The 126,493-nt window shown below is 39.0% G+C and overlaps 2 protein-coding genes and 1 pseudogene across 2 annotated transcripts; 2 read left to right on the forward strand and 1 right to left on the reverse strand.

Moving 5' to 3' along the window:
* Positions 1-16,346: 16,346 nt before the first annotated feature.
* On the reverse strand, positions 16,347-77,396 carry LOC140237402 (protein disulfide-isomerase A5-like). Its single transcript, XM_072317322.1, has 24 exons — positions 77,305-77,396; positions 75,991-76,120; positions 74,866-74,953; positions 63,033-63,098; positions 62,577-62,622; positions 49,596-49,688; positions 48,845-48,905; positions 47,783-47,850; positions 46,721-46,812; positions 46,035-46,103; positions 45,206-45,342; positions 43,407-43,474; positions 40,801-40,895; positions 39,079-39,144; positions 36,982-37,121; positions 36,323-36,393; positions 32,159-32,287; positions 31,229-31,421; positions 30,276-30,343; positions 29,248-29,329; positions 24,351-24,363; positions 22,487-22,555; positions 21,195-21,442; positions 16,347-19,742 (listed from the first exon to the last, which is right to left on the reverse strand). The coding sequence occupies exons 1-24, from the start codon at positions 77,365-77,367 to the stop codon at positions 19,504-19,506; spliced, it is 2,394 nt and encodes a 797-aa protein (XP_072173423.1). The 5' UTR covers positions 77,368-77,396; the 3' UTR covers positions 16,347-19,503.
* Positions 25,782-27,130, forward strand: LOC140237785 (uncharacterized; annotated as a pseudogene).
* Positions 77,397-92,261: 14,865 nt separating the features above from the next.
* LOC140237430 (condensin-2 complex subunit G2-like) lies at positions 92,262-119,603 on the forward strand. The gene is made up of 25 exons (XM_072317352.1): positions 92,262-92,356; positions 92,825-92,968; positions 94,126-94,246; positions 95,003-95,072; positions 95,771-95,858; positions 97,708-97,842; positions 98,416-98,510; positions 99,068-99,230; positions 100,078-100,170; positions 101,810-101,935; positions 102,451-102,630; positions 103,205-103,357; positions 104,622-104,844; positions 105,603-105,877; positions 106,553-106,630; positions 107,932-108,002; positions 108,653-108,863; positions 109,657-109,830; positions 110,276-110,395; positions 111,214-111,399; positions 112,841-112,940; positions 115,118-115,293; positions 115,898-116,130; positions 117,109-117,345; positions 118,474-119,603. The coding sequence occupies exons 1-25, from the start codon at positions 92,267-92,269 to the stop codon at positions 118,538-118,540; spliced, it is 3,609 nt and encodes a 1,202-aa protein (XP_072173453.1). The 5' UTR covers positions 92,262-92,266; the 3' UTR covers positions 118,541-119,603.
* Positions 119,604-126,493: the final 6,890 nt, after the last annotated feature.

The raw sequence follows: 126,493 nt of genomic DNA on the forward strand, positions 1-126,493 counted from the left end.
TGGTCGTGGATTCTTCACATAAACAAGCTCAGACTTATGAGCCTTATTAAAACCTTTCTTGAGCGTAGGCTAACTGTCTAAATATAGACCCACTACCTGCTCGGAACAAGCATGTGCGTATACGCGCAAAACTTTACAACCACAACATTCCTTCTTTTCTTTTCTTTTTTTTTTTTCCTCTGCTTGGTCATAAATCATGAAGCATGTATTTTCTTTAGCTTTCCTGAAATGCTTATGAGTATTAAATGGCCAAACATTTCAACACCTAGTCGAAGTCTAGAAATGCTGCTGGTTCAAAACAGAATACACTGTACTTGTATCATGAAACAATATACCATAAGTATGGACAGATCAAACTTCTATCTTAGCTTGATGTGCATATGCTTGAGAAAAAACCGCTACACATACCACTGAATAACCTGCATACACTGATAATCATGCAGTTTGCATAATGAACTTCACACATTTTTGTTGTGATTATATGTCACCAATAATAGAAGTAATCTTCCATTCACTATACTTAGTAACCATTTTTATATGGTGAGCTTGTAGCAATCTGACCTTTGATGAAAACTGACATAACAATGCGTTCAGCTCAACTGTTTGGTCTGACAAACATCTCTACATTTCTGATTTCTTGACACTTCTGTTCAAGTACTGTAAAGCCTTGTTCATCAAGACAAATGTACAATAAGTACACTAGAGTACAGCAAAACAATGCAATTGTGAACACCTGCTATACTCCCTGTTTCTGAAAAAAAGATATCACATGAATATAACCTGGTTATGACTGTATACCAGTATGGTCTCATGAACCTTACACATTCACAATATCATGAATATCATAATGTCATAATTTCACTCAATCGATATCTATGCTATGGAAAATGTGTATAGTTGGTAAATTCTGTGATGCCACAAATTTTTCAACTCTTACAAATTAAGCATTTAAAGAGAAGCAACAACAGCTTTTGTGTGTTTGTGTGTGCTTTCTACAAACAGCAATGCAACTTAATTTGCAATTCCAATTAATACAATGTCTACATTATACACTGTATCAAAATATGCTATATAACTGAAAACCCCTTTTTTTCAGCACATAAAGCATAAAACATAGCAAAACTCATGCTATATCACTGGAAATGATTTTGCCCTGTTTTGGTGCAAAAATCACGACAATTTGGAAAACATGCTGTCTTTTTCCCTGCAGACAAGAACAAAACGAATAAATTAAAGTAGTGTACACAATGTTTGTGTCATCATTTCAAAGCAATCAATAACACTCTTTTTTTTCAACATGAGAAATATAATTTTCTTACAAATGCATGGAAACACATTTCTTTTGTCTCGTATTGTTCATGTTTCCAAGTCATTACCAGTCTTATTATCTATGGATAATAAGCACATCTGTGTCCTTTTGTCCTATCCGTGGAAATATGCGTACTTCTATCTTATCCACGGGACAAAGCGTCTGCAATGACATTGTCTTTTCCACGTACGTGCTGTATCACGAGGTTGTACTCCTGTAGCACTAGCGCCCATCTGGTTAGGCGTCCATTTTTGTTCCTCATTCGCGACAGGAACACAAGCGGATTGTGGTCTGTGTACACCAGCACTGGATACTTTGTAGTGTTCAGATACACGTCAAAATGACGAAGAGCCATGACGAGCGCTAACGTCTCCTTCTCGACAGTGGAGTACCGTCGCTGATGTTTGTTGAATTTTCTGGACATGTACGCGACGGGATGGTCAACTCCGTTGTCGTCCTTCTGCATCAGGGCTCCTCCTCCTCCTGTGTCACTCGCGTCCACCATAAGAATGAACTGCTTGTCGAAGTTCGGCGCTGCAAGAACCGGAGAACTCGCTAGCATTGCCTTCAGCCGGTTGAAAGCAACTTGACAGTCATCTGACCAGTCGAACTGCGAGTCTTTCCGCAACATGTTGGTGAGCGGTGTTGCAGCATCAGCGAAATTATGGCAGAACTTCACAAGAGCTTTACAGACATTCTTGGCAGTAATTGTCCGTAATGGAATTGCCTCGGGGAAGCGGGTAGATGCACACATCATCGTCAGCAAATACTGATTACCCGACTTTGTCCTTGGAAGAGGACCGACACAATCCACAATGACCCGACTAAACGGTTCTTCGAAGGCCGGAATTGGCCTTAAAGGGGCAGGGGGAATCTTCTGGTTTGGCTTGCCAACTACCTGACACACATGGCAAGACCGACAAAACTCTGCGACGTCATGTCGCAAACCTGGCCAGAAGAAATATCGAAGCACCTTCTCTTGGGTTTTGTTGATCCCCAAATGACCTGCCAATGGTGCTTCATGGGCAAGAGATATGATCTCCTTCCGGTACATCTTTGGTACCACTACTTGATGAATATCTCGAAAATCCTCATCACTTGTGGCATCAGGAGGGCGCCACCTCCTCATCAAGATACCATCCCTCTTGTAAAACTTCACAGTTTCATTCACTTCCTCATCCTCAGGTACAAGTGACTGTGCAAGACGCACTATTTCAGGGTCTTTGCCCTGCAATTCAACCAGACTCTGACGAGAAATCTCTGACATTTGACCATGGTCCATATGTGCATCATCACTGCTGTTAGACTCTTCAAGTCTAGAGAAGAAAGTATCAGCCAAGATATCCTCTTGCTCCTCTTTCTCCAGTTCACGAGCCATTGACCTGGTAACAGCACATGAGGGAAACACATCAGGCATATCCTGAACCAATTTCTCTGTGGCTTCGTCAACCACGGGTGTCTTACTTAGGAGAAAGTGAGGCAAAACCTTCTCTCCAGCGATATCATTGCCGAGCAATAAGGTGACACCTTCGACTGGCAATGTAGGCAAAATACCTACTACAACTGAGCCACTGACAAGATCGCTCTTCAATTCGATATTATGAAGAGGCACTCGGACACTCCCACCTTCAACTCCCCTCACAAACACTTCTGAATCCACAGAAGATTCAACCGAAAATGGCAATGTATTTGCACACAGGAGACTCTGTGATGCTCCTGTATCCCTCAAAATGTGAACCTGAACCTGCTCACTATCAGGCGTCAAACTAACATACCCTGAAGATATGAAAGGTTTGTAATTCTCTGCCACCCGTTCAAACGATGGCAGATGCTCTGTGCGAGTGATAGCAAAAGCATCTGGCAATGCTTTGGGGTTGCTAATCCCCTCTTTTTCTCGCTTCTTCTTCAACTTCCAGCAAGCTGACATCACATGTCCATCCTTCTTGCAATAGAAGCAAGCCTTGTTCGGCTTTTGATCAAGATCGGGCTTGGGAATGCTCGGAGCAACAGCTCCTTTTCTTGGCACACCCTGGCCTCCTTTCTTGCTTGAAGAAAGTTTGAAAGTACCCTTGTGGGTAAGCACATACTCATCAAGGAGGACAGCAGCTCTCCTGGCACCATTCACTTCCCTTTCCTCCAGGTACTGCCGCTGATCTGGGTGAACACACCTCTTCACCTCCTCTAACAATACCAACTCTTTCAGTTTGTGGAAATCATCAACACCAGACGACCTTAACCAGTGTTCAAAATGGGTCTGCTTGTGTTGCACAAAATCAACGAATGTCTGATCATCCCTTCTCCTATAATTCCGAAACAGTTGCCTGTGGGCTTCCGGCACCAACTCGTACGCCCTTAACACGGAACTCTTCAAATTCTCATAGTCAGAACACTCTTGGATAGTGAGAGACGCATAGACCTCTTGGGCCTTCCCTACCAGCGAGCTCTGTATCAATGTCGGCCACACTTCCTTGGGCCATTCCAAACTCACAGCCACTTTTTCAAAGTGCTGGAAAAACTCTTCTACCCGGTCTTCACGAAATTTCGGCACCAATTGAGATTGCCTTAATGCATCAAATTTTGATGACTTTGCTGAACTGCCGGAAGAAGGTTCATTCGATTTTGCATCGATTGACTTGATTTCGAGTTCTATTTTCTTTGCCTCGACTTCCAGCTGCTTCATCCGAAGCTGGATCTCAATTTTCTTCAATTCACTTTCTGCAGGGGTTACCAAAGGTGTAATAATTTCACCATCATCTGTCCCTGCTTCATCCTCTGACAAAGAGGCAGGCCAGATACCAGTATTGGTAAAAAACTCCGAAATTGTGTCCTTGATCTCTGCTTTTCGATCCGATGTTTTGATCGGGATTTCTAAAATTTGAGCAACTTCCACCAGTTCTGCCTTCCTCAGGTTATTAAAACCTTCCTGAGTGGGTTCATCAACAAAGCTCTGCACGACATCAGCCATTGTGGGAATATCAAAATCAAAACTTGCAAGAAGTCACAAATCCTCACAAAACTACAAAGCCTTAACAAAAGAAATGCACTGCATATGAGTACACATGTACGCATGAACCCAGTCACACGCGCAGAACAGGCAAAAATTTTCTACGATAAGCAGAAAACATCAAAATCCCTAAGCCTTCGAATCAGGCATACAATCAGAACACCACGGCATCACATTAGCATGTGATCTAAGGACATAGAATGAGTATACACACTCACTACAAACGACCACATAGCACGATTGTGCAAACTAAAGAAAATATATCAAAGCCTTTAACCGAGGCTAATCTTCCAGAAAATTCGGCGTGACCCGTAGCCAATGTGTACGCAAGCCCCCACACATACACATCCAGCATACGCACACTCACAAACTGCACTAGCCCTACACACGACGCGCTAGACCGACCGTCTGCGACTACAAAACACGTGCGAGCCCAATGCGCAATACCCACGCTATGCACTATATACGCACACAACTGAACGTGAGAATCCTCACCCAAATCGGTCTACAAAAGACCTTCATGCAAAAACGACAAACGTCCAAAACGTGAGAATCCTCACCAAAATCTGCACTAGGCCTTCACACAAAATGTAGTCTGAAAACTACAAACACAGTCAATGACTGCCAAAGCCTACGCAGCATAAATGTTAAACACAACGTGCACAACCAAACGTGAGAGTCTTCACCAAAACGCATGTGGCCTGTCAAAACCAACATGCAAACAATGCAGGCCCAATACATAAGCCTGTCATCGACGCTATACACTTGTCTACATACTAAAAACAAACGTGTACAGCCAAACGTGAGAGTCCTCACCAAAACGCATGAGGCCTAACAGAACCTACATGCAAGCAGGTACATAGGCCCGATACGACATGAGCCTATACACCATCGACGCTATACACTACGTACTTACAGCACACGTGTACAACCAGACGTGAGAGTCCTCACCACAATCCGCATGGAACATGCGAAAGAAAACGGCTTGTCTGTTCATTTTCCCGGACAAGGTCCCAATTTGTCACGACTCAACCCAATCACCACATCATGACAATCAAATGTTCCGCTCCATTCCTGGCAGATCGCACCCAAACCATCACAACAACGTTGCAAAAAGACCACGATTGGGAAGCCATGTCTTGATCTGAGAGCGATAACTTGCTGCGGACCTCTTTATTGGTATTAGCCTTGTTCAAGGCGCATCACAATTTCCCTATATACTTCATAAAGTGTCATTCCTTTCAATTGTAAATTTCAAATAAGAATTCATTTCATAATATCAGCATTTGGGAATCTACACCCTACAAGCAATGCTTCTACGTGGATTCCTCATATTTCATATGTTCAGTTGCCTTGATTGCTGTATTCGACAATTCACCCATTTTTTTATGTTTATGGTTCATTTGTTGAAACATGGAATATGGAACAAGAAAAACAAACAAGCAAACAAACTTCCGGAAGAATAGATTATTACCTTATATGGAGACGTCTCTCGGAAGTCACGGTGGAGTCGCCTTCTTGGTGAAAGCGGAAGCCATTTTTTTTTTTTTTTTTTTTTTGTCTGTCGAGTCGCACGGGCGAGTCGCAGTGAAGGCTCCTCCAGCGAGATACGCCCTTACTGTGCAATGTCATATCGATATTCTAAATGATTGTATTATCAGCACGCGTCATCAATTTATTTCATCTCATTTTATTTCATTTCTGACGAAAGCATACAATATGACATTTGCATATACTAAATTCAAATGAGGTTTAAATGCACGTAGTTTTTTTTTTCTTCACAATGAAACAAAACATACTATTGGATAAAGAAATGCATGGGCAAACTGTAACTGAATCGTAACAAAGAAAAAAAGTCGGAAATGGAGGGGACTGCTAAAAGCCTAGCTTGTAGAATGCAGTCTCCTCGTGATTTTAGTAATAATCATACGAAACGATAAGACATTTCTCGGTTAAGATTTCTGTTTAAGATCCCGATTTTGTCAGATTTCCCGTTCATGAAAGCAAGATATTATTATTCAGAGGGGTGAAGGTTAAGGTATGAGTTTCTTCAGTTTGTCTCCCTCTACAAATGAACTTTGTTGAGATTGCAACTGCTGATCTGTAAATTAAGCAGCAGTTGCGAGCTTAAAAAATTTCATTTGTAGAGGGAGACAAATTGAAGAAACTCATACCTGATTTCCCGTTCATATTGATAACTGCATGACAATCGTTCTTCAATTCCATGCACTTTGATAAAGAAACATTTGGAACTAACATCCCTCAAAGACGAGTCAAAAAATGAGAAACATTTTGTTTTCTTTGTCTTAAAAAAAACAGTGAATCACGCAAGGTGTGATCTGCCCACGGTGTGAAAACTTGGGAGCTTTCATTTCATCAGCGGAAGTGCGAGAGCGAACTTTTCCGCTTTAATTACATCCATTAGAGCTAACATCGTCATATCACTTCTGGCTGATTAAAAACAAGGAGAAAAGCCAAACAAAAATTACACTGCACTTTTGCTGACTCCAAGTAGAACCTGCAGAAATAGATTATTTACGCAATTTGCACGTCGGTGCAATTACCGATGTCAAAATAATCTCCGATGACAAAACACATCGATCTGCTTTAGAGAGCACATTAGGAGGTTGCCCCAACAGCGTACACAGCCGAACCCATCTATCACGCGTAATGGGGAGTGATGTGGGTTCACATAATAGAAAGGGGGAAAGAATGCCACATGTCTATTTCCATCTGGATGAACCTGAAAAAAAAAAAGTTATGAAAACCCCTCTTTATTCGATTAAAGATAAGATAAAAACAAAAGAACCCGCCTCTTCCGCCCTGGCTCAATGCCTCACATTAACTCAATTATCATTTTAATAACTTCAAGAGTTTACAAATGGCAAAACTTTGATTCTCCGCTGATCTCCTCTAGAATTCCGCATAGCGTGACAGTGTTCATTGCTAATCGCATCAGTGCGCTCTTCTATCGCTCTCTCTCTCGCTCCCTCTCTCTGTGACTTTGTTAACTCCATTTATTTATTTTTTTAGATTCATGCATTTCACAGCAGACGAAAAATGCGTTAAATTTTCTATGAGCGGGCTATTAAACTGCCATCGGAATGACGTATGGGTCGTGCAAAGGCGCGCGGATCGGCGTTGGAGTGTGACAGAGAAATAACAACCGAATCCAAAATCTGAGTTGCGCCCCGCGCGCTGGCGGGGCTGATGGGCCGCACCATGCATTATGCAGCTCCTGAATGGTGTTTAAGTGAGAGGCTAATATGCCCGCGACGCGCCAGAATCGACTGGTGGCCACATACACAGAATTGATCAGCCAATTATAAGAGGCGTGCAATAATTTGTTTCCTCTTTTCTCTATCTCACTCTCTCTCTTTCATGCGGCAACAGAGATTAGAGAGAAAAAAAGGGTGTGGCATAAAAAATAACAAAAACTAAAAACAAAAACAAAACAAAACTGAAATGAGAAAAATCATACACGCTTCGTTCGGCTCAGTGGCGGGAAAATTTTTAATTCTCAGTTTGGGCATCTGGTGAATTTCTTCCATCACCTCTTTACATCATTTTTCTGTTTTTGTTTTTTTCTTCTCACTCATGCGCTCGTATTTCGATTTTTTGTTAGTGTTAATGCTTTGCTGATATACGGGTATGCCTGTAACCTTGAATCTCCTTGCTATAAGTAATTGATATTCTATTCCTGATGCAATTGAAACATAATCGCTATGTTAGACGAGGCTGAGAAAAAGTTTCTTCATGAGATCTTTGATTTCATGAGGATTAGAGAAGTGCTCAGCTCAGAAGAGACGATTCATGATGAAACCAATCAAATCGCTTTCTTCAGACAATCGTTGTAATTGTTCAAATCGATTTATAATTATCAAGAAGAGCATGAAGAGAGGGGGGAGAAGGGAGAGAGAGAAAAAAGAGAGATTTGTTATGCTTTTCAGAGTACGCGTGGAATTATCCTTTTTAACTGGAGGTAATAATCAATGTTCGAAGTAGAATATGGGATCATAATCGTCATATTCAAATCTAAATATTTTGTACATTGAGAAACATATGGTTGAACGAATATGTTCTGCTTATACATTGTCTTTAATTTCTTTGTTTATTTGATGGAAATGAAAATAAATCTGAATCTTGAATCTTGAATCTTGTTGAGGGACAATCTTCAATTTAAGTGAAGATTGATATGAAGTGTGTATACTGAGTATTTGGTCTATTGTGTATTTTCATGTCTGTCTGTCTGTCTGTCTGTCTGTCTCTCTCTCTCTCTCTCTCTCTGTATACTACACACAATGATTAAACATACATAACACATATGCACATAATGTATATATATATATATATATATATATATATATATATATATATATATATATATATATATTATATATGGGGAGAGAGTGTGTGTGTCTGTGTGTGTTGCGTGTGTATCAGTTCTTTCCTACATATTATTTCTTTGCTGTACAGCTATATTGTCTATGTTATATCACAAGTTTACACATGTATTGAAAGAGAAGACGGGAAAGAGGGGATGAGATTGAATAATAATATTAAATAGAGTTAAATATTTGAAACAAATTGATCATACTTCTGGCCATATTTCAAAGGTTTCCCCATCCTGCAAGCCATGATCAGTCACCAGGCTGAAGGTTACCATTTTCTGGGAGTCGTGAAGCGACTGACAGCGCGTGCCTCTACTGTCCTGATCGGACGTCAGCTCTCTGTATAGTCTGTGCCCGAGCGAAGACCGGGACCAGGGGTTTATGAACATTACTACTGAGCTATAGGGTACCAAAGTGTGATGTCAAAGCCATGCTTACCCTAAACAGCCTCACCTGGTCTGTGAACATTAATTTTTCTAACCATGCTCCCACCAGGTTCCAAACCAAGCTATAACAAATTTGTGACAACATCACTTCGGTACTCCATAGAAACCGCATGAATGTGTTTAGTAGGTGTTCGTGCAGCAAGATGTGCAAAATGTAGGATTCGTCATTACGTTTTAGTCATGTGAAATGTAGAGTACAAAAATTCTAGCACGACAGATTAATGCGTATTATTTTCCTTTATCGTCATTCATTACGTTTTACATCAGACCATCTATAAAAACGTCAGTACAGTTACATGCGAAAATAATTACAAACAAATAAAATTAACCACACACACAGGGACCAATTTAACGCGATATCCTTGTAATTTACCGGATGATTTTCATTTTTCATTTGACTGTGTCTGTATTTTTTTCCAGTTTCTCTTCCTTGTGTCATATATGCATAAAAACAGACCATTTTCATTGGCCGAAACACACACACGCACACACACACGCACACACACACTGTTTCCCTCTTGGTCTCCACACGGGCTATGAATTAGTCACATTACACTCTACTTTCGGAGGGACCTCTGATTTTCTTATCGTTTGGGGCGCGCTGCAGCGACGATTCGCTTATAATTCCGATGGGCATTTGGTCCCGCGTCGACCGGAGCGCAGAAGGGGTTCGTGCACTTTCGGCGCCACGGAAAGGGACCACTTTGCGACGCACGCGCAGATGTGGAAGCGCGCATCGACGGTTAATTGCTTCCGACAACATCTTCGTGCTCTAGATAGCGAACGGTGAAAAGGTGGTCACGTAGTCTCATCCAGTTCGTCGCAATTTACATTACTGGTGGAATGCCGCTTTTTACAGCAGTAAACAACCGAAGCGGAAGAAATTTGGGAAAGATGAGGTATGTCAAAGTACTCCGAGTGTTGTCCAAAAGGGCAGCAAGTATCCGACCCATCTCACTACTTTTGCTTTGACCCTTTATCTTTGACTTTACTAGACATTTTTAAAGGTATGCTTTTCTGCTTTTATCATTGTCGCTATTGACATTTCTATTTCAATCGTCGTGTTTCTTCCTCTAGCTTCCTCCTCCTCGTCCCACGCCATTTCATCCATCACGTTCTTCATCTTCTTCCTCGTCTTCTTCTTCCATTTGCCAAATATCCTTATTTTCTTCTTTTTATCATCATCACCATCTCTTCTTCTTCTTTTTTTTTCTTATACCTTCGCATCTTTACTTGTACACTACTACACATGTTCACGTCTCAAATCCAGTGCTAACTAACGCAAGAATGATCTAAAACTTTCAAGAAATGTTGCATTAACAAAAACACTACGAAACCATCCCCTCCCCACCCCCACCCCAAAAAAGGAGGAGGAGAAGAAGAAGAAGAAAAAGAAGAAGAAGAAACCCCGCAATGTCTGTGAAGTCACCGCTCCTGAAACAAGACTATCATCATCCCATGGAGAGACTGCGACAAATCTCTCTCGCGTCGTCAAGGGGTCATGACATGTAGAGCAATGTAGCTTGAATATGGAAACTGTGTCCGGCACCCACTCTCTCCCAAGGGTCAGTGACATCTCCACTCACACTCGCCTACCAGACTATCCATGAAACGATCGGACGTCTCAGCACGGATTAAGAATGAACCTTTTCTCTCGCTCGTCGGCCATAATTGCTCAAAATTCCGGCGTTGAGTCCATAATCACTCAAAAATTTATATGACTCTGGAGAATTGTTTTCTGGTCATCGAGTTCATCAGCTCTGATTCGACATGATGTCTTATCCAGGTATTATCGCCTTTAGTGATCAAAATAGCACAATACTGAGGTTTAGAGAGAGAAATGGGTTACAACAAAAGAGCCATGGGATAAAAGTATTCGACAGAGGGAAATCGGTAAAAAGCTGAGTCTTTAAGTTCGTTGCCCTCTTAGGCTGACATCGTAACATTGTATCTAATGAAAACGATATGATCGAGCATGTGCTGAGTATTGCCGAATCTGCACCGAGTCTGTGCCGAAAATGTGCCGAAAATGTGCCGAACGTATGCTAAGCCTTTCAGCAGCATTTCATCCGTCTATTCCACGTCTATAAACATGTGAGCTCATAACATTCATCACACAAGAACTTTATTTTGTTGGGTTGGTAGTTTTTTTGTTTGTTTGTTTGTTTTTTTTTTTGTTTTTTTTTTTTAATGCTACATGATCATCCATGAATGTGACCCGGCAGTTGCGTGCCAACATGCTCCGGTCAGGTTCCAATCGCGTAATGCTTGCTGTTTGATGTAAAGGATGATTTTGTCCAGCCAGGCATCCATAGGAGTACGCGTTACCTGGTCCCCGTTTCATAAAGTTAGAGCGACAAGCGTCGAGTCCCCTATTCAGCGTCAACTTCCACCCTGCAGCGTCAAATTGTAAACTTGACGCTGCAGTGCATTTCATATAAAGTTGACGCTGCATGACTGACGTCAAAATATCGCCGGAGCAATAGAAATTTTGACGCCGGTCAGTATGAGCGCCAAAATTTGTCACAGGACATACTTCGACGACAACTTGTCATTTCTATGCTATGACATCACAACCATGATATCTGTAATCGACAGGCCTAATGAAGATTCTCACGTCGATTGAAAATAGCCTTAAGGTTTAAAGTAGCTCTACATGAATCATAATTAGATGACAAAACTATATTTCTTGCACTGTGTATTGCCCTCTGCGTTGTTGAATGTCTCCCGGCGCCATAAGAGGAAAGCAATCAATTTAATTCAAGTTAATTCAATATTCATACCTTAACCCTCCGTGTGCCACATTGTCCAAAGATATATGTGTGTGAAATTTGCGCATATTTGACTCAGGCATAGAAGGGGTGAAGAGACGTGCAGAGTGCGTACCTAATACCTGTACTCTTGCATGGTACACAGATGCAACGAAACTGGTCCATTAAACTGAATGTTACCAACAAAATGATGTCAACCATTTCCTTCACACAACGGCAGTCTCTGTTGAGCGATTTGCAGAAGCACGGTTCTGTTAATTGACTATCGCACGGGCGTGTGGTGACGTATTGTACCCCGGAGTCGGTTGTCATTCAGACCTACAAGAAATCCCATATCGTCGTGAAAAAGGTGTCGCGAATTCGTCATCGTGGAGGCATGATCGTGAAGTGTTCACCCATGGCTGAACTCGACTACCAGTACGCCTGAGCGGACCCGTCACGTCGCCGCAAGACCAGTCCTCCTCATCTTTCATGATGACGCAAAAACATTAAATAAAAAGTGGCTTCAACCATCCTCTTTTTTTTTTTATTTGTACCTACATGTATTAAATCCATTAATTCATCACTGGGCATATCGATTTACCTATCCATTCATCAAATACAACCTGTATAATTATATATCTTTGTGCATTAATTTCCTCATTTCTCTACATTATATGTCCCATCTGACAGCCGCATCTTACAATGTCTTATCTTCCTACACCTGTCTTATCTTTCTACCATCTACGTGCATCTGTTTGTCTCTGCATTTTCAAACTATCTGCGTATAATTTACCAAGTAAAATCTATGCTTCATTTATCAATTAATCAATTAATAAATATATCTATCCATCACACGTATCTCTTCACACATGCATCGATGGACTTATTGTCTATCTCTGTGTATCTTTCATATTCTTGGGCTTTTACAGAAGATGTGGAGATAAAACACATAGATAGATAGATAGATACATACATACATACATAGATAAATAGATAGATAGATAGATAGATAGATACATACATACATACATACATACATACATACATACATACATACGTACGTACATACATAAATACATACATACATACATACATACATACATACACACATAGACAGATAGATAGATAGATAGATAGATAGATAGATAGATAGATAGATAGATAGATAGACAGACAGATAGATAGATAGAAACTGTAGTTGGATATTAGATAGGCAGATAGACAAAAAAAAAAAAAAACTCTTATGAAAGTAAACAGTAATAATCGGCAGTTAAATTCTATCCAATGTACATGTCTATTCAATAAGTCGTATTTCTCTTCTTAGTTATTTTATTCTCTCTCCTCCTTCCCCTTCTCCCACTTTCTTTTTTTCTTTCGGTCCCTCCCCCTCTCTCTTTCAATATTCATTTCTATCTATCTATCTACCGTATCTACCTCGGACTGTGGTGCGAATCTCTCATCTGCTTCTAACTCTTTCCTCGTCCGACGCTGTAACACTGTCTGTCTCCCTAATACCATAAAGATAGTAATATAATTGTTTTCAAATATCTTTTCGGTAATCATGACCACATCGGGTACGTCGGTCACCACGTGTAAGTCATTGTATCTCCGGCTGTCGTAATATCGCCGAGCAGACATCATTTTTCTGACGCGTGTGGCGCGATTTCGTTAAGCCTCCTTTTAACAAGAACAAGGAAAACGGGATCGCGACCATTGTACGAATGAATGCAGGGCTATAATATATGAAATGCGCACGACGCGCATGTGACGTTTAGACAAAGCTGGAAAAAAAAAAGGGGGGGCGTTCCATAAGCTGGCGCTTTTAGCGCGTAACCGAGTCGTTTGTTGGATGGGCCCTTAATTATCATTAAATGGAATGAACGCGTGTCATGGGCCACTCCATTCCTCCTCTATCTTCCCTATCTCCCTCAATTTCTCTCTCTCTCCTTTCTCCATCCCCCTCTCTATCTGCATGTCTGTCTGTCTGTCTGTCTCATTTCTATAAAGTGAGTAAGCATAGTAAATGAGTATAGGATCATAAATTGTTACTGTCCTAGGAAGCCTCTAAGAAGTCTTCTTCTCTTATGGGCATAAAAAAGTCAGGTCCGCCCATCCACCGCCTCCCCCTCCCCCCGCAAAGAAAGCCCATTCTATTTACAAAAATTAATGTATACTCCACCATTCACAATAGCGTACTCCATTCTACTCAGCCCCCCCCCCCCCCACAATGTGTTTATTTTTTACCATTGAATGGTAGAAAAGAATAATCTTCCGATGTGCACGAAAATGACAGTCACTCTGCATTCGGCATAATTATACAGGTGCCGTGGATTCCCAATGAATTTGAATTAATGATCAAACATTCAAGTGGATGAAACCGCGACAGATTACGCGCAGGAATACAAGCCGCATTCACGCGTGCAAAATAGCGGAACAACGATCGCGATCCATACCACGAGATGTGTATCCCGCTAATTCGCCTACGTGTGAATCCCACTTTCCCTAATCTGCGGAGTCCTTTGACTTGACATAACAGTATAATTATGATAGAGAGCACAACAAACAATCCACGCACCTACAAATTGGTATTGTGGTGGCTGTGTCTCTACCTTGTGAGCTGTGTGTGTTAAATAAAGTGCAGTGCAAACTTGGCATGATGAAAAGAAGAAATGAACAAATTATCCTTTAAGACTAACTCTTTTCTGTGGTATAAATATAACCAATTCCTTCATCTCTTTTGCTTTGATGTTATTTTTGGATTTGTAGCTTTTCGTTGTTATTTTGTTGATGGCACTGCATTTGGCTATTCATATAACAAAATAGGCCTACATCTTATACATAATTCTAAAATTCATGGTTCAGAAGACCGCTTTGTACCGAGTTTCCTTCTCGGCACACTGATATACACTGTACTGTGACTGCACACTTTCATGCCATGCCATTTCAGGCAAACATACGATTATACATGGGCTACAGGGAATCTACTCTGGTCTACACAAGAAGAAGTTAACACTGTAAGAACACACACACACACACTCATCAACGACGCGTACGTCCATGCACAAACTCGGGTTTCTAGCGGGCAATGTACGTACACGTATCAAAGCCTGAAGCCAGTTTGAAGTTACATGTACGTCCTGCGCATGAGCAGACTAATTTCATATGGGAAAACAGTATAATGAGATGTAGAGTTGTACAATGTCACGGATAGCACATGAACATCTTCATTGCATTGCAGTGAAAAAAAAAAAGTGTGTTAAACATGCATGGGAGTTTGTTAACGCTATTCTGACTTGGGGGGGGGGGGTCAAACCCCCCCCCCCCACCATCGACATTTCGCGCTACGATTCCGCAACGCGCAAAGATTTTGCCGCATCGTTTCATGACTTTTTTCATTGAAGTCTCCCGCATATTTTGAGACCAAATTTGCGACGTCCGGGTACACCGTTCTGAAGTTACGTAATGTTTTGTTTATGAATGTCAACCTGAAAACAGCTCAAATTCATGATATCGTGTGCAAATCTAATGCAAATTGTGGGTTTTTTTTTTTTTTTTTGTTAAATTGATATAAATGAGATTACTTCAACTTTTAAGCATTAAAATTAATCATTTCTCATGTAGATAAGCTTGAAAAAGTGCCTGCAACAAATTTTGGCAAAAAACAAACAAACAATAGAAAACAAAAGGTCGAAAAAACAATAAAATACATAAGAAATTAACAAAACAATAAAAAACAAGAAACTAATTTTGATTGTGCTATTTTTTTACAAGAAAATTGTCGGATGTGTCTTGAGGAACTCTGACACAAAAATTTAGTAATCCTTCAGTCTTTTTAATGGAGTTATAGGTGAAAATATGATTTCATGCATAAATTTGCATAATTAATTTACTAAAAATAGAAAGCCAATATTTTTCTATTGTATGACCGTGTAATCTTATAGTTGACATCCAGCTCTATCTTCAGGCAAAATTTTGCGGCCATCGCGCGATCGACGGCCGAGATCTAAAGGGGGGGGGGTCAAATTGACCCCCCCCCCCCCTGTAAAAACTTGTTCTCAAATAGCCCAGTTAAAATAGGGTTAACATAAACACAAAGTTGATTTACGTATGTGGGTGACATATTTAGCTTTAAACTGCTTTGTTCTGATGGTTTGAAATTTTTTTTTAACTATGTTAACTGTGAACTGGTGATTAGATAGGTAGGAACTCGGAGCCATAACTGCTATTCAAAATGTACTAAAACTGCTTTAACACTTCTCCTCATTTTTCTTTGCCTCCTTAAATTTCTTGCATACATAAGCAATCAACTCGCAATCAATTTTAGATATGCAACCCCAAGATCATTCTTCATCACAGCACACATAGAAATGCCACATTCAACAACCACCAGTGTGACTGCACAAAATCAAGGAGCGAGACACCCTATGCTTCGTTGTTAAAGTCGGTAGTTTATTGCCACCATGTAAAAGTTTCTCCTTTTTGTCACGTTTTCGATTCTTCTGTAAACTTTTGAAAGAACAAAGAAAACATGAATGATATTCAGACCATAATGGCCTACTATTATTTTCTTTTTCATTATTTTGTTTGAACAAGGCACATGAGTTCAATTCTAAAAAATGGAAGAGGTTCAAATGACATTTGAGAGAGAAAAGAAAAATGCTCTGGAACATACTGATACAACTGGTATTCTGGTAATCACCTTTACCATGATAATGATAATAATAAAATACTAATAAATGGACAGAAATGAACAAGAAACTAAAATAGAATTTCTCTCAAAGTGTAAAATACAGACATGAAAGATAAACGTCCAGAAAAGTGCATTTCAAGAAATGTCAAAGATATTCAATGCAGAAAAAAAAAAAGAAACAGTGAAAATAACGAAACAAGTCTCAAATAATGAAAACCATTACCATCACCATTTTTAATGCAATGCCATCCCACTTCATTGATGCCACGTCATGTTTACAGTAAAGTTTATCATGAATTCTGCACGGCAGCTTTTGGTAACAAGGACCATCGTGCATCCCGGTCTCTGTTTTACGGCTAGATATAGATAAATTCACTATACATGACATCTTAGCTTTGTAATTTTTCTTCACGCTTTCACTTTGAAAATGTGATGATCTACACACAGCCATTATCCACATATTAAATGGTGCACAAAGAAGTTATCCATATCAACTATGGAGTTAATGAGAGTGAATATATTCAGCCATATTTTGCAAAGAAAAAAAAACATTTTGTGTAAACCCAGGGAATATTTGCATCAGCTGACACCTAACACAAGGGGTAAAAAAAAAACACAAGTTGTTTTGAACACAAAAGATGTTTGCTTGCAGTTTTGTCTTTCTGAATTGCTGGAAAGGATATGGCAAATGTTACATTCAATGGAGAGAAGATAAAGAAAATGATTCCATCGATCCTCCCCCATAGTCTGAACAGCCCCATAATCTTTCCCAATCATACCTTAAGCCCATTCATGACCACAACCCCAACAGACCATTACTAATGTATACAATCAGGTCGCTGAAGGTCGTACAAGGGTAAGAGATTTACTGTGATTAACACTCGCCTATAGATGACAGTGGAGAACAGACATATTTATTCTGAAACCTGAAATTTTCCTTGGAGGACGGACAACCACATGTCATCAACCAGTTCTCCTGCAATAATCCAAAAATGAGTTATCAAAATTCAGGTGAACATCCCAAAACGTGGAAGACTCGACAATAAATTATGCTCTTCTGACACAACTTTTCACACACAAGTCTCACATAACACAGAGCAAAAATTGCCCAAATCCAGCCCCATCTTACCACACGGGCTTGACAAATCACTCAATTCACACACCAGACACGTCCGCACCTTTGCCGGTCCACTAGGATTCTGACAGAACGATCAATTTGTTTTCGTTCTCGTTTTTCTGTGGAGTGCCAGTTCACTGATCATTAATAACCCCCACAGTTTTTCATTTCCCTGCATCAATGTGAACAGTGGTTGGAACTGAACATCAATACTGGTACCCACACTGGGGGTATTATCATAATACAACAAATATGCAAACTCTCAACTCTGCCAGGAAAAAATACTGATATATCAAACTCTCACTACAACGAAGTAATTTTTCCCCAAAAAGTTCAGTTTCTTTGTAGACATACACCTGTAGTAAATTGACGTCACTGGCCCTGATGAAGTCCTAGTAATGACAGTCCACTGTATTCTTTATCAATAATTATTGATAACGTAGAATATCTAGCATTGTATTTTCTGAAATATGACAGCATAGAAATGAAAGACTTATCAGCTGTTGCAAGAATAGTAACAGACAGAATGGCTCACAGGTACACGCTGTCAACTCTACCTCAAAGGCTTTGTAAAAGAGACAAGAAAATACCCTCATAGAGCATAATTCAGAACCAAGTACATGGAGAAAGAATATCAAACTTGAGTTTAATGCCTTCAAGATTTGTTTTTCCCTTCATCAACCTTCTTAAAGATCAGAATCTTCAAAATCCTACTTCAGGGTCTAATTAAATGTTACTAATTTAAAAAAAAAAAAATTATATCAAACAACATCACAAATCAAAACTGACGTCACTATAGTACAATCACATGAATGCACATGTGCCTATTGTTAATGTGCAAATAATCTACATCTAATTGGATTCAAGTAAACGTCATTTAAGCCATTGCTTCTGAGATTACTCGAATTCCCAACGCTTCAAAACAGGGGGCACCCGGTTCCCGTAGACATTGGGTTAAAAAAGCTGAAACTTGACAAGTTAAAGAGAAAGAAAAAAATTAAAAACTTACAAGTGGCAACAGAGGGATCTCGTGTTTGCATTCTTGTGCTAATGAAAGTGAAAGCAAAGAGACAGCACTACCGAATTACAGAAACACACACTGCTTGCCATCACATCATTGGTCGATTTTTGTGGTGTTACTGGATTGTCCACATGACAAATTCACACAAAGATAATGACACTTATTCAAATTCATGAAATTCTTCTGTCAAGATGATTTTCATTGCAACTGATCGACAAATTGCCCTACATTGACGTTTAATAAGCACTGAATTGATCAGTGTTTTAGTAGTAACCATGATGAAAGAAATCATGGGCGTATGTACTCGATTACGGGAAATTTGTCTATCAGTTGCAATGATACTGACACTGTCAATGGTTAGCATGTATGCACGTACAGAGTCTTGCACCACATTACATGACAATCTTTAAACGTCACGTCAACAGAACTTTAGCGCAGCCGACAGCTGCAGGGAAGACGATATTTGCGCAGGTCAAAGGTCAGGGGAGTAAACGCCACGGCACGATCCCTCCACAAAACCTGAGTGGCATTTATGGAAATTTTGGGAATAGAGGGGCAGTTATCATTTCCAGCAGTGACAGGGATGCTGGCTACTGGCTCACACAACTTTACAACATGATCGAAACACAAAAGCCCTATGAGAGCATACAAGAACAAAACTCAACCTCACTTTGAAGTCCTTCCACATAGAGACTGCTTTCAGTTTTGAAGGACATACCTACTGTGTCTGTGCAATTAAAAATTTTATTCCTATTTTTCCCCTCGCATGTCATCAAAGCTCTTCTCTCTGCTCCGTCGATGCTAATTTTTCTGCGGCTAATTTTTCAGCCGCTTCGGAATCATAATCGGTTTCGGCGGCATCCTCCTGAGCGATCAGCTCATCCAGAAGATTTATCATGTACAGCTCGAAGTCCTTGGCCATTCTCCCTCCGTTGTATCGCTCCACGAACCGACCGCTGCTGAAGAAGTTGAAGGTCGGGAAGCCCGTCACGTCATAGTCACTGCACAGTGCTGGTGAATAAAAGACAGGGAAGGGGGAGATAAAAGAAAAAAATAAGAACATTATATAGTCCACTCTGCAGGTAGAAGCCTCTCAAAGGTATATACAGTCAAACCTGCCTTAGCGGCTACCTGTCTAAAGCGGCCACCTCTCTGAGAAATCCCCCCGCGAGAAAGTTTATAGTCTATAGTGGCCACGGACCCACATGGAGCCGTAGCCGAGCCGATAATTCAGCGTGTTTTTCTGCTTTGTAGCCGTGCCAGTCATTCATGGGCAACATTCAGTGATCGCCACCGCTGCATTCTTCACTCATTTAGTCATAATAATGCACTAGTGTAAAGCTTTCTTCAGGACTATACACATGCTACAGACTGTGCACCAACTCGATAAACACCGGCATTGTTCAATGCATGCAACACACCTGCGCACAAGTATACATATACATGTACATGTATGTACTTACAGAATATGTATACAATGATGACACATGTACATGTAGGCAGTGCACACAAAAGTCGGATAACCTGTCTATAGTGGCCACCTATCTATAACGGCCCCCTTTTCCGTCTCCTTGGGTGGCCGCTATAGACAGGTTTGACTGTATTAAGAGGTGACTTTTGTAAACAGGTGGCCGCTATACACAGAAGGATGGCCATTTCTTTTTATTTTAATACATATCTGCCATACAGGGCCACATGCATGTCTTCTCTACAAGGCATTACTAATTGTCAGAAATCTCAGAAATATATGAGAAAGCAGAACACAAGTGGACTGTTCTAAGCGCTTTTTTTTTTTACTGTCAATTTACAAATGCACTGTCCACAAAATCAATTATGGATGGAAGGAAAGATGGAAGGATGGACAGACAGAGAGATGGACGGACAACCCCAAAACACAATGCCTCTCGCAATACTTCATGGCAGAGGTATAATGGTCCTCATATAATATCCAAGGTTCAATCTGAATTAATTTGCAAACGAATTAAAGGTGAGTGCCATAAAGAATGTCAAGCTGTCATGCACGAATACCTAAGTGTCTGGTGTTCCTGCATTCATTTCATTCACATATCTAATGAAAGCCCTATTCAAATCTTTGCATTTGAAGTTTAATACTCCAATCCATTCCTCCATCTACCTAAAAAAAAAATTCTTGTATCAAAAAGAAAGCAATAATAGCCAAAAATGTGGTTCAGTCAATAAAAAATCAAATCTTCCTCTGAACAGCTGGATCTTTCCGTTGTTCATCTACACACTGTAAGACCAATAAATTTTTACATGCATGATACAAATTTTGCGAGGAGCCAAGATTCTTAAATGTGCAATGCCCATGAAAGTGTTTGTCTACAAAATGTATAGAACGCCAATGGAAATTCTAGAAAGTTTCATGTCGTGAAGAAAAAACCATCGGCTCCAATTTGCGAAAGTTTCATGCCATGCATATTTCTGGTTTTACAGTAAACTCACTCTTTTCCACAGTGCAGTCAACAGCGGCGAGCGCCCTGTCCGGCATTTCTTTTATCTTCTCTGCCGCCTCCATGTAGGCTGGCTTGGCGGCCTTGCAGTGACCGCACCAGGGGGCGTAGAACATGACCAGCACGTGGGTGCGTTCCTGCAGGAAGTCCCCAAACGTCTGAGTGGTCAGGTGGTGGACGTCGCTGGGGACGTCGCTCCAGGCCGGTTCCGCTGAGGGCGGGGGAGGCATGTTGGAGGGACTGGAGGATGAGGGATAAGAATTGTCATCAAGGGGATGACATCAAGTTATTAGTCAACCATGCATAGCTCTGAGGGTACCAACAAACACAAACTGAGTCAATGTTATGCGATATCCTTATCTGGTCTCTCTGGTATCATATTATCCTTTTAATTAACATGTGATTCTCTTAGTATTATCAAACTCATTTTCATCATCATTATTATCACCATTGCCATCATTATCAGCAATGTCACCATCATCATCACCTCCACCACCATCACCATCATCATCACCATCATTATAATCCTTACCATCATCATCACCATCATTATTAACATAACCATCATCATCTTCCTCATCATCATCAAGTTTGTATGTCATAACTAGCCATGAGACATCACAGCCCATTAGAGGACAAGCAAGACCCCATCCTCAAACACTGTGAGAGTATGTCAATGACCACCAAGTCATAAACAGTGTCTAATAGACTCATGCCCAATCAAGGAAAGATATGATATACAATCGTAATTGATTTTGCCCTGCATACATGTATGCCAGGTCACACAAGGGACCTTGGGTACTATATGCCACAACTGCACCACAACACCACAGCCCACGCACTATATACAATTTCTCACGATTACCTTGGTGACCATAAATGTGACAGGCACCAAGGTTAGAAAGTGGTGGATGCGAGGTTTTGCAGCATATCAGTCGGTGAGGGAGGGTCCCTTAGACAGTGGAGGAGCTTTAGCATTTTTAAGCAGTAGATGTGTGATCTGGTGCATACTAGATAATATATATATATATATTTTTTTTTTTTTTGATAAAAAAGATGCCTCATAATGTGAATTTCTGGTGGTTGGAAATCCATGCTCTTTTTTTGTGCATTTTTTATTTGACTGTTTCTTTGTGAGGTGAGGTGAGGAATAAAAGTTTGTCAGGCATGTCAGCATTAGATATACGCCTTCGGTGCAAGTCTCATGATTAATGCGTGAGATTTGGTAGGTGTAATTACTGTTCCATGACATTTCAGGCAGTGAGCCATAAGGCCCCAACTCACTCTCTCATGAACTCCAGAAGGGCATCTGTGGTTCTGCCTCCAGAATACTGGATGTCCTCCACTCCATTTCTGCAAAGGGTGGAAAAGAGATGGGGAAAACCATACTACAAATTAGCAAACTTGAAATCACAATTCCACACATAGAGAGCAATGACATGATACTTATAGATACCTGTGATTATTTTACATGCTATATGTTTTGCTTAGTGAGGCAGGCCTTGGATGTTGGGTACCAATTCTTCTTCTTCTTCTTCGTGTGTACTGTCCAACACCCCTTAGTAGGGGCCAACCGGACATGGGGTGCGCTGGTGTTGAAGTTGCGCAGAGAGAGAAGTGTGGGGTTTAGTTGCTTTGCTCCTGGATGTATTGTAGGGTTGCTGTTTTAAAAGAGTCCTTGCTGGCGATGTTGAAAACTTCATAATAATAATCTGGGAAATTGTTGAACATGTAAAACCAAGCTTTTGGTTTCTGTCATAGTTACATGCTTATGTCTTGCTCATATTTCACTGACTAAAATAAAGAACAAGCCTTAGTTTTAGCGTGAACCTTGCCCCACACAAATTTTTGTCCTACCCACATATATGAATCACTTGTAGCAATGACAAAACATCTCTGAAATAGGGTATGGAAAATTGTTCTGTTTCTGTCTGGAACAAACAGGTTCGACAACAATCATCTCGGAAAGGTGTAACTTGTGTTTTGTTAATACAATAAATCAAACACATAATTTTCCAAAGTAGTTGGCTCTCAGATGGAAAGCCTCCCAGTTTAAAATTAATTTCTTATAACAGCAAGGACACAGAAAAGATACCACAGAGCACATTTCAGTAACCATCAGATGGCATTATCGTGCCATCGAAAAGTGTTCAAACTACAAAGTGTCACAACTTGAGCTAGGTAAAAGATCGTGACAGCCAACAAACATGAACAAATCTACCTGCAACATCACAGCATGAATCCAAAAAGGGTAGAAATGCTAATTTTTCTGGAATGATATATTCACAGATTTCACTGTAGCAGGAAGTCCCTCCCATTTTAATCCATGAGCAGACTGCCACATAATCCCGCTGGGCTTAGCTCTTACAGGCACATTCTTTCAAAGTCCACATCAAAAGGATTTACTCGTGTGTATGGGGGCGGGAACGCATTAACTTGCCCACAAGCTCAACATTGCCATCGCTCTTGTGAAAGTTATTAATGCTCAGAGGGAAAAAGAAAAAATATCAAAAGAGCATAGAACCCTGGCCCAAATTTCTGTGACCTCGAATGACGGAGAGCAAACACTGCACAAAACCATAAACCAAGAGACTAAAAGGGAATAGCAATGCATATGAATCATATCAAACTTGGGCAAAGTAACCTTAGCTACACAAAAGCTGACTGGGTATATTTTTTAACATGGTTTATCCCACATTAGCCTATTCACATGTCAAATAGATTGATGCATGTGGATAAGGGGTGGGATTACAGCCAGGAGGATTTGAAGACCAGTAATCATCAAGAATATACTGTACATGTATTTGTATAAAAAGTTCACTGACACAAGCATACCTTTTGTTGTTGCTTTTCCCCTCCACCTACCATGTTTTACCTTTTGGGTTACTGTGATGATAGCTTTAATAGAGAAATTTCAAATCAATCATTCTTTGTATACATCTGCTGCTTTTGATTTTGCTTTTCATTTTCTTTGAAGATATATCACATAGATTGGTGCATATCAAAAATGCAGCTGTCATGGACACATTTCAGAGTTGAAAATGACTTTTGGGATAATAAGGACTTTCCATATGCAGCAATATGTTTTAATCTCAACTGTGTCTATATCTTAAATAATGAGACAGATTAAATGAATGCACATACTTACTTAAAATATTTTACTGTTGTCAATACGGCAGGGTGCATAGATGATATCCAGGGCAGATGATTATAGGAGGGAGAATGAAAGGAGGTATATAATCACAAAACTGAAGAGCTGATTGCATATATTACAGATTCAAGAGCAAACAACTCTTTAAGTTACCAGATATAATCTTTGTTGATTGCATGAAACATGTTACTTATTAAGTACATTGTATACATTGAATGGTCTGTTTGAATGCCTGACACATGAGAGAATAACAAACACAATGACATGTGATACAGAAATAAAGATATCAAGAATGAACAAATAGAGATAAACATCATCACCATTACCACCATGACTGTCATTATTACCACCATCATTATTATCACCATCACCATTACCAGTATTATCCCCAAATCACCATTATCATCACCATTACCATCATTATCACCACCACCATAAATATCATCACCATCATCATCACCATTACCATCATTATCACCATCACCACTTCTATCACCATCAGCACCATGATTGTCATCATTACCACTATCATCATCATCATCATCATCATCATAACCATCATCATTGCCATCACATCATCATCCCCACTGCCATTATCACCACCATCATTTCTATCATCACTATCACCACCACTGATATCACTGTCAACACAATTTATAAAATGGGTTCAAGAACGTAGCCAATAGGAAGCGCTGAAATGAGTCACGTGGGCTTTGATTACTTTAGTACCATTGCACTGCAATACCAGTGCGTACTCAATCAGTTGTTACAAGTGCGTCGCGCGCTACTATACGCGCTGTCAATACCTGTAAACAACTTCTAGTTCGGGCTGCGTATGCCGGCCGGCCTTTCTTGTGTGCATAGTGGCGTACGTATACAGTACTCTTATACGTACAGTACTTACATGTGCGGGATTTCCGAGTGCGACGCGCTTGACTCGACTCTCTCGAGCGAGTGCTACGTGTAGCTGACTGGACTATTGACCCACAAAGGTACATGAAAATGCTGTTAGTTTTCGACCCATTTTATAAAACAAATGATGCACAGGATTATTTCGTGGCGTTAGTGGAGACGCAGCTCACTCTCGGGTATTTACAATGTAGTGCAACATGCACTCGGCTTCGCCTCGTGCATGTTTCACAATTGTAAATACCCTCGAGTGCGCTACGCCTACACTAACGCACTCTATCCTGTGCATCATTTGTATTTATAAAATGGGTTCAAGAATGTAGCCAATAGGAAGCGCTGAAATGAGACACACCTCCTTCCTTTACTTCAGTACTATTGCACTGCCTGTAATCCTACGGTAGATTGCCAGTCGTCTGTGCGCGCGGCGGCTCCTTTGAATTGCAGTGCCTGCAATGCTAAATATGCGAAGTCAAGAGGTTAGATATCGCGATATCGATAGCCCAGCGAAACGAACGAAAAATGGCAGCCTCCAGCTCGGATCCGTTGCAGCCGCAATTTGAACTGTTAAATGACGAGGAATTGGATGAATTAATCAATGGAACTGATTCGGCGAGCACGAAGCGGTCTCTGAAATTCGGATGGCAAAGATTTGAGGCCTTTGTGAAATTTGCCAAGACTTCATTGACTGATATTTCCCGTGAAAATTTGGATCAGCTACTGTCAAAATTTTACGCTGGGGCAAGGAAGGAGGACGGCACATCGTACAGCAAACGTAGTATTCAGTCAATCAGGTATGCAGTACAGCGTCACTATCTAGAGGAACAAGATTTTGACATTTGTGACAAAAGCACATTTCCGAAAAGCAATAGAGTATACAAGGCAGTTCTTGTAAAGCTGAAGAGAGAGGGGAAGGCAGATGTTAAACACAAAGAAGCGATCTCACCTGGTGACATGGAAAAAATTCAGAATTGTGAGGACCTCAACTGCAATACACCTGCGGGGTTGCAAAACAAGGTGTTCGTAGATTTAATGATGTACTTTTGCAACCGCGGGCGAGAAAATATTCGTTCAATGAAGCCTTCAGATTTTTCCGTACAAACCGACGAGAATGGACGTCGTTACTTGAGAAAGAGAGACTGTTTAACCAAAAATCGTCGTGAAAACGAGGATGAATCATCCATGGGATTGATGTTTGAGGTTCCAACAAGTGAAAAATGCCCTCTGAAGTCTTACCTGACCTATGTATCGAAACTGAATGACAACTGCCCTTTCCTGTGGCAGAAACCGAAGTGCCTGAACAGGAAGGAGAGCCATGGTATTGTAGCTGTCCTATTGGTGTTAATACCATTGCCAACAAAATCAAGCAAATTTCTACATCGGCAGGCTGCAGTAGAATATACACGAACCATTGTGTAAGAGCAACGTGCATCAGCTCACTAGACAGCGCTGGGTTTGAGTCACGTGACATAATGTCCGTCAGCGGTCACCGTAGTGAGACTTCTCTGAAGCATTACAGCAAAACTGGTGTACAAAGGAAGAGAGAAATGAGCAGTCACTTGTCAAAAAAACTCTGTTGCACGTCAGGAACACCAGCACAGTCCAAGAAGAGCGTAGAACTTCAAAGACATGATCTTTCTGATGCCAGTGTTACTACTACTGTTCCTGGTGAAGAACATAATCGTCATGATCATGGAACAGAGTCAGAGGAAATGTCAATTTCTGTTCAGAGTTCTCAGACGCAGAGTCAGGTTCAGCAGGAGTATCGCTATCGAAGTGTGTCCATTTTACAAAACTCACCTCAAGTTCGCAATTCTAATGCACCTCACTTCCATTTCCAGAACTGCGAGGTGCACTTCCACCATAAGTAAGGCAATTGGAACTTGTACATGATTTGATGTTTGTATTAGTCTTCATTTCACTGTTCAACTTCAATTTGGTTGACGTTCACTTCACTTCGACGTTCACTTCACTTCGATGTTCACTTCACTTCGACGTCTTCACTACTTCTTCATCTTGAATTTGGTTGACGTTTACTTCACTTCGACGTTTATAGGTAAGTAAATAACTCATAGACCCATTTTATAAAACTAATGATGCACAGGATTATTTCGTGGCGTAAGTGAAGGTTCGGCGCACTCTCCAGTATTGACAATGGTGCAACATGCACTCGGCTGCGCCTCGTGCATGTTGCACCATTGTCAATACTCTCGAGTGCGCCGCACCTTCACTAATGCACTCTTTCCTGTGCATCATTAGTATAACAATACCATCATCATCATCACCAATGTCATCACCACCACCACCACCACCATCATCGCTAGTTTTATCGCTGCCATCAAAATCACAGTCTGTGGGTGACCAGATACTCCATACTTGATTTTAGTCAAGGAAAGGTGCGTTCAATACACCATGACGGACAATTTCGGGGTCATTTTTCCGTTCCTTAGCATGGCGATTATAGATTTCTTGATTGCGACATCATATTTTTAAAGAGCCAGTAGCAAGAGGAAACCATGTAGGGGGGAAGGCTGGCCCGGCTTGGATATACTCATGAATCCCCTTAACCCTAACTTACCTGGGCTATTTAGCAAGCTTGAACTCCTGGGGGGCCATTATGGCCCCCCCCCCCCCTCAGATCTCGGCCGTTAATCGCGTGATCTCCCCAAAATTTTGCATGAACATAAAACCGGATGTAATCTACAAGACTCTTAAGTTAAATTTTCAAAAAATTTGCATTTTCTATTTTCAATTAATTAATTATGCAAATGTATGCAAAAAACCTTATTTTCGTCTGTAATTGGCTTATAAAAGCTTATGGAATGCTGATTTTTGGTGTAAATATTCCTAGTGACATTCCGAACATTTATGCGTAAAAAAAAATCCAGTATCAAAACTAATTTTTTATGTTTTTTATTGTTTTATCACTTTTTTATGTATTTCCTTGTTTTTTCGAACTTTTGTTTTTGTTGTTATTTCCGCAGAATTTGTCATACACGTCTTTAGAAGCATAATTATACTAAAATAAATTTATTTCAGCCCTTAAAATCAAAAATATGAATCTTTATATGAATTAATTGAAAAAACACAATTTGTATTGACTTTGTACACAAAATCACGTTTTTGAGCAATTTTGGGGTTGACGAAAATTTTTTGAAGGGGCGTGGCTTCGGAACGGTATGCCCGGGCGCGACAAATTTGGTCTCAAAAGTTGCGCGAGACTTGAAAGTAAAAAGTCAGTGAGCGGTGCGGTCAAAAAATTTGCGCGGCGGAATGGTCGCGGAATTCGTTGAGGGGGGGGGGGGCATTATGCCCCCCCCCCCCAGGTAAGTTAGGGTTAAAATTGTGAACAGCTTTGTCTCTGATCTATGTTTAAGTACACACACAGCCAAAGAATTTCAACTGAAATCGACCATCAACGATGAGCATACGCTTCGATTCACACATTTGCTGACTGGTGCTATTTGTGGTTTTCTAACGTACCCTGGTGAGCAGTGAATAAATTAGGTCACCCATAAATCCCCATGCTATGGGGTCTTTAAGAAAGGTTTGATGCCTTGATTACATTCACTGAATATTCATTGAATTGAATATCACTATTCAGCTCAGTCAGTAAATTGCCAACATCTTTTTCAATTGAGCACCATAGTGTTAAAACAGCATATGAAAATATCAGAGTTCATGGAGCCAACCGGATATATTACAAAAAGTTTCATTAATTAACATTAAATAGTACAAAGGGTACATGTATGAAAGCCAAATACTGTACGAGCTGAAATTTTCGCGGTGGTTTTATTTTCGCGAATTTCGCGAATCGCCCTTGAACCGCGAAAATAACAAAACGCAAAAATAACAACGCGTAAATAGTTACGTTCAGTTAGAACGTCGCAACCGCGAAATTAACAACACGCGCAAATGTCCTCCAAGTAGCCATTTCGCGAAAATATCTGTATGCGAAAATTTCAGCTCGTACAGTACACAAACTCACTCGTTGGGAATCCCTTGATTTCAAATCTTGATGAGGTTAATACTGACGTGGTTGCATCAACTGCAGCAAATTTTCCTGGTAACTGGAATCAATCAGAGACATTTTATGACATGAACACTTGAGACAAATCCGAAGGCATTCTCTTCTCTTTATGCAGAGATCTCAACATGTCAATGAATATAGTAGCAAAGTAATTACATCAGCACAGTTGTTGATACATTTACAAACATATACTGATACATGGCAAACACAAAATGTGATACATCAGCACAAAAAGCCACATAATGTAGGGAAAATAATTTTTGGGTTTGGGGCAGATATGAATACGCCAGATGCAAAGCTTTAAATCAATATAAAATTATCCTGCTTAATTGCAAAGAAAAAAAAACCCAGCAACAAATCAAAGTGGAAAAACTGCAAAAGTTTAAGTGCCAAAGTCCGCTTTTATTACATGCATTTTTTCTTCTTTTCATATTCTCCGTCTTTCCACGCGTAAAGTGATGACGCACCACATATTCTGAAGAGGCAAATATCATATTTTAGTTCAAAATGGGAAAAGGGCATATACTATATGCACACTAAAACAAATCTTTAAAAAAAGATAAGAAATTTTTCATTTAAACACACACAGATTCTTACTCTTGAAGAAGGAAAAAAAGAATATGCTGAAAACACAAAAGCAGGCAGCTGTGCATCAGTTTCTGGGCCTTGAACCTTACAGTGTAAAGTAGTACACCAGTCAGAAGAAAAACAGATCAATGCTGGACTTAGATAATCATTTAGTATATGTCAGAAGAATAGCAAAGCAGTCACGCGTATTAGTTCAGCATCAGAAGGGTACAATGTAAGAAAAAATGGCAAGAAGAACAACACTGAGGAATAAAGTTATATGCTAACATTTTGACAAACCTTAATTCTGCTTTGCATGACTCAGATTTACTTTGTATGTTTCATACATCCCAACTACCACTAAATTTTTGTGTGAGGAAATCACGATTTCCACTACTCACTGAAGAATGATTACTTACATTTCGCTCTTTTGCTAATGTGGCCGCTTCTGCATATGCAGGTTTCATCCGTTTACAGTGTCCACACCCTATGAAAAGCGGATGAAGATGGGGAAAAAAATTATGTCACACACCATCTGTATAAAATGAGAGAATTCATTACAAAACTACCAAAGGCTGAGAGATGAGGAACCGTTGGCTCATTTCATAATCGACCTGGCCACAGCCTTGTGTGAAAAGAATTCTAGTACCGATATTATTCTGTGCAAACTTGTGCATATTTTCTATTTGAGCAAAAAGCTATGTGACTCGTCCTTTTCCACCCTTCCAGTTCCCCTCTGTTGTAAGCTTAATTTGTTCCCAGGTCAGGCAAGCCTTCGGTTGTAAGCCGTTTCAAGTTGTCAGAGGCAAACTTAAACACAAAGGTCAGCACGCGATTCTAGTTTGTTAAAGCAGTTAATTGTATTTATGGAATGCACAAGTTAGATACATAAAAGGGATGGTATAGTATTGGTGGAAATGAGGATCAGGCATTTTATCTTTGCAAGTTACCAAATAACCACTAACTGAATAGTACAGAGCATACCAGTATAAGAGGAATTCAAAGTTTATTTAATGAAAATCACTTTTGGAATGGCCGAGACATCCAAAAATAAAGTAAAACAAAGCGATCGTAACAAAAGGTGGGTCCCACCTTTTATTAGGATTGCACTGTTTTGGATATCTCAGCCATTTCAAAACCAATTTTCATCAAATAAACATTGAATTCCTCTTGGAATTACATGCTCTTTCATATTTCATAAGAGGTTTCTCATTATCTCACCAAAAAATGTGAGAAACCTGAAGTTTGGTCTCATCCAAAACTATATGATCCCTTTAACCCCTTCTGTACCAGGGTATCTTATGCCAATTGGCACTCAAAGCACATAAAGGTTTAATAAGGACAACACAATTGCATGTCATGCTTGACTCACAAGGTGCATAAAACATGACGAGTACTGATGGGTTGACGCCGATGAAGTGGCTGAACGACACGTCGTCCAGTTGATGGACGTTCTCGCCACCGTCCAGCTCCTCCCAGAAGTTCTCAGGGGGCGGAGGAGGGGGCTGGGCGGGGGCGGAGCCTGGATCCACCTGGTTCTGCATGAAGCGCACAAAGTCTTCCTCCTAGAGTAAATAGCAGAACGATTGAAATCAAGGATCATATAAAACTGTACCATCAACTAAACTTGAACACAACTTTCATATCCTGGGTTTTTTTTTTTAAGGGGTAGTATAGCTTTGGTTGAGAAGGGGGATTCAGATTTTAACTTTTTGCAAGATAGGTAGAACCAACTTATGAAATGTTGAAAAGCATACAATTCTAGAGTAGTTCAAAGTTTATTTGATAAAATTCAGTTTTGAAATGGCCGAGATATCCAAAATCAAAGTAGAACAAAGTGGTCCTAATAAAATATGGGTCTCACCTTTTATTAGGACGACTTTGTTTTGGGATATCTCAGCCATTTCAAAACCAATTTTATCAAATGAATTTTGAATTCCTCTTAGAATTGTATCTCTTTCCTATTTCATAAGAGGGTTCTCATTATCTCTCTACAAAGTTGGAAACCTGAAGTCCATCTCAACCAAAACTACAGCGTATACCATTCCTTTAATTCTTTACTGACTATATCATTTATCTTTATCAATCATGATACCATTTCCTGTTTTTCCTACTGATTAATTAACTACCTGCATAATATCTGAATGGTAACCAATGTCTTTCTTGCATATTGTCACAACAAATGACCACAGAAATAAATCAGTCTGCTCTTCAGCAATCTATGATAAGATAACATATCACAACAAAGATGAAGTAGTCATGCCACATTGAAGTCCCGGTATGTCACAACACACGATCTCACCTCCCTGCCACTGGCGTAATCCTGCGCAAATTTCCCGTAGTTGAAGTATTTTATCGTTGGATAGCCGCTAACTTCAAAGCTGTTACATGTCTCTTTGTCTATCGTGCAGTCAACTGCAGCAAAAGAAACCTGCAACACAGAGTTGTCATAATGTCATCACGTGCATAGTATTCAAGGTATTTGAAACATAATTACTACATAATTATGCAACACAAACAGATTAGACAAAATGTTAAACGGGCAAGACATTACAGAAAACTTTCATCGGATGGGGATGATCATACAACAAAAATTAGGCTTATACCAACCTTAAAGTTTTCCTCGATACCCTTGAAATCAAATTTGTGACAATACACAAAAATCAGCCATAATTCACCTGAGATAGTCCCTGGAAGTACAGTTAAACTCGCCTAAGTCGACATCGCATATGTCGAATAATCGCGCAAGTCGATAATTTTAAAAAGTCCCGATTTTTCCCCATTGACTTACGTGTATTAATTCATTCATAAGTCGAATTTTTTAAGTCGAATACTCGCTTAAGTCGATGAAATTCCAAGAACACTTTCACGGAAAAACCATTGAATTCACTGTGCCTAAGTCGAATAAGATTTTATTGTGTAATAAATCACTGTCAAAATCACGAGACGCCGGTTTTTGTTTACATACAGTATATACCAAAAGAAACTGCGTAAATAAACATTAACGTTTCATTAACGCAAGCGGTTTCACCTGAATCGTTAGTAACGCAAACTAACGATCGGGAAAATTAACGTTTGTAGCAACGATGAGTAACGATCCCTAGCGCAAATTAACGAGGTTTCGTTAACATTAACGATAGGTAACGCAAGAACTCACGCGAGATTTTGGTTTTGTAACGAGACCTGGTGAAAGGATGACGTAGCCCCTGCCGAGTGTAGCGATCTATGCCTTATATTTAGCGGAGTCTTTTCGCGAATCGAATCACAATTTCGCGAATGGTTAATTTGCGACCGGGGTCACCAGAAACGCACGCCGGGCCACCAAAAAAGCCGAATGTTTGCCTTCAGTTTTGGAAATGAAGCGGTAACAATCGGTTCCATAAGATGCTGAATAAATGTCAGATGTTTGCTCTTTTAATTTTGGAGATGAATAACGGTAATATTCGATTCCGTATAATACTAAAATAAATGTCGGATGTTTGCTTATACTTTTGGAATGTCAGAGATTTGATTTTGTGTTCGGAAATGAATAAGGATAAAAAAAAAAGTATCCGGAAGATGCTGAAATAAATGTCGAATGTTTGCTTTGACGTTCGGATATGAAAAATAATGATATTCAACTCCATACGATGATAAAATAAATGCCGGATGTTTACTTTTACGTTCGAAAGTAAATAACAATTACATTCAGCTCCGGAAGATGCTAAAGTAAATGTCGAATTATCCCTTTGACGTTCGGAAATGAATAACAATAATAATCAACTTCGTACGATGATGAAATAAATGTCGGATGTTTACTCTTACGTTCGAAAGTAAATAACATTAACATTCAGCTCCGGAAGATGCTAAAGTAAATGTCGAATTATCCCTTTGACGTTCGGAAATGAATAACAATAATAATCAACTTCGTACGACGATGAGATAAATGTCGGGTGTTTGCTTTTACTTTCGAAAGTAAATAGCAATAACATTCGGCTCCAGAAGATGCTAAAATAAATGTCAGATGATTGTTTTTACGTTCGGAAGTGAATAGCAGTAATATTCTTCTCCACACGATGCTAAATATCTGTCGGATGTTTGCTTTTAAATTTCGAAATGAATAACAGTAACATTTAGCTGCGTTTGATGGTAAAGTTAGTGTTTGATATTTGCTTTAACGTTCGGAAATGAATAACAATAGTATTCAACTCCGTCCGATGATAAAATGAATGTCTTATGTTTGCTTTTATGTTCGAAAGTAAATAGCAATAACATTCAGCTCCGGAAGATGCTAAAATAAATGTTGAATGTTTGCTTTGGCGTTCGGAAATGAATAACTATGGTATTCAACTCAGTACGATGATGAAATAATTGCCGAAAGTTCGCTTTTACGTTCGAAAGTAAATAGCATGTAACATTCGACTCCTGAAGATGCCAAAATAAATGTCAGATGATTCATTACACTTTCGGAAGTGGACAGCAGTAACATTCGGCTCCTTACGATCATAAAATAAATGTCGGGTGTTTGCTTTTGAATTTGGAGATCGAATAACGGTAATATTCTGCTCCGTACGATGCTAAAATAAGTAACAGATTGTTTATTTTACATTTGGAAATGATTAACGGTATCAATCGGCTCATTTAGATGATGAAATAAAAAGCGGATGTTTGCTTTCACGTTCGGAAATGAATAAGGATGATATTCAGCTCCGTAAGATCCTAGAATGAATGTCGGTTGCTTGTTTTTACATTTGAAAATGATTAACGGCAACATTCGGCTCCGGAAGGTGTTAAAATACTTGTAAATGGTGGATGATTGCTTTTACAATCAGAAATAAATAACGGTAACTTTCGGACCGAACGTAGGACCGATTTAGTTTTGCTTGTTGTTTTTTTTTTTTCTTTGTTCGGGCCACCAAAAAATAAAAGTCAATCATTTTGGGGCCCCCAAAATAAAAGTTAGTGTGGAGCCCTGGCCTGCATCAATGTGGATAAAGTGTCTTGCTGAAGGGCAAATATTGGGCACACCGCTCCAGCTCTCGGCTCCAGAGTAGACAACATACATGTACATTTTACATATGTACGTGTGGTGTAACTTTAAGTCGATTTTTTCGACTTACGTACAAGTCGAAACTCGCCTAAGTCGATGTGTTTTGCTCAGTCCCGAGAAGATCGACTTATGCGAGTTTAACTGTATACATATTTCAATAAATCAGATCATATCTCTGTAACAATTTGGCACTTCTGCTCCACGCATTTTAAGTTTGGCTCTGTAAGCACCGGTACTAATGTGTGCACGTTCCAGCTACAGTGTATATGAGTACGCTTTTTGCAAATAATATCGAGATTCCATGTCGACCTGAACGCGCACAGACTATCGTTCAAGACGTATTTGGGATAAAAATATTATTTTAAGTTTGGCTCTGTAAGCACCGGTACTAATGTGTGCACGTTCCAGCTACAGTGTATATGAGTACGCTTTTTGCAAATAATATCGAGATTCCATGTCGACCTGAACGCGCACAGACTATCGTTCAAGACGTATTTGGGATAAAAATATTGATGCCGTGATCAGTTTGAAAGAATTGGTAGATCGACTAGTCTATTCTAAGTTGTGTTTGTTTTTGTATATTTTACATTTAAACCCCAATAAGTGAAAACAGGAGTGACAAAAAATTCTAATATTTTGCAGAGGGCATGTCTCAAGTATATTCTACAAAATACAGCAAACATAATACTCACTGTATTGGTACACTTTAAAATTTGTCACCTATCTTCAGTCCAGTGACTGAAAGACAGTCAGACAGCAATGAGAGATAGTGTCACTGATCACATGGCTTGACAGAATCCACAGGAGTGGATAAAAACTTGCCCACAAAGTTAAAGGTCAACAGAAACCTAACTCCTGTTGTAGGCAAGATTTTAACCCATTCCCTCCCGAAACAAGGGGCATTCTGCACAAAGTCAACTGGACTTTCATATCCTTACAGGGAACAGGCTAACACAAACAAATAAGTACAGATACATACATCCTGATGCCATTCCTATGATGTCAATACATTTGTTATCCAAAGATAAGGATATATTTCTCTGAAGTTACCTCACAAAAAAGGATGGAACAAAACAATGTCTGTACATTGAAACTTCCACTATTTTACATATTAGGAAGAGTGTGCTATCTGCTACCTATTTCACCAGAGAAAACAATCGCACGAAAGGAATTTCATACAACACAAAAATGTAACACTTTTGCAATGCGATGAAGGCCACATGTAAAGCAAACACATGGAACTACATTGCATACTTATCACAGTAATATGAAATTTTTTTTTTTTTTTTTGATGCCTTTGAAGTTCTTGAAAGGCAAACTTATGATGCACTTCAAATAAATCTTTTCATTTGGGGAACTAGGCACAGTTTCATGTTGGTCGCAGTAGAAGTCAAAGAAGAAAGAGAATGGAAGTAACTAGAAGCCCGAGTTGCTCACTTTATTTTCGTCCTTAAATTTTTCGGCAGCTGCCATAAATTCTGGTTTTGCTTTCTTGCAGTGTCCACACCCTGAAGGGTTAAAAAAGAAAACACAAAGGGGAGATATAATAGAAGAAAATATTTACAACAATACATCAAAGAGCAACACTTGAGAAAGAGCATTATGTTTTGTTCTCAAAAAAAAAAAAAAAAAAAAAAAAAAAAAAGCCCTAATGAAACATAACTGCATTCAAAACATTGAATAATAATAAATGCCTCCGGCGACACTTCGTGGTGGAGGCATAAAAACACCTCTGAGCAACAAGTATTATTATTGCTTGCATCACAAAGTACCTCTCGTCTTCTACCACAAACAAGTCCTCTATTTCAAACATGCCTAGAATACTGCCAAAGAAAATAGATGCTGATGGATTGTAAAAACAAAGAAGTCATGAGTACTACAGTTGTCCTGATGTTAAGTCATTGAAAGACAACTCTGGAAACACTTAAAACTATGCTACATACCAGTATCGAGTGAAGAGAAAAGAGATATATTCAAAGGCTGTAAGAAGGGCCAACAGTTAAAGACTTGACCACTAGACAAAAAATTTGATGTCAAATCCAGGTCTTGTTAAAGCCTAGTTAATGACAAGATTCTAAGAAGATTGGTACACTAACATGGGGCGTAGAACATGACCAGAACATGCTTCTTCTTCTTGGTGAAAGTTTTAAAGGTGGCGTCCGTCAGGTGGTCTACATCGGACTCCATCTCACTCCAGGCCGGCTCCGGAGGGGGCGGAGGAGGGGGCTCCTGGGGGCTGAGATGTCATACAGAGAATACAGTGATTACAAAACAAAATGGTAATAACAAGAGAAAAATCATGATAATGATGATAATGACATTAACAACAACTATAGAATGGGCAGCAAAAATCCTGCAACCTACTGTATATGCCGAATATTTTGCGAAGTTCAAATTTCGCGAGTCAGGATCTATTTGCGAAATTAAAGACACGCAAAAGTATTGACTCTGATCGCAGATGTGAATGTGACATATGCATGTACTCTTCTCCGTTCAGTACAGGATTCTACGATTGCGAATTTAACCACTCGCAAAATCGTCGGGAATTCCCGATTCGCGAAAATTTAGACTCGCGAAATATATGGCATATACAGTAATAGGTTGAGAGCTATGGGTTGATTTTTTACTGGCCGCACAGTGCCTCACAGAGGACAGCCACTGTAAACATGTTATTGCGCACTTGTAAAGGTTTCTGCACTAAGCAAATGTTCGTGCACTCAATAATAGATGCCTATTGCCTAGAAAACCATGCATCCAGTACTATTACCATGCATCCAATAATTACTGGATGCATGGTTTTCGAGATTTTTGTCAATGGCAAGCCAAAAGGATATGCATCCAGTAAATTTGCCATCACGAAACATAGGCCCCTAATCGAAAAATGGATTTCTGGCAAGAAAAATGTTCCCATTCTATAACACAGATGATGCACATGTCTTTAGCCTAAGCCCACTTGGCTTCGCCTCCTGGATTAAGTATTCCATAGTTACCGTATGTAAACAATTCCTGCTGATGCACTCAGACCTGTGCATCGTTGGTATACAGTATCACGTTTCTCATCATGTGATACCAAAGAGATGAAACACAGAAATAAGACTAGAGAAGCACTCTGAGAGCGCAGACCTCCGCTAAGCATGCAGCTCATTTCTACCACTGATCTTGTTCTTCCATAGAGATATCAGTGATTTCTACCCATACGTACTTATAGCTTTGTGTGCTGAAAGTCGCCCAATTCCCACTTTAGTGCGCGCGTGCAAACCTCAAATACGCACAGCCTGTACTCCCAAGTTCATTGACCCTACCTGCCAAAATATCAAAAATCCTTCATTAATTCCCCCAAAAATTCTCGGATCACTACCAAAAGTTAATCGTTTGTTACTTGTGTCATTCTCAACCTTTCCTGCAAGTTTCATCCCAATCCGTTAACTACTTTTTGAGTTATTTTGCACACGGACAAACTAACTAACTAATGAACAAACACACAAACCAACGGTAACGAAAAACATAACCTCCTCCCTTGGCGGAGGTAATAACATTTATGTAGTTCACTTTGCTGGTGACCAGAGAGTTATATACAATTAACTTAGCATTCACTGATATTCTCTTAAGACAATTACAATGACCACAACAACAATAAAAACAACACACCAAAATAATCATAATAATAATAATAATAATGCTAGTACTATCACTTCAATTATGATTCGAGTTACACTAATACATTAGGATAGCAAAAATCTACAAAAGAAATTCATAATCGAAATACAAAGGTGATGTTAACTCTGTGAGAACTAGTTTCTGTGCATTAATATTGAATTTGACTCATTATGTCTAACCATTTAATTACGAACAATATCTACCCGGAGATATTAATCGTCTAAACTTGACACATATACAAATATGGGCATATTAAATTACACGCAAAGAGGAAAACAGAATTTGTTCCCTGTCTCTCTGCAGCCAGTAGCAGTCATAAATTTCCCTGCCACCTTGTCTGACAGTTTTATTGTATTTAATTAGGGTCAATTCTCTTTCGATAGAGGTTCCTGCCTTACTGATCAAATTTATACAGTTTCAGATGATGATAAATAAGCACCTTTTGCGTGCATTTGTCATTATAGTATTACAATTGCAGGGCATCATCTGTGAAAGAAGTGATTTTATGAGAAAGGCAAGTACATCATGTCTCTTACTCTTTTAAGTGCTCCACAATCTTATCCGCTGTTCTTTCTGAGAAATCCCACGCAAACTCTCCGTCTCTGTGGATAGGAAGAAGCAAGGCACTAAAAATATTGAGTGGTTATCAAAACAGACATTGGAAGATACGGTGCCATTCAACAATGCTATTCAAATGAATACTTACGTTGAGTGTTTCTTACTGCAATCAATTAACAAATTGTCTGACATCAACTAATAAATATGCACCAATTATTCACTGTTTTAGTAGTAGCTATGATAGAATAACAAATACGTGTTCATTCATATACATACATATTCCAGTTGGACTCAACCACCAATCTCCTGATTACAATTTGTCAGTCATTGTAATTAGTCTATCAGATGCAATAAGAAACACTTGACACAAGAATTCATTAATTTGACGAAATATACTGCTCCCGTTGCTGCAAGGGATGAGGACCAGCCATTGGCTGTCGGGCAGAAGCTTGGTAGTCTGGTGGATATGACACCTGTCTAGTAATCAGGAGATCATTGGTTGAGTCCAACCCGAGTATGTATGCCCATGATTTTTTTATCAGGGCTACGTCTTGAACACTGAATAATCAGGGCTTATTTATGTTGATGAAGGGCAATTTGTCAATCAGTTGAAATAGGATCCAATTTTGTTTGATCCATGCATGCCAATCTGTGTTGTACATTTCAGCAGTAAGAAAAAAAAAAGACAACAAACAAGTTGATATCATGCCATTTGAACACTGCTTCCACTGGCATACAAATATTTCACCAACTAAAAAATGACTGTCATTGATTGCATCCCATGGAATCCAATTTGTGGACACAGACAATGTTGAAATTCCAAACATTTCATCATAAATATGTTTGTGTGAATTTTATCCAGGAGGGAGTATTGTGTAGTTACAGGTACTGGCTTTTTGGGAGCACATCAATACCAGCCCTTGGGTATTTTACCATATATTGCCAGATGATGGCAATCAGTATAAAGATGTAGAACACGATTATACATCATGCTACCACATTGTGTTGGCACTGCAGAAAAAAAAAAAAAAATATATATATATATATATGAAGAGTTTGTTCGCAAAAACCGATAAGTCCATTTTTGAAGATTTTGAAGTACGATATCTGTCATAAAGTACAAAATAATACCTTTTAAATGATATATTGGTCACTACATATAAAGGTACATTTTTGAAGTTATGGTCAAAAGAAGCAAAAATTTTCTTATTATTCTCTTTATTTTTCTTGACCTTTAATCGCAAATATCTCCATTTGGCAAATATGGACTTATCGGTTTTTGCAAATAAACTCTTCATATATTTTGAGAACCTTCTTCAATATTCTTTGAACACTTACTGCATCTATGTCTCACCAAAAGATTGCTTCAACATTTCATGCCATTAACATTTACAGTGTGACCTGGGGTCCATTTCATGAAGGTCTTATGAGAGACTTTTCACTCAAAAACACACATATGAATGACTTCATGAAAGGGATTTTACTTCTCTTTGAAGTCTCTCATAGCTACATATGAGCGACTTTGGCCATTCTGAGATTCATGTGAGGTCTTTTATGTGACGACTTCATGAAATGACCCCAGGTAATACATATAGTTTTTGCTTTTCACACAGAAACCCCTGCCACAGAAAACCTGTCCCATGTAACCAGTATATAGTGAGTTACGATCGAAATTCACAGCAAGCTGGAGTCATACTTACTGGAAATATTTTACAGTGGGAAATCCCTTCACTTCAAATCTCTCGGCTAGAGCTCTCTCCTTTGTAGCATCAACAGCGGCCAAGACTCCTTCCAACTACTCAGCCATGCAGATAAGATGGAGACAGAGAAACATACAGACAGACAGGTAGAGATGATTAAATTGAATGAATGAATGAATGAATGAATGAATGAATGAATGAATGAATGAATGAATGAATGAATTGAATGAATTGAATGAATGCATGAATGAATGAATGAATGAATGAATGAATAAATGAATGAATGAATGAATGAATGAATGAATGAATGAATGAATAAATGAATGAATGAATGAATGAATGAATGAATGAATGAATGAATGAATGAATTGAATGAATTGAATGAATGCATGAATGAATGAATGAATAAATGAATGAATGAATGAATGAATGAATGAATTGAATGAATGAATTGAATGCATGCATGAATGAATGAATGAATGAATGAATGAATGAATGAATGAATGAATAAATGAATGAATGAATGATTACACTGATAACACTACTCATTATTTTGCCCACTGTATGCTGTGAAACTATTATTTAGAAATTAAACTTCCTGTGAAATTCAAGGAGGGCACTTGGTTTCTTGTTGTTGATTTTTTTCTGTGTGGAGTATGCATGTTAGGGAGAGAAACTATGAGTAGTTTCGATTGGCTCAAACTATGCATAGCATGTCTACAGTGTGACTGTGTGCTCAAAACTATGGGAAACTAGAATTATCACAGAAGGTGATTAATACCCCCACCCCTAGTGTTGCTTTATAGTATGTGATGTCATGGGGGCAAAGACGTTAATACCAAGTTTGTGCATTTCTCGAATTGGAAACAGAATAATTTTAGTTTACTGTACAATTACAGAGTTGACACTGAGTATAAAACTTACAGCAAATGGAAACATGCTTTCCCCCAGCATCACTACACTTAAAGACCATCATACACACCAAATTTGACCTTCATAGCTTGAATGGTTTATTTTGATAGAAAAATGAGTGGTTACCATGGCAACACATTTTCCTTAAACTAACACATTGGTGTGTTACTACACTTCTAGATCATGATAATCGTATACTAAATTTGACTTTAATTGCCTGAATGATGGAAAAGTTATTCAATCTGCAAGGTTTTGGAAAAATTGTGGTTACCATAGCAATGGTTTTTGTGACAAACACAAAATTTATGTGTTCCACATCTATACCTCAGGGCCATAATGCCTACCAAATTTGGTTTCAATTGCTTGAAAACTGTGGAAGAAGTTCACTCCACAGAAGTTAAAAAAAACAAACAAACATGCAGTTAACATGGCAACACATTGTTCGATACAAATACAAAGGACATTTTGCAAAACTACACTTAAAGAGCATCATACACACCAAATTTCACCTTCATAGATTAAATGGTTCAATTTGATACAAAAAAGAGTGGTTACCATGGCAACACATTTTTCTTATATTAACACATTGGTGTCTTGCATAACTACACCTTCCGATCATCATACATACTAAATTTGACCTTAATTGCTTGAATGATGTGGAAGTTATTCAATCCACAAGGTTTTGGTAAAGTTATGGTTACCATGGCAATGCTTTGTCTGACAAACACAAAAATTATGTGTTCCACATCTATGCCTCAAGGCCATAATGCCTACCAAATTTGATTTCAATTGCTTCAAAACTGTGGAAGTTGTTCACTCCACAGGATTTCGAAGAAAACAAGCGGTTACCATGGCAACGCTTTGTCAAGTACAAACACAAAGAGTGTCTTGCATAACTACACCTATAGATCATCATAGATACCAATTTTGAAATTGATTGCTTAAATACTATGGAAGTTATTCAATCCACAAGGTTTTGGTAAAATTATGGTTACCATGGCAACACATTGTCCGACAAACACAAAAAATATGTCTTGCACATCTATACCTCAATATCATCATTTCCCCTAAGTTTCATTCAAATTGCTTCAAAACTGTAGGAGGAGTTCGCAACGCAAGATTTTGCCACAGACCGACCGACCGACCGACCGCCCGCCCGCCTGCCCACCCACCCAACCGCCCGCCCGCCTGACCAACATCACGGTGATTCCTATATACCCCCTTCACACTATGTGTGGCGTGGGTGTAATTAATGAGAAGTAAACTATGCAAAGTTTTTCATTGTCTGACCGGGATTTTAGTCACATGATAAACACCCAAGTACAGTCGGGCCTTAGAACATTGAAATAGGGCAAATACATTCCTCACATTAATGAATATCCGGACTGCATGTACTTAATGTGACTTTCTATTCTTCGTTGCTTTATTAAAGGATTCTGCTCAAACTCACTTCCACAGTAAAGTGACTGCTATGATGAAGACTAGCAGGTGTTAACTACCAAAAACTGTAGACAACAATTGAGTGAGGTCACAAACTGCTGTCAAATCAGCACCTCTCAACTCTTCCCCCCCCCCCCCCCCATTTAAAATTGAAGATAAAACACAGGGTGTGCACACAAACATGCACAATTTTGAAAAATTGGGAACCATTAAATTCAGTGTGTCATCCATAATATCTCAAACAGTTCACTCACCCCTTCTTCTTTCAGGGTTGCTGCGGCGTCAACGTATTCTGGTTTCATTTTCTTACAGTGTCCACACCCTGGGATGCAAAATCAAGAGAGAGATATGAAATAAATGTGACCCTGCACCTCAAAACAAACAAAAAGTCGCCAGACATGAATTTTTAGTTAAGACCATATTCTGAAAGAGCAGACTTTAAGCTTTAAAATGATGTATAACTCAATTCAAATGGACTCTCCTAACCTTTCTAAATATTGGAAAGAAAGCACAAACTCAGGAAAAGTGTGAACTGAGAAAAGAGGCTCTGAAATACAGTGTCTATTCAAGCGCTTAATCTTTACCAAACCGTGCTGGCTGTGCGATGAATGGGACAAAAAACAGAAAGTAAACCACCAGAGTAACAACAATGAAGGGATTATCAGATTAAACTGAAATTAAGCATGCCTCATTAACACATTCTGTCCATAATTAATGCCAACTTTCAAAGCAGTAGCACTATCCTTTCAAAAGTTATTAGAGTTGAAAGTGAAGAATGTGGACAAGAAATGAAAAAGGGATTCTAAAGACACACCTAATCACACTATTCTACCAAAAATGTTCGAGATAAACTGCTAAAAAACACACTTTCCTACCCATTTTATGATACCAAATTTTAGCATGATGTAAAAGAAGACCCGCTCTTTCAGAAAATATGAAAAAGTCAAGTTCGGCTAGGTTGACCCACTTCACTTATTTTCAGTCCTCACGCAAAATCAGTGTGTGCGACTTTATGTTCGTTTTGAGGTGCACGGTCACAAATGTAGAAACATGCAAGGTACACTAAACAACAACAACAAAAGTGCCAAAGTAAAAGCTGATGTCTTCATCAAAAATATATGCAGCTTGTATGAAGCATACACTGTACAGGTACTTTTCTACTGTTACGGCTGTGATACCATTATCCAAAACTCCGGAAAATTGTCCCACACTCATACAATGTAAAGACAATCTTTGATGGTCCACATATGTACAAACTTTGTCCAGATTTTATGAGCCATCTAAAACAATAAAAAATACTGAAATTTTTTAACAATGAAAAAAAAAAGCCCTAATGATGTTATTGTAGAGTGGTCTAATGTCTCACTTCAGTACATAGACAGAGAGGTAAGAGACTCTGCACTCATCAGTGACAGTGACTCAGTAACTCATACATGTTGCACAAAGAGCCACATAACATGGAGTAACATGTCTTCATTGCACGTGCAGTAGAGTCAATGTTCCCTTATAGATTGTTCTCCAAATTTGCATTAGCATCACATACCTGCCAACATTTCAAGACGAAATATCTTACTTGTGGATTGCAAAAATCTTATTTTATATGCAAACTGAAGTTAAAAATCTTACTTTCGGTCAAATCTTCACAAAATACACATGAAAGGTATATCTGAATATTTTTAAAAATCTGATTTCTCTGACAGAAAATCTGATTTTGCTATTTTTAACGTAAAAAATCTTACTGAATCTGATAAAATCTTACTAGTTGGCAAGTATGGTATCAAGGGTGGATGGGGATGGGCAATTGTTTACCATAACAACTCATTGCACCTGATGCTATAAAATCACAAAAGAACTAGTTTCTTCATATCATCATTTCCTAACACCTTAACAAGGAGGAAATTTTGTCCAGGAATTAGGAGCACTCCAATGAAAACCAGGATCAATACTGCTATTTTTTGGAAAACCGAGACAGATTTCAAAAGAAGGGTACTTTTCAGGAATAGAAACTGAGAGCTTGTCTCTGCCAAACGACAATGGAACTTGTAGGGCTTACATGGAGCATAGAACATGACGAGCACAGAATTGTGGCCGGCGAGGTAACTGTCAAAGGTCGAGTCCTTGAGGTGGACGACGTCCGTTTCCTCGTCACTCCATTCTGGCTCCTTCTCCGGCTCCTTGGGAGGCTGGGGACTTTCGGGGGGAGAGTGGCAACATATTCGCGTTCAGACTAATCATGAACAGATGAAGTTACAACTTGATAAACATCTTTTATCATCAACAACCACAACGAAATGACAAAAAGCCGATTCACAAACTTAATAGGAAACATTCCATCTTTACTTCAGGAACTAGAATAAGAATCATCAGAAAAAGAGAAAGATAAGAATTGTTGTCTAAAGCAGAGCATTCCCAGTGGAAGAAGTTTAAACGGAAGAGACAGATCTTAAGTATGCGGTAACAAAGCAGCAAACTATAAAGGGAAAAATATAAACAAATATAAACACCATTGTATACTCAGAGAACTATTGCAAAAGTGGAAATTTTCATGGTGTTGAAATTTTCGCATATTTCGCGCAACCAGAAGCTAGCGAGAAAATAAATGCACGTCAATATTTTTGCGTGCCATATGTCCCAGTAGTTGATGTCCTGATTCCGCGGAATTAAAAACACACGAAACTCTTCTTATCCAGCCAAACGCCAAAAAAAAATTAGTCGTGCGAAAATATCCACTCTTACAGTAAACTGTCATGATATACCTCATAATGTGTATTCCTGCAACAGTTGGTAATCATCAAAGAACAAACATTTTAAGGTGCAGAAAAGCAAAAATATAGTGATTTTCATTATCACTCTTCCCTCCTAGTCATATTTCAAACACTTACTCATTCATCCATTCCACAATGCCGTCTTTGGTTCTTTCTCCTCCATAATCATATTTCCGTTTTCCTTTTCTGCAAAAACAAGAAAGAGAGCACAAAAAAAAAAGACAAGCGTTTGACATGAATTATATTTTAATCACAAATGAATAGAAATGATAAGAAGCAAATTTCACTATTAAACATGACTTACATTGTAACCGTAACAGGGTGTGAGTGACGATAAGATTTGCACACAGACTCTTTCACTTCAAAACAAAATTAATTTCCACTGACAAATACATTTTGCACAGCATTACCAGGGAAATGTTAGCACAAATCACCTTCCACTGGAGATCATAAAAAGTTCTTACATTTGTTTAGGACCTTTAATCCAGAATATTTCTTTCTGAAGAATTTGAAGAATATTCTCTTTTAATGGATCATGTGGTTTCATGCAAGTTAGGTTCAGACAAGCAACTAATTACATGACCAAATTTCAACACAAAAATATGTGCCTCATTAAAAAAAAAAAAAATACAAACACATCAGAAGTTGTGGTACCATTTTCAAATTCCCCTATTTGTATAATCACTATTGAATTGAATTCATTTGGGGATTCTGTTTTCATACTTCTGGGTCACACAATAAGTAGGATGCCAGCTACAAACATGTTGAGAGCACAATTCTATCCAAAAACATGGATAACTTACTCAAAATATAAAATAGTTGGGAAGCCAGTGATATTGAAAGCTTGCCGCGTGGCCATGTTTTCTGGCCTGTCCACATCCATGCCGGCCAGAACCTGGAAATGGCAGAAACATTATATGACATAAAATAATCTGAAGGAGAATGGATGGTTCTTGGTGTACACTAAACACCCCTCTATCCACCTCCCTCTTTCCATCACCAGGGTTACCCCGTAAACCAGTTTCACTTCTCATCATCTCTTTATGAACTTCAAGAGTTTTGAATTTGCAGAATGGTAGCAAATGAATCACACATAATTAGGAACCTCTATTTCGTTGTCAATTCAGTTCAGGCAACATTTACAGTTTCTTGCAAAAGAATAGTATAGACAAGACATGAGATAATAACCAAATCATTTGAGAGTTGTAGCTTCATGCCCATGAGAGTATTTAGTCATTTAAGGATGTAAAGAAAGATTATAATATCTGCACCTTTTTCTTTCTTTGACTGCAAGGCCACCTGTGCAAGTATCATATAATCTCATTTCCTGCTGAACAGGTAGAATCCCTTTCTCCAGTAGGCACAGGGTTAGTGAGTGATGGTGAATTTACAGAAATCTGAAATTACACATGATCGACATAGTGTCTACATGTATGTACCTGGTATCTCACTTCTAATCCAAAGGACTTTGTTTAGTGAACAAACAATACACTCTACTTTATGATACCTTCACAGGAGGAAAGTGTTCAGTGTGAAAGGTCGTTGAAGACAATGCTTAAAGATCCTCATCAGAACCGAAACAGATCAAAGATGAACGCTGTCTTTATTGTCCCAATCTAAAGTACAGTTTGACCCTGTATGTGCTCAAGCATGTAGCTCTAACTTGCCATGGTCAATACCATTATACTTCTTTTATCTCCCTACCCTTCTCTCCCCCACTCCCCACTCCCTTCTCCCACCCCCCCCCCCCCCCCCCAGGTTTTGAGCTGTGTGTGAGTTGGGCAACCTACTGCAGCTGAAATAATGAGGATATATATGGGATTAACAAGAAGATAGGACCAAACTCTACACCTGGACAGACTTACCGCTGATCCCTTGAGCTCTGTGGCAGCTCCAGCAAACTCGGGCTTCATCCGTTTGCAGTGGCCGCACCCTGTGTTTGGGAGACCATGAATATGTGAGTGTGTGTGTGTGTGGGGGGGGGGGGGGAAGAGAGTTGGAAGAGAGAGGGGGCAGGGGATATGAAAAGGGGAAATCAAAAGTCATTTAACATGCATTTATAAATATGCATAAATCAGGATGACTATGTTACACACCCCATCATTACCACATCTCTTGCCAATGGTTAAGCACAAATGTTGAGTATCACCCTGTGTATCAAATATATCTGGATCTGCATGAGAAAAGAGAACATGATACTGGCCTCATTATCTCGCCTCACACAAATTGCATCATGTGCATTCGACTGGCTGATGTCTAATATTCCTATTTCAGTAGAAGTAGTCTTTTCAGCACTTATTTGCCTCCTTGTTTCCTGTCGTCCTACTTTCTTCATTATTGGCCAACAGAATGCAGCTCTAAACTTCCTCAAGATTACATAATAAAACTTGGAATCCACTTCTCATCATTGTCTTAATTGATACTTAATTCTGGTATTTAATGTGGGAAAAAAAATGTTTGTCCTTCCTTTATGAATTAACACACAAATCCTAGGGCATCTTCTGGGCAGAGACATAAAAGCCATATATGTACTTGTATAGACCGATTCGGGTTTGTTGAGGGCAGCAGACAATTTGGGCACTGGGCGCAGCCATTAGCTCAAATTGCGGTGTCCCAGCCTACCCCCCTCCTCTCCCCCACCCCACGGGCAACATGTTTATCGCGCACTTGTAGCAGGAGAGTACGCGCACTTGTAACAAAGGTTCGCGCATTAAACGAGCGTTCGTGCACTCAGTACGAGACGCCTATTGGCTAAAACAACCGTGCATCAGTTTTTCATTCCGTGTGCGTGTTAATGTAGGGAGGGGGTGGGGGAGAGGGGGTCGGCCAGGACACCGCAGTAATGGCGCTGCCCATGCCAATAATACACAAACCGCCTCACAGAATCGGTCTATATATGTTCCATTTTTTTACAGCAGAATACTTACATGGTGCATAAAACATCGTCAGAATTGGCTTCTTTTCCTTCAACAGTAACTTCTGAAAATCCTGCAAAAGAGATGTGGTAAGCCGATTTGAGTTGTTTACACTTAGCTGAGCTTTCATAAGTCAAAACAAATTAGAACAGAGAATCCTTCTCCACATAATCTTTTTGCTTTTAATAGAACAATTCAGGGTGAGTAACATACAGACTTGGCCTTGTAGTTGAATGGGAAGCAATATGACTACTAGTATATTGACACATCACACAGCTTTGACGGAATTGCGATTGAGAAGTGTCATTTACAAACAACTGGCAGGGGTTTGTGTTACAAGAATGACTTGCAATTGGATCCTGAGGAGACACACTGATATAACATTTCAAATTGATAAAATACCTTGGGCATCATGTCAGCCTTGTGCTTATCTGAAATTTGTGTGCCATACTAGAACTACATGTATGTACAGAGCCTGATCATGTTCTCAACCTAAATAAGTCACTCTGCTCTTATATTTCAGGACTTACGGGAAAAGAAAGGCCAATTTTTCTTCCACATACACAAATTGGTAATATAATCAACCCTTCTTGTCTGTAATAAATTCCAGAATTATTGTGATTTTTCAGGCAATTTTCAACATCATTCCTTTTCACATTATAACACAGTACACAGTATATCACACAGTACCAAGGTAATTATAATCATTTCCAGCTGATCATTTCATAATTGGAAGTATGTATCCTACCACTACCACTCTCACCTTGGTACTTCCAAGATGGACCACATCACCAGCGTTCAGTTCTTCCTCCCAGGGAAGGTCGCCCTCGGGGTCCCGCATGAAATTGATCAGAGACTGCAGACAGAAAAAGTAGAGCAAGAATCCATGATGGAATGGGTGAGGTATACAACAGTTCCACTGAGAGAACTCAAAAATTCTCCCCACCAGATAATGGAGTGGACAGTTCCCCGTTACAATGACAATAACCTCCATAACATTGACCCTCCACGGCTCAGCATTCATGGAGTCAATTTTCTCAAATTTGTTGCTCATTTGAAAAATGTCCTAGTTTGATATGATACGCAATTGTTGACAAAACTGCGAGGCTGCTGAATTCTGGACATTTAAAAAAAAAAAACTATTTCACAGAGAAAAAATATACATACTGTGAAGGAAAATATAGGTAAAAATATAAGAACAGCGCAAATAATAACTATAACAACAACAATAATAATAATAATAATAATAATAACCATAATCACAATCATAATCATAATAATAAAAATAATCATTATCATCATCATCATAATAATAATAAGCATATCACATGAAATTTAAGAAAAATGCTGAGTTACTTCAGATACAAATTTTCCTATTTTTGGTGAAACAGAAACCTACTGTTGGTAGTCCTGGAAATGGTTTCCAAGTCAGCCACACAATGCTTGCCAAGAACATTAAAGGGATGGTACAGTATTGGTGGAGCTGAGAACTGGGCTTTTAACTTTTTGCAAGATACCAAGAAAACACTTATGAAATGGTACAGAGCATACCATTTTAAGAGGAATTCAAAGTTTATTCGATGAAAATCGGGTGTGGAATGACTGAAACACCCAAAAACAAAGTAAAACAAAGCGATCGTAATAAAGTGTGGGTCCCACACTTTACTGGAATACATGTTTTGGATATCTCAGCCATTTCAAAACCAATTTTCATCAAATAAACATTAAATTTCTCATGGAATTACATGCTCTTTCATATTTCAGAAGAGGTTTCTCATCATCTCATCAAAAAATGTTAGAAACCTGAAATTTGGTCTCAACTAAAACTATACGATCCCTTTAAATGTTTCAGGAAAAGGGGATGTTTCGATATTCACCTAAAATCTTGTACATCAACATGATTTCCTGCAAAGTGACATTTCGATGGGAATTACAGCTGTGCTATTCACACCCATCAGTCTAATCATTCTCTGGACAAGCCTCGCTGATCAGATCAATTGTCCAGTCTGATATGCTTCATTGGTAACAAGACACACCACTGATTCACACCTTACCAAAAATACATCAGAGTTTATTCCATCCCAGGACAGAAACAAAACGAGACAAGCATGTGTGATTTCCATCTGTTTCATCTTCCAAGGTCACACCACGCATATGGGCCTATTGAAAATCTCAGGGATTACCCACTTTAACCAGATTACTCCTTGAATCAATCATTGCAATGCACCGTCAAAGTACAATTTCACCATGCACTGAGAACATTTAATGACAATGAACATGGACACTGCCATTGCAGTTTTTGTGTCCTCACTTCAGATAATTTAGACACTTACTCACTGGAAGCAGGATATGGTTGTGAGGTAAAATTTTACTTACGAAATGTTTATATCTACCATGGCAACATAAAGGTATGGAGTAACATGAACACCAAGAGTGACTTGAAACAGGAATTACACAGAAAAAGAAACAAATAAATTTCTTATTTACATGTAATATCTCTTGTTGTTGATTTAACTAAGATGACCTTAGAAATATATCAACACTAGTGCACAAACTACAAATAAACCTTCATTGTCAATTTCTCCTGTAATCAGATATACCGGTACTGAATCCTCATGCCTTACACAGAGCTCAACATTAACGGTGGCCCTATGGCTGGGGCCACTGAAAATTGGTGCCAGGCCACCTAATCTACACCATGTACATATATCTTCTGGTGGCCTGATGGGGCAACTAGGATTCAAAATGGATTGCTACTTTTACTTTTATTTCAGGCCTGGTGCTATATATTTTTTTTTTCAGGCCACTAAAATTTCAGATTTAAACATTCTAGTGGCCACCGGGCAGAAGAGTTAGTGTTGAGCCCTGCTTATATACAGGTATGCAAGCCATGTACTTACAATGCTATTCATTTTGAGGAAATCTTTCATCAAGTCTATTGATGTACAAATGAATAAGGCAGGCTTACCAAGAAGAAAAAAAAATCGGTCAGCTCTAAAATGGTGACCTGCAAATTGCAGTGCATAGAGTCCATTAGATCTCACTGCATGCATCATAACTTATTGATATCAAGCGGTGAGGTCAATGGCAACCAGCCTACATTTGTAGCAATATTGTGAGTAGCAGTAGTCAGACAGGTGCAAGCTTTAATATGCAGCTGGCTTTGGCGAAGGTACTTTAGTGAGACTGCTGTGCGTACACCAAATGGCACCCCCATATGACACACAGGCTAAGTTCATCATCCTGGTATAGCTTCCCAAAAGAGCTGCAACAAGGTACATGTATTACTGCATCAAGGACCAAGGATCAAGGAACTCTTTCGGTGCCAGGGACATTGGACAATGTGTGGTAGCACTATGGGGTTTCCTGTGCCAACTGTCACTTGCAACATACAAAGGGTTAAGACAGCTGTGTAAAATTGTAACATACTGCGATCAACTAACGCAGTAAAATGCGTTGTGTTTCAAGCCTGCCAATGAGTACAGCACACCATGGCCCGAATTCACGAAGGTGGTACAATTGAAACCATGGTTTAAACCATGGACAATTTGTATGGTGCGCCAAGTGTTGCATGGCCTATTTCGTTACAAAATCAGTCATTTCGTCGATGAAATGACCATTTCGTTGACGAAATGCTCATTTCATTAACGGAATGATCATTTTGTTGACGAAATGTTGTCATATCGTTACGAAATGATCATTTTGTCGATGAAATGATTGATTTTGTAACGAAATAGGCCATGCGACACTTGGCGCTCCATACAAATTGTCCATGGTTTAAACTACAGTTTCAATTGTACCAACTTCGTGAATTCAGGCCCTTGAATGTGTTGCATGACAGCTACACAAACTGTGTGCTGAAAAAAAAAAGAAGAAGAAAAAAGCATTGACGCACAGTCATGTGATCTTGATACCCATTGCCATTGGCTGCATTCTAGATCTGCATCTCCTAATTCGAGTTAATGCGGATAATCCTCGACCATCGCTTCAATCAAATGAATTAGCAATTGTACGAATCAGCAAAGGATGACCACAGTACTTCAGTAATGGAATCACGACCAGGTGGCGCCACCGAAAAAAGCTAGCTCTGTCATAAATCAAGACTGACAGGAAAGAGCAAGCAGGCCTATGAAATGAAAGTGATGTTGTACGCTGCGGTGCATTGCAATGCGAAGAAATGGATTTTGTAAATTGGTTGATGGGACGCCACTCTCCCTGGTGAGTGGTTCATTGAACTGGCTTCATCTTCCCTGAGGTATACACGCCATATGAGGTCATCTGTAGAAATTTCTATGGCAATGCGAGATGTTTCCCCCATACACTGACTCTACAATCTAATGGACTTCCACAAATACCCAGGCACTGTGACACACAGTGTAACTCATATTCATTTTGTATCATTTCTTTTAAAGAGCAAATTGATCATAATCTTACTTCCAAGATACAGTGTTAACAGTATACACAATTTTTCAGCAGGGATTCAGAAATGCAGCATATGAGCCAGCTAATTTCCAGATGTGCTCTATTTTTGTTTTTGTAAATTCCTTTAGTGCTAATGTTTATTTATCATAGCACTGATCCATACCTATCAATATGTGCATACACATGCTACAATTTTCTTGCTATTTAATTCATAACTAAATATCTGTACATAATAAATCTTGGGTTTATTCAAAACAGAATGATTCATCATACAATAGAGTAAGGGATATTAAAATATGCTTAGAACAGGATGAAATTAATGCATAAATAGAGGATTTACCAACCTGGATTAAAAGATGACAGATAAGATTTAGTGGACCTAAGAAATTTGTCAAACCAGTGCCCAGGAATTACCAAATAATATTGAGTAAATTAATAATCATACCACAGTCTCAGGGGAGTCTAACTAAATACAACACAAGTCTTATCTGCTCTGCATGTACTGTAAACAGAGCCATAGACCTCTATCATTGTAGCAACAATACACTTCATTCAATAACCCTGGGACCACTATGAAGCTGGGTTTGCAAGCACGCCAAGTTATACGGCGCTGGATCACACATATGGTTTGGTTCACACCCATATTTACACATCACTGAAAGAACTGAATCAACCGGGGAGCATATCAATATTATATCAATTTTGATGCCCATTTTCAAATATCAACTCGTGCAGCTGACAGATCAGGTGTATTTCCACTGCACAGAGAGATAATAACTGAGTGTACAATGACCAAATGAAGAATAGTTGAGCACTCAGCAGCTAGCGAGATAGGGAAAAAATAAATAAAATCAGTCAATATTGACATAATTGATGTGATGATTCATGCGCTCCATACAATAAATCTTCCTTGGGTAGACAGCACTGCAAGACACTGGGGGATGTTCAAGCATCTTTTCCAGCAACTTTTCTCATGAGGGTGCCATTCAAATTGTTACCAAAAAATAAAAAATAAAAAATAAAAAATAAAAAATCAAGGACATTATAGCTTTTGTGGAAAGAATATGGGCGACATTTTCAAAGCCATAGTTCAGCATGAACCTACATCAAATGGTTGGATACGAGCCTCATGATGGTTACTACAGTGTATCAGCAAGAGGGACAAGGACATATAAAAACTGCATGTATCACATCACAACACTGAACAGCACAGCTTTTCATTTCCCTTTTGGAAATCAACATAATGAATTTCTGACATTATCATAATTAGGTGATACGCTTTTAGCGTATCACCTATTGTGATTGTCAAAATTTCTCTTTTTTTTTATTCTTCTTTCTTTCTGCCACATTTTGTGTCGTCAATATCTCAAGAATGACATTACGAAATAACATGACATTTTCAGTCAACATGTCTCATGACAAAATCTAGCCACAATAAGGTTTTCATGACAGTAACATATCGATGACGTCATCTAGGCGCCATTTTGTGATTTTCGGACTTTGTCACATGATCGATCATAACTTCATAACTAGATGTCATTTCTGTATCATTTTCGGTGGACATGAAGTTCAGGTCACGCTCTATCTTACTTTCTAACGCTAGTTACACAGGTCATCATTACGCGCGCGTAAGCGCGCGTCAAAATTTTAAAAGGCTCAAAACGACTTCCCAATGGGAAATCTCGAAGTTTCAGACAATTTCAAGCGTTTCAAACATTTTCTCGCGTGCGCGTCCGTCCGCGCAATTTCGCGCGCAGAGCCCGTAAGCAACATGAAAATGCAATTTTTTTGACTGATTTGGATTCCTTATACTCTGAGTAACAATATCCATTGATTTCCGATCGATTTCGACCTATAACAAAGGAATGCACTGGCGTCAAAGTTGAAATTCCGCGTGCGCGTCTTTCTGCAAATATAGTGAAAAAACATGTCTTTGTTTATTTCGCCATAGCTCTTTAAATCGTCCGTTGACCCCATATTTCTATTGCATATTACAAAAGTATATGAATTGTAAATAACATTCCAAGTATCAATATTGCCAGGAACACGCGATGACGTCATCATATCGTCATTTTAAATAAAAAAAGTGGAATTGATTTTTTTGAGGTACTGTTTCAGACATTCATTAGCTCGTATCTCTGTTGTTTAAGCTCAATATTATCCCAAATTCAGATATGTTGTACTTTGAACATTTGCCTCTCAAGTCCATGTGATGGTTTTGAAATATGATGACGTCATCATACTAGAAATTGTAATTAAAGGTAAAGACTCAAAATCAGACAAGTTTACGTGTTATGTCTATGGGAGGTGATTTTTTTTCAAACCATGCATTGACTTGACAACGTTTAAGCACCTTTACCTCATCTGTTTTTGCTCCATTTCCTCTGAAACATACGTATGTTGTAGCTGAGACAATAAGCTTTAGTAATCGTGCATTTTATGTTTTCAAATCTCCTCATTAGGTTGATAATTTTGTAGTTTAAAACTGAAAATGAGAATGCAATCTGTACAGAACGATTCCCAATTTTTTTTTTGCAACTGTATATTGATCGAATCCACGCTGCCACTTGTGAGAAGTTGAATAGCGCCATCACAAGTCAACTAGTCACGATAGTATTATTATATATTTAAGTTTCGCATTCACTCTTCAGGACATCCGTGTGGCGTAATCGCTTAGCGCTGGGTGTTCATAACGCCATACCGGAAGGTGAGAAGTTCGACTCCCGCAGGACTTTTCCCGTTCTTTTTGTTTTTCTTTTCTTTTTTTTTTCGGCAGGTCAGGTTTACTCCGATGTCATTTATCATATTATTTTATCAAGTGTACGTAACCCGTGAACACGGCTGCTCTATTTCCCTTGTTTTGTATTGGAGTTTGGAGATTGGGTTTGCTTCATTAATTTTGTCACACTTAATGTTGTAAATTGCCCCTTGTTACAGTGTCCCGCTTGCCACCTTTCGTTTGCTCTTTCCTTTTCTCTTCATTGGTTATTGTTATACTGTAACAGGATAGGTAGGAACATGTACGTTTGAATAACTTGCAGGAATGGGAGCTGAATTGATTACTCTAGTCCAGGTGTATGGCGTCTCGCTCATCTCTTTGAAATTCCAGGTTGTTATTGTTTGACCCAACAACGGAGATGTAGACAGGTTTTATGTTGCTATAGAGGTATCTTGTGCCACATGAATTGAAGGCATCACTGTATAGTAGTAGTAATGAACTTTTTCATGTTGTAAATGATATAAAGATATGAATTTCACATCCAGTCTTCGGGACAGCCGTGTGGCTTTATAGTCGCTTAGCGCGCTGCATGGACATTATGCACTACCTTAGGACGAGATGTTCGAGACCCGCAGGACGCTATTATTTTTTTTTCTCTCTCTTTCTTTGTTTTTCTTTTGGCAGTTCAGCTTCATTCCGATGTCATTACCCCACGACACACAGTCACTCAAGTTCCCTTTTTTTTTGTCGGAGGCTGGAGGTTGGATTTGCTTCATTTATCATACGTAATGTTGTAAATTGCCCTTGGTATACAGTGCCCCGCTTGCCACCTTTCGTTTTCTCTTTCCTTTTCTCTACGTTTGTTCCTGTTACACTGCACAAGACAGGTCGGGAAATAATTTACATAATTCAACTGGAGCAGGAATGGCAACTGAATAAATTAACTCTAGGCCAGGTGTATGGCGTCTAGCTCATCTCTTTGAAATTCCAGATTGTTATTGTTTGACCCAATAGCGGAATTGTAGACAGGTTTTATGTTGCTATAGAGGTATCTTGTGCCACATGAGTAGAAGGCATCACTGTTTAGTAGTAGTAATGAACTTTTTCATGTCCCTCCATGTCAGTTATAGGGGCTATAGGGGTTGTGTGTCTATCTGCCAAAGAAAAGGAAAACTTATTTTCGTCATGGCTGTTTCTCTATACGTAGCCGTAGGTGATGAGTGTTGTTGGTATCTGAGCAGTAAATAACGCAACATCAGGCTGAAATCCCCCTTAGTTATACGCGCTAAGCGTTCAATTGATATTTATCATCTTGATTTATGTAGTCAATCGCTGCTAATGGACGGTTACAGAATTATGTTATGACACCTTTCACTGAAAGTTTGTAAAGCAAAGTTTGTGGACAAGGCAAGCAATTGTACATGAATAATACCATTGATTTCAGAGGGAAATTATGGTATACCTAAATGTAAGGGTATCATTGCTTTGAAATTGCTGAGACAATATTATCTTGGCACGAGGGCTTCCACTTCTAATAACAGATCCCTTTGAAGATGTGTCAGTCACGGGTGATCGTCATGATTCACCTTTCACGTAGAAGGTATACGTTCCACACTCTTAGTTCGAGAAGACTTACCATCATACTTCAAATTGTGATTAAAGGTAAAGACTCAAAATCAGACAAGTTGACGTGTTATGTCTATGGAAGGTGATTTTTTTTTTAACCATGCATTGACTTGACAACGTTTAAGCACCTTTATCTCAACTGATTTTGCTCCATTTCCTCTGAAACTTAAGTATGTGGTAGCTCAGACAATACGCTGCAGTAATCATGCATTTTATTTTTTCAAATCTCCTCATCAGGTTGATAATTTTGCAGCTAAAAACTGAAAATGACAATGGAATGTGGACAAAACGATTCCTGAATCATCTTTCACGTATAAGCTTACGTTCCTCATATTTTCTCGTCAAGACGTACTGTCATGGCCGAGAGGATAAAGGCGACGTCACAAGAGACGTGAGGTTCCACACGTACGGGTTCGAACCCCATAAGAGCACGAAACAAAATACTTATATCTTTTGCTTTTTTCCTTTTATGGAGTATTCACCTTCGTCCATGTAGAAATCACGTTTTCATGTAAACGTACACACACACACACACACACACACACAATATCCCTTTGTTTTTTGTTGGAGACCACATTGCTTTGACAGGCAACTTGGACTTGAAATTACAAATGTTAAAGTGAAGATGACTTTTAAAAGACCGCATGGCCATGTTTGATTTTTTTTTTTACAATATAAAGACCTATTGGTAAATATTCATTCACATATCCTTTCCAATCAACTTACTTGGACACGCCGACACCACTACAAGAAATTTTCAATTAGTTGCATGACAGAAACAATTTCATCTGAATTATGTAGGACTGTATAAAGAATTGGACTTCACGAACATTTCTCAATATTACTTCAAGTCGCTACTTTACATTATTTTCATTGTCGATCACTGAAAATGAGAATGAAATCTGGTTGAAACGATTCAAGATTTATCTTTGTAACTGTATATTGATCGAATCCACACGGCCACTCGTGGGAAGTTGAATAGCGCTATCAGTCACTTGACGTATATAGCCAAAAAACTGAATATAAATGTATAGCATACACAGATATATTTAAGTTTCGCACACGATCTTCGGATCTTCCATGTGGCAGAATTGCTTAGCACGCTGCGTGTTTATAATGCCCGACCGGAAGGAGAGAAGTTAATCGAGTCCCGCAGGACTTTTTCCTTTTATTTCTTTTTTCTTTCTTTTTTTCTGCAGTTCAGCTTCACTCTGATGTCATGAACACAGCTACTCTATTTTCCTTGTTTTGTATTGGAGTTTGGAGGTTGGGTTTGCTTCTTTAATTTTGTCACACGTAATGTTGTAAATTGCCCCTTGAATTAAAACAGTACCCCGCTTGCCACCATTCGTTTTCTCTTTCCTTTTCTCTTCATTTGTTCTTGTTATACTGTAGCAGGATGTTTAGGAACGTGTACGTTTATATAATTAACAGGAATGGGAACTGAATTAATTAACTCTAGTCCAGGTGCATGGCGTCTCGCTTATCTCTTTGGAATTCCAGGTTGTTATTGTTTGACCAAATGACGGAGTTAAAGACAGGCAGGGAAGGAAGTGACGTGATATTGCTTCATAATGAGGAATTTCGGGCAACACCTTTCCAAGTGTAGTGATTATGACGGCGTTCTCTGTCGTTTATTTTCGTCATGGTTGTTTCACTAGTTCAGCCATAGGTGACATATGTTGTTGGCATCTGGGAGAATAGAACAGATCTGTACCAAACTGGAATAGCCCTATAAGCAATGTGGTAAGCGTTCAATTTTTTTGCATTATCTTTCTTCTTTAAAGTCAGTCATTACTGATCGAAACACACAATATAATATGACACGTTCTACTGGTAGTTTAGGAAAAGGGAGTTACTGCACGATGCAATGATAAATGTGCTACCATTGATTTTAGAGACGTCATTGTGGTGTGGTACTGGTGATGGTAAGGGAACCATAGATTGCTTTTAAAGTAATGAGACAATCATTGGACCTTTGCATCAAGACCGTATTCCCATCTAGAATATAATGCATGTTCGTGCGGCGTTTTTTTTTAATCCTGACGTGGGCATTTTCTTTTTCTTGTTTTTAATTCAAGAATGTTATATCTAAATTTGTTTCTTTCCCCTAACATTTTTTTTTTTTGTTGAATATAAAGTTGGACGTTCCGTGACCGAGTAGAAAAGCAGCGATTTAGTTACAGTTTCAATGCATCTTGTTTACCATCTTCTCTTACATTAAATTGATGGTTTTTATATTTGACATGGTCTGTCTATTTGCCAGTTTATGCTCATAAAACACTGCTATAACAACTAATACATTTGCTTCACTTGTCACACGCAATGATATGGATTGCAGTTGTGCATGCAGTTTTCCTTTTGCCACCTCTCGTTTTTCTCTCCCCCTTTCCCTCACTTTGGTTTTGTTATACTGCAGATGGGAATGATTACAATAACATAACCCAACTTGAGGTAGGAATGAGAACTGAATAAATTAACTCTAGGCCAGGTGTATATAGCGTCTCCCTCATATCTTTCAAATTTCAGGTTGTCATTGTTCGACCAACGGAGTTGAAGACAGGCTTTATGTTGCTATAGAGGTATCTCGCGCCACATGAATGGAATGCATACGCTGTTTAGTATTAGTAATGAACTTTTTCATGTCCATCCCTGCCAATGAAAGTGTGTTTGACGAGGTTCTGTGTCATTCTGCCTACGAGAAAACAAAGTTTTATTTTCGCCATGGCTGTTTCGCTATGCGTAGCCGTGGGTAATGGATGTTGTTGGCATGTGGGCAGTAAAGAACCGAGTATCATGCTATAATACCCCCCCCCCCCCCGTTAGGTTCTAAGCGTTCAATACGGTGATATATCTTTCTTCTTTATTAAATCAATCACTGCCGATGGAATTACAGAATTATGTTATGACACGTTTCACTGAAAGCTTAAAAAACAAAGTTTATGCACGATACAAGTAATGGTGCATGAGTCCTATAGACCATTGATTTTAGGTGAGAAATTATGATATGCCTATAGTAGGGGTGTCATTGATTAGGAATTAATGAAACGATTAAGCACTCCTTCCACTTCTAACTGTCCCCTTTGAATGTGTGTCGATCACGTGAGATCGTCATAAATTATCATTCACGTATAAGCTTACGTTCAAAGTGTACTCTTAGTTAGAGGAGACCTATAGTTACATGGTTAAAGGCGATGTCTCTTTCGCTGGAGCCGTACGTTTGGCCCATTTTTCTTTTGCCCTTTTCTCTTTAATTGAGGTATCACTTTCGTCCAGGATAAATCACATTCTCATGTAAACAGACTCCCTTGCTCTATATCCCTTGTTTTGTATCGGAGGCTTCATTGGTTTTAATGCTGGTAAATCTCACAGGCTTGTATATAGCTGTAAGAGATCTCTGAACTGAGCATTGTAATAGCAAGATTAGAGGGAGTCATATTGGTTATGTAAATAATGGTCAAAGGTCATGTTTTAAAAGGCCACTGTTAATGCCAGGATGGTTATAAACACTTAATTGTCATATTTTATTTGTACGTGCCGAGGATCGCTTGGACCCCGTTTAGAGTGCGAGGCTCGGCCGCGGCTCGGCCGCGCCGAGCCCACCTTCATTTCGGTGTAAACGCGCAAAAGGCCAAATGCGGGGCCAAAATTGGCCTCGCATTATGCCACGCTCTGGAGGTGGTCTCGGCCGCGGTCGAGCCGCGGTCGCGCCCGGCCTTTTTCTCAGTGTAAGCGCAAAGTGGGCTAAATGCGCGGCCAATTTTAGTCTGGCTTCCAAACCCTCGCCTGTACTATTTCGCTATTCAGGATATTAACCACTTTAACGTCGAAAACTAGGATAGTTTAAGGTGGTTTTGTCCTGCAAAGGATTTTCTCCTTCGGCAAAGGCCTTTGCCCGAACGGCGACTTCGTCGCCATGGAATTCAGTTGGCAAAGGATCTGAAAACCAGACAATACCAAATTGCGTTTGTTTAAAAGTAGAGCGCCACTACGACAAAATATTGAAAGGTTTGAATCAAAAGTGCGGCCGAGCCCGGCAGTGTAAACGGACTAAATTGCGGGGCTCGGCCTCGCAATTGAGGTTGGCCTTGGCCGCGGCTCGGCCGCGGCTCGGCCCAGCCCCGCACCGTAAACGGGGTCTAAGTTTATGCACTGTACGTACTCAAAAAGTCCGTAAATCGACTTAGTCGCACACGCACAGAATTTCCACTTAGTTTGTGTGACAGAAAAACAAATGTGATCTGAATAATGTAGGCCCAAAAAAGTTCAACTAAGTATCTCATTATAACTTCAATGTGCTATATTACATTCTTTTCTTTGTCGATCACGGATGACCGACATCTGATGAACCCAAGCGTATCACCTAACTCGTCCTCAGTGTGACGAGTTTCATATCTCGTTTTTTCATAGCGTTTATCATCACATTCATGATAAAGAACAAGTAAGAAATAGACTTGAATAGGAGAGACCACATATGTAATGTACCAAACCTTTGTACCAAAGATGAAACTTATTACAAACAAACACAGACAAGTACAAACATGATACAGGTTGAACTGGGAACAGTTGAGTCTAAACACCCCCCTCCAAAAAAAAAAAAAAAAAAAGAAAAAGAAAAAATATATATATATGACAATACATATAATATATGAATTCTCTTTATACCAGCTTTAAAAATCAAGCTTAACTAATAAATCTTATTGGGTACAATTCTCAATATCAACCTGCAATTTTTTTTTTTTACCCTCATGTAGGCTTTTAGATACACACACGCATACGTATATATATATATATATATATATATATATATATATATATATATATATATACATACACACACACATACATACATACATACATACATATATATATATATATATATATATATATATATACATACACACATACATACATACATACATATTGGTTTATTTCATCAAAACAAGAATGTAGCAGCCCTGAGGCTGAACTGCTTACCTTTTGCCTTTTCTGCCTGTCATAGTCTTTATGGTATTCTCCATCTCTGGAAGAATAGAAGCATTATCATCATTTTTATTACCATCAGTATCACTGTCACCATTTTCATTCTAATCATTATAAGCAGAAGTTATGGAAACAAAATTCCAAACATACATTTCATCATTAATCGTACACTTAATATGATTATCATATCACAACTGATAACATGTTTCATTCAGTAAAGATTCACATTTAAATTTTAACAGAGAATGCAAGAATACAAAATGGTACTGAACTCATTGCCATCACCACATATTTCTACTACTTGTATTATAATCATTATTATCATTACTACTACAACTACTGATATTACTTCATGTCTACAACTGCTACTATTTTCATCATCATCATCACTACCTAGCATTATCATTGGGCACAGCTAGGTCAATTCACCATGGCTGAGGGAGGACTCACTTGTAATGTTTGAGAGCAAACGGCGATGGAGACACCTTCATCTTCTTGCACAGCTTCTTGGCATCGCTGCAGACGAGGAACGAGAAAAATGGTAATAATAATAACGATAACATACCAAAGTGATCAGTAATATCGCGCTAAATTGGCAGCTGTGAGTCATGCACAGAAATCCCTCTTCAGAGGCAAACATCACAGTGAAACCTCGGTTCCATTTTCCTCTTATGATACGACTTCAGAACGGAATATAACTGAATGATGTCATCAGCATCAAATTATTCTGGAGTTTCAGCAATGGCGGCTTGTGAAAGTAGACAAAGAGATAAGGTTGCGTATTCACTGACAAGACAGTGATTAAATGGTACCTTTATCACACTGACGAGAGAATTGTGAGGAGATAGCATATGGATATATCACCAACTTTTGAATTTGTACAAGATTCTGAATGATATTATAAGTGTATCATTTGAACAACACGAGGAGCAGTTAACACTTCGATCTTTTGCTCACTTTCCTATCTGATTTATATGCAAAATTCTACTTTCACTGTTCTGCTTGGTTGGTTTAACTTAATTCATTCTTGATGGTGATGATAATAACAACAAATAACATTTATATAACACCTAATGAAGTCATTTCAATGTGCATCGATACAGAACAATAATGTTGAATTAAAATATGGAATGTAATAACCAATATTGTGATGTATACTGCCAGAAAGAGAAAACTGCTTGAATAAGTGAGTTTTGAGCATTGATTTCAACATGTCAACAATTTGAGCATTTTGAATGTGAAAGGGAGTTTTGTTCCAAAGAAATGGAGCAATGACAGTAAATGCCCTGTATCATCAGTAACGGGTACAAATGCGAGACCCATTTTGCAGAGTAGAGGGAAAAACTGAGAGATCTGGTTGAAGCAGAGGAGCGGCATTTTCTTTTAAATCATTACTGGTCCCACTCGAGGGAAACCACTGGGACAAATTATCACTTTGATTCATTGACCATGCATGTCCTGACGCTCCCCTAGGGCATAATTTCTTTTTGTCTGCATTTAGATCAATGAGATACACATGTGTGGCATTTCAATTTTGGCACTTCAATTTCGGCATTTCAATCTTGCCATTTTGATTTGACAGAGCTGGGGCCGCCACTCCAGCTCTGACGTGGTGTCAGTGACTATCGTAACAACAACATGATATACCAATAATGAGCATACATCATCTTAGAGACAGACAGCACAATTATGTGTGCATTATGTCCTGAATTAATGATAACATTCACAATCATCATTATCATCATCACCATTATAATGACATAAAATATTATAAAATTCATGAATAAAAAAATCAACTGCTGTCTTCCTTCTGTTTTTACCCCCACATATGCTGTCACAGTGAAAGAACACAGCAGAGTTAATGTCAAATGGATGGTATAATTGGTTAATGTGAGGATTCAGTTTTTAACTTTTTGAGAGATACCTAGATACCACTATATAAAATGTTACATGGCATACAATAATAAGAGGAATTCAAAGTTTATTTGATAAAAATCGATTTGAAATGACAGAGATATCCGAAAAAAACAAAGTAAAACAAAGCAATCCTAATAAAAGGTGGGTTACACTTTTTATTAGGATTGCTTTCCTTTAGATATCTCAGCCCTTTCAACAACAATTTTCATCAGATAAACTTTGAATTCCTCTTAGTATTATATGCTCTCTTGTATTTCATAAGATGTTTCTCATTTCAAAAGAAGTTGAAAGTTTCTCATTATCTAAATACATAATATATCATAAAAAGTTGGAAACCTGAAGCCCTAACTAAACCAAAATCATACCATCCCTTTAAGGATAACTGATGATGCATTGGCACCATCTTGATGAAGAGCCCCAGTGTAGGGCCAATGATGCATGCATAAAATCAGAAAAATCCCAAATTTGTCCTACAGTGGGATCACATTGATCACATGATTAAGAACTGACTTATGGGACATCAGGGTCCCATTTCATAATAGATATTAGGATGGCAACTCTTGCTGGAATGGCAACTTCCAATAGCAACAACCAATCAGGAAGCTGGATTCTTGTTGTTACCATGACAATTGCCATTCATGCAGGAGTTGCTATCGTATCATCTTTTAATGAAATGGTTGCAATTAGTCATACACAATTGACAACGACAGATTGATTACTTCAAATGCAAAGTTACACCACGGCTAATCACTACTAAAAAGAAAAACTTCTGACACGAGAAAGAGCATGACATTTTGGTGAGAGTTGCTATAGTTTGTAGGTAACTGTGCACATTCCCCCAGAAATATTATCAGAATATTACAGACTTAAGTGAAGTTTTTTCCAATTTCATCTAAAGATTTCTAAATCAATGTACGATAAGAATGTTCACAGCAGAATTTGATTCTTTGTTTGGTTTTGTTTGTTGTTGTTGTTTTGTCATTTGGCTTCAACTAAATGTTTGGGTTCTTCTCCATTGCCAAAACACATAAAAAGGGAGCAACTCATTGGCTAGGCTCTTGTTAATATCATGCTTGCAGCAGACTTCTAACCAACAGCGCATGCATATCATGGCATCAAAATTTGTGCCTTTTTTTAAAGGACAAGTCCACCTTCATATACATGTGAATTGAGTGAATGCAACAAATAGCAGAACACATCAGTGAAAGTTTGGGGAAAATCCGACAATCCGTTCTGAAGTTATGAATTTTTAAAGTACCTGCGCAGTCACTGCTGGATGAGAAGACTACTGCAGTGTATGATGTCACGAGTACAACGTTATAAGGAAAATAAAAAGAGAATTTCACAAAACTTTACATTTTGAATAAAGTGCACATTTCTTTGACTTGTTACTGACGTATCTAAAGGGTAATATTATTCCCCCTGCCTTCTGAAAGAGAAAAGTCGAGTGTTCTTTTGTTATGCGAGAAAAGTGAAAATATGTTAAATTTTCTTTAGTCTTTCTTTATAGTTGTACACATGTGACATCACAAGCTATAGTAGTCTTCTCATCCAGCCGTGACTGCGCAGAGACTTCAAGAATCATAACTTTTGAATAGGTTGTCCGATTTTCCTCCAACTCTCACTGATGTGTTCTACTACTATTGCTGCATTCACTCAACCCATGAACTTGTCCTTTAATGTGCTCTAAACTCATGTAGTTTTCATTGCAGTATGAAAACAAGGTCACACATACACGTACATTGTAGCAACTTTGAACCTTGTACATGGCAATCATTCCCAGTGAGAGTGATCCTAAAATTAAGATCTAAAACAGCAGGAATTACAAGTATTGCTCACGAATATATAATATCACAAGAGATGATATTGTGAGAGACAGAGATTAGCGAAGAAACCAGATATGTACTGCGTGTATTTTAGTGTCAACATTTGTGTGCTGAAGGTCTGTTTTGCCATTGTATCACGACGCTAAATACATGTATCACATTAAAGGGATGGTACAGTATTGGTGGAGATGAGAAATGGGCTTTTAACTTTTTGCGAGAAACCAAGAAACCACTTATGATATAGTACAGGACAGAACATACCATTTCAAGAGGAAATAAGAGGAAAAAGTTTATTTGATGAAAATTGGGTTTGGAATAACTGAAACATCCAAAAACAAAGTAAAACAAAGCGATCGTAATAAAGTGTGGGTCCCACACTTTATTAGAATCGCTGTTTTTTGGATATCTCAGCCATTTCAAAACCAATTTTCATCAAATAAACATTGAATTCCTCATAGAATTACATGCTCTTTTATATTTCATAAGAGGTTTCTCATTATCTCACCAAAAAATGTTAGAAACCTGAAATTAGTTCTCAACCAAAACTATACCATCCCTTTAACATCCAGTAGAACATGAGAAGCGCAGTGCACTCTAGAAAGGTACAATAAATCTCTTCAATCTGCCTACATCAAAGTAAACATATTTCACCTTGCATTGGATACATACAATGTAGGTGTCAGCTAAAAGCTGCTAGTATAGTCTTAATTTCAGACTTATTGCATTTCCTCAAGTACCAGTACTGCATTTTACATGCCTTCAAGTTCAGAAGCAGATTTGAAAAATGATGAATTTATAGAGTAAATAATCACCAAAAGGTCTCACAAAAAGGGACAATTTCTTCTAACATCTGTGATGAGATACAGACTCTACAAGACATACATGGCTGTTATCAGGAGAGTTTAACAAAGCAAAATGAAAAAAAAAATATCAAGCAAGCAATTGAGCAGCATGCACAAAGACCAATAGTGTCGATAAACACATAGATATCTGGCCGAGTGTCAACAAATTTTGCACAAACAGCAGCAGGTGAGAATACACATATGATGCGGCAAATGCGTCGCTTTTAATGGCAAGGTTTGACATAACAGTCCATGTCCCTGCCCTTCAGGGGGGAAAATTCCAAGAAAAATTTGGCTTAAAAGGCTTGAGGAAAATGCAAGTCATCAACAACATTCAATCTCCAACAGACTAGCTGAGAATACTGGCTTATTCAATACATTCTAACAAAATCATAATTATCACACCTGTGCTGAGTCAATCAGAACAATTAAGCATATTTTTCCAAGAAATCCCAGTCCATAAACACAAGTCAACTTAATAGAACTTAAATGAGTGAAATCACAGTGACTGTAAATTCACACACAAAATGGAGAATTTCTGAATGTAAATATCTTAGATGATTTCCCGGGCAAGTTATAGAATTAGATAATTTTTTTTTTTTCATATTCCCAGCCATGTGATAAAGGTTATCAAGTCACTCATGATTTCAAACTATCATGGCCTCAAGAGTCTCCAAATTGCTTGTGGTCCAAACAGACAACAGAATTTGGTTTTGTTTTATTTGTATTTCAAATTTGAGTTCGAGAAGGAGTAAGTATTCTATTCAGGACAGTTATTGTTGGGGGGGGGGGTTTGGGGGTGGGTTTTTTTTTTGGGGGGGGTTGGTTTTTTTGTTTGTTTTTTTGTTTGTTTGTTTTTTTTTGGTTTTTTTTTGTTTTTGGGGTTTTTTTTGTTTGTTTTTTTAACAGAGCTGTAAAAAGTTATCATTCAGCAATATTATGACTGCAGTAGTCAATTTTGATGAAATTTTTACTACCGTACTTTGTTTTTCTTTTCTCTTCTTAGTAAAGTCAACTTGAACATTGAATGGAGTCCCCTCCCCCTTTAAAAGATTACAATTTCTAGCTGACTCACAAAATCATGAATATCTGAGGGTAAAAAACTCCCTTCAAAATACACTGAGGTATGTGACATCTAATCAATGGATTATTACATGAGATTGTATGATAAATCCATCCAAGAAAAGTGTGAAATCAATGCATACTTGCCAGATGTAGAGGTATTGGATCTTTCCCACAATACAATTGCAATTTACAGTCCTCAGCAAGTGAGTAAATATAAATTCCATGTTGAAGAGCAAAAAGTATTATTAAAGATTGAAAAAGGCATCTTGCTGGTAGGAAGGCACACTGAATTATGCAAGCTGTGCAGAATACAGACACACACACACACACACACACACCCACACACACAAGAAAGGGTGTTGTTAATGGGATATTAATGGCTCCTGACAGACATGATGGCAGCATTCGAACATTAATGAATGGGATGCTGTGATTCACAAGGCACCAAGTTTGTGACCCCAGCAAGTAGCTAGATACCATTGTACAGTGCACTCCCATTATAACGAACATGGTTAGAACAAAATTCTGGTAACAATGAAGTAAAAATTCAGACTGCAATATTACCTGCTCTTAGATGTTTTCTATTGTTTATTTGTTCAGTTAAAACAAAATTTTGATATAACGAAAAAAAAACTGCCGGTTCAGAGGACTTCATCACAATGGGAGTCCACTGTTATAGTGTATTAATTGATGCACAGCTCTTCCGTTTTAGTCTCTTTACCATGTTTTTACCCACACTATATATCAATTCAATCAATGATTAATTTCTGTTCATCAAACATTACATCAAAACAGATCGACACCCTTTTACAGTATTTGAATGTGGGGAGAGGTATAAAAAATAATGACAACAATAACAATGTAGCAATACAAACAGTTATCCAAAATATAAAAAACAGTATTTTACACTTGCAAAAGTGATACATACTATGGTATGTGTTCTTCATATCATCTCAAAAGTTCAGTTGGATTCATACATGTATATGAAATCTCACAGTGACTTGATATTTATAACAGAAGTCCTGTTCCATTGTCTTCATTATCAACTGTTCCTACATTTGTCTGCACTATTTGTTTACTCCCTAATATAAGCACTTGACAGAATAATACATAGATATTGCCTACAGTGTGAACTTGGGTGTAAAAATATTAAACTTGACAACCCAGAGGGAGTTATATTTTTGCCAAGATACTTTCCCCACCACACATAGAGCTGAGCCAAAATATTAAATAACTCCCAAGTGTTATATGACAGCAATACCGCCAATACGTGTAGATGAGGCAATATTTGTTACATTATGGTCTACATAAATACACAACATTTCCCTCTAGCCAAATTGGCACTTGATCAAATTCTGGAATTCGTGTATACCTTGAATGCAATTCATAGAGATTTTGATCCTTGCTGCGTTAGTCACAACTGCATTTCGACAAAACACAAAATGTCAGTATTTATGAAGACCATTTACTATTTCTTGAACAACAGCATCTTTGATTGAATGCAAGAGTTTTTCTCAAACATGATGGTCCAGTCTTCCAAAATGAGTCTTACTTTCCAAAATTCATTCAGTGAAATCATTTAATTGTAAACTTTTACTTTTAGCTTATGGGTTTATTCATTTCCTTTTGCTGTATTGAAACTACATCAAGCCATATTACTCGCACTACCACTATCTTTTGTTTTGTCTTTTATCACTACCATACAATCACCTAGGAATTTGATAAAGACAAATAAAACAAACCCCAAGTGGAGTCTTGAGAGTGTCTGCGACGTAATCCACTAAGTTGTGTACAATTGTACATCATATGATTAGCAATCAGCAAACTCTTCCAATTAAAGTGGGCAAGACTCTTATAAAAGTGAAACACATGCTATGCATGGTTGAACACTGAGAGGATGTATTCCCATCATAAATTATCATTAGTCAATGAGACAAATCTAGATTGGGGACTTCATCAAAGAAGGGCCCTTTGGTATCCCCCACCCCCCATTTCAATTCCCTGGTACACACTCCTTTGTCCTTGCAACAGAAGAGGGGAAGTATGAGTAATACCTCTTCCTCCTCATGTTGTAGCTCAGAAAACTGCAGGGCTCGACCTTAGCGGGAGCCCGGGGACCATTGGCTCCCCAGAATCGCTACGGGCTCCCCAGAAATGTATGAAAAAAGCCCGGCTGGCTCCTTAAGTTTTTTTGCCGTATAGCCTCACGTTTCAAGACAGAATCATAGTTTATGTACACAATCACACTATTGACGAGCGCGAGCGGCCCCGGCGCGCGCAGCGAGCCCTGACGCTCGAAGTTATTATCCCTGCAATTGCAATATAGACTACACACTGAACATATTTCATTCTCCAGCCGGCCCACGTTGCCCGCATGTGTGTGTGTCTGTGTGTACCCGACGTGTGTGTGTTCCTAGTAGTGTGCGCACATGCAATTCGCTGCTTGCGTACTGTGTACGCCGAATGGAACTTCGCGCGCCTGAATCCCTGTGGCATACGGACCGTGGATGTTTACATCGATCGCCGTGGTATCCCCATGTGTGGCCGGCTGGCTGGGGAGCGTGAGTAGTATAGTAGCTTAGCTATCACACACTGTAGCCAGCTGCCACTATGAACAGTACCCTATTTCGTTTTGAGTCGGGGTAGAAGCACTCCGTTGTGCAATGTCTGCTTCTTTTTCTCTACTTCTTCCGCTTTTCCCTTGCCTCCCAAGTACGAAATGATTTTTAGAATGTTGTGTGTGTGTTTTGTAACGTTATTGCATCATTTTTCTGCAAGGAAGAGGTGAGTTTCTGTTCGTGTATTGATGAGCACTGCAGTAAATGTGCAGGTGAAAAGCGTTCGAACTTTCTTTCCCCGAGTATCGTGGAAACTCGATGTATTTCTAGGCCTATAAGGAGATCTCATATAACAGAATACTTAATTATAACAAACTATTTTCCGGTCAAAATGAATTAATTTCCTTTGTTTTGTATCGTTTATTGACGATCCCAAGGATCTCGTCGCAATACAGAGTTTCCTATGTGTATTAATTTTCGCGTAGCTTTCGGTGCTGCAAACTTTTGCTAGGGCCTATCCTACTACTAAACTTATCGTTCTATTTCTGTCGTTTCTCACACCTCGTTTGGTACGATTTCTTCCATTTTATATCACTTTATCCGTTCCCTTTATACTTTGAAATATCTAAACAATTCTTTCAAGTGTCTCGCACTGTTATTTTCGTAACAGCGATTTCTCCGCTTTGCTGCAATACTTTTTCGAATCGAAGCGACGTGTGTTGTCTTTTCTAAATATTTGTGTTGATGGGAGGTGTTGATACTTTGTATTTGTTATTTATTTTCCTCGGTTTTTATCTCGAGGGACTGTGCGTGTTTCTTAATGTTGATAGGAAAAGGCTAAAATGATCTGAGTGATGTCTGATGGTGATGATGAACTACGCTGGTATAAAAAGACGGCTTACTGCAAATGCTGAGCGTACGTGCCGTTCGTTTTATTTCACTTTCCCTCTTATTCTTCTTTCCCCTTACTCTTCTTTCCCCTCCAAAGAATGATAAAAAAAAAAGAAATTACATACACCTCACAACAAAAAGATCCACGATCTACCAACCTTCGTAAAGTTAAATCTAAATGTTCAATATCAGCACAGAATAAGGAGAAAGCATGTCATGAATTACAATAGATTAGAGCGAAGAGATAAGTGAAATACTGAATACGTGCGCGCAGTCTCTTCGGCTCGAAGAAACTTGACACCCACTCGTTACCCCTCTCCCCTTGTGGAAATTTCCACAAAAGCAGGTGCCACACCCAGGTGCGTGCCAGACGAAAGAATGCGCGCACTGGAATAAACAGCGTGTAAATATCCTGAAAATATCGATCTCGAGAAGAACCAGCTCAGTTGAATTAAAGGAATCATTGCAAAGATACCGTGATTCTACAATTTTATAGCCTTTCTTTTGGCGCATAGCAGGAAACATCAGTCGAATATGGTGTACTTAATCGAATATCTTATGTTCCCTGAACAATAAAAAAGGATCGATTAATCAGTCAATTAAAAAGGCAATCACAGAAATACTTTAAAGGTCTCGTATGCCCAAACAAATTTCACTATGAAGTAGGTCCAATGAGATGCAGTCATCACATGGTTAGACAGCAAAATCATGACAATTAATTTCAGTTCATGCTCATCATAACTGCTTATTACTTTTCAAAGTTTTGGCTATCAACATTCGTTCGTAGGTGTTTTTTTGTTTGTTTTGTATGTTTTTCCTCGTGAAAGACGTAATGATTTCTTCGTATCGAATGTAAACTGCATGTTAAATACCGTAAACAAGCCATGCATCAGCTCAGCTACTATGGCACATTCGATCCATCGAACTTGCAGTAACCTCTTATAGGCAGGAGCACATGGCGCATTCCTTTAAACTTGAAAGGACAACCACGTGTTTGCACATTGGCGCAACCACACACAGCGCGGCATTTTGCGATCATCGTTATAGCAGACTTTCCGATTCCAGTCAGGGTAAAAGAAATTGGAATACCGGTACTTTCGGAAAATACTGATGTTTAAAATCCAGTAAAATTAAAAAGCCTGAAAACAGCGGATGATTATGTTTTATAGTAAACAATAGTTGGAAACACCGAACAGAGTTGTGCATTCACTCACACAGAAGCTTTCTTGAGAAGATGAAAGCATCCGTCTTCCCTGCTAGATAGTGGAAGCTTCCATAACCAGCCCAGCAAGTTTCTGGAGGTACATACATGCACTTGTCTTGTACACATGTATTGAGAGAAAGCAATCAATCAACGCTGAACATTGCGTAGTTTGGATTCTTTATCGTGCTAGTGACAAGCTCGATACTTCGGCATGTGTCGTAATGTTATGTTAAAGAGCTTGTAGGCCTTATAAGTCGACAAGTTTAATTCAAAATGGCAAAAAAGAGGGAGATGGAAAAAATACAGATTCTGGTGGAAAATACGGATTTTGGAGCTGCTGAGTATACGGATTTGTGCTTCCAAAGGTTGGCAGCTCTGCTGATCAATCAACATGTGGCGTTACATAATTGTTTCTAACCCACACCTTGCAGCTAAAAAAAGAAGAACCGATAAAGAAAGACAATAATTATGAACAGACCAGGGTAAGAAATTACACAAGGGAATGGGAGAGGGACCACACAAAACACCTACACACACACACGCAGGTGCACGGCAGGCACAGGCACACACACACACACTGTGACTGTGCTGAAACCCGTTAGATACTAAGAACCAGGTATCTCCGGCTTGTGTCTGGAGAAATGCATGTTATATCTAAACGAAATCTTCTCCACCAGGTTAATACATGTACGTAATAGACCTCTACTGCTGATTGTGACTGAGGGAAACGTGGCTCTCTAAAACTCAATTTGGCTCCCTAAAAAGGTCCCCGAGGAGCCCGGCTGGCTTCCTAGAAAAAAAGTTAAGGTCGAGCCCTGAACTGTTTCCCCATCTTGAATGTATTGCTTCAGAACCACACATGCAACGCAGGAAATTGAATGAGAAGTGTCCTGTTGCTTCAAATATCTTTCAAAATGAACGTGCAGTAAAACTCGACTGTTCTTTGATTATATCACGACACAGTGTTATCGCTAGCACGGGGGAACAGAAAGTTTGTACCCTTCTATCTTACGGCAAGAATTTCAAACAAAGGCTGAAACTAAAAACTGATCCACATTGTATACACGCTCAGATCATGCAAGCACACAAGACAAGTTTTATCAAAGAACCATTCTGTTTTGGAGTGAATCCTTTAAGACTATGGCTCCATACATGAGGTAGTATTCAAAGCTTTCTCCATCTTAGAACGTTCAATGAAAAACACAACAGAACTCATTATCAATTGATAGTTTACAGTTATCACTTTGAACATATGATATCAGTGAAACATAAGCTTCATAAATGTGTTTGTAGCATATTTTTTCTTGCCCCAAGTGTTCTATGAAAGATTTAAATTGCAGGTCTCCTAGCTGACCACAGTAGAAATAAAGAAATAGAACAATGAGATCGGTGACACATTTGCTCTTGCGACAACTGCTCTGGTCTTATTTTCTCCAAGGACTTAGTGTTAGGAGTTAGGGTTGTGATAGGGTTTCAGGTTTAGTTTGATGTGAGGACTTGAATGAGGATTATGGTTATGTTAGTGGGTAGAATCTATCTTTGGCTTTAATAGCATGGAATATTCCATGTGAGCACTTGCCACAGGAGCAAATGCCGTGGAACCACTGAGACCGTTCAGCACAGTTGACTGGGATGCCTTCGCTTCTCATGCGATCACTGCATCCACCACAAAATTATAGCCTTTTATTTACATTTTCATGAAGTACCAGTATATTCAGTTTGAGCACTGACTGAGAACTGACCTTTGACCAATTCTGCATGAAGGGACAACTCAAAAAAAATAATCCTCTCACACCCTTGGGGCAGAGGTGTAAGACAAAAACAAAAAAAGCAAAAGCAAACCCACACAGTGGGGAATGAGCTGCTAGTGCATCACCTAATAATAATAATGCAATTTATGCCTGTAAGTGTAAGTACTGGCATGTTGTTGCTTTACCATCGAATGTAACTGTGACTGCAAACAAATTGGGCACAACATACCTGCAGTCAACAAACAAGAGGGTAGCCAGTCCCTTCAGTTCTGCTGCTGCATCACTGTAAATATCCATCCAGCTATCAGCTGCTTTGGCTAGTCAAAATAAGAAAATAAAATATCATTAGGATTTTGAGATGAGTTGACCTCCATGGAGAAGGAAATATTATCATATTGTAAGACAGGTAAAGGTATGTGAAGAAATAAAAATAGCTGAGTATTCACTCAGCTGATCATTCTTACTACATTAAATTTCCCTTCATTTCACACACACAAACTCATACACACACACATAAAATATCAAGTGAACTAGAAAAGAGCAATAACACAAAACTTTATTGAAATCAGAATTCAAAGGTATAACTTAAAAGGATAACAGCCATGCAATAAATGTTTCTAATAGATCAATGATTGCAATACATTTAAATACTTTATCAGGGACTAGTCTATTGAAATATAAAATAAATAAAAAAAACAGTTTAGGTATATATATTTTTTTTAAAGATGCTATGAATTAGACAATAACATGATGGCTGGGAGCTGTTTGGCATCATACATCAAGACAAGGTGTAGAGAGAGCTTTTTATTGCCATCTTTGATATCAAATACAAATGTATTGGCCAAACTTAGTTTCAATGTTGAACTTAATGATTTAAAGGGAAATGTACCACAAAGAGAACAAGTTTTGAATATTAGAACATTAAATCACACAACAGTCTGGCAATCATCATTACACCCTGTTCTGTTTAAAAACAGCAAGCAGCAATATTTATCAACCCCAGCCCATCCCCCCCCCTCAAAAAAACAAAAGAAAAGAAAAGAAAAGAAAAGCGGCACAAATGACATCAAACCTCAGCAAGTCAGTCGATATTACATGATACACAGCTAGGCTCCATAGCTGCATGAAATGTTATAATAAATTGACTCTAAGTTACCAAGTACAAAAGAAAGAAAATTCTAAAATGTTGAACAAAATGAGGCAGAGTGACAGGCTGACAGCAAAGAAACTTTCATAAAATTACCTCACAAGGACAACTCTACCATTTTGTAACCGTAGGTACATGTAAAAATCCCATCCCAACACTTGTTTCTCGTCTTGTCTACATTTGGGGACATGTTTAGCCGATACTTACCATTTGAGGAGTACAGTACCATGACATTATTGTGTGTCCTTAGCTCCTTCTTCAACTCTTTTACGTCTGACACATCGGTGACAAACCGACGGTTGGAGTTCTTCTTTGCCTGCGTGATTGCTGCTTGTATCTACCATTATAATTTGTGAAACATTAAATAGAAAAAAAGACAAGAGACGAAATATGAGCATCAATTGGTTGCTTATTAAACCAATCCACTGTGCCACTGTGTATGTGTTTTGTTGGGGTTTTTTAATTTAATGGCAAATACTTGTGACAGCCAGGGGTTCTTACTTTTTTAATCAATTGGTGCTTCAAAATATAATCTTACACAGATTATAATCTTTCAATTTTCTTATCCCAAACTGCAAATCTATGATTTCCAATCAAGAGAAATTTCAAATCCAAAGATGTAAAAGTGTATTTTTCTTGTGTATTTCACGCAACTAGAACTAGCATACACACACACACAAAAACAAACAAACATGTGAATGCATTTTATTTCCTATAATTATGTACCATTATTACCACTATGCAATGTCTCAATTCCGCAGAATTAAACACATACAAAATTCTCTTGTAAACTCAACAGAGCATGAAAAATTACTTGTGCCACACTTTTTCAGTAAATTGTACAACTAGACAGGTCTAATATTTTAAATCTATGGCCCTTAAAAACATTAATTTACACTGTTTGTAGCTCCTGAGTTGGTTTGTTGACATTAATAGCAGAAGCGGGAGAGAGTGAAGTTTCAAAACTAGCCTAGCTAGATTTGCCCGTTGGTCAATGGTGTGAAAATGAATTTTAATTCATACGAGGAGTACGTATATAACATACCAAGTATATTAATTGAATCTCTCGTTTGTTCTGTGCATTGTCCATTTGGCATTGACATTGAAAAAGACCGGCAAAGACCTTCTCAACGTCATTCAAATGATTTTGTATTCTTCCTAATTTGCAAATATACATTTTAGTAACACCTGAATACATTCCGACAACATGAACGGTATTCCAATGAAGAAGACAACGCGCGAAGTAGGTACTCTAGTAACTGCGGCTGTATTGGCCACGGCCACATCGTGAGTTGCACTCCCCGCAACTAGCCCATCATGAAGGAGGCGGGTGCCGATGCGATGTGACGGATCTGTTGTGGTCCACCTGCTCAAGCGCCTACGATATACTCGGCCCGTCTACCAAGTTCTGGAATGTCAATTTTGCGCATAGAATATCACCCCATATCGACAGTTTCCGTTGCAAAACAACCAATTCACTTTGAAGGAGCTGCAAACGTGAAAACAAGTGTGACAACTTACCAAAAGTATAGCTACAATGCACGTGGTCACGCCACGGGAGAAGCACCTCGGAAACTTCGCCATTTTCGTTGTGCCACGTATACGTAATACTGTATGGCCAGGCGGCGGCATATGCATGCATGAAGTACACAGCATCATCATACAAGACGTCGCTGCCCCAATGCACCCCATTATCCCATCCACTACAACCTGCCCATGACAGTCTGAGCAAGGAGCTATCTGAGCGTGCTCGCTCTAGAAGGTAGGGGCGGGGCGTCGAAATTGCCAATTGTGTCACTTGAGCAAAGACTATCAGTGTACAAGTTGGTTTTTGTACGCATGTGCGTGGACTTAGGCAGTTAGGCGTTGAGTTCGTACTGTTACACAGTATACAGAGTACCATTGGCATGGTCGTCTGCTAACCACAGAATCAGATTACAACGTGAGAATGGGACGCCGTCCTTCAACCAGACACATAACAACGGGTTTGTGTGTATGGGTAGTGTATGCGCGTGTGTGAGTATTTTTGTGTGTGTGTGTGTTTGTGTGTGTGTGTGTGTGTGTGTGTGTGTTTCCACTTCACATGTCATCGCCATCGCGTTCGGCTTTGAGCTGCTTTGCCTCAGGTGGTATTTCTGTAGTTTTGTTCGCCGTCTGCTGACACTTTTCCTGTGTCTCGCGAGACTTGCGTTACTAGGATGCATGCAAACTCGACGTCGTCATCAATATCTTGCAAAAAGTAAATTGGAAATCTAATTGAAGCTTGGAATAGTTAGTGAGGCAACCTTCTTTGTCAAATTAGTAATTTGCTATTTACATGTAGATTAACGTCTGTATATCTTTTCATTTTACTCATGTTTTGTATTCCCATATACACTATAATCTTGTATATCTTTTGTGTCATGTGTAATCTTTGAGTATTGTATTCACTGGTTTGTTATAATTGTTAGTACTCTTTGTTTGCTACTCTCATACCCCGAGAGGAGGTCGAAAGAGTCAATAAAATTCACAAAATTCACAAATATTTAGGTCTGCAGCGATTGCTATTGTTAACATTGGTCATGTTTATTAAGCCCCACAAAATCAGATTCGAAGAGGACATTAAATGGTCTTGGAATACATGGATGAACTCCTGGGTTAACATATTTGGGTTTATCCTCCAACTTCACAATGATTCAGAAAGGCGTAGTATAGGCTCCTTTTTAGTTCAGGTTCATATAAATCAACGTATATGATTACATTCTCATGCAATAACATCCATGATGAAGATGGGGGAGGGACGAGAAACTGCGGGAAGGGGGAGCTTATATAGTAATCATCGATTTTGATCGATGAAATCTCTCTTTAGATATTTTAATTTAATCAGCTTTAAAAGGGCATTTTGGATCGGCATTAAAAAAAAAATGTGCTATTTCGATCAAAATCAATTTATTTTCCCAGTCCATACATGTGCAAAATTGCTCTAGTATCACGATTTGAATTGCTCTATCAATAATCTTTTGATGTTCACTTTATCGTTGCCAACCCGGCTATAGTCCTTCTCATCACTTACCATCGTCACCTCTACCATCACGACCATCACTGAAGGAAACCAAAACCCAAAAAGAAATGTGGATTGAGTGAAAGCAGCAACATTAGTAGAATACATATCAGTGAAAGTTTAAGGAAAATCGGGCAATCGATGCAAAAGTTATGAATTTTTTTAATTTGGATGTAGGAACCACTGGATGCATGACATCATGTGTGGGCAACAACATAAAGAAAATATAAAGAAAACAAACATGTTTTCACTTTTCCTGAGTAATGGAAGAGCATTTTGATTAACCACTTTCAGAAAGTAGGGGGAATGATACCCTTAACATAAGTCAGTATCAATTAAGTTGATGGAATGTATAATTTTATTGATTTTTTTTTTGGTGGAATTCTCTTCATATTTTCTTTACATTGTTGCCCATAATGGTCTCTAGTAGTCTCTTTATTCAGTGATTACAACACAGAAAATATAAAAACGAAAAACTTTGCATCGATTGTCCGATTTTTCCTCAAACTGTCACAGATGTATAATGCTAATGATGCTGCGTTCACTCAATCCATATTGGTCTTTGGGTTTTGGTTTCCTTTAATATCAACCAATCATCACTACCATCATTGCTTTTATTAGATTACCATGCACGACCACAAACATCAATTCTATCATTTCACAATTGGATATTATCTTATCATCATCACCACGATCATCACTCGTATTACCATCGTATACATATCACCACAAGCAATATATCTTCCACCACTATCACTAGTACTTTTTTCCATGTCATCAATCCATCAACAACTTCACGATATCTCTTTCAAAGTTTTCAGCATCATCATCATTATCACAAGGAAGTTAGTGTAAATAAGCATTGCGACTGGCAATATATTCATACTCGATCCCTCCCTCCAATGCCCACATGGCCTAGCACCCGTAATTGAAATGATGAAGAGAAACGATTGAATATTAAAACACTGATTTGTTTGCTTGTTTGTTTGTTTGTAAGAACACTAGCCGCATTCACACGTACAAAATAGCTGGTTACCGAGCGCGCTCCAAAAACTCGAGAGTTCTTGTTACATACTCGCAACTTTTTATAAACTTCATGATCGATATATTACAGAAACAAACACCAGGCTTTAACTGGTATCAGATTCCCACGTGGGTTCATGACTTTAAATGTGTATAAACCATTTATTGTCGACTAACACCCAAAAAGGGAAGCCATGCGTGATTTGTTGTCTCGAAGTCGTGCAATATCGTACACATAAAAAGTGATGAGATATTAGAGATGTGATAGAAGTTTACCAGTATATGAAGTTTATCAATATCAGCATAGCCATTATGTTTACTATGTGAGAAAGAGAGAGAGAGAAAAAAAATCAAACCCACAGCTCCGATTCTCAAGTAAAACACATTTGTAGAAGAGATTTGAAACGATCGTTTTATAATGTGTTATTTGGCACAAAATAATTTCACTTATTTTTAATCATATTAATCGATAACCAAATGAAAATCAATTTGCCCGATATTAGCCAAAGTTAAGATCTTTTCATTAAGTTGGAGCAACGAGCATTAGTTCAGAGTCACGGAGGCTACTTTCGAGTTTTTATGAAATACATTCATAGGAAACTGATAACTATAAGTTTGAACGATGATATATCATAGCACCCAAAATATCATGGTTACAGTTCGTTATTGAGAAGGTTCGTTATTGAGAAGGTTCTTTATTCCGAAGGTTCGTTACTCCAAAGATTCGTTATTCCGAAGGTTCTTTATTCCGAAGGTTCGTTATTCCGAAGGTTCGTTATGGACCCTATTTCATTGTCGGATCAATGAACCTTGGGAATAGCTAACCCTATAATGTTTCGGATTGGCGAACCTTCGGAATAATGAACCCTATTTCATTTTCGAATAAACGAGCCTTCAGAAAGCGAACCCTATTTTTTCCGGATAAACGAACCTTCGGAATAACTAACCTGCGGAATAACGCCACAAATGTTCGGATTAACATACCCTTTTTGATTTTCGGATTAACGAACCTTCGGAATAACGAATATCCGAAACACACAAATTCCCTATACTTAGAGGTTTGTTAACCCTAAATTCAAGAAAGGTTAGTTAATCCGAACATACTTTTGTGACGTTATTCCGAAAGTTCGTTAGTCCGAAAATAAAAAAGGGGTTCTATTCCAAAGGGTCGTTTATTCGAAAATGAAATAGGGTTCGTTATTCCGAAGGTTCGTTAATCCAAAAATCAAACAGGGTTCTGGAATGGGTCATAAGACTTTTTTTGTTCAAAAGTTATCTGGATGTTTATAACGTACAAACGTTTTTCTGTCGGTCCTTCAAAAATTAGAAAGGTTTCTTGTTATTTTAATGTTAAAAAAGAACGTTTTTATAACGTCCAATTGAAACGTTTTGAATACGTCGAAAACCTTCCAGAAAAATGATGTTCTGAAAACGTTTTGACAAAACGTCCAAATAACGAACTTGGAACGTTTCAAGAACGTTTAGAAACGTCCAAATGTCAGCTAGGACCCAGATTTGTATCATGGTTGTACTTTGATTTACTCACATGCGCTTTATTAGACCTTAACCGCCCACGATCTAAAAATGACGTCAAAATCACGTCCATTTTCCTTGTTTACAAATTTTCGTGAAAAAGGCGTCTTTCAGACGTCTTCCTTTTTTTCTTTTCCAATATACATCAAAAAGGCATGAATTAGCGTGTAGATGACGTGCTCATAACGTTATTCTGACGTAAATCTTGTCTTTAGAATTGTGATTTACATGTCATTTAGACGAATCTAATGACCACCAATGACATCTTTGGGACAACTTTCATTTGAGCAAAAATACGACATATTCACGTCAGTTTGAAACGTTTATATGATGTCCAGTATCTGTGTTTATTTTCGTCCATAAGACTTTAAATTAGTAATCTACACGTCTTTACAACGTCTTCGTATAACCAACCAGACGTCAGAAAGACGTCACAAATATGACGTCTTTTAGATATCTTCAAACAACAATACGACTTATTGGCGTCAGTTTGAGACGTCTAGATAGCGTCTGTTTTCTTTACCGCAAACAAACGACAGTAATTACGCTTTTCTAAAGTCTAGATAATGACGTATCTCTATGTCTTCAATTTGAGCAAAAAAAAAAAAAATCTTATTTTTGACAGTTGACTGACGTGAAATTGTCGTTCTGACGACAGTATATATGTCGCAAACTGATATGACTCTATAAAATTATAATTCGTAGGCCTTATTATATGAAGTCACAAAGACGTCGCAAAACTGACGTAAATTTAACGTCACGTCATTAATATGACGTGGTAAATAGGTTGCAAAGCAAAGTAAATTTTATTTCACTAATACGTCGTAAATATGAAGTGAATACTGTAATACGTCTCAAAACTGACTAGAATTTTACGTCTTTACCCAGCTAACACAAAGACGTTTTCTAAACGCTCTTGAAACATTCCCAGTTCGTTATTTGAACGTGTCGTCAAAACTTTTTCAGAACGTCTTCTTATGGAAGGTTTTCGACGTATTCAAACGTTTCAATTGAACGTTATAAAAACGTTGTTTTAAACGGTAAGATAACACTAAAAAATACTTTCTAAAGTCTTAAGGATCGACAGAAAAACGTTTGGACGTTATAGACATCCAGATAACTTTTGAAAACCCTCTAGAACGTTTAAAAACGTTTTAAGAACGTTCAAAAAAAGTCTTATGACCCGTTCCAGAACCTTGTTTGATTTTGGGATTAACGAATCTCGGAATAACGAACCCTATTTCATTTTCGAATAAACGACCCTTTGGAATAGTGAACCCTATTTTATTGTCGGACTAACGAATCTTCGAAATAACAAATGTTCGGATTAACGAACCTTTCTTGAATTTAGGGTGAACAAACCTCTAAGTATATAGGGAATTTGTGTGTTTCGGATATTCGTTATTCCGAAGGTTCGTTAATCAGAAAATCAAAAACGGTATGTTATTCCGAACATTTGTGGCGATATTCCGCAGGTTAGTTATTCCCAAGGTTCGTTTATCAGAAAAAAAAATAGGGTTCGCTTTCTGAAGGCTCGTTTATTCGAAAATGAAATAGGGTTCGTTATTCCGAAGGTTCGCCAATCCGAAAATAAAATAGGGTTCGTTATTCCCAAGGTTCATTGATCCGACAATGAAATAGGGTCCGTCACGAACCTTCAGAATAACGAGCTTTGTTTCAGTTTCGGATTAACGAACCTTTGGAAAACGAAACTTCGGAATAACGAACCGTCGGAATAAAGAACCTTCGGAATAACGAATCTTTGGAATAACGAACCTTCTCAATAACGAACTGTAACCATGATATTTTGGGCGCTATCATCGTCCAAACTTATAGTTATCAGTTTCCTATGAATGTATTTCATAAAAAACTCGAAAGTTTATAGCCTCTTTGACTTTGAACTAATGCTCGTTGCTCCAACTTAATGAAAAGATCTTAAATTTGGCTAATATCGGGCAAATCAATTTTCATTTGGTTATCGATTAATATCATTAAAAATAAGTGAAATTATTTTGTGCCAAATAGCACATTATAAAACGATCATTTCAAATCTCTTCTACAAATGTGTTTTACTTGAGAATCGGAGCTGTGGGTTTGACTTTTTTCTCTCTCTCTCTCACATAGTAAACATATGGCTATGCTGATATTGATAAACTTCATATACTGGTAAACTTCTATCACAGTTCTAATATCTCATCACTTTTTACGTGTACGATACTGCACGACTTCGAGACAACAAATCACGCATGGCTTCCCTTTTTGGGTGTTAGTCGACAATAAATGGTTTATACACATTTAAAGTCATGAACCCACGTGGGAATCTGATACCAGTTAAAGCCTGGTGTTTGTTTCTATCGATCATGAAGTTTATAAAAAGTTGCGAGTATAACAAGAACTCTCGAGTTTTGGAGCGCGCTCGGTAATGCAGCTATTTTGTACGTGTGAATGCGGCTATAGTGTTCTTACAAACAAGCAAACAAACAAACAAACCAACAAATCAGTGTTTTAATATTCAATCGTTTCTCTTCATCATTTCAATTACGGGTGCTAGGCCATGTGGGCATGGCTTATTTAGACTTATGATAATGATGATGATGCTGAAAACTTTGAAAGAGATATCGTGAAGTTGTTGATGGATTGATGACATGGAAAAAAGTATTGATAGATAGTGGTGGAAGATATATTGCTTGTGGTGATATGTATACGATGGTAATACGAGTGATAATCGTCGTGGTGAAGATGATAAGATGATATCCAGTTGTGAAATGATAGTAATGATGTTTATGGTCGTGCATGGTAATCTAATAAAAGCAATGATGGTAGTGATGATTGGTTGATATTAAAGGAAACCAAAACCCAAAGACCAATATGGATTGAGTGAACGCAGCATCATTAGCATTATACATCAGTGAAAGTTTGAGGAAAAATCGGACAATCGATGCAAAGTTTTTCGTTTTTATATTTTCTGTGTTGTAATCACTGAATAAAGAGACTACTAGAGACCATGATGGGCAACAATGTAAAGAAAATATGAAGAGAATTCCACCAAAAAAAAAAATCAATAAAATTATACATTCCATCAACTTAATTGATACTGACTTATGTTAAGGGTATCATTCCCCCTACTTTCTGAAAGTGGTTAATCAAATGCTCTTCCATTACTCAAGAAAAGTGAAAACATGTTTGTTTTCTTTATATTTTCTTTATGTTGTTACCCACACATAATGTCATGCATCCAGTGGTTCCAACATCCAAACTTAAAAAATTCATAACTTTTGCATCGATTGCCCGATTTTCCTTAAACTTTCACTGATGTATTCTACTAATGTTGCTGCTTTCACTCAATCCACATTTCTTTTTGGGTTTTGGTTTCCTTCAGTGATGGTCGTGATGGTAGAGGTGACGATGGTAGAAGTGATGAGAAGGACTATAGCCGGGTTGGCAATGATAAAGTGAACATCAAAAAATTATTGATAGAGCAATTCAAACCGTGATACTAGAGCAATTTTGCACATGTATGGACTGGGGAAATGAATTGATTTTGATGGAAATAGCACACCTTTTGATTTTTAAATGCCGATCCAAAATGCCCTTTTAAAGCTGATTAAATTAAGATATCTATAGAGAGATTTCATCGATCAAAATCGATGATTACTATATAAGCTCCCCCTCCCGCAGTTACTCGTCCCTCCCCCATCTTCATCATGGATGTTATTGCATGAGAATGTAATCATACAAGGTATACGTTGATATAGAACCTGAAATAAAAGGAGCCTAATTACGCCTTTCTGAATCATTGTGAAGTTGGAGGATAAACCCAAATTAACCCAGGAGTTCATCCATGTTACCCAAGACCATTTAATGTCCTCTTCGAATCTGATTTTGTGGGGCTTAATAAACATGATCAATGTTAACAACAGCAATCGCTGCAGACCTAAATATTTGTAAATTTTGTGAATTTTATTGACTCTTTCGACCTCCTCTCGGGGTATGAGAGTAGCAAACAAAGAGTACTAACAATATAACAAACCAGTGAATACAATACTCAAAGATTACACATGACACAAAAGATATACAAGATTATAGTGTATATGGGAATACAAACATGAGTAAAATGAAACGATATACAGACGTTAATCTACATGTAAATAGCAGATTACTAATTTGACAAAGAAGGTTGCCTCACTAACCTACCGCTACGTGTCGCTACGTATATATAATACTTTGATTATGATTTATTCCGAGCTTCAATTAGATTTCCAATTTACTTTTTGCAAGATATTGATGACGACGTCGAGTTTGCATGCATCCTAGTAACGCAAGTCTCGCGAGACACAGGAAAAGTGTCAGCAGACGGCCAACAAAACTACAGAAATACCACCTGAGGCAAAGCCGAACGCGATGGCGATGACATGTGAAGTGGAAACACACACACACACACACACACACACACACACACACACACACACACAAATACTCACACACGCGCATACACATACCCATACACACAAACCCGTTGTTATGTTTCTGCTTGAAGGACGGCGTCCCATTCTCACGTTGTAATCTGATTCTGTGGTTAGCAGACGACCATGCCAATGGTACTCTGTATTATCTGTGTAACAGTGCGAACTTAAGTCCACGCACATGCGTACAAAAACCAACTTGTACACTGATAGTCTTTGCTCAAGTGACACAATTGGCAATTTCGACGCGTTAGGGTTACGGAAAAAAAAATCGCGGGCGGGGCATACCGTTCTTTTCAACGTGTCGCGATATGGTTTCACTAGATCCACCCTTATTGTCAAGGGGGAAAACAGTGAAGTTCACCAGCACAATACTGCGCTACCATACGAAAAAAGAATTGGGAGGGGGCGGGGGAGGGGAGTTACGGTCCTCCCCACATACACACAGTCCCTTTCTGTAATTTCGTTGTTATTAGAACCAAAAAGAAATAGAAGATCAAGAAGAAAGAGACACTCGGGAAGAAAAGAAAAAGAAAAGGGCAGGTGTCATTAAAATTGGAAGATGTCAAGGAAGGAAAGTTGGACAAATTAAACAAAAGAAGGGAAGAGGAGGAGGAAAAAGAAAAATGGGGGAAGTGAAATTAAAGGACAAAAAAGAAGGAAGGAAATTGGAAGAGAAACAGAAACGGCAATGTACCATCATGTTTTTGATGGTTAACGAGTTTGTGTTTGTCACTGTACGTTATCGAAGATATGGTATTACCAGGGAGGTCTCACCTCCCTGGTATTACAGGGTATAAGTGGTTTGCATATGACTACTGTGTAGGCCCTATACAAAACAAAACAAAGCAAAACAAAACAAACAAATAAACAAAAACCCGCAATTCTAGGGTTGGTTCTTTGGCGATAAGGTCGCTTGTTATTTAGAATGACAAATGGCTCCTATCATTGATAGTGTGTTTCGATAGGAATAAAGAGGTGTCATCAACACTTTTGATTAGATAGTTAAATGTGCCATTTCAAAGCTTCCATTGGTTTCACAAATGCAAAAAGTGGCTTTGGTCACTATGCGTCGTCTATAGAGGTACAGGTGGCTGTGTATTTGCCAGGCATCATTGGAATTACACTGCAAGTCTTCACTAAAAGACTTCCCTTTTTGTTGAAAACAATAAGAGTAAAATGTATTCTTCGTAACACATAAAATTTGGTATTACTGTATTATATAGCAACGATGAGTAGGAAAAGAGATTACAGGTGCTAAAATAGTATATTGTGTGTGTGTGTCTGTGTGTGTGTGTGTGCGTGTGTGTGTGTGTGTGTGTGTGTGTGTGTGTGTGTGCGCGTGTGTGTGTGTGTGTGTGTGTGTTTGTGTGTTTGTGTCCCATGTATTTATAGGCCTACACAAACAAAAGGTGAGCTGTGAAGTCACAACATCATGCGCTTCTTGTTGTGTGTAATAATAGCTGTGGCCCGGGGCCACTAAAAAAAAAATGGTGTTGGACCACCAACTGGCGGCCTGACCGGGCAACTAAGATTCAGAAAATGATTGTCTCGCTTGCTTTTATTTTGCTACATGCTTTTGCTTCATCAATTTCGAATTCAGTGGCCCAAATGGGACCACCAGACAATCAAGTCAGTGCCGAGCCCTGTATGTGGTGAAAAAAAATTGAAACATTAGAATACCAAAATTTTAATATATTCCGATTTTGATGAAATTTTGTCAGCATACTTTTAGTTTGCTTTTATCCTTATGTAGGGCCTACCGGTATAGTCAACTTGAACATGGCGTAGAATGTCACTCTGAATTTTGCCACACAACAAATGGTAACCGGCACTGAAATAAATCATGCGATGTTCAATGTAATACCCCTTCATAGCTACTGAATTTGCTTCTTTAGATAGATTTGATGAATTTGTTTCACGATCAGCAAATACGGCGTCACCTTTGAGTCTACCATGATATAGCTGTGAGATATCTGTTATATATTTACTTTCAACTTTGGACGGCTCCAAAATATATCACCCCATGTTTTCTCATTTTGACTTTTGCATAGCAAATCAATGCACAGAACAGAAGAACGTATACGATCAGCAATTTATGGGGTGTTATGGGTTACATTATTTGATTTGCACATAATGATATTGATCGCACTCCACGTAGATTAGGTGATACCTCTACCCCGGAAATCTGAAGATCCTTGTTGACCTGTGGGTTACAGCTCTTCACTAAATATGGATCTTAATTACATTCTTATGTGTGTAAAAAAAAAAAAAAGTCGTCATAGACATGAAGTCATCCAGCTTAATGGACTCATTTTTTAGCACTACCTGCAGTCAGTATGATGTCAAAAGGCAGGGGTAGAACGTTACGCAGAATGTTGTTATCCGATCACATCGTGTTTCATCTTACTATAAAGTAGGTTGTACGTGCATGGTTCCAGCATTAATAGCTGAGTTATTATTGTTTCGTAGAGCATGACACTGTAACTGTATCTTCTACTTTCGAATCTCGGGTGGTTTACTTTATTTTAGGACACCATTCAACATGAACGACGTACTCGCAGTATTCACTGCACAGATACTACTTTACTAGACAGATGATGGGAGAGCACTTATAGACCTTTTTTTTTTTTGTTCAAAACTGTTCGAAAGTACGTTTGTTTCTTATCTACCGAGTACAGTTGGCAGAGATACATTGCAAGATATACTTGGAAAGTTGGACATATTGAAGAGTGATTAACAGAATTTAATACATCTTATCGGCATAAGTATCTGGAAATGTACACCGCGAATATGTTTGTTAGCATTACAGTCTAGAAATCAGACTAGCTCACCTGCTGCTGGCTCTGATGACGTCATTAATCAGCGCGCGATTTCGAAGTCGTTGATGATAATGGTTCCCTCCTAACAGTTGCTTGTCTTGGACAACTTTGCATTTGCTTTCAAGATATCGCACACTGCCTTTTCCTGAGTGGTTTTACAGGAAATGTAAGTATGTAATATGTCAAGTCTTGAAAAAAAGGAATATGTAGAAGGCAGCGAGGCATGTGATTTGAGGGATTGAGAAAGAGGGTTTCTTTTGCGCAGAGGAAAAGACGATGCTATCGAGGCGACAGTGTAGTGTGTAGCCCCACGTGTATTATTTGGTGTTAGTTATTGTTTAATGGGCAAGCACTGTCCTCAAAAACAAAGCAGTCAAAATAGAAAGTCAAGCGAGCTATTACGTCTTACGTCTGTGTATGTGGTGTATGATGCATGATGGATGATTGAGAGTATGGTTGAGTGTCTAATACATCGACACCCTAATGTTTTCTATCAATAGAAACTTATTAAAAATATGACACAATTTTCCTGGAATTTTACTCGCATGTTGAAAAAACACTCCGAATTCACAAGCGCATCTCCGCATAAACATGATAAAGCCATGATAAACACGATGAATTGAAAATGCGACTTGAGATGGGCCTATACTATAGTATAGGGACCTAGATGTTAGAATACACTCTTCATAAGTAACTGCTTCGAATGCATGGAGTTATTTTCCCCGCACTCAGTGGCACTCTACTTTTGAAAGGCAGGGTCTACAACCACACGCGTGTGTCTTTACCATCCAGCCACACGAGTGTGGTTGTAGCCATGGCCCGAGTCGCTGGATACAGCCACACTTGTGTGTAATGTACATGTACATAGCCTCATAGGGATACAATGTACACACACGGTACGGAGAAGATGATCGCCGTGCGTGCATGTCAAACACGTAAACGCCACACAATCAGCTTGCTCACAAAGTGATGAAAGTACCCTCATTTTCATACCTTTTAATATTGTTATTTTACAAATATATTTTTCGCTCCATTCTCATCTTGTTTGCTTGATATGATGGGTTTAGAATTAATAGCAAAGTTACAACTGCCGCTAAATTGGGGGACTTTGGATTGACATCGCTAAACTGCTGGTGGTGTGCTAGCGATCGCTCAATGCAGCTGCAGCCTAGCCAGCGCAGTTGTGCCGCCTGCATGCCCCAGGAGGGAGCCGGACTCGCGCGCCGGCTGCCTGTGTACGCTGGATCGTGGATGCGCGATTTGCGAGTACCCGAACGAACGACACGAAGGCGAAGTCTCAATAACGACACGATGTATCAAAATCAATTGTAACTTTAAATTTACCTCATCAAATCAAGAAAATGAGAATAAAGTTAAAAATGAAAAAAAAGTAAATTTGTCTAGATGGTGTGATAATATTAAATGGGATTAATCTAGGAGGCAGGTTCATGTTCATTGCTTTGCAGTGGTGCATGATCGCGTGTTGATGTGGCCGGCCACACACACATTCCCGCTACGCGTTTGTGGATATGTACATAGTACAGTGCATTATACACACGAGTGTGGCTGTATCCAGCAACTAGGGCCATGGCTACAACCACACTCGTGTGGCTGGATGGTAAAGACACACGCGTGTGGTTGTATACACTGCCTTGAAGGAGTATTGAAACTGACACTACTAGTGACAGTGTCAGTGAGCATGACACCCCTACCTACCTACAAGGCCTTCCATTGCCAACAATACAATACTGTGATGTATGATGGGGGGGTTGTGTTTCCGGACACTTAAGTTCACGCATGAAAACTTACCTATTTTACATAGAATATGCACCCTTCTTTACCTCAAAGACTTGATATAGACTCCTCATATACTAGACTAGACATGCTAGACAACATACTCTAAAAACGGCGTGAGAATTAACCTGCTCAATCATTGGATTTTCCCCTTCAAAGTGACTCCATGTACGAATGTATCAAAGAGAGTTGTGCATGTGTTGTTTTTGTACGGGAAATATATGGGGAGCGAGCTTGCACGGTGTTTACATTCTCGCCGTACGATCGACGCTATCAAACATTTGATCAAACTGGCCTAATGACATACTGTATATAAATAACTCGTAACACCTTGTGAGACTTTCACTTCTGATATACCGGCAGCGAGAATGACACGCATACATTGTAGCAGCCAGCGGGAGGTATAAATTACATACAATAGCAAGAAAATACGTTTTTTAGGTGAAAAAATGAAAGAATTGTCATATTTTATGAAATTATGAGACAGTTATCACTTACATTTTTGCGTCGCATCTTGTAGATCTATCCATGAGAATTCCATTCCCAGGGTTGGTTTTATTCCTGGGTTCGTCATTTTCATTACAGACGCACTTACACGCACTTTACAATACGCATCCGGTCCCACAACCTGTCCGGTCCCACAACGCTTGGTGATACGTGTGAAATGTCAATGCACGTCGTAGGCCTATGGTTTTTCCAACATGTGCCCTAAATTTCATTCATAATTAAACCCGGTCTACATGGTCTAGTAGGCCTAGCTAACGTTAGTGTCTATACTCTATACTATATATGCAATGGTATCATTGTTTTACTGTTGCTATTGTTTATTATCGTGTGTGGGGATTATTTTTCAGCAGTGTTTGGATATATTTAAATCCCCAGTGAACACTGTGTGTAGTTGTTCTTTACGTGCAATGCTATGAACAGAGCTAGAGAGGTGTCGGTTTCAATGTAGAGCAGACTACAGTGTCGATTTGTTGGTCACCTACCATGCCACCTCTATCATCAGATCACCCTTAAGGATCTGAAGTTTGTTTATTGTTAAAGTATCAGACAAGTTTACTGGTAGAGTCTACCTAAAGTTTTGCCTCAAATATGCCATATACTGCAGTTTCGAATCCCATGGCCGCCTGCCCTGCCCTATTGATTCTGAAATTCCCGTTGACTCCAGAGAACCTAGTGTTTTTTGGCTTGCAGCAGTGAGGTCTATGCAACTGCAAATGCAAATTCCACTTGCAGTAACTTGTTGCACTTTGGTTGAGCTGAAAAATTTTGTGATAGACTATTCTGTTGTTGTAACTTGATTTACAGATATGTTCACAATTTTGCCAGATGAGGTACTTTAATCTTGATAACTACTTTGAGTATGAGACTAAAGTTTTCAGAGCATGTATCAATCAGTCTAAAATCAGAAAGAATGTATTTTTCTGCGTTTAGTACTGTGATGGTTGTTAAGGAACATTGATTGATGTGTTCTTTTTGTAATCTACCAGTATTCGTATTTATTCGGTCACGTGTGAAACTTTTCCGGTAATAATCCAAAGATGTCACTTTTTTTTGTTTTAAGGCTTTGAAAATCCACTGGTTTTATAGCTTAGAATATTCTTACAGTGAAGAAAGTTTTGTGACATCAGAATCAACTTGCCTTTCTTGCATAGAGAAATCCCAGTCCAGGTCTTGTGCTTACTTTTGTTTTGTTTTATTTTGTTTTTCTTATTAAAAAAAAAAAAGTGCTAGCATGATATCAAAGCTTCATTGTTTAATGATTATTCATTTCTTCAGTAAACTGACATTGCAAGACTGTTACCATGGTGACCTGCAGCAAACAGAAGGAGGAATTCCTGGCCGCGTGCCATGCTGAGGACTGTCAGCTCTTTCTGGAGTTTCAGGACAAACATGTGAGGAACTAAAATCAAAGCTTTGCAAAACAAAAGAGAGAAGTGTCGCAACTGCAGTTGCATTATTACATCATCTGTATCAATAACTTCCAGGATGGCACTGCTTTAAAGTCTCGAGTCTGCCAGAGACTCCCTGAATGTTTAAATATATGTTTGATATTTTGATTGTTCTTTGAAACCTCTCTTATAAAGAGTGAATCTTTGATATCCAAGGTTTGTTCAAAGTCACAACACGTTTCTTCAGGTAGAATGCACAATGAAAGTCCTGCACCCAAGAGAGAGAGTCAAACCATATATACAGCTGTATCTTGGTATGACTGTGCAGAAAATACATCAATTCTAATGAAGGGTGGGTAGAAAATACTGCAGAAACAGTAGTAGTTGAAGTAGTGATAGAACTAGAAGTAGTAATACTTGTAATATCAACACTTTTTGTGGTAATAGAATATTTTCTTCTTTTCACCTCAGAGATCAAAGTCTGATGACTTCAACATTGGAGATTTGCTTGAAGGAGTGTCCAAAAAGCAGCAGGAGAAGCTATGGGGTGGCCTGTTTGACCTGTGTGCCCGCACCCTGGCCAAACTCAACCCATCGGCTGACCCAATTGAGCAGGTGAGATCATGGTTCACACATATTTTTTTTCATGTTCATGGTAGAGTGTCAGGGAGTTGCAAACCTGTTTCCCAAAATGTTCATGGGGACACACCCACACATGTTCATTCCATTCCATTCTTTGAACCGAAGCATAACAGTGTATACTGTGGTGGCTCACTCCTGTACTCTGCAAAATTAGGTAATATATCGAGAGCTCAGATAATGTATCTACTATAAGAACTCAGATAGTGTGTCTACTATTTTAATTGTAAATAATATTTCTTATCAATTTAACTCCCGTGTGGGCATGTCTCCATTTGAAGTTCATTGCACTGCTACTAAGCAGACAAGCAGAAATGAACAAGGGAAAAGTAACACTATTTGTGAACCAGGAGGGTGTATATTTCAAAGATCTTACAGTGCTAAAGCCTGTCTTGTTCTCAGCTCTCGATATCAGCCATTAGGGTGTGATTGCCACTACATCGCTTTAATGAGGGCAGGAAGGCCGGAAAACTTTGATGCTCATCCTTGTTGTGGATGAGAAATGATAATTTGGGGTCAGTGTAGTCATATTTTTCTTCATTCCTCTTTAACAAGTATTGCCATAGGGCAGCCAAGTTAACCATCTGCATGTTAGATATGGCAAACAGGCACAATTGTAATGCCTAACACCCTCTGAATTAAGTATGGTTATTAGTAAGATGCAACCTGACTCACATTGACCCATTAACCCGTTGAGGACGGACTGATTTTGCTTCAACGGATATTTCCCATTGACTTTTGCCTGAGTGTACCCGGGACTCGTCCTCAATAGGTTAAACAGAATTTCATGCGAGCGGTTGTTGGACATTCTAGCCACCTGCTGCCTACCCCTAGAACCTGGGACACACCAGAAAACTAAAATCAGGATCAAGTCAAGTCAACACAAACGCTCATTGAGTTGAGTCGATATATTCCAACAGTCCTGTTATTAGAATCCAGACATATCTAGCTTTCAATTCTTTTGCCATAGATCATGGCAAACTGTGTAATGGCCAGTGGAGTATTTCTGATTTTAGGATGTTTCAAGAATTGAATTGGATCAAATCAAAAACTTATGAAAAAACACACAGTCCACCAGAGGCCAATAAGGTTGTATTCTTTTACCCCACCCCTTTCCCTCCTGCTTTATACAGTCTGTCCTAGATGAAGTGCTGAAATGCCTCCAAGGAATCGTTACCGTGGGCAACTGCTGCCTGGAGGCAAAGAAGCCGGTCACTCCGGACAAGATGGTGGAGACAATGACCATCTTGCATGGTGAGATAGAATTGTGGTTGATGTCTGATCAGTGCAAGTATCCATGCAGATATCAAGGCCTTATTGTAGTGTGACTTTTTCCTCTGGTGCTCATCACGTAATCCCCATTAACTATCAGCAGCGTTGGCCCTTTTCAGCACTGGAATCAATATTTTCTCATACCTCTTTCAGCATGGGCCGTGATTTAGTTGACATCATATTTGAATTTGCCCACACACTTATAATTTCATGCAGCTATGCACCTGAAAAGTTATGAGCTGGCTTTGAAATGACAGTGTTGTTTACTATTCTTATTATTTTTTTCTTATTGTGCCTCTTGATGTGATTTTAACATCACAAATGTTGAGTACATGCTGAGAACAAAAGAATCGTAATATGTAAGAGCAATGGTGTACGAACAAGGAATCAGATTTACAGTCAGCCATTTTACCATGAGGTACATAGGAAGAGTGAAAGGGAAATGATTAGCAGGGTATGTTTGCAGCTGCACTACCATATTGCCATTCTATTGTATAACATACATAGTCCAGTGTCCACATTCACTGTAATTTTGCTGAGTTTCCCTAAATTACTACTAGGTATTCATATTCTAGATCAGATTCTATGATTCGGTATTGATCAGCAACATCTTTCATGAATACAGGTATGCACGGTATATTGTAAGGCCCTTGGAGTTAGGGCGATACTGTAATCGATTCTGGCTTTGAACAGTTTTCTCTTTTGTGATTTCATATTTTTCCTTCAACCTGACCATAGGAGTTCTCCTGGACCTACCAGACTCAGCCAGCAAGCTGCAGCACAACATTGCCAAGCTCTGTCAATCCTGGTGAGTTTGGATCAGGGTAATCTGTCAGTTCTCGAACTGGATTCAAATCATTGGTGGAACAAAGAAATAAGTCAGCATTCCTGTTCAAATTATCTCTTCAGAAAATAATCCATTGCTGCCTCAGTAAAATATATCAATACAAATCCTTGGGAGTGACAAGCTTGATGTACAAAGTATACACAGAAGATATACATGCTGGCATATCAAAGATATATATTTAAAGTTCTTCATTAAAAAAGAAATAAAAGTCTTAAAAAACAAAAACATGACCATATGAAACAGATACTCAACAGAAATATAGATGGCTGTCAAATAAATGGTATTGAGATAATGCCATGAGCTCAAAGAAAAATCATTAAAAAAAAAATCACCTGTATTACTAGTTTCAGTTGTGAAGAAAGTGCTATGTGAATATTAGAGGGATGGTAACTTCAAACCTGTGAATGTCTATCTTTCTTGAGAAATCAGAGAAAACATTGATTGATAATGTTACCGTAAAATTAATGTTCAGACAGGAGGTTTTAGAAATGAAAGGAATTTGTTTGAGCACTAGATAAACTTATGTCGAGCAAGAAGCTCAAAGCCTAACAAAATCAAATAAGCTCCCTTCATCTCTGGTAATATTCTGGGTTTGTATATACTGTTGGGTGGTATATCGAGTCTTTCCATGGCTTTATGTCTGTAATTCTTCCATCCAGGTGGAATTCAGGGCTAGCTGACCGAGAGCTGCTTGTCCCCAACACCATCATGTACTTCCTAGTGAAGACTCTTCAGCCCAGTGGAACAGTGAGTCTAGCAATGATAGTCCACTCCCCTTCTCAGTAACTGGAGAATATCGGTCTCAAAGGGGCTTTCAGGTTTATAAGCCTGGGAGATTAGCATTTAATCTACTCTCTTACAGAGGAATGCATCCAAATACACTGTATGTGTTCTCTGAATCCACATGTTATGTTTTGGGTAAATTCTGCTTTAAGCATTCGCGTTTATGAACCAAACAGTTTCGTTTTCATGTCTCACAATAGCCTGTGTGAGGGATTTTTATGTAAATATGTGACCTGCGACAACGGTTTCAGGCAAAAGTCGCAAGAGCAAATTCCCTCCTAGGAGGGGTACAAAGATTTTGACCATTATTTTTGTCGATTTAGGTTTTTTGCAGAAATCGAATCTTTGTTATGTTTTCTACATCTACACTAAATTTCATAGCATAAGACTAAGTTTTTCCTATCGAAAATGGAATTTTAAGCACCCTATGTTGGATCGCACTCGTCAGTTTCGAGCTTCTTTCGAACGCCGCGCCAATATCCCCAGCGTTGCTACGGCGCAGGGTCTCGCATGCGATTGGCCGGTGCGTCGCAAACATTTACATAATTCGGCTTTCGGAGACACCAGTTACAGCGTTTGGGGAATGCTTTGTCCACGCGTGCACGATTACCTGCTCCATTGTTCTTGCTATAGTGGTTTATATACGCTCGCTCTGTAGTGCGTGCTCTTCGTTTGGCTTTATATCCAAACTATTCTACCGCAATGTTCGACAACGGAAGTGAAACAAAAATCATGTAGCATGACATAACCGTGTGAAAAGAAAACTAGATATTCTCAAATTTGTCTATGTAGATGTATGTATGTACTTGTACATGTAGTAAAAATTGTGACAGCAGACTGACTCAATGGAAGGTAGATGAGAGGAAAGGAGCAGTCACATGTGACTAATTATATTCAAATACTACACGTCAAGATCGCACTAAACTAACGAGTCGTGTTTGTTTGTTTCTTTTAATTTAATTAGCACCACCGAACAAAGCAACATATGCATGTCTTGTAAAAGCAAAACAAACAGGAAGCGTGACCCTTGCCAGCACTAGCAATTTTCTGCCTTCAAAAGGGTCGCCAATGATATAGACAAATCAACCACAATGAAAACGCGATTTGTAAAAGTGTGGATTCGCCACCGCTCCTGTTACATGCACACGGTCATGGCGTGTGGATGCCATTGCGTAATGCGTGCACCAAATACACAATGTACATGTACACCATACAGCTGTACCTGCAATTATCGTATTCGCCATGTTGAAAGACGTACTGTAAACAAACCCGAGCGAAACGCATTGTTTTTCGGCTCCATACGCTGAGCTCCGAGGAAGGTGCCCGGGAAATTTGACTCTCTCAGTGAGCCAATCAGAAGGCGATGCGGTTGCTAGAGGCGGAGCTTAACATCGATTGGCACCATCGTACGGATGGGTGATTCTCCCCTCGCATCGCCGCTCGGACATTGTCTTTGAGAAAGAGGTGAATCTTCAAAGCCTGTTTTCTCGCAATTTTGTCAGGCTAACAACTTAAAAAGTGCATTTTATTTCTCTTTCTATGCCCACTTATGGTGCCAAAGAATACAAGTGTTTTATATCAATGCAAAGCTTAGGAAATGGGCAATGTGATTCAGTGAAAAAATGAATTTTCAAAATTCCCGACTTTTGCCTGAAACCGTTGTCGCCGGTCACATATGTTCTATCTCACTTACATCATGGTAAAGTACTATTGGTGAATTTCTGAAATACCAGCAGAGCAGTTTGGCAAATTTTTGCCAACAGCTCACTAATAGTGATGACAGGATTAACCTGCGTTGGTTTGTTTCCCATAGGGTGCAGACATCAAGCTCCTGTACACCATGAGGGATGCCTTCTCCCATCTCAGTCTTACCGATGAGAGCAGCAAGGCCCTGAAGGAACTCCTTGAGCAGTGTATCATCAGCCCCACCTACCTCAAGGTGGACGAGGTGAGGCATCGTTTTCGGCAGACCTCTGAAATCGTGCTTGTTTTTACCTCCACCAAGGAAGGAGGTTATGTTTTTTGTCTGCGTTTCTTTGTTTATCTGTGTGCAAAATAACTCAAAAAGTTGTGAACAGATTTGCATGAAGCTTACAGGAAAAGTTGATAATAACACAATGAACAAGTGATTAAATTTTGGTAGTGATCTGGGAATTTTTATGAACTTTTCAAGGATTTTTTTATATTTTGCCAAATATGGTCGATGAAACTGCATACTTGAGGTTTGCATACGCATACTAAAGCGAGTGCTCTGCTCAAGGAGCCATGCAGCAGGAAGCTGATATGGTGAACAACTCTTAGCTTTTTTTTTTAAGCTATCATCGGGAATTTGGATGATTTTCAGCATGGCGTGTATTGGTGGAAATAAGCAGCTTGACGGAGGTCTGTGCTCTAGGAGTGCGTTTTTAGGTTTTTGATGCATGAGTTCTTGTTGGAGGGCAGCAATTATCTGCACATTAAATTCACAATTTTTCTTACTCTTCTTTCACAGTTCATGTTTGCAACCTTTTTTTCCCCCTAGGGTCGCAAGTTCCTTAGTTTCCTGTTTGGTCTGGAAGAACAGCTGGTGGAGCGTCTCCATGCTGCCATCAAAAACCAACTACCCTCCTGTCCCAAGTAAGGAAACTGCTGCCACTGTTTACCATTGCTCAGTGGTCGTTTGGTTCATGTCAAAGCCCACCCATCTCTTTGAATTTTCAATGAAATACATGTACTTTTCCTCTTTTCTTTTAATTCTGGTTACTTACTGTTTTTGCCCGAGTCTTGCCCTAGTTTACTTTTGTACTTTATTTCCTGATCTTCCGTACAATTTGTCTCCATCCTTTCAACAACGACAACAAGAGAACCACCTCAATTTATTGAAATTACCATTAGTCAATAATAGCAGAGAGATGCAGGGACTTTTGTCACAAAGAGAATTGCAGCCAATTGCCAATTAAAAACCTGTATGTTACAAATTAAATGCACAAAGCTGATTTGTCATGGACCAGCTGCTACCAGGGAAACTGCAGTTATTATGTTGAAATTGCTCATCAACTGCTCCATGAAACAAAACCCAGATCAAATGTGCAGCACTGATTTGCAGAGACATCACAATGATGAAGATCCCCTAATGTCAAAAATTTCAGACGTGTTGATGTGGTACCGTACTTTGTCTTTCATTGCCATGGCAGGAACATGGTAGACTACTACGGGGAGGTGTACTTCAAGGCGTGGCGGAACGCATCCCCACCACTGAGCGCCAAGATTGAGACTTGCTGCATCCAGGACCTGATGCACTGCGCCATCCACGCCAGACGCGTCGGGACACGCAGCCTCAGTCTCATCCTTAGACAGGTAAGCACGCCCAGGCCTGTGTAGCGCCCTCTAGTGACAGCGCACCATATGCAGCATGTCAACATCCTTTTGCATTCCTAAACATGGCTGTTTGTTTGTTTTTTAAATTCATGTGATTAATACTTAAAAGATGTCTTCTCTACTATCCTTCACGCAAACAAGTTTGTCACCCTGGCTTATCTGCATATGGATTGCGATCAATGCCACCAGCCAGTGAAAATAGGTGAAGTTTGATTCCATAATTTCCATATCTTTCATCCCATTCTGATGTAACGTTCTACCAATCTTTTCATCTGATTTTCACTCGATGAAAGTAAATTTTGACAATATGTGGAATTGCACTTTAAGCAGTGAATTTGTCATTGATATGAAGTTCATCGCAAGAGTATGATTTTGTGAAAGGAGAGGTTGCAATAAGCATCAAGATTAACTCTGAAGACCTCAGTATGACTGCGATGACTCCGTATTGTTGACAGGATGATATATTACTGGAATTTTTGTCACCCATTTGGCCAGTAAAACAAGTGTACTGGACTTTATGTATTGATCTGCCTTCCTGAATACATTGCTATCTTTATAAGCATGACCTTACCTGAGAGATCATTCAATCATGTTTGCAAAAAGAGAAAGTGTCAATTTCAACGCTGCTGCAATCTATGATTTTAGCCTCTACCAGCAGTGGGCCTGCAATAACCATTTATACTTTCCAGAGATTATTCATGCTACCCACCCGTAGGTCCTCTGAAACCTATGATCCAGCCCATGACTGTGCTTTTTTTTTCCCTGAGCCAATGTATTGTTCTGCTTCCATAATTATGATATGCCTGTCTTTGTTGATCCTCCGCAGCTCCTGAGCTACTTCACCAAGCAGAAGCGACAGCAGGGAGTGGATAAGATGCTCCTGGACCTCTACGAGCCGATCCTGTGGAGGGCCTTCAATGTAAGGAACTCTGCTCTGTACTTGGGTTGGTTTTTTGTTTGGTAATGCATTTGTGGATGGATGGATGGATGGATGGATAGATAGGCAGATGAATAGATGGATAGATGCTGCAAAAGTGAAAATTTTCGCGGTGTTGATATTTCTGCGCATTTCATGCAACCAGAAACTAGCGCAAAAATAAAAGCATGTGAATATTTTTACTTGCTGCATGTTCCAGTACTTAGCAGTGTATGTCTTGATTCCCTGGAATTAGAAACAAGCAAAACTCATCTTTCTTATCCGGCCAAGCGTGAAAAAATTACTCACACGAAAAATATCCATTTTGACAGTAGATAAGTAGATAAAATTGTGAATGCTTGCCTCTACATCTATGTTTTGATATGCAAAATCAATGAAAGTTTGTTTGAAGTATAGTCTTTGAGTTGTGAAACTGTTGTTGGCAATTTCACTGCACAAGACCCCATCCCACATTGGCCACTTTGGTCAAAGACAAATTAAGTGCTGCCAAGAAAAGAAATAGCCCATCCTTTCTGTCGAGTCCACTGGAGGTGCGGGGAGACTAAGGGATCGCCTGCGGCGTCTGTCTGTCCGTCGTCTGTCCGTAACGCTACAAGAACTTGAATTGGACCCCGTTTACAGTGCGGGGCCGGGCTCGGCCGCGGCTCGGCCGCGGCCGAGTCCGGCCTCAATTGCGCGGCCGAGCCTCGCAATTTTGTCCGTTTACACTGCTGGGCTCGGCCGCGCTTTTAATTCAAACCTTTCAATATTTTGTCGTAGTGGCGCTCTGCTTGTAAACAAACGCAATTTGGTGTTGTCTGGTTTTCAGACCCTTTGCCAAATGAATTCCGTGGCGACAAAGTCGCCATTCGGGTAAAGGCCTTTGCCGAAGGAAAAAAATCCTTTGCAGGACAAAACCACCTTAAACTATACTAGTTTTCGACGTTGAGGGGGTTAATATCCTGAATAGCGAAAGATACAGGCAGAGGGTTTGGAAGCCAGACTAAAATTGGCCGCGCAATTGGCCGCGCATTTGGCCCAGTTTGCGTTTACACCAAGAAGAGGCAGGGCTCGGCCGCGGCTCGGCCACGGCCGAGACCACCTCCAGAGCGAGGCCAAATGCGAGGCCAATTTTGGCCTCGCATTTGGCCTTTTGCGCGTTTACACTGAAGCGGGGCTGGGCTCGGCCGCGGCTCGGCCGCGGCCGAGCCTCGCACTGTAAACGGGGTCTAACTCTCTACTGAGGACTTCAATCAAGCTTGGAGGGAAGAGTGCTCATACAAAGTTACACATTTTACCCAACATAAAGGTCACCTCAAGGTCAAAGGTCACAGGCAGGGGTCAATGAACTTTAGGGCCCAAGTTAAGTTTTTACAGGACGTTTCGATTATGGCTTATAACTTTTGATGTTTATGTCCGTTTGTGACCAAACTTGGATGGTAGATGTCCCTTGGGGAGTACAGGGTCATAGGCGGGGTCAATGAACTTCTGGGATTTAGAAAAACATTAATTTCTTCTATGCGAATGGGCGAGACACATTTTGGCACTTGCCTTGTTTATAGTCTACCTGCTTAAAGCCAAACTCTTGTCCTTCTTGACCCACATGCTGTACTGACCTGTCTCCCCCCCCCCTCCCATCCAGGTGGCCAATGCTGCGGTCAGAGCCAATGCGGCTGCCCTCCTCATCGATGCCTTCCCCCTCCAAGACCCGACGGCATCCAAGGAGGACTTGGACTCCCTCCTGCAAAAGCAGATTGACATCTTACAGGTAGGCTCTTCACTGTATGCACCATGCTCCCTGTGGAATTGATACCTTTCAATATCAATGCATGGATGGGCAGAATTTTACATCAATAGGTATGAAGAAAATATATCTTCCTCTGGCCATGTGCTTATAAGTCATGAATATATTATATCAATCCATATGTATGCTTGTTTATAGCCTTGTTCTAATTTTTGTGTTATCAAGAAAGAAGAGAGATTCTCATTAATCGCTCAAGTTTTTAGTGTCATCCCGTAACTCCATTTGCCTGGCAGCAATACATTTATTAGAGGGAGGGGAGATCATTGATATGAGGTTTTGAGGAGATGCAGGGGTACATTCATCCCTTCTTTTAGACTTACTTGTGTGCAAAGAATTCTTGTTCAATGACTTGCCCTAAAATTGAGGAAACTTTAAAACAACCCCTCAACACTATTGTTTCAGTCATAGGGCAACATTTTGCTGTGTGTAGCAGTGTAGGTAAACAGTTAATAAAAATTTTCATCTTTCAACCTTGGAAGGGTTTTCTTGACGACCCCTGCCCCGTGGTGCGAGTGACCGGTATCCAGGGGGTGTGCCGGATCCTGGGCGTTTTCTGGGAGCTCATCCCAGCCCATGTGCTGACCACATTCCTGTCCAAGCTGATCCAGGACATGGCCTTCGACGTCAGCTCCACAGACGTCAGGATTGCAGTCTTCAAGGTATGCCCAGCTGAGTGAATTTACTTATGTAAGGCCTCATTCAAGTGCTCAAAAGCAAACCAAAGCAAATTGATCCAGTGTATACCATATCATTTTGTGCCAGATTTTGAGCGTTTGTGCTTACCTCATGAGTTATTTTCACAGGAGGTCACACATTTTGTAACAACAACGCTCAAGCTACTTACTGTTGTTCCGAACAAAGGAGTGAACTCTTTGCGATGCAACTTATGTGCGCATTATGTGCATTCTTCTCATGCCAACTTCTGGTATGGTTTTGGTAAGTTTGAGGAGCACATCAGAAAATGGTCCACTTTTGGCTCGCTGTTGTACAGTACGGTACACTTTAGGAGAGTTTGAGTGTTCCTCTGGTGTGGGTACGGTAAGGTACAGTGTGCTTTAGGAGAGCGCTTGAACGCACCCCTCACTTCTTATAAAATTGTTAGTATTGGTACCATATTTGTACAACCTTCCACTGCTCTTTGCCATTTGTCAGTGTGCATTCAATGATAAACTTGAACTCAAAATATGTTATGAGATACACATGTGAATGTTTCTTTTGATTGAAATTCACTAGGGCTTGATATTTGTTGTGGACAACCCTCTGAGTCATCCGCTCCTCAAGAATCTGCTACCATCCCTCAAACACTTCATCCACGACACGTCGGAGAAGGTCATCATCGCACTTGTGGACCTGCTGCTCAAGGTCAAAGGTTACAAGACCATCAAGGTGGGCAAATTTTGATTTCATTTCTACCCTCAGCTGATTTCTTATTTGTTTCTCACCTCATGAAGATGACAAATACAGCTTTTTAAAGGACAAATTCACCTTAATATATATATGTGGATTGAGTGAATGCAACGATATTAGTAAAACACATCGGTGTAAGTTTTTAGAAAATTTGACAAGACATTCAAAAGTTATGAATTTTTGAGGGGGTTTTTGCCACCGTTGCTGGATGAGAAGACTACTATAGTTTGTGATGTCACTTGCATAGAACAATATACAGAAAATACAAAATAATTTCACTTTTCTCGCATAATGAAAGAGCACTTGACTTGTCTCTTTCAGCAGGCAGAAGGAAGTGCACTTAAAGGGTGTGTACAGTTCTTATTGAGGTGAGGATTTAGCTTTTAACGTTTTGCGAGATATTCAGAAACCACTCTGAGATATCAAAGAGCATGCAGTTCAAAGGGGTATCAAAAGTTTATTTGATGAAAATCAGTTTTGAAATGGCTGAGATATCCAAACACAAGGTGAAACAAAGAGATCCTAATAAAAGGCGTGGCCTGTCGCCTTTTATTATTTTCACTTTTTTGGATATCTCAACCATTTGAAAACCAATTTTCATCAAATAAACGTTGAATCCTTCTTAAAATTACATGCTCTTTCATATTTCAGAAGAGGTTTTGCCTTATCTCACTATTAATGTTATAAGCCTAAATCCCCACCTCAACCAGTACTGTACAGTCCCTTTACGTTGTACATGTATGTCAGTGATAAGTCGAGGGAATGTGTACTTTTTAACAACAACAACAAAAAAGAAATAACATTTTGTTGAATTCTCTTTATATTTTCTTCATATCATTCTATGCATGTGACATCACAAACTGCAGTAGTTATCTCATCCAGCAATGACTGCACAAAAACTTTGAAAATTCATGTAAACTTTTGAACAGATTGTCTGATTTTCCTCAAATTTTCACTGATGTGTTCTACTAGTATTGCTGCATTCACTCAATCCACACATGTGTTAAGGTGAACTTCTCCAAGGTTCTTCCTTGGAGAAAAGGAACCCTGCATGAAACTTTCCTCAAACTTTCCTGCTGAGAGTGTGTAGCATATGAGCCATATACAGTAGAGAATACATAACCTCATCCTTATCTTCATCTCCTCCCCCACCCACGTTGCCACCTCATCATAACAATTTAGCATATCACCACATCATGCACTCACACACCCTCTCCCCCTCTCTCTGCCTCTCAATCTCAAGGTGTGGAGCATTGTCCCTATTGAGGACCTCTTGGCCAGACTGGAGATGGACTCGCCTCCCGTTGCTAGGCGCATCGTCGAGCTCGTCTTCAGCTCCTTCCAGCCCACGGACCGTCCCGCCAGCGTCCAGGTGGAGCGCCTCATGGCCCTGATTGAGATGAACGCCGGAGCTGCCCGCGTCTTCTACCAGTATGCCCACAAACACATGTCAGTGGCGACAGCCGGTAGGTGTACTCATTTCCAGCAGTGTGAAAATAATGTCTCATACCAACATCACAATTATTCAGCTACTCTTCATAGAAAGATTCATGTGTTCAACAAAACCCTTTCATCATAGATATAATGACTTACTTTATCATTTTGCAATTTGATTTGAAGGATCTGTCTCATCTTTAGACAAAATAACCAGTCTCTTTCATTCCAGCCATTTACTAAACGACTACAGTGCAATTTGATTTTCCACATGATACTTTATATGAAAAAAAAAAAAATGCCATCATGCTTCCTATGTTATATTACCTATTTTTCACAGTTTTTTGTACCAGTTCCAGAAAGCTTAGCAATTTTTTGTTCGTTGAAAGAATCAAGACATTATTTCCTGTGCTGTAAATTGTTATAAATTACTGTTACATGATCCAGTAAAGAAGTGGTAGCAAACTTCATATAGTTGCTCAGAATCACCATGCATTACTCTAGGGCTTGTGATGAAGTATCATTAATTGATCATTAGAATTAGTGATGAACTCAACCAGTTTAATTTCAAGACATGGAAAGATACAGCAATGTTTTGGAAAGTTTAACACCAACACTTCTTGTGTTTGCATATGTCCGCAATGTTGTCTGTCAAGTTGCAATGGTATTGTGAAATTCTACTGAATTTTATAGACAGCATCACTTTCCAGCAAGTAAATTTGCTGTGGTCTCAAAGCACAGGTTAAACCCTGTTGAATCCTTACCTAAAACTTGTGGTTTGCTCGCTCAGCTGACTTTATGCTGCTGCTCTGCCGCTGCGTGAGAGGCTGCATCAAGCAAGCCCAGCAGGGCTCTGTCGGAGGAGGCGGGGGAGACACGTCAGCGGCAGGTGGGGAAGACGAGGGGCAAGGGATGGAAGGAACAGAGGAGGAGGAGGAGGAGGAGAGGGAGGAGGATGAGAAGGAGAATGAGGAAGGTCTCTCCCTCAAGGACAAGGAGGTGATCGACGGCATGCTTGAGATCATTGCGATCCTGTGGACGGGAATTGCCCACCAACTGGCCAAGGTAAGACCCGTCCCAATTTCCCATTTCTTCCTTCAAACAAGCACAGTCCTGCATTATCATAGCTTATTTGTTTACGTCATACTAGTCGTCTAAATTTGCAAATTACGACTGTGGAGGAGAATGATTAATTGCATGTTGTCATCAGCTTTTGTGTGCCCTATAAAAATGTTTGCAAGACTTTCTTCCTGTTACCAGAAATCCATTAACCCCAAGCCATTCATGGTTCAAATTTTTGATAAATCTATTTATAGTGCAATTTATGTTCTCTTTTGTACATTTCTGTGTGGAATAACAGTTGTTTCGACAAGGTTTTCTTGTCAAAGATTATACTTCTAGACAATACCACAGATGAGGCGTTCCTTTCAAATTTTGTCTTGAATTTAGTCATCCATATATAAATAAGTACACTTTCAGGACAGAAAATGTGATCCGCAAACAGGGCTTATGTTTCAAAATGTTTTGGGTGTTTTTGTTGTTTTTTTTAATTAGAATGTGACATTACAAGCAGTCACTTGACAAACCACACTGATTTTTACCCTCATCTTTTCGTAGATGTGTAATTACTAGTAGAATATCCCCGAATTGCTTAATCCAGATTTTACCATCTCTGCTTGCACCGTGTGGACATGCCATTATTACCAAATTTCTGCTGTTGTTTTCACATTACTTATCCAGCCAGTGAACCAGGCTACAAAACAGAAACTGGTAACAAGACTGAGCAAGGATCTGCCAAAGTTTCTGGCCACTTTCCAGGTAAGGACACAAAGAGATGTTTCCCTCGTGCATTTTTCTTGTTTGTGCAAGCCAGTGACTGTGAGTGCAGCATTAAAGGACAAGTTCACCTTCATTAACATAAGGATTGAGAGAATGCAGCAATATTAGTAGAACACATCAGTGAAAGTTTGAGGAAAATTGGACAATTGATGCGAAAGTTATGAATTTATAAAACTTTTTGTGTTGGAACAACTGGATGAGGAGACTACTATTGAAAGGCTCGTGATGTCATATGAGTACAACAGTATAAAGAAAATGTAAAGAAAATTCAACATATTTTCACTTTTTTCGCATAATAAAAGAGCACTTGACTTGCCTCTTTCTAAAGGCAATGGGAATAATATTACCCATAACATATGCCAGTAACGAGTCAAGGGAATGTATACTTTTTTCAAAAGATGAAATTTTGCGAAATTCTCTTTATATTTTCCTTATATTGTTGTAGGCATGTGACATCATACACTGCAGTAGTCTTCTCATCCAGCGGTGATTGCACAAAAACTTCAAAAATTCATAACTTTTGAACGGATTGTCCAATTTTCCTCGAACTTTCAATGATGTGTTCTACTAATATTGCTGCATTCTCTCAGTCCTTATGTTAATGAAGGTGAACTTGTCCTTTAAGTTATGCTGTGAATAAACAATATTTGTGAGTCACACAGTGAAGGTATTTCTTCTTTTTTTCATCACACAGCAGGAGTAGTCAATCTGTGTCGATCTGTCGAACTGTATCAGTACTACTCACTTGGCACAAATGTTATTAAGTATGAGGTATTTATAGTCCTGATAGTGTGGTCACATGTGTTGATTGTAACAGAACTGCCCTTGCTTGGCAGAAAAAAGAAGAAGAAATGTCCACCTTTAAGTACCTGTACAAAGGAGTATTTGCCTGTGAAAGCAAATTAGGAGCAAGTTTTTTTCTCTCTCAAGTTCAAAAAGGGAATCATGTTGAAATATCCTTGTTTATTCTCTATGCAAAATATTCTCACACGATTGTATAAATGAATCAGAAGATTTTTTTTCTCTCCCAAGTTCAAAAAGGGAAACTTGTTGGAATGTCCTTGTTTGTTCTCTATGCAAAATATTCTCACTCAATTAGATAAATAGTTGTAATAACAGTCATTTTTTCATCACTTTGCCAATATCTTACTCATCTTCCTTCCCTTCCAATTCCTGTTTAAAAATTCATCTATTTTTCATCATCAATTATTGATTGGTGTTCTGTGAAGGTAGATAAAGAAATGAATGATCCAGGACCACTGTCATTTTTCCTCTCATAGGATGGCCGGTCTCTGTCGGCAGTGATGGTGCTTGCTGCCTTCCTACCAGCATCTTCAGTCCCCGCCTTCAGGTTAGACCAAAAATACTCCCACTTCAGTTGCTGTATCTTAGTCAGAAGTCCGCAATCTAGAAACAGTATGTGCTTTTCCTCAAGAGAAGTAATTCTACATGACACAGAAATTTAACATCATAACAGAAGGAGCAAAGGGGGGAAAAGAAACAATTGTAGCAATACTGTATACACGAGATACTATATCTCTGATTTGAAGATTTCTTACAAAACATGATCTTCATGACTTTAATTCCTGACTTCCCTTAAAGAAACTGAATATACCTTGTCTCCCTGCAGACAAAGCTGACTGAAGAATACTTGTCATTGCATCACAGTAATCACAAGATATTGATGCCTCATACAGGTTCTGGTAGGATACCAAATTTGAAGATTTACCAGCTGTCATTTAGAACAATTCTAACTCAAAAGATATGATTCAGTTCATTTGCTCAGAAATGACAGAATTTTCAATACTGTAGAAGTGGAAATTAGCATGCCAACATTTCGTGTAACATGAAACTGGTACAAAAATAGAAACATTAATTTTTTGCTTGTTGTATGGAATATTATTTTGCATTTTCATTCCATGGAATTAAAAATATGCACAATTCATCTTACCTGGCCAAGTGTGACTCCCCATAACAAAACTTGTATTTCTCATCCTTCAGTCACGGCTGCCTGTCCAAGCTCAAGAGCCTTCCCCCATCCTCTGCTGCTGACGCCTACGGCCCCCTCCTTCAGTGCCTGGTCCTGTGGGGGCGGGGCAACGATGCCCTCATGCTCATCTCTGATTGGCTGGAAGCTGCCCTGAAGAGACGTTCCCATGGCGATGGAGGAGTGGATGGTGAGGAGCAGGAAGACAGAGGATCATCTAAGAAGGTACTGCTTTTTATGCAGTTCAGATAATACCTCTGCCATGGAGGTTATGTTCTTGCCAACATTGGTTTGTTTGTCTGTCCGTCTGTCTGTCTGCAAAATAACTCAAAAAGTTGTGAACGGATTTGGGTTAAACTTACAGGAGATTTTGATAATGAAGCAAGGAACAGATGATTAAATTTTGATAGTAATCAGGAATTTTTGTGAATTTTTGAAGGACTTTTTTTAATCTTTTGGCTAATAGGGCAGCAGCAAGTTGATGAGGCAAACTTTATCCTTTATCATTGGGAAATTGGGCAAAATTTAGCATGCATGCATGGGTAAAATGAGCTGCTTAGTGGAGGTCTGCACGCCCTGAGTGTTTTTCTAGATATTGGGTGTGACAAACTTCAACTCGTTTCCCCACTCCTCATTGACAGACACCATTTTGCTGAAGAGAGTTTTGAAAATTTGAGGTCAGTCATGATGAAACAACAAAGGAATTTTTAACTCCAAACACCATGCTACGCTTGGTATGAATCAACTGTTGCATAGGTAAGTTAGTCCTGAACAAATAAACCAGTACTTGACATTCTCATGATTTTTGTTTTGAAACAAGAAATATAACCCTGTAGACAGGATGCACTGTTTATAGTTCAAATAAAGTGCAGTAAGACACAAATTTTGTCGCCTTTTGAAGCATTTTTTTTTTGATAGCAGCAATGGATCATACTAATATACTTCCCTCTATAATATGTAAAAAAAAAAAATTCCAGTGATAATTTGGTACATGACATTTTCCCCATCTCACCTCCAGAGGGCAGCCCAGAAGAAGAGGAAGGTAGCCTTCTCGGAGCCCATCAAGCCGCAACCTGGTCTGGCACTGGCTTATCTAGACTGGTTGCTGACCAATTACTCCTGTCGAACGGTCCTGCTGGACACCAAGGCAACGGCACTGCGAGAAATGGTCACCAGTCTCAAGTTGGTTCTGGTATGATATTGATACATTTGATACACAGGAATAATAGCGGAAGATTTCCCCGACAAATGTAGTCTTATGGCAAAAGTGTCGCTGAGGAAGCCACCAGATGAATTATTGCACAACTTTGTCTTTCATGATTTGAGTAAAGAAACTGAAACTGTGCAACTGTTAACATACATGTAGACCATGATTGCATATTATGAACAGTATATCTTCATCATAATAAAGAAGTTGTCTTTGTCTGTAATTCCGCAAGCAAATGTATCACTCCTTTAACCATGGGGGAGTTGTTGCAGAAAAATAAACTTTTCTGGGTAAAATGGCACATTCCCATGTGAAATTGAGCATTAGTGGCATTTAAATTGCCACCATGACATTACATAAACATCATCATATAAAGATATATGCCGCATGTTATTGAGATTCCTCCATTTATTGATGCGTCCTGTCACAGCCGGCATTAGAGAAGCGTCTCTTGAGTCCTGGACCCCTCAACGATCTGGTCTCCGACGAGGTCTTGGTCACCACCCTCCAGGCCTACTGTCGAGTCTGCATCCATCTCCAATCGCTAGAGGTGGGTGTATATGATAACCATTTTCTCATCTTATCCTAATATTATCCGTCAGTTTCAGCAACACAGTTCTGCACTTCATTTTCTTTTTGTCAGGTTAACCTATTCTATGCCAAGGACTTTGGACAGTGTGTACATCGCTATGGGGTTTTATGTGCCAATTAGCACTCAAAGTACACAGTGGGTTGATTAAATTCAGTAGCACTGTGGTGTAGTGGTTATGACTCTGGATTCTCAAACAGAAGATCCCAAGGTTTGAATCCTGCCTGGCGCTTATGTTGAAGATGTTTTGCTTTCAATGTCGCTCTTGACCCAGGTGTATAATCATAGTACGGCAGTTCGCTGGGATAGTAATACTGTAAAACATGATATATTCGCGGCATGAATTTTTCGTGAATTGGAGCCAACGGCCTTTTTTGCAGCATGAAATTTTCGCGAACTGCCACTGGCATTCAATGCATATGGTGTAGACAAGAACTTTCGTGTGCATTTTAATTTCGCAAATCTTTGCACTAAGCGAAATTTGCGAAATTGAAATGCACGCCTCGTTTTACAGTAGTGTCAGAGCCATTTAGCAGTGCAGTATAGACATTTTAGAGGCTACCCTGGGTAGATAAGGCCGTAGCACTGTTATTGTAAGCAAGTTTCTCAACTAATCGTTAATCCAAAAAGTCAAAAAAATCCAAACCTTGTATCATTGTTGACTGTTTTTATCAACCAATGCTTTAGGCTACTGAACAAACAGTGTTTTAAAGTATCTATGAAAAAGATTATTTTTCTGCATTTCACAATATATTCTGTTACCATTGTTGTCATTCCAGAATGCTGAGCCTTGTAGTCCCACGGGCAGCGAACCCTGTCAGGTGGCTGACGTGTTTGATGAGCTCTTTGCCTGGTGTGACAGGGAACTCCTGCCGTTGCTCCCCCAGAGCTCTGGGGAGGAGAGAGTTGACAAGGACACCCCATCAGAGGAGCTTGTGCGGAAGTTAGCCAAGGACTGCATTACAGTGAGTATAATTATACATTTTATTAATGCCGTGGCAGAGCACTAGGCATACTTCTCAAGACTGTATATTTGTCACTCTTCAAATTTAACTCACTTGACGTTATGAGCATAAGTGCCTCACATCGAAACATTTACTGACCCTTTATTTCACTGTATTCTTCATATTTCATATGTTACATGGCATTAGATGAGTACATAACTGTAGGTCCCGCAGTACCAATATTTGATGTAGCTCATGGTTCATTTATATCATTGTGTATGGCAAAAAGCAATGACTGATTGCTATTTACAAGTGTTCTTTAAAGCTATCTTCTCAAGTGTGTTCCTAGTGATATGAACAGCGAGACAGTGAAAGATTGATTAACTCCATTTTGATTGATATTCTATCGTCAGTCACATAGCAGTCATTTCTTAGTAATGTTTACATAATACTGATTTGTCACATTCCTGGTGTATTTACTGTGTTTCATAGAAAAAGTATCAGATCATTATCTTTAGAGATTTGGGTTATGTAATCACTCTGCTTTCGGGGTTGTGTATTTGCCTTTTTTTATGCCTCTGCCAACGAAGTGGCCAGAGGCATTATGTTTTCGGGTCGTCCGTACGTCCGTCCCGTTTTGTTTTTGTCGATATCTCAAGAACCGTGTGGTGGTTTTACATCAAACTTGGCATGAGGCTATATCCTGGGGGGATAATACTTTGTTTGGATTTTAGGTTCACGAGGTCAAAGGTCAAGGGTCAAAGGTCAAGTGAAAATGTTAAAATTTAACTTTTTTCTCCATATCTCACAAATATTTCAAGATATATCTTCATGGAACTTAATATATATGCATGTACTGACTGACAGTGATCATTTAGGGTATTTATAGGTCATGGGTCAAAGGTCAGGGGGTCACAGGTCGAGGTCAACTCATCAAATTGTCATTATTTCCCTCTCATCTATGCAATGCCTGTAGAATTTTTCCTTGAAACTTAGTGTATGCATGTATTACCCAATACAGATTCTCTTGGAAGTTTCTTGTCAAAAGGTCAAAGGCCAAAAGGTCAAAGGTCAAGAGAAATTGCTAAATTTCACTTCTTTAAACTTATAAAAGGGTCAAAAGTTGGGTACAAATCCCTAAATACCTGCCCTCTTATTAGACAGTATAGCCATTCATCCAAATAAACCTAGTTCAAGGAGAGTGAATATTCAATGCATTTGTGACAAACCTGTCATTAATATTTTGCCAGTTATGTGAAACTGTCATCACACATTGTCAAGACATTGTGCTATAGGCCTATTCGGAGAACCATGCATTATGGCGGAGGCATACCAGTCGCCATAGCGACATTTCTAGTTTTGTAATTATTCAGCTTCTGTTGAAAGATGGGATTTTCTTTGAAGAATTTAAAGTAATAGGTGTGGAGATCACATGAGAAATCTCTTCCAATATGTTTTCCAGGTTGTCATGAAGATGAGCAGCGACATCGTCATGCTGGGGTTTGGCACCGATGGCTTCCGGTCTCGTCTGGCCGACTTCTGTCACCTACTGCTGAAGACAGGTATGGCATCAATCAACCAGTGAGCCAGCCCAGGCATCGAGGTTGCTCAGTCTGTAGCGTTAATGACTTGCTATCGAATGGCTTAGTGTTCTAGCACAGGTTCAGATCCAATTGAGACTTCCTGAGCAATGTTACGTGTTATCATCCAGTCTCCTCTAGTAGAGATGAAACACTCTGTTCCTCAGATAGGACAAAAAATGGAAGTTCATTGTGTCATTGAGTCACAACCCATGTATGTTACAAATCCCGCTTCATTCATTCGTAGAAAAGAACAGGGTGCATAGCCACATGAAATGGTCCACCCCAAGTACTCACAACTGCACCCTGTGGAAGACCAGCTGGTGCAGCTGAATATGGGCTATCCAGCTATCTTGTCGGATGGAAAATGAAATGAAAAAAACATTAAATTTTTTGATAGCTGTTCAGATTCTGTTTGTTCATTTTCTACCTGTACAAGACAAGAAGATAGCTGGATAGCTGATATTCAGCTGCACTAGCTGGTCTTCCATGGCCTAAGGGGTAGGCCTATATACTTTGGACATACCACTTCAGCAGGTTATGCACCCTGCTCTTTGCAAGATATGAATGAAGAATAATTTTTTTCACTAGTGTGGGTTGTGACTCTCTCACACATGTTACCTCCATTTTATATACTTTCTTAGGGACAGAGTGTTTTGCCTCTGCTAGGGGATATGGCATGATAACACAGAACATAGCTCAGCAAGACTAACTGGGATTCAAACCCGCACCCAAACGTGAGCCATTCAATTGAAAGGCAGATATGCTACCAGCGGAGCCACCTCGCTGCACTGTTGACAACTTGAGACAATGCAGCATAGATATGGCTTGCTGTCAAAACTTGGTTTTATTGTCCCCGCCGAACGAGTTCGAGCAGGGGACTGTGAAACGGGCTCCGTACGTGTGTGTGTCCGTGTGTCCGTCTGTCCGTCCGTCCGTCTGTCTCTGTCTGTGCGTCCGTGTGTGATCAAAATGTTCAATTTGCTACTTCTCTGTCATTTATGAGCCAATTTTGATTCTGTTTGCTTTATATGATAGCACTACATGGGAGCTTTGAAACTTCTACACAGAATTTCAGTTGTGACCTTTGACCTTGACCTTTGACCTATATTGTACATTTTGCTACAAAATGCTACTCCTTCGCCATTTCTAACCCGATTTTGATTCCGTTTGCTTTATGTGATGGCACTAGGTGAGGGCTTCAAAACTTCTACACAGAATTTTGACCTTTGACTTCTTTGACCTTTGACCTTGATTTTTGACCTATATTGTACATTTTGCAACAAAATGCTACTCCTTCGCCATTTCTAACCCAATTTTGATTCCGTGTGCTTTATGTGATGTTACTAGGTGAGGGCTTCAAAACTTCTACACAGAATTTTGACCTTTGACTTCTTTGACCTTTGACCTTGATTTTTGACCTGCATTGTACATTTTGCTACAAAATGCTACTCCTTTGCCATTTCTAACCCAATTTCATTTCCGTTTGCTTTATGTGATGGCACTACAGTCTGTAGGTGAGGGCTTCAAAACTTCTACACAGAATTTTGACCCTGGACTTCTTTGACCTTTGACCTCGATTTTTGACCTATATTGTACATTGGCTACAAAATGCTCCTCCTTTGCCATTTCTAACCCGATTTCGATTCCGTTTTCTTTATGTGATGGCACTAGGTGACGGCTTCAAAACTTCTACACAGAATTTTGGCCTTTGACTTCTTTGACCTTTGACCTTGATTTTTGACCTATATTGTACATTGGCTACAAAATGCTACTCCTTTGCCATTTCTATCAAAACCCGATTTCGATTCCGTTTGCTTTTTGTGATGGCACTAGGTGAGGGCTTCAAAACTTCTACACAGAATTTTGACCTTTGACTTCTTTGACCTTTGACCTTGATTTTTTACCGATATTGTACATTTTGCTACTAAATGCTACTTCCGGCGGGGACATATTTTACGCACCGCGTAATTTCTACTTTTCCTTGTTTTGAATGAGCTTGTAGTAATTACAAACTGCATGTGCTGATCATTTGAAAGAATGATCTACCATACAAAATCAACAGAGTAGCTGTCCTTTTTCTGAATGCTATATTCATTTTGGTGACTTATCACTGGACAGCCAATTGCAGTTAACTGTTAAATTTCTGTTTCGTGCAGATGCCGTGCTGGACTTTGTCCTGCTCGTTTCCAAGGTCATGTGTCATCTGGGACGTAATGGCTCCGTCCATGATGCCAGACAGCATGAAGTGGTGGCAGACCTCTTCACAAAGTTTGTCAAGGCTCTCAGACACACAGCGGGCAAAGAAGAAGGGAGCACCAGTCGGCTCCAACAGGCATGTGTGATTGTTTGACTGTCACTGCTTTCAGAAATCACCATTTAATTGTTGAAATCACTTATGTTGTGTGCGAAGTTCGTAGTTGTAAAAGAGCTGCTGCATTACCCATTCCATGATGTGTAACTTGTAACGTTAGTGCTGCACTTCAAAGACATAATTTACAAATTCTTTGTTTTCCAGGAGACAGCTTAGAATTCATATGAGTGTAGTATTTCAGTATGATTATTTTTTTTTCAATCAAACATATAATAGGCAAACCATGGGTCTGTCTTGCCCTGAAAATCAGTTGTTATACTGGTTTGGAAAAATTCTTGCCAGGGAAAGACAACCCTAAAACAGTATTTAGCAGGTAGCTATGTAGCAATGGAAAAAAAAAAAAGTTCTGAGAATATTTAGGAGGCCAGCAGTTTTAGAGGAAGAATGATATGAATATTCATCCATTCAGAATTTTGACATTAGATTGGCTTCCTGTGGTTTCCCTTCCTATTCGATACACATTGTGCAGTACTATTGTAGCTACCACTGACAGGAAGAAAATAAATTGTTCTGATGTTTCACGTCTTTAGCTTAACAAACCCGTCTCTTTTCTTCCTCTCATCAGACTTTGACGAGCATCAGACCAGCTATTTCAGACATTCTTCGACAGACCAGCCAATCTTCAGACGGTCACCACGACGACCCACTGGCCACCGGCATGGCGGCCTGTGTCGGCGAGATGACGGATGCGGTGGTCCGGTCAGAGGGCGCCCTCGATGTGGCCGAGAGTGCAGCAGAACTCCCAACCCTGACTGGGTTCCTCGTTGGGACGGTTGGCAGTAATAAGGAACTCCTCAGGTGAGCATTTTGGAGTTTCAATCATGAGCCGTACAAGGAGGATGCATGGCTTTCCGGCCACAGACATACAAGGTGGTAATTTATCCTAATCTGCTGTTAATTGTTATGTTAAAGTAAATTTACTTTTTAAATACAGTAGGGAAAAGTGGCCATAAATGCAAACTTTCAATGAGACTTCTTCACACATGATCGTGCAGTGCAATTGGTCATACTTTTCTATGCCTTTGAACAACAGAAATTTATTATGACGGTGAGAGGTGAAACTTCCTATTACTGTATACGCCATATATTTCGCGAGTCTAAATTTTCACGAATCGGGAATTCCCGACAATGTCGTGAGTGGTCAAATTCACAATTGTGGAGGCCTGTACTGAACGGAGAAGTGTACACGCGTACGTCATATTCACCTCAGGATCAGAGTCAATATTTTCGCGTGTCTTTAATTTCGCGAATAGCACCTGACTCGCGAAATTCGCGAAAATAAAAACTTCGCGAAATATTCGGCGTATACAGTAGTTACAATGGTTTATCTCACTAAAAGCAAAATATTATGCTGTTTGTACATATCAGGACAATTTCCCCTCATGGACAAATACCCCATGGCTAAATAGTGATAGGATAAGGTTCAGGATTAGGATTAGGGTTAGGGTTAGTATATGGGTTATGGTCATGATAAGGGTTAGGGTCAGGCGAGGGGTCTTGGGTAATTCTGCAGGGGATAGTTGTCCTAAACCAGTTTATATGCCATCTTTTTTAAGCATACTCAGAAAGAATACAGAATATTCACAAGAATTAAACTTTACATTTATGTTAGGATCATACCCTGTTCTGTTTTGTTTTTGTTTTTTTCTATAGAGAGGTCCTATTTCTTGCCGCATTTTCAGTACTTCAAAATGGTTTCTCTTGTTAAGGCAGGTTTGTGATGGTAGGAGTCTTTCTCTCACTGTTATCATTTCTCTGTGTGTGTGTTGTACACAGGTCATTTGTGTATGAGCTGGAGCACTGTGTGTCAGTGGGAGCCCTACAGACCCGCCCCGCCCTGCTGGCGGCCCTGCACATTCTCCTACCCCTGGCGCGGGACAAGAAAGGGGCATCAGGATGCGGCATCAAGGAATGTCTGACCGCTGTCCAGCAACAGATGGAGAAGGTCCAGCAAGCGGTCAAGGGAGATGCAGAGGATGAAGAGGGAGAAGAGAATGACAACAATCCGGACAGGTACATATTGATGTCTTTCATAGCTAGAAAAGCACTCTGAGTGCGCAGACCTCTGCCAAGCAGCTCATTTCCACCCATACACACATGCTGAAAATCGCCCAATTTCTCAATATAGAAGCCTTTTGTTTACTCAATCAGCTTCCAGCTGCACGGCGCCATGCCCATGTAGAGCATGTGCGGTAGTGCACTTAGGCAAACATCAAATACATGCAGATTGAACTCCCAAGTTCATTGACCCCATTTGCCAAAAGGATAAAAAAATCCTTCAAAAATTTATAAAAATTCCTGGATCACTACCAAAATTTAATCACCTGTTCCTTGTGTCATAATCAACTTCTCCTGTAAGTTTCATCCAAATTCGTCCATAACTTTTTGAGTCATTTTGCACACAGACAAACAAATAAACAAACCAACACCGATGAAAAAATAACCTGCCTTGGCGGAGATAATTAAGTTTCCTGATTTGTGTAGGAGGCAGAGGTAATCAGAACATCATCCCGTGAGGTTCTAGAGATGCCAACTGTTATTTAATTTTTTCGCAGTATTTTGTACTGCCTTTTGCCAAAAATACTGCAGGTTTCATGGGAAATGCTGTCTTCCCTAAATGGTATTAATACACATTTCTATTGCAGGAAGAAGAAGAATACTGTTTTTCCTTCAAATATATGGTGCTTCATCCATCAGAATTCCGCAGTGCTATTTAAAAGGTTGGCATCCATGAAGCTCAGACAAGCAACTTATCAACCACATTTAAGAAACACTTTCTCTCCTTTTCCCCTCTTCCTGCTTTGAAAGTCATAAACGTTGATCATGGATTTACCAATGAAATGAGGTTCCAAATTTAAACATGGACTTTGCAGTACTAGAGAAATTAATTTTCTTTCAACTGACAGGGAAAGATCATTTGATCCGAAAGTTCACCCCAATCTCTTCCCATCCTACACTCACCCCTCCTCCTCCCCTCACCCATTCACCCCTCCCCCTCACTCACCCCTCCCCTCACTCACCCCTCCTCTCCCCCTCCCCTCACTCACCCCACTCACCCATTCCCCTCCCCTCACTCACTCTTTTTTTTAGTTTTCTTTCCCTCTCCTCACAGACATGTATTTCTCTTTTTGTTGTGTTCAGGTTCATGATGGACCAGATGCAAGAACTGCAGAAACAAATCTCTGAAGCAGTTGGTGGGATGGCATGACTCTAGAGAGCAATATCTCTCGAATATCAGTGGATTTTCTTCCTTGAGTGCTGTAAAAGTGGACATTTTCACACAACATGGGACACAAAACTAGCGTGAAAATAAAAGCATGCAAATGCATATTGCGGACCAGTTACCTTTAAATATCGCGGTATGTGCTGCCAAACCCCATAACCGCCGTGGCAACGTAAGCAATTTGAAGTTCTCATTCAGTTATCTTGACTGTATGAGAAATGATAAAGTTGTGAAATTTGTCTTACTGGCCGAGCACAAAACAATTGATTTTTTTATAAGTTCCGCTTTTACAGTGTTCTCTGTAATTCATTCTGTGGCATTCATTATTTATGGTACCTGAAGTAATAAGCAGACAGCAAACTATATTCTTTGATTACAGTACATCAAAATCTGTACTGTCGAAGAAAAATACATCACAAATTTAGTGTACTTGTATTGTATAGACAGATTTATTTAGTAGAATATAGCTCGCAGTTAATGTCTATTTTGGCATGTATTTTCCATAAAACATTAAGAATGTATACCTTTGTACAGACATATTTATACTGTTCCTGAATGACTTGTGTCATTTCTGTGGAGTCACCGTATCAAATTGGTCATAACTTTTGGATTAGTCAGCACTTTTCTGTTATCTAGAAGTGACTGCCTGTTTTAAGGTTGAACTAAATCTTTATCCGCTTTCCACATTTTTTTTTAACATGAAGTATTTGTATGAAACCCAGCCTGTATGGCCGACATGTATATATTTGTGTGGAAAAAATTTCATATAAGATATATCTTGTAACTGCATGGGATTTCCTTGGCTTTTTTTTTTTTAGGTTTTACTAAACACATGTAGCACAGTCCATATACTGTACATGTATTGATGCAAGGTTTCTGAGGAAATAATTTTTTTTTTGTTCGTGGTTGTCTCCTGTGTGACTAGCGTATAATAATTCCAGTATACAAAGGCACAGTGTAACAAAATGTTGAAGATGCCTTTGTAATTTAACGGCACGATTTTTATCCGTGATTAAAATACCAGTCTCTACTGATCACATTTCTGGGACATCACATTGTTGTGAGTACAGAATTTATAGTTCTCAGGATTTAAGTTTGGTCGCAGCCATTATCCAAAAGACTGGTTTTCCTAAAGTTTCTTTCCGTAAGGACCTCCTGTCACACTATGCAATATCACTTGCTGATACTGTACAGTGTATATACATTTCACTACACACAGTACCGGTACAGACTGTACATGAAATCCAGGTTGTATGCATAAGTTTTAGCCGTGATGGCTTAACTATCAGGCAAGCATTGTTGTCGTTATGTGCATTAAGTTTGAACATATCAATCAGTCTGGTGAAGAAATTATATAAATGATAAAAAAAGAAAATTGTATAGATCACTCTTCAGTACTTCTGATTTAGTTATTCATTTCCTTTTCCTTACCTGAGTGATGTGCCTTATATGTTGTACAACATAGTATGTTTCATTCCAATTTGTCTATTTAAAAAGAGCCCAGTGGAGTAAAGACAGTTGTGAGTTGTGATTGATTGCACAGGGGAAAAAAAAAAATCAAATGCAGATGTCATAATCCTTGTTGACCTAATAAGGGAATTGTATCAACTTTTTTTTCCTGCACACATGACTGGCTAATTTTCCATCTGACTTGCCACTGTTAATCATGATACATGACATACTCTACAAAAGATAACCATGACCATTTCTGTGTCTCTGTCACTGTTGAAAGAGGAGTTGCATCCAATAAATGGAGCTAAATATACACTGTAGTACCTACCAACACACACACTGGCTCCAAATGTGTATGTGTCTGTCGGGAGATACAAACGTATACATTGAAACCCCATTATAAAAAGCTGGCTTATGAGGTACTGAACAGGGTGAATTAGGCAGTCGTGATTTTCCATTTCCATATTGTATTTACATTGTCTGTCATGCATAGCATTTCAAGGAGTGACTTTTGTGTGCGGGGGGGGGGGGGGGGGTTTAATGTGTGGATTGTGAGAGAATGCCAGAGTGTGGGGTATGTTGGTTTCTGGCACGAGTGTCAGTGGATGCGTGTCAGGTGATGTGAGTGATGATGATAAGTCTTCTGGATTTGTTGTCGTACACTAGTAGTTTTGTGTGGGTCTTTTTTTTATGTGTTTATTTGAATTCACACTGTTCATGTAAGACTGGTTTGCTCATTTGGTAACTTTACATCACCTTACTTAAAAATACATGTATACACACTACATAGAACTTCACACCAAAATGAAAACAACACATTATGCACACATTACAAACATTCTTTTTTTTTTTTTTTTAAAGAAAAGAAAAAAAAAGCTTATGCAAATGTCTCCAACACGAACATTCTTTATTACAAATTACTGGTACTTGGTGATCAAAACGTAATTAAAACTTACACCCAAGTTCATAATATGATGTCTAAGAAGAAAGTCACAATAATAACGTATGTGTCCGATAATCATCATAACTAATGGCCAGTGTAGGTGGCCAATACCTGATTAATAATCAAAACATTACAGGGATACAGCTCATAATAATACCAAGAGAATGTCCTCTGATTGTGCACAGCGGGCATAAGATTCTCAGAAATTCCCTCATGATCTTCCAAAATACATTCCCAAGAAGGTTTGGGAGGATTACATACCGCAATGAGCAACAAATAACCAATGTCACATAAGACTGAAACATGAATAAAATAACAAACTTGCACTTGAAGATCAAAATGGCCACTGATTGTCATGCGACACTGCAGTTGGCATGACTGCACAACAAAAACAAGTTGACTTCTTGTATAAACAGGCAACATACATTACAGAAACATAACATTCATGAAAATGAAGACCTATAATCAGGGAGTTGGAAGCCCCTCCTTGCCACAATCAATACATGTATAGGTGTGGTAAATGACCTACTCTGAATGTCCCTCCACCAAGATGAATGGTTCACTGTACATTGCCCTACCAATCTTAACATCTTTGGTACACGATTTCTTGTGTCCACTGCTATTTGACATTCCAGAAAGCACTGAATGTTACCATATTGCCAATGTGGCAAAGAATAAGAAAAACAAAACAACAACACTTCAAAGTGCATTGACTTTTGACCTCACCACAAGCAAAAAGTTATGTTAGAGACCCAGTGGCATGGGGATACATGGATTGGGAAGGCTGGCCCAGCTCAAATATACATTTGAGAATCTCTAATGAACTGTGTACAACTTTATATCACTATGTAAATTAACCCGGTACACAGACAGCCGATGAATTTCAAGTGGAGTTGACTGTTACTGAGACATATTCGCGAACAAGTGTTACTATTATTCATGGTTTTTGAATGTACCCTGGTGGGCAGTAAATGAAGATTGGTTCAAGAAGACCACCCATGATTCTCACACTACTGAGTTTTAGGCCAAGTAAAAAAAGAAACCAGAAACTCGTCCTCGCGCGCATCGATTTTTTTACTATTTACTATTTTCAAAATGGCGCTGAAAATACCAAGAAATTCATGATTCTCGTCCCAGCCCGCTTCCCGCCGGCATCGATATTCAGTTGCCGAATCGACTTTTTTGATATTTACTATTTTTTCGGCCGCCGAAAAAAGAAATTGACAATAATATTCACCTACCAATGATGATGTCTCATTTCTTATTACGCCTTGCGTCCCCTACTTAGCTGTAGTATGGTTGAGGGGTCTAGATATCGCGCACGAAAATTTGAAATGCTCTTATAATAGAAGTTATTCCATAATCGTACCTGAATTTCTCAATGAGTATCACGAAAATGCAGAAAAATCACCTCCCAGAATCTCCTGATGATACGATGACGGAGTAGTGCGCTGTCGCCGATTGTATGTCGGACTTTTTTTTTATGCGTTCAATTTCTCGGGGTATGTAAAGATCGCGCAGCTGCCCTCTGTAGTTTCATGCGTGAAAGTGTCTGCCCCTCTGCGGCTGTAACGTGCTCCGGCTTTCGTAGAATATTTTTTCACTTGATATTAAATTTGCCCCTGTTATTAGCAACAGCAGTTTTACCTAACTTGTGTATATTATTGTTATTATCATTATATGTATTATTATTATTATTATTATTATTATTATTATCATATGTGTTCTTATTATTATTATTATTGTTATTATTATTATCATTATTATCACCACCACCATCATCGATCATCATAATCATCATTATCATTTTCATTATTATTATTATCACTTCCACTGTCACCATCATTTTATCATTCTTATTATCATTATTTTTATCATTGATATTTTCATAATCGTTAATGATTTTCATTTATAAAGTTTTCTTACAATATTTCTAATCACTTTAACCAATAATATACACGTAATATAACATGGAAAAAAGTAAAATATGAACATATATTTTGTGTGTGTGTGTGTGTGTGTGTTTGTGTGTGTGCTTACCCATTCGTCACCCTCTCATTTTCGTCACCCATTTGTCACACTCTCATCTAATTTGTTTTCTTCAGTATCATTATGGCCCTCCCCTGTCACAAATATATCACAAGTTAGCACAAGAAATCACAAGCAAATTCAAATTGAAATCACACTTCAACTTCGATAGACTGAAATATTTATTCCTTTGTAATATTATAATCGTTGTGTTAAAATTTGACTTAAAACAACATTTATTAACAGTATTTCAGCGTAGCTGGCAGCATACATTGTTCTTGTGTATGATGACGTCACGTGGTAAACGATCGATCGAACAAATTACGAATTCTATCGACTACGAACGAGACAAGCGAGACGACACGTCTAGGCTACAACATCCTCAGAACAGATTTTAAGGGAAGATAGGTTTGTACAAGGTAAAAAATGGGAAATTTAGTGGAAAATTTGTTGGAAATCAAAATTTCTTACCTGCTTCCTTCTCATGTTGAGCGGTAAGTCAGGTATGTTTATTCCATGGGCGTATCGGCAAATTTTGCGCTTAGTCCTACGCGTAATATCGCTTGCTATACGCAGTTACGCTATGCGCGATCATTAGGTCCGTGCGCGAGATCTAGTACCCTTACTATACAGCTGTAGCTTCTGTAGTGCGTATGTAATAACGCATGCATTTCACACTGCTCCACAAAGCAGTCGGTCGAACTGTAGTTGGATGGGCGGGCCGCGGGTGGGCCTGGGCTGTGATGTAGGGCCTACAGCGCACTCGGTACGTCGTGAACGCGATAGCGGCAACATTTTTGCGAACAATCGCTGATATTCCACGCGTATTTCGCGCATTGTTCGTATTTTTCCCCGTTTCTCGTATTTTAGGCGGATGAATTGTACTGTACAAATGCTTGTGAGGATTGTATGGAGTTTGTATACATTTTCCTGTCATTGTGACTATGTGCATATGCGTGCAGTGTCGGAAGGTACGGTAATGCAGTGGCCGTGCCGCACCGTTTATTGGCAAAGTGTGCGTGTCTGTAGCTGTGTAGAGGCCCGTACACTCTGCTCTGTAACGTTGCATCTGACGGCGATGTATTGTTATATTTTGAAGATAAAATGAATGCGCTTTTCCAGCAAATGTGGAATTATTAAATGGGTGTATCTACAAAATAAATAACTTTTCCATGGATTCTGGTTTGTCTCGTATTTCTGCGGGATACTTTTCTTTACGATGTAAATTCACGGACACGGCTGTGAGTCGTATCATCTGTACAATAGTGTGGTACTTAGTACAGTATACAATCATTCATCATCCAAATGATGAGTGATTATCAAATGTCTTTTTAGAACATGAAGAAACATCTTTAAATGTTTAATGCTATAATGCCATATCAGTATCATTTTGACATCCATCTGCAATTGTACAAGCCAGTTTCCAGTTGAATGTGCTACAATGTGAAGAAATGCAGATACATATACCAGCTGTGTGGACACAAAAAGTCACAAACACCAATGATAAATAAAGCAGTGTTTTGAATATCATGGAATTTATTTCAGTCGTACATTTGTTGAAAGACATGTTTTATACCTGTTTCAATTAATAGCACAATACATCAGAATTGCAAGTACCGTACACTGGTATCAGAAATGCCATTACAACACTAAATACCAGTTTTAAGATGGTCATTTTCCCTTGACATCTGTAGTGGAAAGAAAAAGCAAATGTATTTCTGCATGCATGAAGTTTCATTTCAAGTATGGTACATGTACATATTTGTTTGAAAATGCACAGAGTGCAGGCAAGACATACACTTGGGACCTGGTCTCTCATAACACAGCTACCAGAGTGATATTTCATTTCATGAATTGGATATAGAAAATAGTAAAGCCCTCTCTCGTTACCTTTCTCAGAATTACCGGACGAGAAACACATATTACTTTCATTTTAACAATCCTCGAAAAAATAGTAAGATATCAAATAGTAAGGACCTCCCTCATCGCCTTGCTCAAAAAACCCGGACGAGAAACTACTTTCTTTTTTTACTTGGCCTTAACACTAACTTTCCTAGTACCCTGCACTGTACATGCAACAACAGCTGCTCTTCATAAACCATCATTATCACTGTTGCTGGCATTAGTAAACACAAGCAAGATGCGAAAGACATTTTGGGGATTATCACACTTCCAGTACAAGTAGTACCACACATATGTGTATGTGCCACTGCTAAACACATGAACAGTTTTGGCTGAATTACATGTTTATCTTATAGCAAACACCAACTTTTCAACAATATTTGGCAATAATTGGCAGTGCCTAGGAATGAGTGCTACAACCCCAAACATTTTTGACAAATACAGTAATCTCATGTTAGCTGTCAAATTACATAATTCCAGACATGGAACTAAGCCTCGCAGAACAATGATATAGTGCACTCCGTTTTAACGAACACGGTTACAACGAAGTAAAAATTCAGGCCATGAAATTATCCGCTCTTTGTTCTTTATTGTTGATTTGTTTGGTTATAACAAAATTTTGATATAACGAAAGAAAATTGCCGGTCCCGAGGACTTCGTTATAATGGGAGTCCACTGTATTGAACACAATAGCATACATGACTAGATATCCAAAATAACTGGGCGTGAAAGATATAATTTCTTGTTTTTCAATTCTTGAAAAATGGAATTTTAAGATGTGTGCAATCATATGAGAGGCTGACAAGGCTATGACATTGACATTTCCTCATGTAATTTGAATAAGGGACTGAACAATATCTTAATCTCAAGAAAATGTTGAAATTCTAATATTCTAGAGCTTAATTCTACCAACTTAAAGGAAACCTTCACAGTTTTGGCTAATTTTACAGTACTCTCTTACTAAAACTGAAATAGCATGGTGGTGAAAAAAAAAAAATCTGTACGAGAACAGCAGTAATGCTGTCTTGACCCAAAATAGCCTTTGAATTCAATGTACATGTGATGCACATTAGATGAATAAAGAGAGATGACGACCTTACAGATAATTTGACGGTTCTTCCATCACAATGGAGAAACCAAGCAAAATATGAACAAGAAGCCATGACCACATCCAACAGTCATGTGGCATTTTCTTGTAGAAGGACTTAACATGGAGTGTATCACACATTGTTATAGCTGACCTCGTTATAGCATGGTTCTACTGTACCCTGTTTCACCTTAAAATCATATCAAACTATTAGAGTAAAACTTGTTAATGCGTCACCATAAGTTTTTCAGACAGGAACAACATGGATGCAAAAGATTTGTTGTGAATGTTTACTCATGATGCCAATTTGAGGAGCAAGTGGAATACAAATGTACCATGAAAGGATTGGGATGTGCAACTGCAGATAGATGAGTTGGTACGATGATTGAGCTGGATCATCAGGGCACTGAGACTCATTACAAGGAAAGCAAAAATAAATAAAAAATGTTCAACACTCTTTAACGCAATGCCAAGGGTCACCATCGTTGTGCGACTACTAAAACTATTCAGTGACTTAGAAACGTGC

Source organism: Diadema setosum, chromosome 14, assembly GCF_964275005.1.
Source record: "Diadema setosum chromosome 14, eeDiaSeto1, whole genome shotgun sequence".
Lineage (NCBI taxonomy): Eukaryota > Metazoa > Echinodermata > Echinoidea > Diadematoida > Diadematidae > Diadema > Diadema setosum.

Excerpts from the sequence above, each read along its gene's own strand:
- LOC140237402 (XM_072317322.1), bottom strand. The coding sequence starts at position 77,367 with ATGGCGAAGTTTCCGAGGTGCTTCTCCCGTGGCGTGACCACGTGCATT. Across the intron at positions 48,906-49,595 it reads TCCATCTTGGAAGTACCAAG|GATTTTCAGAAGTTACTGTT; the intron begins GTGAGAGTGGTA and ends TCTCTTTTGCAG. Across the intron at positions 39,145-40,800 it reads CCCACTGTAAAATATTTCCA|AGACGGAGAGTTTGCGTGGG; the intron begins GTAAGTATGACT and ends TCCTATCCACAG.
- LOC140237430 (XM_072317352.1), top strand. The coding sequence starts at position 92,267 with ATGGTGACCTGCAGCAAACAGAAGGAGGAATTCCTGGCCGCGTGCCAT. Across the intron at positions 92,969-94,125 it reads CGGCTGACCCAATTGAGCAG|TCTGTCCTAGATGAAGTGCT; the intron begins GTGAGATCATGG and ends TGCTTTATACAG. Across the intron at positions 98,511-99,067 it reads CAACTACCCTCCTGTCCCAA|GAACATGGTAGACTACTACG; the intron begins GTAAGGAAACTG and ends TTGCCATGGCAG.